A 125945-nucleotide genomic window follows, 5' to 3' on the forward strand; every position below is an offset into this window, starting at 1 on the left:
GCTTCATTAGCGTTAACATTGTAGTTGCCCTAGAAGAAGGTGAAAAGATTTGCTCAAGTGCAAATTTTCTTTTGTGTTTGTGCATAACAACAAAAACAAAATATTGAGCCAGGAAGTTCATTCTCTAGTTCGACGCACGCACACAGAACCAAAACACCCTCAATTGCCCCACTGTATTGAATAAATATCGTTTCAGCTTTTGTTACGATAAATGAAGACACAAAAAGCCAGACATTTCTCCGGAATGACACAACATATTGAGGCAGCTTACCATTCTAAAACAGACCCGGTGGAGTTTTACATTTAGCTGAAAACTCTTACATCCCTGCTGGATGGCGGCCTATTATTGCTCCTACCAGCTTATCCTACACTATTTTGACTGTAAATTAATCCTAACTGACAAGTGCATTGATTTAGATTCTGTAAGCTCAAACGTCATGCTATGTCAGTCTACCAAAACCCAATAAATGTATAAGGACTTTATCCAAAATGCACCTGTAGAGACCTTCGCAAAGAACCCAGAGCAAGCTCACATTATCGGCTTCAATGGCTACCAATTAAGTCTAAAATTAGCTTTAAGTATATTATGATTATTAAAGCTTTTAATAAACTGGTGAAATGTTGGTCCTCATAAAGCCACAGGGTCGCATACGAATGCAGATGAAGGATTTTTGTTTGTCTTACATCTTTTATCTCTGATTCTGAGTTGTTTTGAAGCACTTAGTATTATTATTAGGCCTACCGTTAAAGCACAAAGGTAATGAAGGTTACATGGTATGTCAAGTATATAAAGTGTTTTATTACATTACAATGTTTTGGCAGGTTTTAAAGTAGACATTTTAAAATGTTATTATTGGAACACACAGTCCGCAGAGATGGATAAAAACCTGGTCTTATACTAACAGCTTTTCACTCATAAGCACTTTTCTCAGGGACTGAGTTTAGTAAGCTACAAGCCAACACACAAATCACACTGAGTTTGAAGCTTAATGTTGTATTTTCACATGAGAAAATGACCTGAGGATATTGCTAATGTTGTAGCTCATAGTTTACACACAGAGGCTCACAAATATATTGCCATCAATGCTCATAAATAAGTTTGTATCAATAAGTGTTGCTGTGTGAAAGAAACAGCAACAGAGAGATCCCCAGTGGCTATGCTTGTATCTTAAGAGAAACTGGGTTGTGACAAAAGAGTTACTGGTTGATATCAGAGCTGGGAAAAATCTATAAGACACTCTTTGAACAACTAAATTGCCTTAAATGGCATGTGTTCAAATGTCTTTTCAGACAACTTTGAATCTTGGCACAGAGAGAAGGGAAAGGAGACATCACCTCTGACATCACCTTCGATGAATTTCAGCTTCTTCCTTCTGGATGGAAGTTTATGGTCTCAAGGTGTAGAACAAAGCGTTATAAAAACAGCTTTGTTCCAGCAGCCATCACTCAGATGAACGAGTTGTAGCAACACTGTACAGATGCTATAGAGTCAACGCTTGCTTATTTATTCATTATATTTATTCATTGTATTTTAGTGGTTTTAGTGATCAGTATTTTTTTATCATGTTTGTCTATTGTCTTTGTCTGTAAAATGTGTGTCACGATGGATACCTTATCTTTTTACTGCAAACCAAATGTACCTACGTGTACAAATAAAGTAACCTGACCTGACCTGACCTTTATGATAATTCATCATCAAACTTGCGAGGCTATAAAGGCAGCTTTTGCATTACGATCTGGGGAGAACCTCCATTTATTCCCATTTCTTCCAACTTTTCAGTGACAAGCATTGGTACAATACTGTACAGCATGTCCTGTTCTCAGCCTCTACTGCTGCGTCTATGGATCGGATCTTGACCTCGTCTGACCCTGATGGCTGGCAACTTCTTCGGGGTGCCTTCTGACCACAGAGTCAGGAGCCACCGCATCCTGTGACCCTGAACCTCCCTGACCATGATATATAAGAAAAGCTGAATCCTCTTTCATGACTAGAAATTGTTACTTTAATGTAAAAAATCGCCGACACCCAGACATGGTATGATCTATCAAACACGTTTTTACACATGGACACTTTGAATCCAACAGACATTTGTCTCAAAGTCATAATGTCACCTGTGAGTATCATGCTACAGCCAAAACCAACAAAGTTTCAACAGTCACATGAAGAAGATCCCCACCCACCCATCCCCTCTTCTATGTTTGCAGTTAGCCTATAAAGAGTGTATCATTAACAAGCATCAGATGACATCACAGGACTACCACCTAGCTGTGTTGTAATGTGGGCGTGACTGCTGCTATAATAAAAAAAAAAAAAAACGTGTGACCGAGCTACTGTAATTTTTGCTCTTTCGCAACTCCAACCACATAATTGAGCCTGATTGCGCATGCGCCCTTGGCTGTCACAATCCAAAAAACCTTCACCCAGGTTGAGGCTTTATTGCTACAAAACACTCGCATACACGTCATCTGTTTTAATAATCATCTTCTGGAGCATGTTGCAGTACTCTGCATGACATTCCTCTCAGACTTCCACCACGGTTCTCCCACGGAGGTGTGAGGGATGTTTGGGCATGTTTGGTTTCGGTTGCGTAAAAGTACAGTAGATGTCATCCAGTGTTTCTAAGAATTCTGCGATATCGACACCAAGTCATGCTTATTATGACAAGAATCACACAATTCTTTAGTCTGATCAGTCAGTGATCTTATGTGTTTGTTTTAAAGGGAACATATTATGCTCATTTTCAAGTTCATAATTGTATTTTTATGTTTCTACTAGAACATGTTTACATGCTTTAATGTTTAAAAAACACATTATTTTTCTCATAATGTCCGTCTGAATATGCCTGTATTCACCCTCTGTCTGAAACGCTCCGTTTTAGCACATTTCAATGGAATGACAACGGAATTGCGTTGCTACGGAAAACAGCTTGGGTCCATGTTTACTTCCTGTCAGCTGATGTCATTCACATACACTGCAACCAGGAAATAAACTGGGACACATTTAGAATGTTTATGTTTAAAACTGTGAAATCGAAATATTGTATATTTGTGACATCACAAATGGACAGAAATCCTGATGGCTTGTTTCAAACGCTTCTGAATACGGGGCTGTGTGTATTTCTCCGTGGATTGAGTGTTTTGATACTTTCACATTATTTATATAGCACTTAAACCTGCTTTATAATATAAAATATATTTTCCAATATGGGACCTTTAAAACAGGATTTGTAGCAGAAAACAAACCGAATCTGAACCTCATTAGAAGAGAATAAAAGTAGAAATACGCATGATGCGACCAAATCCTCTCTCTGCGTAAAAGTGAAACTCTTCCTCACTTTGTTATGATGGGAGCTTCTGAATGACACCTGAAGGTCTCCCTGTATTTTTGCAGTGTGGATGCTGCATACGAGAGGAGGAGGCGCGTCAACACTAGATGAGGAAGACGAGGAGAGCGCTGTTGTTCCGTCAAAATCTCAGAGTGTCTAAAAAGCCAGTGAGCCACTCAGCCAGCCAGTCAGTCAGTGTGTGTTGTTGGAAACGGGAGCGTCTTTGTCAGCAAACTTTTTTGGGGGATTGTTTGGTTTTATGAGAGGAGGAAAAGCGAGGGACAAGAAGGTGAAAACAGCGAGGGAATGGAGAAGCACAAAGGTAAGAGGAGGAGGAGGATTTATGTTTTTAAAAACACTTTGTGTCAATAACATGAGCTGCTGCTGCTGCTGACTTCTCTGGTGTCTCTCCATGGCATCGCTGACAATGCATCTTTATGAAAATGACTGCTTTGCAACAGTATTTGGTGAGAAATGTTTCAAAAATATGACATTTATGGATTTTTGGATGCATTAGAGTTGTTTTGTATATGTTGTCAGAACCGGTTAGAAAAAAAGGAGGCAATGAATCTGATGTTTTGGCTTTAAAAAAAAAAAAGTTTGGGATACCACCATGGACATATAAAGGCATCTACATCTTATTTATTTATTTATGTATTTATTGATTATTTATTGATTATTTATTAATTTATTTTTGTATTTTTCTTCTCAAGTAGCCTATGTTCATGGCATCTACATCTTATTTTATTTATATTATATATACATTATATTTATTTATGTATGTATTTATTTATTATTTATTATTTTATATATATATTTGTATTTTTTTCTCAACTAGCCTATGTTTATTGAGTTTAGTTATTTTTTTTGTAAGCGCACAACAATAACAAACAGCCCAGCACAACATTGGTCTCCTCAATCAGCAGGAATAATAGTTAACATTTTTTTAAATAAAAGCCAAGATATAATAATAAATGCTCAGATGACATATGACATCTCATGATAATTTGATTTTTAGTTGTTGTCAGTGCTGTCATGGACATTGTTTCACCCATTGGCTCGGACATTGCCTGCCTGGTCACCTGCCTCTAATACTGATGATTAAAATTCCTCTGGGGTTACGTTATACTGTAGGTAGGCTGCCTACCAAAATAGACAGGCTGACTTGTCAAACTTTTGGGCAATGAGTCCTCAGAGTTGAATGCACCCTGTGTCACCAAGAAACATGAAGATGTGTGGCAGTTATCCCTATAACCGCCTCGCCATCCAAGTGGACTCCATAAAACAGTTTACACTGTGGCCACTGATGAATTCCAATAGCAGCAACATTGTTCTCACGGCATTCTTCAGATTCCTGTGGTTATTTGTCCATGAGGGATGAGCAAGGCCGTTTAATACTTCCTGATTGACATAAACAAAGTAGAATGGATTGGTCAGGCAGTCAGTGAAACCTCGCCTTGCTGTCAGAGTATCTAAAGAAAACAGAGAGGGGAGGTTAGTCATCTTTGGACAACCTACTGTGTGAATCCCCCTTCCTCTCCGTCACTGGTCTGGGTGAGGCAACATGGGCTGATAACAATGACAGACTAGTCTAACTGGAATGGCATCACCACCACAATTTGAAATTCTTGCTTGCAGCATTCCCGTTCTCCAGCTGACCAGACAGCCCAGTCTGTTCACGCCTCCACACTCTGCCAGAGTAAATAGCCAGTGTTTCAAGTTGTTCATTCAGGATCTCTCCATCACATAATAGGTTGATGAATTGATAAGAAGACCGACATTAAATTATTCTGCATGTTTTGAGTCATTTTCAAGCAAATATTCTCTGATTCCGGCATCTCAAATGTGAAGATGTGCAGCTTTTTCTCTGTCTTATATGATAGTAAGTTGAATATCTTTGCATCTGGGAACTGTGATGGACATTCTGACAAAACGCAGGGGAGTGATGCATGTTAATGTCATGATGTTATGTATGAGATTGCACTGATTGTCCACTAGAGGAGCTACAATGTTCACTTGACTGTATTTCTAACACTTTGCTGATTGCTAAACTAAATTGGAATAGACTGCCTATACAGCATGTTAAAGTATACCTAAAGTGTGTTTTAAAGGCGAGCACTGCAGCTTTAATTTGTTGCTGATCCACTGATTAGGCTTTGAAAGCTTAGAGAATAGTTGTACTTTCTAAATCACAGACAGGAGCTCCCATTATAAGCCATTTTGTAGGGCATGTAATATTGAGGATGTAATTCATAAGAGACAGGTAGATCTGAGGGCAGGTGCAGCGATGCAGGGCGATGATCCCACACCTGGTAGTTACAGAGAATGAGCTGGTGTGTGGGGTTGAAATAAGGACTAGTGTACTCTTCTTCTTCTGGCAGCTGTACGCAGCAGCACCAGGACACTGAATTAGATACTAACAGCCACAGGCAGCCGGTGGAGGAGGAGGTGCAGTAAAGGGAAACCTGGGAAAATCCAGGGAGGCCAATGACAAGGCGAGGCATTGTGTAGTATCTTGGATAATGCTCCGTTTTTTTCTCAAACCTGACTCATGCAGGTTTCATTCCAGATGAACAACTTTCGGCGGCTCATGTCGCTTGATTCACACACTTTCTGTCAGAGATGAGGATCAAATTAGTGAAACCACCTGGAGCTGCGAGAGACCTTTGGGCTGTCATGATGGGACATGTTTGAGAATCGTTGTTACAGTAGAGGACGTACTTCAGCACCTCAGCAAAGAGATGATTGGAGCATTCTATCCGATTAGACTGTTATCAGGCCATTGAATAGGCGTTATTGGTGGCTATAAGCAGCATAGATGTGAGTCAAAAGGGGCCTACTGGACCCAATATTAGGTTTTATCATCTATTTACATGGTGGATCACCGAAAGAATGTATAAAAGAACGTGACAGCGACCTCTAGCGACTGTAGTAATTATGACAGGAGCAGAAGTGGAAGTCAGGTGCTGTAGTATACACAGTAGGAAACTCCACATAGTGTGGAGGTTGGGTGGAGATGGATGGGACACAAAACACAGGGTTTTCACCCAAGAGACAGGGGTTCGCATCCCGTGTGAAATCAACGTGTGTGTGTGTGTGTTGAAATGTAGTTATTTTAAGCTGAAGCATGATGTTTTTCCCTAAACCTAACTAAGCGTTTTTGTTGCCTAAACCTAAAGAAGTTGTAGTTAACTTTTACAACGTAGTAGGCGTAGTAGGCCCCTAATGACCCATATCTATGGTGCTTATAGCAACCGATAACGTACATTTAATGGCCTGATAACAGTCGAATGGGGTGCTTCTTTTATGCAATTATTGGCTCCTTTGCCACTTTTACCATTTTCAGAACGAGAGCCTATAAAAGAAACATTACCTAAATAACATATATATAGAAATAATTGAAAGTGAAATTTCCCCAAATATTCCCATAGAGGGAATGGAAATGTTTTTTTTTGTAAGATCCTCTTCACTATTTATTATCTTCCGTTCCTTGTCAATCAGTGCCTTCCACCTCACGCCCTTTGCTTGTTTTGCTTTCCGTGTTATTATGGATCCCACCAGTTTCTGGGTGAAGCACGTCTATGTTGAATTCACTGTGATGTGTGCCGCACCATCTTTGCAACTGCCAGAAAAGCAGTGATGGGGTCTACTGCGAGGATGGCCTCCAGCGTCAGTCGTCCTCTCCAACAATAATCTCATTCTGCGATCGCCGCCAAAGTAAAATGTAAGACAAATGGAGTCAGACAGACTGATGTATTGATGGACATGTTTGAAGTGAATGTACGCTTGACACAGAAGCGACTGCACAAAAATTGACTGCATGACTTTGAGAAATGGTTTCCTGTAATATGTTGTGTAGTGTCCTGTAGTCATTTGTCTGTAGGGCTATTGATTTGCTGTGGCAAGAAGGTTTGGAACAGATTCAGACAGCCTCTCTAGCATGAACAAAATATAGTTTGAATGCAGTTTTCAGCCATCAGCAGCAGCACTTTTATGGTTTTTAACCATAAAATGTTTGTGTGCACTGTACAATGTACATTTGATGTAGTGTCAAAAACCACTTGTTGCTGACAAGTTATTTTCACTTTTATTAACATGTGTATCCCAGTGCTGGCAGTGCTTTCAGAGCTGGTGTTTTAATAGCCTACAGTCTGAACTGCAGGGATCATGTCAGTCAAAATAAATTGTGCAGTTTGAGTGATATCAGTTGGAAAATTTGAGTTTCAGAGGTGCTTTTCAGCGTAGTATGACAATGTGACAGAGTCAGCTGGTTTTAGTGTGTTTAACCTCCCATAAGCTCAGCAGAAACTGGCACAGATGTAGGCCATCAGGGCCGGCATGGGGTCTCCCGGCTCACTTGTGTGTGCATGTGTCACGGGCTGTACTTGCCAACGGGGAGCGAGTGCAGTGCGGGTAATTCAGGAAGCTGGACTGAGCTATAAAAATGATGAAAAGAAGAGATGGTCTTCCTTGGCCCTTTTCGCCCTCTGGGTCTCACTCCTGTTCATTTATAACACATCAAACGTGGCTTCGTTTATTGGATACAGGAGCTCTGGATCAGACCTGTATTGTGTTTTTTTTCTCACCAGGTATACTCTTTTGAAGGGAAACAGTAGCTTACTCTCTCGTAATCACACGCACATGCACACTCACTAGTTGTTGCTCTCCCTGCAGCCCTCCTGGCCACTTATCTGTGGGATAATAACTGAGCAGAGGAGCTTTTATGTGGGTGACTCTGAGGCGGCGTTGCTAGTTAGTTTTTATTTGTCAGCAGCTGCTTCTAGTCTGTCGCCTTCTTTCTTCATCAAGCCAAAGACTGTGGAGCCTTGTAAAGCTTCACTTTTCCTTAAATCTGCATGGGATGTACATGCTTATATACACCACACACACCTCAGAATGGCTAAAAGGATGCTGCCTTTGACTGTTGTTGGGGTCCTGTGGAGCGAGGGAACGTAAGGAGAGAGGAAGGTTGTAGGCGGGGTGGTGCATTTAGAGGAGGAGGTGGAACCACACTGAGCCTCTTTGGCACCATGGCCCAGGGCTGACAGAGTTTTCATCTCTGTGTGTGATTGTGAGGAAAACCAACGGGAGAGAGAAAGACTTATAGAGTCGTGAGTTTTTGGAACCACTAGTCTGGAGTCACAATATCATCGTTTTAACATTTGCTGCCCACAGACTTTTTCTAGTCTTTCTTATTTGCAGTGTTTTAAGCCTTTAAGCCATTCCCTTTTATCGTTTTCCTCATACGACATTGGAGATTCTAATCACATTGATAAAACCTGGTTAAGTGGTGAGTGAGAGTGGTGTGAAAATTGCCGGCAAACGCCACTTCCGTGGCAGTCGTTGTGGTGTGTTCAAATGCAACTTTTTGGCCAAGACAAAGGCGACGTGACGCAACGTAACTGGTGGCCTTCGTCACTGCTAGTGCTTTGATGTCGGCTTGGTGTGTCTCCAGCCTTAGAGCAGAGGGAAACTGCAGAGTCTGGTGATATTTCTCTGTGGGTTCGTCACCACGTTCATTTAACACATTGTTAATATGAATATAATAGAGCAGCTTTAAGTGATGGTATTTTAAACTTTCACGTCCTATTTATGTCACCATTTAACATCATTTAAGAATCGTTATTAGCATTCGTCCCTCAGCTATCATTAGGAAGTTGTTTTTTTCAGCATTATTAACATTCCAGTACATTGAAACTGTAATACAAACTGTCTTGCTTGTTGAATTTGTCTTAATAATAATAACTGCTAATGTTGTTACCATTTGTTATTCAGCTGAGCCAGCAACAGACGTTCCTCATAAGTCTCTAAGAACTTGTTAAATAATGTTAAAGAAATGTAGTTTGTTCAAATTTAAAATATTAATACCAGTATAAATGGCTTCATTCTGCTCTTTTTCTCACTTCCCTCATGACTTTGCTCTATACACACTTACTCTCTCTCTCTCACACACACAAACTTCATGTCATCAACTAAGCCAGGATGTTGAAGCCGTCGTCAGCCGGGACTATACAGTAACATGCGCTGCATCCTAATCAAGATGAAGTTGCTCAGGTACACCAGAGCCCCTTCCTTTAAAAAAAAAAACCCAAAAGATTTACTTGGATTTTTAGAGCCCATTAGCATGTATCAGCTATAAAAACTGCCTGATTTCTCCCAGGGCCGAGCTGTAAGCCTCGATATCACTGAGGCAGCACAGATCTAAAGAAGGACTGGAAGAAAGAAAAGGGTGTTGAAGGAAAGATAAAGCGTGAGATGAATAAAGGCGAGATTCAATAGTTGGGGCAGAGGGAAGATGAAAGAGGAGAAACTTGAAAAAGAAAAGTGGAACTACGCTTTATAAGTGACTCCTTTACCGCTGGAGTATTTGTAACTTTATAAAAGTTAACACTTCAATCTTCATCCTAAGAGGCTGAGCTCAGTGAGCTACTGATTTAACATTTGCTGCCCACGGACTCTTATTAGTCGTTCTTACTTGCAGTGTTTTACGCCTTCCCTATTTCCTTTTATCGTTTTCCTCATACGACATTGGAGATTCTAATCACATTGATAAAACCTGGTTAATATTTAATCCAAAAAAGAAAAAGAAATAACAAACCCCAAAAGAAATTTATATATATAAAAACATGGTGACAGGCTGTACTACAGTAGTTCATGACAAGACCGCCAGTTTCCATTTCCCTAAACACACAGCAACTGATTCCACTGACTTCCTCTTCTCTGGTCGAAGACGTGTTGAATAGTACTACGAGTTGCTGCTGCAGCGTTAAAACCAGTGCAGACACGTTGGACATGACCAAACCACTGGACAAGCTCCTCCTACGTCACATTTTTTCCCACGGTGTAAAAACACTTCCTGTGAGTAGTACATGACCTCCTTTCTGACCTCAGACTGACACAGATTTTAGTTTTGCACCGCTTTAACATTTTAACCATCCTAAAGTTGTTTTCATGCTTTGTATAATGGAGGAAAATGAACCATTATTGATTCATCAATTGCAACTTTTGAGTCTGTTTTGCCTCCCCGTTGTCTATGAATGAATGAGTCCTTGGACTCGGAGTGCTGCTGCAATTTCTCTCAGGTTGTCAGTCAGTCACTCTGCAGAGTCTGTTGTGTTGCTGGATGCGATAAGTGGCTAACTAAACCTAAGAGCAGTGGCGGACTCAGGCGGTCTGAGGGGTAAGGGCAAAGAAAATAAAACGGGCACCAGCTGCTTGTGGTGCGGCACAGGCACAGTTTTCTAGCATTTAGGGGAACCTATATGGCACTGCATCAGGTTTTCTCTGTTTTAAGGGCACCCGTCATCATGTTTTATCAACGATAGGGGCATTCAAGAGGGCACTTCCTTGCGTTTCCTCCACTGTAAGGGCACTCTAGAGGGCACTTTATCATGCTTTATCCATTTTAAGGGCACCCTATAGGGCGCTGCATCACGTTTTCTCTATTTAAAGACACCCATTAGTGCACTACATCTCCTTTTCTCCACTGGAAGGGCACCCTAGAGGGCACTTTATTACGTTTTCTCTACTGGAAGGGCACCCTAGAGGGCACTTTATCACGTTTTCTCCACTTGAAGGGCACCCTAGAGGGCCCCATATTATGTTTTCCCCACTGGAAGGGCACCTTAGAGGCCACATTATCATGTTTTATCCATTTTAAAGGCACCCTAGAGGGCGCTGCATCACGTTTTCTCCATTTAAAGGCACCCATTAGTGCATTGCATCTTCTTTTCTCTCTCTGGAAGGGCACTTTACAATGTTTTATCTACCATAAAACAGCGAAAAAAACACATCAGCAAATTCAACCGACATAGACTTACTACTCCTAAGTTGAGGGACTGACGAGCTGATTTTTATCTCAGTGTTGCGTGTGGCAAGGAATCTGAAACGACACTTTGTTTGCCATGAATGTGTCGTCTTGCAACCAGAATTTGTTGCATGGTAATATTTGACACTTTTCCTGCTTGCTATAATATTCAGTGAGCATGTAATGTATGACTGAAAACACAAGACCAGACAAATCATCTATCATCCATCAATCTATATTATATGCTTTCTCACTTAGATTCAGGGGATATCATTTCTATCTCCCCATGATCCCCAAAATACAATAGCACACTTAAGATTTCTTTACGGAGAGATTGAGATTGCTCGGAAGATCAACATTTTACTGATCCTTGCTTTTTATGGGGGCAAAGTCTTAAAGTTGAACCGTACATGCTACTCTCATTATAGGTGAGGTTTCTTTATATGCACTCACAAACAAATCAGAACCACATTTATGTTAAAACTCTGTTGACTTAATGCTGTGAGAAAGGGATTTTTACCCTTAATGTTTGATTTACCATCTTGCTTCAATATATTCTTTCACTTTTCACTCCTCTTGTGTCACTTCTTTCTTTCCAAAGTTCCTTCAGTGCTGCTATCAGACACAGACGGCCCCTTCTCTGAGGTCATTAAGTTGACACCCGCTTTTTTTTTTTTAAATATTCAGGTTTCTACGGCAATAACACCAAAACACAGCTTGGATTAATTCAGCCATGTCCACCACGTATGTCCCTGCCCCACAGCTGAACCCAGCATGTTGCAGGGAGACAGACCAGTTCCTGCCAATAGCGATCATCAAACACCAATCACATCAGTGTTTTATCCTGGATTCAGCCCTCGCCATCGGCTAATTATCTGCCACACTCAACCAGAGTCAGGCCAGGCTGGAACAAACCAATCATACGTGGCTCCTTCTCCCAGCTGTGTGTTGCAATGAAACTGACCCAAAGGTCAATGTCATTCTGCTGTTTTTCCCCCTGGAAGTTTGGTGTGTAAGAGTCAAATGATAAGAAACAAATCCGCTCGGCTTCTGTCTGTTTCTTTCCAGAAGCAGAAACCTGCTCGAAAACAAACTTTTTACTGTTGTGTCACTAGTTCCAATTCTTCTTTCCACCACTTCCCTAGTCACGCAAGATGACGCTATAGATCGGCTCGGTATCATTTAATGTAACTTTGGTCTACTACATCTACTAGCCATTGCTTTCTTTTAAAATGGAATTATGTAAGTGTCTTTTCTTATTCATAAACAATTGTCTCCTTTATGTATTTTTCAGAGCAGGAATTTAAATGAGGAATTGTTTAATTCAACTTTTAATTAAATCTACTTACAAATAGGCAACAGACAACTACAGTTTACCAACTCAGCACACACAAAATTGATCCAATTTGGGTGAATGTAGCACCAACGCTTCACCCAGTACTCATGAGTAGAAAGTATTAGTAGTATTAGTAGTATCAGTAGTATCAGTAGTAGTATCAGTAGTATCAGTAGTATTATCAGTAGTATCAGTAGTAGTATCAGTAGTATCAGTAGTAGTATCAGTAGTATCAGTAGTATTATCAGTAGTATCAGTAGTAGTGTTAGTAGTATCAGTAGTATTATCAGTAGTAGTATTAGTAGTATCAGTAGTATTATCAGTAGTATTATTAGTAGTATTATCAGTAGTATCAGTAGTATTATAAGTAGTAGTATTAGGAGTATCAGTAGTAGTAGTAGTATTATCAGTAGTATCAGTAGTAGTGTTAGTAGTATCAGTTATATTATCAGTAGTAGTATTAGTAGTTTTATCAGTAGTATCAGTAGTATTATAAGTAGTATCAGTAGTATTATCAGTAGTAGTATTAGTATTATTATCTGTAGTATTATCAGTAGTAGTATTAGTATTATTATCTGTAGTGTTAGTAGTATTAGTAGTATTATCAGTAGTAGTATCAGTAGTATTATCAGTAGTAGTATTAGTATTATTATCTGTAGTGTTAGTAGTATTAGTAGTATTATCAGTAGTAGTATCAGTAGTATTATCAGTAGTAGTAGTAGTATCAGTGGTTTTATCAGTAGTAGTATTAGTAGTAGTATCAGTAGTATTATCAGTAGTATTATCAGTAGTAGTATCAGTAGTAGTATCAGTAGCAGTTTTGAATGTCTTACAGTATGTAAATCGTTTGTTGAAGTTTTATAGTAAAACTTGAGCTTGTTGTGTCTGACACTGGGTCAAAACAACCGTGTTTTAGTTTGGGTGAACAACCCGACCGAAATATATAAATAATATTGCTGAGCATGTTTGCAAATCAACATTACAATCAAAGCACTGCTGTCTCCTCTATAGAGGATACTGGGGCAGCTGCTCAACTGGAGTGCCAACCAGATGAAATCACCTTAATCTCAATCATGAGTAATGGCTGATAGCTGTGTTGTAAACAACTTTTATGAGTTTAGAAAATGCTTGCTCAAGAAAGAAAAAGATGGTTGGTGGTTTGTTAGTTGCCAGTGCAAAGTCAGCATTGTTTTCTGATTAATAATAGGTTTTTTAACTAGTGTGCCCTCATATAACATAACTCAGTCATTCGTTGCATAAGAAAAAAACCTCTAAGAGAGACTTTTTCAACATTGATCAAAGGCATAAACATGCTTGAAAGCAGCACAAATATTGCATCAGTGGATATTTCCTGGAGCATGAATTGATATGCAAGGAGTTGTTTTTGAAAGTAGGACGGATGGAGGAAGATGATGTAAAGATTAGAGGAAACATGAAAATTGAGGCAGTTTGATTTTAGAAAATGAGAAAAAAGTAAAGTTTGTTTTTTGCTATTTAGAGGACTTGGAGAATGACAACTTTTGTGAACATGCTAATGATGTAAAATTCTCACTGTGATGTGAGCACAAGAGAAATTCCTGAGTCCTTTTTTTGATGAAGTGCCATTCAAACCACTCAACATTATTGTTCAATCACTGTCGGTACTTGTTTACTGTTGTGGGACACTTTGAGAAAACGCTAATTAGATTCTTGTGAGATTATATTTGCTCAGCATGTTTTCGAGACCAAGTAAAAGAAGTATATCAGCAACTCAGAAGCAGTCTGATTGAAATGAGTGGCCATGCTTACCTCGTTAATTTAATAAAATCAAATGCCCGCGCTCGTCTCCGCTAAGATGTGGTCGGCCAGTGTTGATGCAGGACCTCAGGCCTCTCAGACCAAGACACGCTGCCAGGATCCTGACAAGACCCTCTTGTTCGGGCAGAAGATTTGTTCAAATTTAACGAGGAGAAGGGCGGTATACAGACCCACGTTGGACTCCTTCTCTTTCTTTGAATGAAAAGCCCTTATTCATTCAGAAATGATTTTGACGTGGACTTTCTCAATGCGGTTCTATTTCTGTCTTATTTCATTCCTTAGCTGACCAATTTCAGGGCTTGATTCGGTTAGTTTTGGTTTTTCAGTTCCTCCTCACAGGACGGACAGGAGGATAGCAGCTGTGCTTGAAGACTGTTAAAAGATCAAAAATGAGCATTTGTAGTCCAGATGCACAGATGAAAAGCATGCATGAAACGATATTTTTAGATTCTGTTGACTGCTTTTGAAGGGTCTAATAAAAAGATTTTCACCAAAATTTGAAAGAATCAGCCTTTTTTGTCTGTTGAACACAACCAGGGTCAAACAAGGTAAACAGATGGAGACGAACGCAGACAAAAGACCTCAGTAGCTTACAACCAATGTTGCAGGAAGTATTGTATAATCTCTGATCTGATCTTTTTGACTATATATTGTTGTAATATCACGGTGGATTCCACTCAAATCTCAGCCACATGTGTCATTGTTTTACATAAAAAAATAAAAGCAAAAGTCCAATAGGAGTAGTCTGGATTTCAGCCTTTTCTGTTTCCTACTTCTGTCTTATCCTAATCAGACATTATACATACTGATCTGCCAACTTATCAGAGCACTTTATCAAGCACAATATGAGTGGATATCGTAAGCGTGAGAGAAATCAAACAAAAGCTTATCTAGTTAATGAAGCAAACCAGGAAGTTCAACCTCAGGCACGAGGAAGAGAAATCTCCCTCATGCGTGACAAATCGACTGATAACTGACACAAACGTTATGCTGTTAAGTGCTCTCTTTGTATTAATCATACCTGCCCTTTTTTAATGTGTTTACATCACATAAATAGATTTCTTTAGTTGAAAACATCGTATAGCTCTCCGGCTGGCCGATGGCCCTCTCAGATTCCTTTTGGCCGTTCTACACAAGTGAATTGTTTGTGCTGCGGAGGCTGCGGTCACTCACTGGATGTGCAGTGGGCGTCCGGCCAACCCGTAGTCCGCAGAGACTGCCTTGCCTGCCTGCTGCAGACCTCCCTGTCCTGTCAGCTGACTCCGTTTCCCAGGGTCCCCCAATCCAAAAGGCCATCAGAGTCAATCTCTGCAAACACACAATGAGGAGAAGCTGGAAAAATGTTTAGATTCGTTACTGAGCAGCTAAACAACCAGTGGAAATGTAATGAAACGTTTTAATCATTATATTTAATTACTTTACATCCCCTATGTGTGTGTCTATATATGTTCAAACCGGTGATGTTTTTTTCCGTGGTGCGGGTCGTCCTACCACGGGGGCCTCTCGGCAGACGTTGACTCAGCTTGAGCAGGAGTCATTAAAAAGCAACCCAGCTTGCTGTAGCTTTGGGAAAAGCCTCTCGTCATCACCGAAAGGCAAAGCTTACCGGGGTCTGACACCTTATTTTGCGGAAATTTCCCCCCTCCCTCCTTTGCAGAGAGGGCCTTTGATGTGTGGGGGTGTAGGAATGAGGCGAGAGGGCATGAACGTACTCCCCCGCAAGGCCCAGTTAGTGATCACTTTGAGCCGGAAGGAGCCACTAAAGCAGACGCGCTGACAGTTTTAAAAGAGTTCAAACTGAGAAGAGCAGTTTACTGTCATTAGAATAGTTGTGAGATGAGTAGAGTCTGATGTGTTTGACTTTTATAAATGGTAGTTTTTCTAAAAAGAATGTTTAATTTCAGTTTTAGTTTTAGTTGTCACGGGTGCAAAGACTTCTGTCCTGGCTCACTATCAATGTCCAACAATGACTGTAGCTACAGAGCTATGTATGGTACTCACAGACAGGATTAAACAAACGTTAGAATGTCCAGCTAACTAGATTCCTGCAGTAGTAACCTAACCCAACGTTACTTCCCACGCAAAGAAACATTTTCTTTTTTGCCCCGTTCACGAAAGCACATCGAATGTATGGAAACTTGTCCTGGATGCGATATTACGAATCCCACTATAGACCATCGTGCCGTTGCCAAGGCCACGACCCCTTTTGTGGGATGTAAAACAAAAGATTCTATAGATGTCAATGCAATTTACCGTGTGTTTGGATTGTAATTCTGACACGTTTGTATACATTTATTTCTTGTTAAACAAACGTCTGTGTGTGTAGATATGTGTGCATGTGTACAGTATATGTGTTTAAGAGTAGATATATGTCATATGTGACCATCTAGCCTCATTCAATGCCAAACACACCCATTATCCACATCACACACACACACACACCCACACACACACACACACTCATGTACTGTCGTTTGGGGTTAAATTTGTGTCTATTTTTAACAAGTGGAAGCAGTGCTAAGAGCTGATTATAAAACATCAAAAGCTAATGGTGTACATTGTGTGTGTGATTTCACACATTCCAGTATCTATAACAGTATGACATCACCTCTGATATTAGCCCCACCTTTTCCCTTTAATAAAGTCTCTTCATCTGTATCCCCCCTTCTGTCTGGTGTGTTGGTGAAGTGCTCGCACACTGAGGCCCCACTGTAGCAAGGGGGTCTATTCATGAAATGGCCGAGAGACAGTGAAGGAGAAGCACAAAGAGCTCCCCACACGGTGGAGAGGGCCGTGAGCTCAGCGCTGACCCCTGAAGGATGTGTGTGGGCTGCACCCAGACACAGAGGCCCCGCCGACTCAGGGGCCCTGGCTCCTCCTCTCCTCTGGACTTGACCTTTCACTAAACCCCGTGCAACTCCCAAAACAACCTCAAAAACAGACAGTAACTGACAACAAGCAACTGGATGAGAGAGTAATGAAATAAAGTCTGAACGGTTATCGACTTGTTGCCAGCTGAAAAACCTCTGAAGAGTCTCTCCCATGTTAAATGTTGGCACGCAGCTTGAGGCGCAAAGTCCCAGCAGTGAGAATGAAATAGCTAACAAACTTGCAGTGTTAAAAGACAAATCATTGAGTTTAACTCTCAGCAATAAATTAAAGTATAATATTCTGTATATTTCTGCCTGGAAACTTCACAGGCTTTATATTTTGCTCGTATTTCTTCTCTTTTCTTGTTGGTGGGAACTGTCACAGTTCTGGTCTAAAGCCAGTGTTTTAATACTTCTTAATATTCTCACAACATTTAGCGTAAAGGAATTTTTTTTATTATTTTGCTATACCTCTGAGACCTTCTTGTCTTTCTGTGCTTCCAGTGCTGGACCAGCTCCTGATGGAGCTCCACCGCTTCCTGCTCATCTTGGACAAGGAGACCCTGAGCGGGAACGCCACCATCCAGAAGGGCCTGCTCTCCGATCTCCTCCAGTCCTACAGATCCTCCAATGGTATGAGGGAAACACTGTAGTGGATAAACAGTATGTACGGTAGAGCATTTCTTTGCATCAAAAACGAGATTAAAGGCTTCTAAACATTTCAGTCAGGAAAGCATCAACCTGAGCTCAGCAGATAGTATGTGCCGGATCAGTCAGTAAACTGTGAGGAGTGCATAAATTACTCAGCATCTTTCAAAACCCTGTGACGTTATTAACAACTTGGCAGTGTAGATAAATAAGGAAATACAACTATCAAACTGCATGACTTGGTTCTCACTTTAAATTAATTGAGGAACTGATTTTGGTGGATATTTCAGGGGGAATTTGATATATTTTCAGACACATGCATCTAAAAACAAAGTAGGAAGTGATAATACCTCATAACACAAGTTGTATTAGGTACATTACAGAGGAAGAGAAAGTTGCTCTGCCTGGTTGACAAATGAGTAGTTAGATGTAGTAAACAATGTAACTGTATTGCAAATACTCTCAAATTAGAAATTACATTTAATTATGTAAACCACCAGAGTGATTTTTCTTTGATGACTGTTCTCTAAAACTAATCTGCGTCAACGGATGTAGACTGTGAGTATAATCCTGCCAATGGTCACGTATTTCATGGTGGTAGTATTTAGCAAGAGCATCGTCACTGCATCTTGGGCTTAGCGCCGCCCAAGATGATTGTGATTGGTTTAAAGTTCAGCTGTCAATCGATTAAAATATTTAATCGCAATTAATCGCGTAATTGTCCATGATTAATCGCAAATTAATTGCAAATTAATCGCACGTTTATCTGTTCAAAGTATACCTTAAAGGGAGATTTGTCAAGTATTTAATACTCTTATCAACGCGGGAGTGGGCAAATATGATTGCTTTATGCAAATGTATGTATATATGTATTATTGGAAATCAATTAACAACACAAAAATATTATCCAGAAGCCCTCACAGGTACTGCATTTAGTATAAAAATAAAATATGCTCAAATCATAACATGGCAAACTCAAGCCCAACAACAACAGCTGTCAGTGTGTCAGTGTGCTGACTTGACTATGACTTGCCCCAAACTGCATGTGATTATCATAAAGTGGGCATGTCTGTAAAGGGGAGACTCGTGGGTACCCATAGAATTCATTTTCATTCACATATCTTGAGGTCAGAGGTCAAGGGACCCCTTTGAAAATGGTCATGCCAGTTTTTCCTCATGGTTGATACCAATGGATTATACTGTAGCTCATTTTAAAGTTAATAGCTTTAAAACTCAGCTCTATACAACCATCGGAAGATTGATTGCGTTAATGTGCTAAAGAAATTAGTGGTGTTAAAACAAATTTGCGTAACGCGTTATTATCCCCCTATACCTGAATGATAATGTGTAGAGCCAGATCTTTTTTCAAGGTAGTGTCTAGAAGGTAACCAAAAACTTGCAAAAACGTGCAAAAACTCATGCGAGACTCGCTGCCCGACGACCTATCCTAACCTTAACCATTCGAGGTTAATGCCAAACCTTAATCATCTCGCGAGAGTTTCCCAAATTGTGGGTTATCTTCTAAACACGACCTCTCCTTAACGCTGACACAGCGCTGTGGAGATAAGTCTGGCTATGCGAGACTACTGTAAGACCATCTTTCATTCCTCAGAGTGACATTTACCTCCCATGAAGGCTGCTGGATGTCTACAGTAAGTGTTACTGTAGACTACCACCTCCAAGAAATATGAGATCCTAATGGCACTTTTTATTAATTAAGGCAGTTACATTGAAGATGAAGGCTATTTCCAACAAGAGCTTAGTCATTTCCTCTGTGTTCCTTATTTATATTCCTTATTTGTGATTACATGACAGTTACATTGGTTGAGGTTAAACCACAAACGTTTAAATATGGGTCATTCAAAAGCTTCTGACTAGCAGTTAGTCTGCTTTTACGCAAAGCACCTTATGTAACGTGTGGTAATGCCCTGCGTTTCCCACAATTCAATGAGCTTACGGCTGTCGGCTATCAAACAACCCACTCTGGTATTATTTTGCCATTATAAACTCTCAGCAACCACCATGTAATCATTATACTCTTTTGCAAGCTTCTATTAACAAATACATTTGGGGTCTTTTATCCCATTTTGGTGGCCGAAAACCACACTGTGGTGTCTGAATTAAATACTTTAGACTGCATTTGTACTTCCCTTGCACAATTATCAGATTAACATTTTTGTGTGAATGTTTTTAAGTTTGCTTACAAGCCAGATAAAATGAAAGAGCCTCTTGCTTCATGATAAAAATGATGCACGGCCCGTTAACGTGTCCTGTCAAACAGCTAAAGACAAGTTTGTTGTTCTTGCTCACCGGCTCTGACACTCAACATGAAAATGTGGCGACTGCTGGTGGGCTGGTGTGATTTACGATGCCTGGAAGTCAGACAGTTAGTTCCGATGTGAACCAGCAGCACTGCACTGAGCCTCGTCCAAGCCTCAGCGACTAGGTGTGTGATTAATTGGGGATAATGAATGACACCTCCTTCAGAAATCTTAGCTTTATGTGATACTTTGAGCTATGAAAACATTAGACAGTGCAAAATCTTAAAGGGCAAGTGTTTAACAATTAGCGGGATCTATTGGCAGAAATGGAATATAACATTAATTAGTATGTTTTCATCAGTGTAGAATCACCTGAAAAGAAGAATCCTTGTATTATCGTTACCGAATGAGTTTAGACTGTTACCTTTTCCTGCTTGGGCCGGAATCAATAACGTTACACGCTCCCGTCGCCGCCGTTCTCTCTCTCTCTCTCTCTTGCTTCACCACTCACTTCCCACAAACACACACACACACACACACTCTAAGGTCTCTACTCTTACAACAATTTGCTCCAGAGATGGCCATTTGCATTCTTGCGTCAGCCACCAAAAACCCGCCCAAAAGTTTTAAAATGATAAATTCACAATCATAATCATTTTATTTAGGAAAAGCGATACTTTTATTCGGCACCTTTCTAAAAAGCTCTGTGGATGTTACCTATTACATCATAGTGTACACCTTTACTAACCATGTTTGTTGCTTTATTAAGATGAACACATACTTTATTATGCATTTATTAGAAATTAACTATGCATAACTATGCTATTTATATTATATCACAAGGTTAAGGTCTGTTATTTCTTTATAACAGACCATTGCTATGGGCGCAGTTCTGATGTCGGACTCTGGCGGACCGTTTTTGTGTCAAATTATTGATTTCTTAATTAGCATAATCAGTGGGATAATGTACAGCTAGTAGGTCATTGTTGTACATTGTTGTACATTACTTACTAAACTAACTCTAATATAAAGCGTTACCCAAAGTTCTTTTACATTCACTGTCATGTTTGGATTGAAAAAGCCAACATGAGTTTTGCTACTCCCTCTCTGTCTCCGTCTCTCACACACACTGACACACACACACTGACACACACACACCAGCAGTCATGCTTTTCCATGTTCAGGTCCTGGACTCGTCTCTCCGTACTTCCTCTCCTGGCTCCGAGCTGTATCATTTTTCCGAAGCTGCATTTATCCTCTGGGGACGCTCACTTCCTTTGAGCAGCAGCTTATAAATAGCATTTCAACTCTGTTCCCTGAAAATCTGTTTTCACTGTACAGGCAAAACATAGTTTTCAATCTGCTGTTGTTTGGTTTCACCTCGTCATATCTATTTCAAAGGAGAAAGCTTCTCCAGAGTATCACCCAAGGTTAGAGCTTTGTTTGATTTCCTCTCGGGGTATAATCTTAGTCAGCGAAAATATTTAATTCAATAGAAACGACTTTCCTCCAAACTTCCCTCGGAACAAATTCCCATAACAGGTTGCAGCAACCAGCTGGAGCCTGCTACACTGAGGCCGCAGGGTTTATTGTTCGAGAGAAGAGACATTCATTCAAACTGTTTATGTGGCAATGTCATGGCGACGTCTTCGCCAGCTTGTAATTACTCCACCATGCTGAGACCGACGTTAAACCAAACACAGGCCGCTTCTCACTGAGCCGACTGCAGCGTTGGTGTATGACATGAGGTTTCATCATCTCCGCTTATTGCCTGAATGATGCCATTGCTCACACTGACCCGTAAATGTTTACGTCTGAGTGCAAAGAGAAGTCGAGTTCAGCCTATAATGACGGCCCTGATCGTTTTCCGGCATGTGGAGCACTTCCTAATCACTGTGCTTTTATTGTTGTCACAGTAAACCACATTATGCCGTAGTATTGTCTTATTTTCACTTTAATCAAATATTACTTTCTCTGGCTGCTAATTCTATGCAGATACTGAGTGTGAAGTCAAATTTGACTGGACTGTTCTTAGCAGATGGACCAAGTTCAGGAGCTCCATCGTATATTTAGTTGTTTCGATCTTCAATACTTCAAAGATCGAAGTGACACAGTGCTCTATCTGTGCAGGCAAGGGCTTTTCTGACTAATTCCCGATGAATGCCAGCCGCCACGGTGAGAGTGGGTGTCAATAATGGGCCCATCTGTCCACACAATAGGCCACTTGTCTGGGTCAAGTTTCCCCTTTTAATCCTGGACGTTTGACAAACATGATGAAAGTTTGTTTGGCACTGAGGTGGAGTCAGATTTTCCCATCGGTGCTACAAGAAATATGCATGCTCTTCTTATGATTGTATATTCTGTAGTGTAGATAACTTTGTGTACAGTATATGGAGAGGGTCTCTCTCAAGGCTATTCACTATGTTAAGGGATAATGTACAGCGAGCCGGGCACTGTTGCGAAATAAACCTTGACAGGTTGATGCACGAATCAATGCGAATCAATAATTTGACATAAAAATGGTCCTCCAGGATCCAAGATCAGAACTGTGTCCATAGCAACAGTCAGTTGTGTAAAGGTCTAATGTACAGTGAGCCGGTCATTAGGGGCGATGCAAGATGCAAGATCCCTCCGCTTTGAGTCGGGGGGCGGTATCGCCCTGTCGGGGTTTATTTCACAAAAATGACCCGCTAGCTGTACATTATCCCGCTTATTACACGGCTACCTATTTCAAAAAATCAATAATTTCACAAAAAAACGGTCCGCCAGAGTCCGACATCAGAACTGCGCCCATAGCAACGGTCTGTTATACATAGCAACGGTCTGCTATAAAGAAATAACAAAATAACAATTTGATATAATTTCACATGCACAAAAGTCACATAAGGCATCAAAAAGCTGTTACAACTAAACTAAACTCACGAACACCGGATTATTCTGGGGGGGGTCGCGACTCAAAAAGGTTAAGAACCACCGGATTAGGGGTCCGAACACACTATTGTAGAGCATACAGAGCATACAGTCGTTCACTATTGCAACGTTGATCATTTTTTTCATTAGTAAAGCTAGTATTGTTAAAGCTAGCACTTTTAGCAGCGCCCCAATCACCCAAAACCATTATGACAAAACAAAAAACAACCGAAATCCAAAAATAGAAACATGATATTAACCTTTTTTTTTTTACTGATTTTGTTTTGATCATGTTTCCCTCAAAGGTTTGTGAAATATATTAGACATTATGACAATTTGATGATGAAAACTAGCTAAAGCTTTTCCTCACCTCATGCTTTGCAGGGTCGACTTCCTGTTGGATGCTTGCCCCACCCACCAATGTGATGTCACACCAATGAGGGCATGCAGTTTTGATCATGTGGCTTCATAGCTAGGGCTCATTCAATCTAGACTGCAATATATTCAATCTTCACCCAGTCACCTTGCATCTTTTATTATTTTTATGAAATGTAGACACTTTAGCAGGCTATTTGTATGAATACTGTCACTGTTTCCTCCAGATGCAAAACATGCATGCATTGTTTACATATTTGTCTGGTGTTTTGTCGAGTGGTATTCAAATGGTTTCCTCTGGTTTCCTCAGTTTAACACTATGCTAGTGTTCCGTTAACTACCTTCTGCTGTCTCCGTGCAGGTGCCGATGAGGAGTACATCTACATGAACAAAGTCATTGATACCAGGAAGGACAAAGGCAGCAAAGGTGTGAGTTTCAAAAGGTTCCTCTCTGAAGTGTGATACTGACACTTGATGATGATTTTTTTTTTCTTCTGAAAAATAGTTGAAATATAATCTATAAAGAAAAGGATTTTATCTTTCCTCTTGAAAATGAGGCATAATGTGACGATATAGCAATTGTTGAAATAATTCAACAAGTGCTGGATGGATTGCCATGAAGTTTATTACAGATATTAAAGGTGCAGACATGTTGAATCCTAATTACTTTCATGATCCCTTAACTTGTGACACCAGCAGGTCAAAATTGCAATTTGTCCAATACTTAGGTGACCAAACACCTGCAAGACGAATAAACATTCCCATCAGCCTCAGCTGTACTTTGTGTTTCGTGCATATTAATTAAATGTTAGCATGCTCACATGCTAAACTAAGATACAGAACATGGTAAACATGCTAAATATCAGCATGCTAGCTTCGTCATTGTGAGCATGCTACTGTAGCACGCTGATGTTGGCATTTAGCTCAAAGTACAGTCTCACAGAGCTACTACCATGGCTGTAGACTCTTAGTCCTATTAGATGACATTTATCCTTTTAGTTAACATTACATTTTCATAAAGTAATTTTTAAGTTTAGGTGTAGGTTAAGGCCATATTTCTTAATCAGTCATGTATCCCCTTACCAAAAAGAAGTTTATTTAAGTGCGCTATCAGTATACTTCTTTTAAACTTAAAATAAGAGAGTACACTTTCAGTACTTTAGTGATGTATTTTTTATTTTGATATACTTAACAAAAGTATACTTTGCTCATAATGAGTAAGTATGATTGGCTCATACTGACAAGTATACAGAAAAATCTAAGTATGCTTGGCTTACAAAGACAAGTATACAGAAAAATCTAAGTATACTTGGCTCTTACTGAAAAGTATATAGAAAAATCTAAGTATACTTGGCTTATACTGACAAGTATACAGAAAAGTCTATACTTGGCTCATACTGACAAGTATACAGAAAAATCTAAGTATACTTGGCTCTTACTGAAAAGTATACAGAAAAATCTAAGTATACTTGGCTTATACTGACAAGTATACAGAAAAGTCTATACTTGGCTTATACTGACAAGTATACAGAAAAGTCTATACTTGGCTCATACTGACAAGTATACAGAAAACTCTATGTATACTTGGCTTATACTGACAACTATACAGACAAATCTACGTATACTTGGCTTATACTGACAAGTATACAGAACTTGGCTTATAGACCTACTTGTACTTAATCTTTTGATAGAGATATACTTAAGAAAAGTATAAATAAGTATGCTTGCCTTGTAGGCCTACAGAAAGGTATACTTGGCTTGTAGTCGTGCTTACTTTTTGATAGAGTAGCCTATTAAAGACTTTGGTATTTTTGAGGTTGTCCAAGTCAGTCACCAGTGCATACTTGTTATGTCATTGCATCTTATACTCCTTATGATTTCCTAGCAGATATGAGAATAAACTGCCACAAGCAGCGCCCCCCCAGCCCCCCTCAGCTCCCCTCCTCCTCTCACCCACCACTTCCTGTCTGTTTCTTCAGGGCTCCTCAGCATCTGAGTCTGACCTGTTTTGTTTGGACAGTGTTGAAGAATGTGGTTTCAGTGAGCACTAGACTTAACACACATATTTTCAGCAGCGACGCTAGCAAAGCCGCAAGTTTTCTTTCACAGAGACTGAAGGAAAGTGGGGGATGAGATATGTGAGAATTGAGGTTTCTTAATCATTGACCTTGTGGTAAATTTTAACTTTCTCTTTCAGTCGAAGTGCGAGAGGAAGACAATTTAGACTAATGTGTTACAGTAAAACATTGTTGATCTTAAAAGACATGTTGCTTAATGTCTTGAGCAACAAATTCACAAACTCAACTGATCCAAGACTTTTTTTTCTTCTTTCTTTTCTAATGCTTAAGGATGTTCTGTGGTTAAGTTCATGTTTGAGACAGAGAAAGATACACTAAGAACATGTAAAAGATGTTTAAAGTGAGTGTCGAAGCTTGTATTTATATGTTGATCCACATAAAAACATTCAAGTAGAAACTAGGTGAAAGGTCTGAGGAGAGAGGAAGTAGTACACAATGACATAGACAATAGTATTGGCAGAGATATACTCATCATCCCAATTGCATTTAGCATGAAAATATGCTCAAATCATAACAAGGCAAACTCAAGCCCAACAACAACAGCTGTCAGTGTGTCAGTGTGCTGACTTGACTATGACTTGCCCAAAACTGCATGTGATTATCATGAAAGTGGGCATGTTTGTAAAGGGGAGACTTGTGGGTACCCATAGAACCCATTTTCATTCACATATCTTGAGGTCAGAGGTCAAGGGACCCCTTTGAAAATGTCCCTGCCAGTTTTTCCTCACCAAAATGTAAGCCTGTACTGTGACATGGTTGGTACCAATGGATTTTCTAGTTTCATATGATGCCAGTATCATCACTCTAGCTTTAAAACTGAGCCCGCTACAACCTCCGAAAGATCGATTGCATTAATGCGTTAAAGATATTAGTGGCGTTAAAACGAAATTTGCGTTGATGCATTATTATTGTGTTAACTTTGACAGCCCTAGTATCTTTCTCTGTCTCAAACATGAATTTACAGAACATCTTTTTAAGCATTAGATAGTGAGAAGAAAAGAGGCTTGGACCTGTTGTAACTTCATTGCCTCATTAAGCAAGATTTCCAGTCATGTATCGAACTGTCTTGTTTGATTAACAATGTTTTTACGCTAAACTAACTGTCGATAGCTTCATATTTAATAGCTAGACATGAGAGTTGCATCGATCTGCTCATCTAACTGCAGGCAAGAAATAATTATTTTCATTATTATTTACCCCTTTAAGGAGGTCCCAAGCCAGAAAGGTTGGAAAGTGCTGGCCATTGTTAATGAAAGGGCAAATCCACTGAGAACCATAATTCTTCTTCTCATCTCTTATGCAAAGTCTTCTTCAATTTTCTCGATCTTGTACTGCGGTGTGTGTTTTGCATAATAGGGTTGTTGCTACCATACAAATGTTCCCCCTTGATTTGCGGTCACTGTAATTTAACAATGAAGGGTCTGTGCTCACCACGAGGGTTAGACATACCAGGAGGCACTGATACATGTAGCCTATAGGAGACATCTGGATGTCTGGAAATAGTGTTTCATCAAACAGAATTTTGACTTTGACTTTTTTTCCTGTACATTCATTTCACAACACATCCAATATAAATCATCTGTTATTCGCTGACCTCCCTCTCTGTGCTTTTCATGACCTAGACGGCAGATCAGACGCCCTGGTCAACGGAAAAGCAGCGAAATATGTCCCCGTCCCACAGAAGAGCCTGCCCGACCTGCCGCCCCCCAGAGTAGTAAGTGCTCGACTGCATCAGAGTGGATTAACATGTGAAATGATTTGACTTTTTTGAGCCTCTGCCACTGCGGTGGTGGGAATGGTAATAGCATAATTGACCCCAGTAGGACTGCTGAACTCGACAAAGTACATGGGAAAGTTCAGTGGAAATCATGATTTTTCAACGGTATGCAAAAGGAGCCCAAAAGATTGACAGTAGTTTGGTGTATTGTTACAGTAAGAACATTACTATCGCTAAGCACCGTAAGCATTTAAAACAAAGTGGATTGATATCACATGTTGCCAGGGAATTTTAATGCACTAAAAGAAATACAGTCTGTGGTCAAACAAGCCAGAAACATTTCCCACAACCCTCAGAGTCACAAGCTTGAGGCTACGTGAAATGGATTCTCCCACAGAAACAGGTATTTAATCAGTCACGGGGCAGCGAACCTGTGAGGAAGTGAGTGTCCGAGAGTGTGTGAGAGAGCTGTGGTGTGTTTTATGTCGACCGGGAGGCCGGTGGCTCCTGAATTGGCCCAGTGTGACTTCAGGAAAAACATAGAGAATGAGAGGTTTAGGACATCCCGTCAGTCTCTTTGAACTTTACACACACACACACATGCACAGTGGCCTCCCCTAATATAAACTACAGTAGCAGCTGTTGCTAATCAGAACAAATGCATAGTGTCAGCATGTGTGTGAGCGCATGTGAAAGTGAAATGCATTGAAACGAAGAACATTTGCGTCACTATGCGATCAGAATCGTTTAGTATCAGTGTTTTTTTTTTTTATATATCTTTAGACTCTAGCTTAGAAACCCTAAAAAACAAAACATTGTTTTGCAGCGGTAATTTCACAGTTGCGGTTCCACAAATCCCTCAGATGTGTCTGGCAAAGACATTTCTTCTTCTTCCCCTTCTGCATCCAGCTGTGGTATGACTGGTCCCGTCTTGGGAAGCCTGAGTAAACACGTCCACAGCGAGCCGCTCTTTGGAAACCCCTTCATCTGCCTGCGCGGCTTCCACCCACCTCCAGCGATGGCGTATTCGAGAGTCAGCATGTGCTTCACCGTGAACACCGAGTCCCCCCTTATCATCGCGGAGAAAAGCGCCCCCTTGCTGTTAACGTAGAGTCCCGGCAGGGCCGTCCACTGGCCTGTCGTGATGTTGTAGCAGTCCATTAAACAGCGCAGGAAGTCGGCGTGAGGCCCGTTGCGCATCACGTATAAATTGTCTCTGTGGGCTACCATGCAGTGGCCGTAGCTCTGAGGTTTGATCATGGTGGTCGCGAGTTTCCACTCGTCTTTCGCTGGTATGTATTCGTAGATATCTGTCGTGTCTGGTGGTTTCCAGAAGCAAACAAATATCCGCCGCCTCGCAACAGCGCAAGCCGCGGACGCCACAGGTCTCGGTGCGTGTCGTATAAACGTCCACTCTCCTTTCTCGACGTCGTAACTCTCTGCCGTGGAAATCGTGCGTTTTTGGAATTCGCCACCGATGGCGTAGAGTCGTCCCTCGTGGCCCAGCAGGGTGAAGTCGTATCTTAGTTGCTGGGGACCTGGAAGAGTGGTCCAAACGCCTGAGTCGGGGTTGTAGCAGAAGCTGCTGTCCACTGTGTCCTTCCCGTAACCGTAAGATCCCCCTACGATGTACAACTGGTTGTCAAGCACCGCCACTCCGGCCATGGAGGTGCTGCAGAGAGTCGGCAGGTTTGTCAGATGCTTCCAGTCTCCCTCTTTTTCATCGAGGTAGCAAACAACCCTGAAGGAGTCGTGTAGCAGCTCCATCGAAGGCGAGTGTGTGCCTATCGCAATATAAGCAGCAGGACACAACGATTGAGAATATCGAAGAAGGTCTTCAGGAATCAGACTCTCTGCCGCTTCCTTCAAATCATCGAAAGCATCGCAAAGGAAAAGAGCGGCGTTGTGAAAGAGCGAATCCACCCCGAAGATGGAGGCCGCGTGATAAAGCAAGAGGCAGTTGTCCGAGTCAATAATGTCACAGAGATGCTGCACCAGACATGCAACCTGCAGGAACGCAGCACACTCTACGGCTTCTACGAGCTCATCCGGGTCACTCATAGCGGGGGTTTCTCCCCTGCAGACGGCGAGGGCGATGAGGAAACCCCTCGCACGCACACATCCCTTCAGGTAGAGCTCATTCTGGTGGCTTTCTGTCATCCCAGAGTGAAAGAGGGCGCAGAAGTAGTTGCTGCACCTCGCCAGCAAGGCCCGATCCACGGTGAAACAGCTCTCCTCCACCCTCACTCTCACCACCAAGCCCGCCTGGCACTCTCCGTCCTCCGGATCAGGAGGGGTCGCATTCTCTGCCAGACCTCCCGGGCCTCCAGCAACTTCCATGATCTCTTAAACCCCGGGTCTGTTTTCGTCCTAAAACAGGCTCTCAAGTGACAATGCAGCCAGCCGGGGTGACTCGAGTGTAGCTTAGCCATTTTTTCCCCACAACTGGACGGTAAATAAAGGTTTGTGAGGCTTCCATTGCGTCCTGTCTGCATGGTCTGAAAATAGAGCTGCACTATAGATAGCAGCTGTGTGCCGCTCACAAGCGTCAGGCAGGGAGAAGGGAAACTGTTGACATGCACACTGAGCGGTAATGTGGCTGCCGGCAACTGGTGATTATCATAGCCGCGATATAATTGGCTAGCATATACGTATTTGTTGAATTATTCATGATTATCTACCGGCCCTTTAAATCCAGTTTATTTCAATTTTTTTATACATCTTTATTTATAGTATACAGTAAACATGTACGCATAAAAATAGAGGGGAAACCAAAATAGAGGTGGTTAGAGGAGAGTTCCCAAGAAGACAAAATAATGTGCAAAATATGTGATTTTTTTTTTTGCCTCCCCAGCTGGCTTTTTTTTGTCATTTTTATTCATGCTCCAAATATGACTAGAATAATTTTACGTAAGTGTTTCTAACCGAAAAAGATGTTTCAAGTGGTGGAAAGACAGCAAAGGCCCAGAGAGTTCTCCTGAATCTGCCTTTTCCAAAGCTGATTATTTTTATCACTACCTTCTCCTCTGCCTCTGAGCTCCCAGCAGGCTCTCGGATACACTGCGTGAGTGTGTGTGTGTGTGTGTGTGTGTGTGTGTGTGTGTGTGTGTGTGTGTGTGTGTTTTCGCTGTGCCGGATTCTTGGCATGGGAACCAGGGATTTTCCATGTTCCTCTGACTGTTCGTTTTTGGGCTCTTTTTCCCACTCTTTACTCAAAGCCCCTCCACACCACACCCCGATTCCTCCTCCTCCTCCTCCGCTGCCCCCTCTCCTTGCTTTGTTATTTATGCTCTGACTCCTCGATCCATTCCTTCTACCCGATGTTTCTGTGGTGAGGATGTGTGTGTGTGAGAAGTGAAAGGACTAAAGTGACTATTAGAAAGCTGGAGTGATTGCAGAGTCTTCCGGGAGAGACTTACGGTCGCACACCTGGCATGTTCCTTTCCCCTTTCTCGGTTTAATATCTGTCCAGCTGGTCTGAGGAATGGCTCGCCGTATACTCCTCTTTAGCCTTGGCCTAAACAAGAGTTAGTTTTTTTAGAGATGAGTGAAGTGGAGAGAGAAAAAGATAGAGATAAGGGGGTGGGTGGGCGTTCGGGGGGGCTGCTGCTGCTGCTGCTGCTGCTGCTCAGGAATGCCTGGCTCTTTGTTTTAATTAATAACAGATGCCTGGACTGCTGTTTTTTCACTGTGGAGCAGCTTACACTGTTAGTGCTGTTGTGTGTGTGTGTGTGTGTGTGTGTGTGTGTGTGTGCACTAATGCTTTACAGTCTTTTTCTCTGAGGAATCACTTTTTCTTGTGAAGTTCCTGTTAGCTCTTGAGCTTTTGAGGCTGTTTCTCTTACTTTTGGGGTCAAAAATCACTCATTCAAATAGATTAAGTCTAGCTTTTAGTCATATCAAAACCACAAAATGACACAACATATCCTATTCCTTATATTTAGTGTAATTTAGTTTCAATAGTTTGTTATTTAAATGAACTAATTTATCATCAAAAAAGTGTTCTATAAATAAAAAATGAATCTGCAAGTGTCAGTGACACATATTTTATTGGATCCCTTGATCTGAAGGCTTGTTTATTTATTGTTCATTGTGAAACTGGCTTAATTCCACTCTGTTCATCTGTGATTCATGGCATCGTCCATCTTGTTCTATATAGACCAGGCCTCCGTCTGGAAAAGCCAATTAAGCGTACTGTTGTCCCTTTAACGTATTTACAGTGTTTATGGGGCTGGGTTGTGTAGGCTTCTTTGTTTGGTGGTGCTAAGAGGGTTCATCTATACATCCCAACGTCTAATGGTTGCTTGGATGTAAATGCAGTAGTTAGAGCCAAATACGTGAAAGTATAGACTTTTCTCATGGCAGACATTCAGGTGGGACTGATATCATTAACGATGGCTCTGTTCCACTTCCAACTGTTGGTGTACCAGTGAGCCAGTATGCACTTCGTCCGAAATCACATACTATGCACCACATACTCAATATGTGTACTATACTTTTGTGTGAATAAACAGTAGTATGTATCTTTTTCGGACGCACTGAGCAGTAATTTACGTCTTCACTTCCTGGGAGCATCCTGGAGACGTGTAACCATGGTAACCCGTGCCAACCTCATGTGACCAAAACGACGGTTTGTGAGAATCAAAATCTGAAATAATTTAAAATATATATCACGCCTAGCATAGTGAAATCTTATTACACTTAAATTGAAGCGTTATTAACGTTACAGAGCTGTCCGTTAACATCTGCTATGAACGTTGACGTCGGGATATTTATGCCCCTGTAGTGTCCAGCTTTGCATACTGTAATATTTCCCCTGAAATAGCATGCAATTCACGTACACATACTAAGGTTTTGGACATACTAAAACAATCTCACATACTGTTTTAGCGTACTAAATAGCATGTTAGTATGGAATTTCAGATGCAACCTAAAGTTTTGGTACCGGCACACCTAAAACTAATGCAGTCATTATTATTCTTATTAGTTACACGTGTTTGATAAGTCTGTTCTAACCCAGAGAAATAAGTTCTCAGTTTACACTTTAGCCCCATTACGGTTTTTTTTTATAAATATTTGCTTATCATTGCATCATTTTGAAGAGAGAAAACTGTAACTCATATTACGTTCTGACATTTGTATTTGCTGATACGTGCATTTATGAAAAATCTCCAGCAGCTCCATAATGTATAACTGATGTTACCCTCCTTAAACCGCAGTGATAGCATCTCCGTCCCACTCAGTTCTTGGTGGATCCTTTCCTACGCTCTCTGGCATGCGGGCTAATCACACAAGCAAGTCTTCGTCACTATGACTGTATGCGCTCCGTGACATGACGCCAGTTATTATGACAGCTTACTGCATCTGTTATGTATTACTGGAAATGCGTTAGGCATGGTGGGAAAAGAGCTCACGAGCAGGGGATTCCCTGTTTACTGTCTCTGACAGCCCACATCAGATATGATGATTTCTATACAAACAGATTTGTTTTTTTAGTATTTTATCAGTCTGTAAATCTGAGCTGAACCAGTAACTCTAATACTACCACAGAGAGTAACACAAAAAACACTATCAAGTTGATTTCAGAGTTCTATTGCAGGAAGGGAGTAGCTGCTGTAACACTGAAGAGAAGAAGTTTTGACCAACTGATCTCCACCCTTAATTAAACAAACTCTGATCTTACGAGATACTTTAAGATGTTCAACTCATGCTTTTTCCACCGAGCCGGCCTCCCTCAGGCACATGATATATGCAGCTCCTCTGCTTATATTTCACATTTTCTGTGATCTTGCAGAGAATGTGACAGCCTTGGGGGAAATAAAAATGAATACGAAGGAATACAGACAGCATGTTCAGATCAGCGGTGGGTGGAAACATTAGACGTAGTTAAGAAATCGCTTGTTGTCATTCAACTCGAAGGGTTTCACAGAGGTCGCATGAGAAAAAACTTTTAAAAAAGTAAATCCAGTAACATCAGACTTCTATGAACTGCGTCCTCTGGTGACTTATCCTACATGTTATTAACAGAATAGTTAAAAATCATTTACATAATAATCTGTAAGAGGGGAATACGCACCGAAACAAGTTCATTTTCATTTTTCTTTGGCCTCAGAAGAACCCTTTCAGTAAGGACATCATCCATCTCTTTTCTGCATGATGTCTCTCTATTTATACTGGAAAGAACACAGATTTCTAGTCTATAGTTCTGGTATGTACCAAGGCAAATCTGGTCGCAGGTTGAGGAGATAAAGAAGAACTGGTGGGAAGTTAATGTTTCAACATACTGTTGAAGTATTAGTCAGAAAGTGAGCTTTCAGTGCCTTAAATATAAACACCTGATGATGTAATTGCAGTCTGACATTTAATAAACTTCAAACCAGGAACATAAGTAAGCTAAACCACAAACAGGGGGGTGAAAAGAATACAAATGTGTTGTTTTATAATTGGCACAATCTCACAATTTCCAAATAACTGTGACTGTATCCCTGAGATCTGATGTGGTTTTCTCCAGAATTTTTGCAGCATATAGCCAGATGTGTGGATTTATGCAACCCAACAAGATGAAGATCAGCAAACCTTAAAGGGAAATTGTAGTTTAAAAGTCTAGAGCAGTGTTTCCCAAACTATTTTTTGGGGACCCACCTTTTTAAAAATGACAAACCATGGCGACCCAATTCACAATAGGCCTCATCTATAAATCGTGAGAAGAGATCATTTGTGTGTTACTGAACATTTTCCCCACCATTTCCACATCACCTTATGTTATCTTGAATAGGTAAACCCACCATTTGTAAGAGATATACATTTGATAAATCACAACTTTGCTTTATGCACGTGTTATGAAGACATATACGCATGTTAAATACTTTTCAGATTAGATTCAATGTTATAAGTAACCTACATTAACTATATTCCGTACATTAACGATGACCTTTTTCGCCGATCGCTGAATAAATACTTCCAGGTCGTGCATAAAATGTATGTGTGTCATCTTCGGTTCCCCGTCTTTCATCCCCGACAAAGCAAGAGACCTCCACGCCATTTGTTCCTGTGAGATTTAAGTAAGTTTGCGAGGTGCGCCCACAGCGCCCCGGTGGAGGAAGCTCAAGCAGCTTGAGCGGGGAGATGACTAGAGCAGCGAAAACGTACATTTTGACTTAATGCTGCTGAGCCTATATGCTGAGAAAACGTATTTTTACATTTTTAACATTCACGTTCGACAAAACTGGATTCAAACACACAACTTGTTCAACAGTTTAAAGGGTGTATTCAATCCTTAAGAAAAAGCTCAATAAGAAAAAGTGATGACAGATGTTGGATCATGTAGCAGCGTATATTAACTGACTTCAGCTGAGTGTAAAACTAATGGAGATATTCTAAATGAATTGAGACTCAGTGGAGTAGCCAAGCAGCAGAGAGTCTGGCGGTTTCCATCAGCATGGGAAGGGGCAGACAGACCGTCTTTACCACACAGGAGATGAGAAGAAAGACAGAAGTGAAGCCAGACTGCTGATTGATTTCAGGAAAGCCGCAGGGCCCACACACACACACACATTAAAATACATGCTCTCCCTTTTCTTTTCCATGCTCACACACACATTATACACTCTTCCCCCTGAAGGCGAGCATGTAACTCTCTAGTGCACAGGGTCAGACGAGGATTGGTTACATGAGGAATTCCCTACTTACTCCTGAAGTGACAGCTGGATTAGCCACACGTTTTCGGCCCTGGGGGGAGAACGCATGTTGATAATGTGCGTGTGAATGTGTATTGTTGTTAACCTGGACATTGAAATCTTCAGGGCATCCATTGAACATACTTATATAGAGGCTAACACTGAAATAAAAACGTTACATGTTATATTCCCTCATCCTCCTCTCTCATCCGTCTCTCATCTGTCAGGGTGTGGTGGGTCGGGAGCCGTTCCCCTTACCGGGAGTCCCTGCTCCAGCCTGTATAGACTCTTCAGAGAGTTACTACGAGGAGGCTCAGCCCTATGAGGAAGCTTTCAACGGTAAGAGCTCTGCTTCAATGTTATATTTTTTTGCCCACAATAAATAAGAAGATCCTTTATCTGTGAGTGCCGGTGCTTTGTTTCTTATATTTCTTCTTGGAGCGGATAACTTCTTGGAGAGGAATCATGCAAATCAAGATACGAGCATGAACTTTGGTTGTTGTTGTCTCCAGATGTCTCTGATCAAATCTGCCCGATTGGCCATTTGAAAATTTGAAAAGATGGCAGCAGATTTTTTTAAGATGGCCGCAAAATTGGCCTCCCGAAGTTGATTTTTGTTCATAGAAATGTGTGTAAAATAAGCAAAATCCGTTCCAGCAGGCTTGAAAATATATAGGAATTGACACCGAGATCCAGGGTTGGAAATTACTTAGCACCAGCCACCAGCCAAATGCTGGTAAAATATGCAAGTGGCTGCTAGATTTGCTTCACTCACTAGCCCAAAAAAACCCCAATGGTAATCTATTGAGTGACAAGTAGATGAGAACATTCAAATCGACCATCTACACACATTTCTATGAAGAAAAAAAAACTTTGGGGGTCCAAACTTGAAAAAAGAGCCACCATCTTCGATTTTTTTGGACCTATTGGGCAGATTTGAACAATGTTTCTGCTATCCGCTCCTCTATACCTGTTTCTATATCTTAGAATATTTTAATATTGGACCATGAAAGATTGTTTGGACATCATTTGAGGCTGCTTCATTATGGAAATACTGGTAGCTCACCATTGTGAAGTCATTACCGGTAAACCTTGATAAACAAGATGCTGTTCATATATGTTGTGACTGTATTTCCAACCCCAAACCACACATGGGTTGCGTGTGTTATAAACTCAAGCCAGCCCTGTCTTGTTCTTTAGAAAAACCTTAACCCCTGTTAGCTGTTAACCATAATGGAAACAGCCTGACGCAAAGGCGACACTTGCTTACGTACATATTCAATTCAACAGAAAAAGAAAATGTCGGGTTTTTCTGAGGAAGCGGTCTCATGCACTGCAAGACAAAAGCTGTTATGATGCACCAAGACACACCATGACAGACCACACTCTATAAAACGCTGCAGTAGTATGTTGGGCTGTGGTAGATTAGTTACTTTAAATGCTCATATGTGACACAGCGAGACGCGTGGTGACTTTCTGTGCAATGCTGAGAGCTAAAATACTTCAGGTATTTCTGCAGAATTGCTGCATTAAATATCATTATACCACAGCCGTAGAGTCATGGATTGGCTAGAAGGAGGCGTGTTATTGTTTACACAACAACCTCATCTCACCATCACAGATGTGAGCAATGAACAAAACTTTTAATTATTGTCAAGTTTTGATATATTATGACTTTCTTTTATATTTATTTTCTCTATAAATACGTTTAAAGGCAGATTTCCTTTGGATTTTTTTTCCCAATCTTGCTGCTTTCTTCTTCTTCTTCTTCCTGTTTTCTTCGATGCTGTGTAGATCTGGACTGTTTTGGTCTCCTCTCAGGGCCCTGGATGCGAGTGCACAGCTCTGATAGTGTGGTCTATGCCGTTATCAACAGGGGTAGCTACCTTTCTGTCACTGGATGTGCATGTTGCACGGGCCAATGCAGCATGCCCTCAGTCCTCATTGTCCAGCATGACCGGCGTCTTTGCATGTAGAGAATCAACTTTGTGTCGAGACTTGTGTGACAGCAGTCATTAATCAGTCCCATTTTATCAATTTCCTCCATTTGTTGTTTTCTCTTTCATCTTATCTTTTTTCCTGTCACCAGCGTTCATCAATACTTTAACAGCTTATTTGCAGCCTGGCTGTTGCAAGGAAATCCTCTTCCATTGAAGGAGGTCATCAAGATCATTGCCACTCATGCCTTTTCATTAACCCCAGTGTGACTTTGCTTATTGTTTTAGCTTCTTATCTCTGATTTTGTTTTTGTTTCTTAGATGATGGGGAAGCAGTTAGCAGTTCGTACGAGTCCTACGACGAAGAGGAAGTGACCAGAGGAAAGTCGCCGTCAGCGCAGCACCAGTGGCCGTCAGCGGATTCGTCTATCGAGCTCATGAAGGACGCTCGGATCTGTGCCTTCCTGTGGAGGAAGAAGTGGCTGGGCCAGTGGGCCAAACAGCTCTGTGTCATCAAAGACCATCGCCTGCTGGTGGGTAAAAAAATCTGAATTAAAGCCCCGGTGAGGTTTGGTGTGAAACAATTAAGGTCATGAGCACAGAGGATTTTTATGGAGGCTAGTGTTTGTTTATTACAACAGTACAATGTAACTCAACACGGAAAAAAAAGATCAAATATATATTTAAAACTCACTGAGACTTAGCTGGAATTGTAACAACACACCTCTAAATACACAAAGCGGTATTATTTTTTTCTTGGAAATAAAGCGCATCAGCGTATTTTCCCATAATGTTGAATTTTCTTTCAATGTTATTAACCACACCTGTGGTTTTGTTTTTACATGTCAAATGTCTGGTGTGAAAAAAGGATTAGACTGGATTGACCTCAGTGGTTTAAAAAGTATAAAACCAGGAAAAGTGTGACTTATTTAAAACTTATTTGCTTGCTTTGTTTCCCCATCATCAAAAAAACCTTTGAGTAATCGATTACACAGTAGCTGATTTCACACTGGTTTAGTGTGTAACCAGCTAAGTGTGGTCCTTGAAACCATTCAGCTCTGACTCATGCAATGCACGGATGTGTACATTTTTACAGACCCTGAATGCATCACAATAGAAAACCACATGGTTGGACTCATTTGACCTTGTTCAAGTTCACTGTCTTTCTATTGTGCCAAATCATTAAGGGATTATGAGCTTTCTTTTTAAAAACAACACAGATAGTATCTTGCCTGTAGCTACATATGTTAAGCTGTTCACCTTGTGGCTGCAGTCAGCCTCTCTTTGTACAATCAGAAAGTTAAGTTCAAGTGTTATCTCTGCCTCTCTCTCAGTGCTATAAGAGCTCCAAGGAGCAGACGCCTCTGCTGGACGTGAGTCTGCTGGGCTGCAGTGTGGTCTACAAGGAGAAGCAGCTGAAGAGGAAAGAGCACAAACTGAAGGTCATCCCGGTGGGAGGGGAGGCCATCGTGCTGGGCTTACAGAGCAAGGAGCAGACGGAGCAGTGGCTCAGGGTAAGATTTGAAAAACTGTGTGGGGCAGTATTATTTTACAATCTGTTTTTAAGTTAATTCTGCAATTTTGATGATGAATTTAAAGGTCCCATATTATAAAAAAGGGAGATTTTCATGTTTTTTTATTATAAAACAGGCTTAAGTCCTATATAAATACTGTGAAAGTATCGAAACACTCAATCCACAGAAAAACACACACAGGCCGTATTCAGAAATTCTGCATTTGAAACAAGCTGTCGCGATTTCTGCCCTGTCACGAATATACAATATTTAGACCCTTGACACAATTTTAAACGTAAACATTCTAAACGTGTCCCAGTTTATTCCTGGTTGCAATTTATGTGAATGACATCAGCTGACAGGAAGTACACATGGACCCAAGCTGTTGCCTAGCAACGCAATTCTGTTGCAATTCAGTTGCAATTCCGTCCAAATGTGCTAAAACGGAGCGTTTAAGACAGAGGGTAAATACAGGCATATTCAAGCCGACAGTATGAGGGAAAAAAAAGTTTTTTGGAACATTACAGCATGTAAACATGTTCTAGTAGAAACACAAAATACAAGTATGAACCTGAAAATGAGCATGATATGGGACCTTTAATAAAAGATCTGAATATGTTGACACTTATCAACCTCTTGTTCATTAGGTGATTCAGGAGATCAGTCCCAAGCCGGCTGAAAACTGTGACGCCCAACACTCTGCGTCCGACTCCCCAAGGCTCATTTGTACAAAGGTACACTTACTTTGTGCTTTAGATTACCTGTCGTTCTATGATCAGATAACCTCTGGAAGAGGTCTGAGGAGCTTTTGATTGGCTCTACTTAAACCACAGGGCTCAGTAACAGTTTTAGTTTTTGTCATATTATTGTATTTCTGATGAACATGCCAACTAAATAACCACATTGTTGACCTGTGACCTCTCAGGGAGAACTGAGTGAGAGGTACTCAGTGGCTTCAGAGAGCGGCAGCAGCACCGACAGCCATGCTGAGACTCCCGAAATCAAAGATGGTAAGACTTTTTTTTATTTTTCAGTTTCTATGCAGACTTGAGTCAGTCCAAAATATGTTTTTAAAGAAATCGTGTCTCTTCCCCCTCCACAGTGAAGAAAAAATACGGTGCAGGTTTGAAGTTCAGCAACCTCATGAACATCGGCAAGAAAAAACCCTCCTCGTTGGAGAGCCCAGAGAAATGTGTGAACACCTCAGGTGAGCGGAGATCTACTGTACATGTCGTGCCAGATTATAAAATCCCAAAGCATGTACTGATTGTCACTCAGGTGCAGTTTCCTATCATTTGACACAATTACTTTCTGTCCTGCAGCCCTATCTGGGTGGTATTCAGTCTGGTGAAGGTCTGTACGTGTAGTTATTTTATAACAGACTGTCAATATTTTCCCATATGTAGACTTCTGATTTACAAAATAGCCATAATTAGACACTCTTATAACAAAACGCTGGGGTCCGCAGCACTTTACATTCTATCTGAAGAATTGGCCTCTACAGCTTAGAATGAAATAGTTCAACACAGAGAACATTTCAGCGACGTACATGAAACTTGCCTTGGCGGAGGTCTGCGCTCTCCGAGTGCACTTCTAGTTGTAAATGTTACTGTACTATTGTACATTTTATGTCACTGCACTGATATAATGATAATATAATGGCACATAAATGCAAGAACACCCTTTCAAAGAGCAATGAACTTGTGATTCTTAACAATACTCAGACATTGGAATGTGAAAAAAATATAAAAAATATTCTAAATAAATAAAATATAAATAAAATAAAACCACACAACCAAAATAAAATAAAGTAAATAAAATGGACTGTGTGATACCCAATGGTAGTTAAAACCCTGCTGTTTATTTTTAGCATATTGGTTAAAATGTCGGTGACATTCTTACACAAAAAAACACGCATATAAACACAATATATCAAGGGTCAGCAAAAGTGGTCGAGGTCATGTCTATATATTGTACGATAAGCCGATAACGTAATTATCGTGACAGGCCTATTTATGATATTAAACAAAGGCAGATAACCATTGGTGAGGTCTTATGGACATGGACCATTTGAGGCAACTTAAATCAATACATTACAAGTTAACCTCCTCTTTCCTCTGTCAGGCTACCTCAACGTGTTGGTGAACAGCCAGTGGCGAACCTGCTGGTGTCTCATAAAGAACGGACAGCTATGGTTTTACCAGGACAAGGGCAAAAACAAAGTGAGCCAGCCAGCCGTGACCCTGGGGGGCTGCAGCGTGCTCCCTGACCCCAGCCCCGAGCACCTGTACTCCTTTAGGATCGACATTGACGGCACACAGCTGGCAACCCTGGAGGTAGACAACAAAACACTGTCTTTTCTTTCTGCTTTGCAACATCCCCGCAAAGGTTTCGGATCTGAATAAAATGGCTTGACACCCTGACTTCTTGGTTTGGGGTGTCTGACTGGGTGTCAGACATATCTGGTGGGTTAAAAGCTACACAGACGGTTTACTGCGCGTTTCCTGTCCTCAGATGAGAGGACGGGTCGCTGCTGATCTGAAAAATAACCACAAGTCTAACATATCTGGTGAAAAAAAACAAACCTCATCATGTCTCAAAAAGAGAAACGGTGTACAGCTACGTGTAGGAAACATGTCCTCATTTGGAAATCTCTTTCTGCTGACATCAAACTTTGTAATATACTTTAAGTGTGCACACAAGGGTGGTCTGCATATGTGTTTGTGTGTGTGTGTAAAGGGTGTGGATGTACTGGGATTTTGGGGACTAATGCTACGCCTCCCTTTTCCATTAGGTTTCCAGTACCACCCTGCTACAGTGCATATTTGGTCATAAGCCATGGAATCTAATGTTTAGTCTTGAGGGCTCTCTGACACATTTATGGTTCCCCCCGGTCTCGTATTTACCAAAACAAACACATCACCTGTTTTAATTCATAAGAAAAATATGTGCCAAACCATCATGCATCATGCAGTCCTATTAGATGTTTGAATCTCCCGAAAATAATAACAGGCTGTGAACATGTTGCGTCGTTATGGGTGTAATTTAGAGCTGCTTTATAGTTTTTATATTCTCCGATGGCAAAACATATTGTCACAAAACTGCAAATTGCTATCGCTTTGTAGATGAGTAGAACTGCTGCTCAGCTGAGGATATTAGACAAGCTTTGCATATTGAAATACTACTGGGAACCTATGCTATTTTATTAATACAAAGTGACAGATGGTATGCGACATAAACTCCCAATGTTGCAAGCACATGGTATGTACTGAATGCACTTTGATCTAATCTTTTCCACTCGTCTCTCAGGCTAAGACGTCCGCAGACATGGGCCACTGGCTGGGTCTTCTGCTGTCGCAGACGGGGAGCAAGACGGACCCCGAGGAGCTGGCGTACGACTACGTCAACTCCGAGAGGATCTCCAGCATCGTCAACGCTGCCAAGACTTCCTTATAGTAAGATCTTCCTCACTTCTGTTCCACTTTAAAAAGGGACACTGGTCCCATCGCTTTATGCATACTTTGGCACGATATTCAAGCGGGACCTCTCTATGTGTTTGTGTGTCTCTCCAGCTTGATGCAGAGGAGGTATTCAGAGCCAAACACCTACATAGACACCCCGCCCTCCATCTCTCACAACTCTGATGAGCTGTATGATGATGTGGCGTCCTTAGCTGATCCAGAGGTATGTTATCTACAACCCAAAACAAACGGAGACACTTGATGTTCTTTCAATATCTGTACCGTTATTCCTGTACATCTGTTTAGTTTTGGAAAAAATCAGTTGTTAACTGTTCTCTTTGCGATATCCAGAGCATTAATATAGCAGCAATATAGCCAGCCGTGCGTGCCCTTTAGTACATGTTTGTGCATGTAAGCGTGCCCCACTGGCTAGCTCAAGGCCGCCGCTCTCCACTGCTCTCATATGGAGGTTACAGCTGATAACAGCGTCGGTCAGGGCGGCGTTATCAGCTGCTATCATAAATGCACCCAATCTTGCATTTAGCACCTTTAAATTTCGTAGTATATGTTCATCCATAAATCATAAAATATTCTGTGAATTTTTGCAGAAAAAATTACCTCAAAACTGATTATCAAAATAGTTGCAAATAAGTTTGACTAATAGTTGAATCAATTGTTTCAGCTTCTAATATCCACAAATACGCATAATGAAATACATTAGTGTCAGAAAATATTCTGTTTTCTTTATTATGACTACCTTTTACAAGGAAATAAAGATATCAGATTTAATAAATTAATGATTGAAAAAGCAGAACATGTTTGATGGGATACCTGATTTTTCAGGCATCATGTGCACACTGGTCAAAAAATATGCATTTCCTTATTTCAACATCCATGTTGATTGGTGAGGTACTCATTCAAATAGAAAGTGAATCATCAATAAAATCATTTGGTGCAGTGTTTGTTTTTTTGGAATAAAAACCTGCAGCCCTCTCTGCTCTGTTGTGTTTTCTAATCAATTTTCAATTTCGGTTTCATTTTTACATCTGGCCGCTTTCCATGTCTTCACCATTAACTAACTTCCTTATCCCGGTGTGACACAGGATGCTGAAGAGAGCGGCCTGCCAGACAGCGAGGACAACAATCCTCAGGAACATAATGAAACATGCGCGCCAGAGGACACCATTGACTCAGCGGGAACAGAACAGGACCCTGACAACAGGATTTACCTGGACCTGGTCCCCGTACGCTCCTTCCTCCATACGTCCTGTGGGGGTAAAACCCCCCCTGCCAAAGAAAGTTCTGGACATTCCCCAGTCCCAGCGGAGGACCAGAAGGACGCCTCATCTCAAATGAAAGAGGTCGGTTACTGACTACTTGCATGACATTTTTACATTATATTCTGTGCTTTAATTCTATATTTTATGCATTCATTTCCAGGTCATTTCAACTAACCGTACTGAGCCAGAGTCAACACCTGTGTTAAACGGAACAAGTTCGACCCCCAGCAAACCAGAACAAGAACGCCCCCCGACTCCCACTCCACCGCGCCCACAAACTCAACCAGTCAAGACCTCATCCCAAAGCCAGGAGACCCCCAAGAGGACCAGTCTGGGGATCCCACAGGCCTTCAACTCCCCCGGGGTTCAGATCCATAAAGGCCCCGCTGTTTCTGCTGGGCTCCCTCAAAGTCCTCGACCCATGCGGCCCAAAGCACATACCATAGGTGAGGACAAAAAAACTTGGGTTTTCACACACTTTTAAGATATCTGGGAAGCACATTTTCAACATTAAAGGTCCCATATCATGCTCATTTTCAGGTTCTTACATGTATTTTGGGTTTCTACTAGAACATGTTTATATACTTTAATGTTTAAAAAAAACTTTATTTTCTTCATGCTGTCTGCTTGAATATACCTGTATTTACCCTCTGTCTGAAACACTCCGTTTTAGTGCATTTCAATGGAATTGCAACAGAATTGTGTTGCTAGGCAACTGCTCGGGTCCATGTTTACGTCCTGTCAGCTGATGTCAGTCACATCCACTGCAAAAGGAAATAAATTTAGAATGTTTACATTTAAAACCTTGTAATGGTCTAAATATTGTAGATTTGTGACATCACAAATAGACAGAAATCCTGACAGCTTGTTTCAAATGCACAGTCTCTGAATACGGGCTGTGTGTGTTTCTCTGTGGATTGAGCGTTTCGATACTTTCACAGTATTTATATAGAACTTAAACCTGCTTTATAATATAAAAGCCATGAAAATGTCACTTTTTACAATATGGGACCTTTAAGCGGAAAATGGTCTTAAAATAATTAAATTTTAGTGAGTAAATGTAGCCATTATTGTTTTCCTTGCTTCCCTTTCTCTGTAATCTTACATTACTACAGCTCCCTCTAGTGAAAATCTGCATCCTCTACAGTCAAAGGCACATCTTCACATTGGCTAATGAATGCATCTTTTTTTTTTTTTTTCTCTTTGCATTCTTGTACAAATTTCAAGATAAATACTGGATGTTTTTACTTGTATATGAGCTAAAAACATTTCAATCTTTAAATTCCTAGGGTGTCCCGGTGCAGTCGAAGGGAAACTGGGCAAGAACCGCACAGAGGCAGACGTGCGGCGCTACATCGATGAGCGCGACTGTCTGGAGAGAGACCGGGAGGAGATGAGGAGCAGTCTGGCAAACCTGAAGAAGGAGAGGAGGGAAACCAAAGAGGAGCTCAGCGCCTGCCAAGGTACATCTGCAACTTCCTGTTACTGCTACTGAAGGTTTTACAGTGATGTGTGTGACTTGACAGCCGTGTGTGTTATCCTCAGACCCCAAGCAGCAGGCCTCCTTAGAAGCCCGTTTGAAGCAGAAGGAGGAGGCGTGTAAGGATGCGGAGCGCCGCAGGGTGGAGGTAGAGCTGCGGTTGATGGAGGTGAAGGAAAGTCTGAAGAAGGTGGAGTCGGGGCCTTTCACACTGGGAACCACACTGGACAGCAGCCTCCAGGACACGCCCACGGTTAGTGTACTTTAAATTGATTTCTATGAATTATTTGACATCAAAGACTTCCGCTCTCTTCACTCCCTAACTACCCTCTCTACCGTTTTACCCTCAGCCTAAAGCAGCAACCTTGCCTGCTCCCCAGACGTCCTCATCATCATCATCATCATCATCAACGTCATCATCCCAACCATACAACAGCAGCGTCAGCGCAGACCCAGCCTCCCCCGTCAACTCTGCCTCTGCGCTAAAGAACAGACCCGCCTCCATCATGGCCACCAAGGGCAAAGTCCTGCAGAAAGCGAAGGTGACACTATAGATTTCTACATATTCAAAGCACACATGATTGAAGAATGCATATTTCAGGAAGTACCATTATGATTCTATCTACTTTATACTGTTAAAATACATCAATTTCATCCTTTTTTGTATCAACAGGAGTGGGAGAAGAAATCTACCACCTAGAGGGGAAACGTGGATGCCCTTTGACCTCTCAAATCCACAAGTTTCTCTTGGTCTGGTCTGCTGTCCATAACAGGAACTAGACAGTTAAATCAACATCCTCCCTTCTCTCTCTCTCTGGATCCCTTCATCCTCACCACCTCCTTGCCAAGACTATAAAGAGCCAATCAGAGAGATGCACAAGCCGTCTTCTCAAAACACCACTGGATAATCTTAGTTTCAATGACTTTTTCAAGTTGTTTTTCTCCGTTCGCTAAAGGGAGGACATTGATGTAGTAGCATTTTTTGGCCAGTCTAACAATCGTTATTGATGCACAAATGGGATGTTTTGACATTGAAAACAGCCAAACATTTGAGAACCACTGAGACAGAAAGACACCCCCCCCTCTACTAAATTGTCCATTTTGTACACTCTAGATTGTAGCTTGGTTCATTATATGCTGTTAGCCAAGATGTAAATATATTTACACCATTATTCAGCCTCATTTGGCTTGTATTGCTAGCTAAAAATGCACTTTTTATTCAAATAAAAATGTACTGACAACAATACCGGCTTGAAATTTGTTTATGAAAATGTCTCCTTTTGAATTTAACGTTACATCAGTCAGTCCAGCTCGTCTGTTGTAGGAGCAATGCTTTGAAATTTGCAAAGGGACACTGGAAGCGTGCAGCATTAAAGTTTAAGAGAGTAATTAGAGTCGACTCAGTCACTTCTCACTAATGAAGTAATAAAGTATTCATGAAGGGGAGTCATTTGATAATAGGATGATCACCTGGCATCGTTTCTGAAGGTTCAAAGTGTTTAAATTTTACTTTTGGATAATAATTTAAACGACTAGACTTTTCTTGTACAAGTGGATTAATTCTAATATTTAAATATAGATACTTTTTTTACTAAAACTGGATTGACAAATCATGTATTATGGAAGTTTGTTTCCCTTTTCCCTACTAGTAAAGTGAAGGGTAAGTTACAAAAAACAGCCTTATTTTCTAAGTGTTGTATAGCACTAATATAGCTAATAATAAAATACATATATACATATATTTATACAATAATTTTGCTCATTAGTGAGAGCAAACAATCATCTTTTCAACATCTAAAAAGCCTCAATCAGTTGAGTGAATTTAGGAGGGGCCTATTGTAAAAAACGAATGCCAAAATATTATATTGAAACATAAAAATAGAGCACCTGGTATAAAGCTTTTTTTTTGGCACAAATTGGATGTTTTTGTCTTGTTTGAAAGAAGGTTGTGGTGATTATACAATAGAAATAATAATAAAATCATGACACAGATATAATATAATATAATATAAAAGTTTACATCTTTGAATAGACAACAGAACGATATTGAGACAATTGCAAAAAACAGTGAGCACAGTGACGACCCTGCAGTAGGAATACACACAGTTTGAAGGCACTTGTTGAAGTTTGAGTGAAAGTTTAAATATTGAAAGAGTAACATTAGTATTCCCTTCACTCCATTGTGTTCCCGCAAACACCCTTGGTTCTTAAGTGTCCGTAGGTAACTTCTGTGTATAGTACGTGTGTTTACTTGTGTATCAGGCAGCATGCCTCCTGCGGTGCAGTTTGTAGTGATGCAGGAGCTCCTGGTGACTCTTCTTCTGCCTGCTCTTCTTCCTGAGACCAGCAGGCCTCGGCTGATCTCCTCTGGACGAAGGCCTGCTGCTTCCTACGGACAAATAACAGAAAAAGGTCATATGCACATGCAAATAATGCTGTTGCTGCAAGGACTTTTTGGTAGCTGTGACAGTAGCAATCACAACTTTAAAACAGAGTCAAGTTGTGCAAGGAACAACAGTGGTCAGACAACCAGACCCAACCAAATGTATTAACCCCCTGAGACGTGCGATTCCGACCGACTTTACTGTCTTTCAGAGGCTGTAGAGGTAGATTTCTAGTAGAGGTACAATTTTAGAGCTAGAGTGAAGTTACAGATATCATATAAAACTAGAAAATCCTAAGGAATCCATTGGTACCAACCATGGTCCCTTGACCCCTGACCTCAAGATATGTGAATGAAATGAGTTCTCTGGGTACCCACGAGTCTCCCCTTTACAGACTTGCCAACTTTATGATAATCACATGCAATTTTGGGCAAAGCCATGCAGGTTTTTGAATGCAGTATAAATATGTTATTTTCGCCTATTCTAAAAATGATGTGTTTGAATATTTCTGCATACTGGGGTCCCTAAACAGTCTTGGAATTGCATAAATTGGGTATCACTGTAAAGCGGAGACTCTTGTGGATCCAATGAGCCCCATTGTATTCATTTATGATGACGTTAGTCCCTATAGTAGCCACTTCATTGTAGTGAAACCATTTATTTTAAAATTGACCTCACTGTATAAAATGTCCTGTTGTGACCTCTAGGATAATCACAGCCTCATGAAAATCTACATCCCCGAACTAGAGACCTCGGGCATTCAGAGGATGTATGGCAGCATCTCAAATTAATCTTCAGGTTCCCAGCTTTCAGATAATATACACCACTTCTATGTGACATCTACTGCTGACCTGCTATCTTCCCTTAAAGATCCCCTGTATCCCCCTAAAAAAAGACAAGAACAGGAGGGAGGGAGGAAGGTGGAAGTATTAATGCCACTGACTTGTTTCACAGTGTGGTCCTTCATAGCCTTGGCACTGACAGCGGAAGCTCCCTCCAGACAGTATGCAGGTCCCATCATTCATACATGGGTTGGGCTTGCACAGGTTTACCGGCTTCTTAACCTCTAATAGAAGGAAATTAATACAAATAAATCAGCCGGTTGCCATAACAATGTTCACATATATTTTGTACAGCTCCCCGAGTGTTTTCTGTCCTGAAAAAGGTTTGGTACTTTTCTGCAGTCTCACCTGAACACAGCATCTGCACCAGCACGTCCTCAGAATACTTGAGATCCTCATAAGACGACACCGCGATCATGTGTTCCTCCGATCCAGCAATCTTCAGCAGCCTCTCTTTCTGTATATCTCCGATACCGATCACAAACAGCAAAACTTTATTATCTCTCATCTTCTGAGCTGGAACGACGGCGTCGTCCCCGCCCGAACCGTCCGTCACCACCACCACGGCCTTGTTGACTCCGGGCCGTGCGCCCTTGGCCACCGTCAGGACGTCGGAGTGGATGTGAAGCAAAGCGGTGCCCGTCGAAGCCACTCCGCCCATGTAGTTGGCGCCGTCTACGGCCTTGAGGATGGCGGAGCCGGTTTCGTGGGTATCCAGGTTGAAGACGGTGGTGGCACTCCGGCTGTATGCCACGAGCGCCACTTGAGCAACGTCGCGGTTGATGTCGAACTGGACCGTGAGGCTGCGCACAAAGTCGCGCAGGGTGGCGAAGTTATCGGGGCTGACACCGCCTGAGGCGTCCAGGGCAAACACCAGGTCGACTGCTTGGCCCAGACAACCTGGAAAACAAAAAAAAAGACAAACAATTATGTTGTTAAAATATACAGAAAATTAGTACTAGTTGAAAGAAACAAAACAGGATTTAGAAGTGGTATTTCAAGACCCTAGAAATGTCTTTTTTAAGCAAAATCCAGAGGGTTTATTGATCTACATGTCAGCCAGAAAAGGGAGATTTTAAAGATTTAATATTATCTTTTACGTCTTAAAAAGATTTCTTACGAAAGTGCTCTTTTTTGCTACATGATATTTGTTGCATTTCTTGGATGAGCATGCATTTCTTCCTCTCATTATTAGGTAATAAGTAGTCAGCGAGTACCTTGTGTGTCCACACTGCAGATCTTAGCCTTGAGCTCAGGGATCTTGGCACTGAACTCCGGTGGTCTGTAGGTGATTGTCCTCTGGGGATTCCCTGTGATATTATTCAGTTGTCCCCTTAAGTGGTCTGGTCCCACCCCTACCAGGAAGATCTCTCTGTCTCGTGCGTATTTAGAGGGCTCCACCACCTCGTCGACAGCACGAGTGGCCGTGAGCAGCACCACCACGCGGGGCAGGTCGTCCGTGACGTCCGCAAAGACCGGCGCGCTCACAAAGCCGTGACGTGTGACGTAATGGAGCGCCTGGCCTGTCAGGGTCTCTCCACCGATTGGCTGAAGTGCCTCCACGGCCTTGAGCAGACCCCTCAGGTCCCTTCTGAACTTGTCCACCGGGATCTCGACTCTGGTCTCTCCTCCGAACACCGCCAGGCCGACTTTACTGGGGCTGTCGGACCCGATCACGGTGCGCAGGAAGCGCTTTAAGAAGGACTTGAGGCGGAGGAAGCCTTCCAAGGTGATCGTGGCGGAGCCTTCCACCAGGAACAGCAAGTCTACGGCGCAGTCCAGAGATAACGCAGGAGCTGAGGAGGGATGGATGGGGCAAGTTAGTTCATTGGAGAGAGAGTATCTCAGTATGTTTAAAGACAGTGTACAGACCACAGTGTGGGTCTCCTCCATAGCCAGGTGGACACACGCAGTGGTAACCCTCTGGACCTTCTGATACACATGTTCCACCGTTCAGACAGGGCTGAGAGTCGCAGGGGTCTACAAGTATAGTGGAGAAAGAATGGCAGAGTGTTACACTAATACACATCATCTCAAAGAGATCGAAAGAACAGTGTTGTTACCTGGACAGATGGTGCGATGGCAGACCGTCTGGTATCTCTTGTACATCTTGTTGTACCTGCAACACAAAACACACTTGTTTTGTCAGGTTGAAAATGAATCAAAAATATGTATTTTGCGAGGAATTATTTATTTTTCCATTTTCAAATTGGCTGTTTTGGCAGCTCTCTGATGTAAATACAAACATTGGGCCTTGCCTATCGGTTAATACAAGGCATTATAAATTGACCTTTATTCATTTGATACTGTACTTCTTCCTAAATGGATGCAATGCGAGCGACAGAACGTTTAACGTTTAACTTTTTCCCAATGAAGATGTCCTCTTAACCTGCTCCGTGCGTCAGCGAACAGGCAACGTGACGTGTCGCTTGTTTGGAAAAACGCTCGCCCTGGCTCTATTTATGCAAAGTTTCCCGTACCGCCAACCTATTTTCACGGTTCAAAGTCGACGCTGACAGTAACTGACAGTTAATACATATCATGCTCTCTATGTAATAGACAGTGACATCGCTCGTATTATAACGGGACTATTTTTCCCCGCTTCATTTGCCAGAGTTTGCTCTGTCGCTGTATGTTAGGAAGAAGGTGAGAGGTGTTACAGTATGTTTAGGTATGTTTGTTAAGGGAATAACATTGTTTTTTTCATGCACTGGTATGAGAATTTTTGGGCTATTTTTGCTTCTTTCAGACTAGTGGAGAGAAAACACACATTTAGGTGTTTATTTTACTACACTTTGTCAATTTGCATCTCCAGATTTCTCCTAAATTCACCATAAGTTACTATTAGATAATGCCTTTTTTTTGCATATTTAAACATAACATGTCAGAAAACTTATATTACAAAGAATAATTGTTTTAATGTAAGTTATCAACTGGGGAAGTTGTTTTCCCCTATTTACCTTGGGTGTCTCCCCTTAACTGTGAGTCTTTGTTTACATCACTATATACAGTATAGACCCATTTTACAGTATTGTACAAGCAGCAGTCCTCCACTTTGTGCTGCATCTAAAAATGCTTACATTTAGCTTTTTGGAAAACAAAATGCTGGGGAGTTTAGTGTATTCATGAGAACAAAAAAAAGATTTGGAAGAAGTTGCAATGTGCTGTGAAATTAACTTAGTCAAAGGCCATTTTAATTTGCCCCGAGGAGGTTCTGACAGAATTATACTTGTTGTTATTAACACCCCTCACACTGACACAGCAACATTAACAGATGGGAGTTGCCCTGCTGAACAACCACAGTCTTGTGGTTCATTGAGGAATGAAATGTTTGGATTGTTTTTCCTCAGTCTGACCCAGAATGACACCAGCACTGTTCTTCATCATCATAAACCAGTTTCTGTGGCCTCTTCAACAGCATCCAGACACTTCTACTGATCCATCATTCCTACCCAAATATCTCATGGTGATTTACAGGAAAGTTTGAATTATACAATTACACAGAAATTTTGATTTTGACATAACATTGTAGCTATTAAAATGCTGTAAGTGAAAAGGGGGGTTTTCCTCTAGTAAAAGTGAAGGAATTCATCTTCTCATAAAGATAAGAACATTTCCATTATTCATGCATGTGTGTCTACACTTGCCTGTAGAATGGACAGAGAGACGAGTATGTGGAATATCCCTTGGAGCCTTTCCAACACATGTAATTCCCCTGCAGCTCTTTCACCGTCTCCAGTGTTTTCCTCTCACAGGGAAACAACTCCACCTGGCAGCCTTTGGGAACAGGACAGGACGACAGGGTAGGGACAGGTGGGGATATGAGGTGGGGACAAGAATTGGCAGGATTCAGGGAGAGGAACACAAATTAAGCCGAGGAATTAAGCGAGGGAGAGGGCAGTTATAATTTTCCTCCAGTGAATCCCACCTGCAGGTGTGGCGTTGCAGAGAGATAAGGCGGTCAGTGTGGTGTACAGGCCATTGACAGCATCGTGGAAATGCTCTGCAAAGAAAACGTGGCTCTCCATCGGCTCACTGGCCAAAGCATGCAGCTCTTCCCACCTGGAAAACACGTTTTTAGAGACTGCACTGCAAACAAAAATTAGTGGTTTAATGTATTATTATTATTGGCAATGATCATTAACATACCTGGGGTAGCGGATGCCCACGGCGAACAAGACCACGCCCGTCTCTTTGAGCTGTGCAGCCGCCTGCGCCACGTTGCCCTGAGACCTCCCATCTGATAAGAGGATGGCGATCCGAGCTGCAGCGGAGGAGTTACGGCCGCCTGGGAAACCCTTCCTCAGCACGTACTTTAGAACCAGGCCTGTCTGGGTGCTGCCTCCCCTGGGAGTTCAGAGTTTGGAGTAGTGTTATTGTTAGAACAAAACTGAAACAGAACAATTAGAGAATGTGTTCTGGGACTACAGAAGCCAGTAGAGTTAATAATCTACCGCATATCACCGCCAAAGTAAACCACATTCCTCTTTTGGTTCTTGGACTAAAAATGTACAAGGAATAGTCTGAGTGTGTTGTCTAAAGTTTCATCACCCCAGGGCTCAGGGAACCCATTTAAAATCCGTTAGATTTTTTTCTCCAAAAAGACATAAATGTCAGTCAGAGCCGGAGCCTCTTTCAATCTCACCACTAGACACAAAGAAACAGATTCACAGTGTCTCATGATTGATTGCTTGGAGTGCTGAAGCTACAAAACAATATAGTGAAACGTTCAAAGGCCTTCAGGCACGATTAAATGATCTTGGCTCCCTTGAACAGATTTATGTCAACAACAGAAGGTTTCTTAGCATAGGCCTACACGTGCAGATTAAAATGCAGCTCTTTTACGCTCCGCAATACATGTTACAAAACACCAAACTGTACACATGTAGTTGTATCTTAGACACTCAAAACTACTTGTTTGAACTGTAGTAATCTTACACAACAATGCTGGATACAGAAGTAGAAGAAGTGGGTAATAGGTTTTTTTATTTGATGCTTAGCTTTTGCAGCGATTGTTTATAGTTTTTAATCACATTTCAAACTTTACAATACATCTTTTTCCTCAAGGCTTATGGATTATATTCTTTAAAAAGCAACTTTAGCACAGACAAATTTTTAAAGGCTCTTGTATTGGCCATGTTTTTCTTTTTTTCTGCATTCCTTTATAATCATGATTATTATTATTTTAATGAATTTCAATTTATTTCACTCACTATTTACTTCTTCTTATTATTATTATTATTATTATTATTAATATTATTTCTTTGGCTGTTTCTTTTTGCTTTTATTTCATTTTTTATTAAATTAAATTAAATTAATTTTTTCTCCTCACATAAAAATATTGTTTTTGCTTTTATGATGATTATATCACGGCATGTTCTTTGTCTTATTCATTGACATTGAAGGATGCAATAATTTTGTAGTCTCTTGCACACGTTTTATGTTAAACGGCTTACTGCAATACTGTCATTGTCATATTTAAACATGCACGTTATTTGTATTTTTGGTCATATTGTTGATCAGGAGTAGAGTAAAATATTGCAAAGTAGGAGTCTCATAGTATAGAATAGTATTGCATACAGCTACATTATACTGCTACATGGTGCTAGTTTGATTTGAGGCAATGTGACAGCTAATGAGTTCAAAACGCGGCTGGCCATTTCAAACCAGATGGTAGGTCAAAATGTTACTTCCAAACTGTGAACACCACACACACACACACACTTGGCCAAGTTACCATCCTCTTTCTCGGCTTATGCACTTATCCAATATCCAGTGACCACCTGTGGTGTAGCCCTCTAATCTGAAATTAATTTGTTTTCCTTTCCAGGGAGCATTGGGATTACTTCTGAATGTGTGTATATATGTGTGTGTGTGTTGCTTTCCACACAAGTTTGAACTAAATCCAGTCCAGATCATGTAACTTGTCAAACATATAAATAAACCTTTGTAAACCCAATTCCCTCTCATCTCTGATAAAGGCTCGTATGAAATTGAACACTTGTCCCAATGACTTTGTCGCTCTTTGAGAACATACGTTTTTTTAATAAACACCATAACACAATATTTCATTTCACGGTTATGTCCTCAAATTTACATTTCTGCTCATCTCTCCATGCGTTGACCAAAGATGAGCAGATACACAGATAGGTAAAGTCGGGACTTCTTTCAGTTGAGAAAAATGTCCAAAATTAAATTAAAATTTCACCCTGAATGTCAAAGATGATAATGAAAGTTCGTCCTTGACTTTGGGAACACAAATCTGTGATACAATAACCCCTCAAGGTTCACTTACTAGCTTTTTTTAAGGCTTTCAATCATATTTCACGGCCTTGTTGAGTGAATGGAGCTTGATCAGGTGTCATCAACATAAAACAATGAAAAAACTCTTTCAGCTTGTTTCATTTGTTAAATAACTGTAAGAGCTTAATTTTGACTTTATGAATTACATATCTGCTTGTATATCATCTACATTCTTTCAGTCATATCGCCTCAGCAGTTTAAAAATGCCATCCTGCCACCCACTCCAAATCACACTATAATAAAGTATTTTTGCATCCCAAAAATTGATTTGTCTGAGGGTGAAATGTGAGGAGAAACACACCTGTAAGAAATCTTCTTCATGTGCTTCTGCAGCTCTGGTTTGGTGGTGTACGAGTCCAAGGCGAACTCCAGCCGGGGAGTGGAACCAAACTGGATCAAGCCGACTCGCACCTGGATGAGGGTGGGAGAGAACATGAATAATGATTGGACATGAGAGAAAGAGGAAGAGAGAGAGAGAGACACAAAAGAACAGAAAGATAACAAACCTTGTCTGGTCCGATGTCTAGTGCTTGACAGAGCTTGATTGCGTAGTGTTTGGATCTCTCAAAGCTGCCCTTCCCGACACTGTAAGAACCATCCAGGAGGAAGAGGATATCCATGGCTGCTGAGCACTGCATCACTTCCCATAGACACACACACACATATACAGTTAAACACACTAGGTATCTAGACGTAGATCCAAATTCATTCATTGGTTATTCACTCATCCTGGTTAGAGGTCAAATGGGCTGTAGCGGATGAAAGTAATACTTTGACATAATAAGAGAAAAACAGCTGAGCATGCCAGAGCTCATTTAAATTCTCCCAGGAGCACACTCACAAAACCATCGGCGAGCAAAAAAGCATGTTTGTACTCGCTGCTGGTGTCATAAATAATCAGCAGTGTTGCTGCTGTAATGTGAGAATTAACAGCTGATCATGAAGCCGTTAGAGAGAGTGAGCTGTCACCTCCAAAACACTTTCATGTGTGACACAGACACCAGACTTAATAAGACCACCCACCACCTCAAAAGTATTACTCCAAAGTCTTGTCACTCTACTAGCTATTTATTAGCTACTTAACTACAACTTAACTGCATCATACGTCATGTTTTGTGTGACTGTCAACAGATTAATCTTCACTCTACTCACTTTCTCCAGCTGAGTTGATCTTAACGATGTTCTCATGGCTGGTCTGGATCTCCTGCACTGAGGTGCCCTGCTGGACTAGGAGGGACAAACAACACAGAGGTCAATCAAATATCCACGCATATTTACACAGTATTATGCACACGCACGGTGTCAACATTTGACATTTAGATACAGTAGTTAGGCCACCATAATATCAAGAATCAAGAATAACATTAAAGGAACATAATTCGTTACACACAAAATTGGTTTGTAAGTGTGCATAGGCTACCTGTACCTGAACATGAGGTTTGGGTCTCGCACAAGATAAATGTGAGGGGTTGAAAGATGATTAACTGGAGAGGAAGTTAGAAAAATAACAAACAGATCTTTGCAACACAAATTTATACTTATTTTTTCAACCTTTTCTCTCATTTTTCCTTTTTTTTTTTGTCAATTACAACTATGAAAAATAGGCAAGAAAGTAATTATCACACTGATCTGTAAACTTCAACTCTTTTCCGTGTTAACCGTGTCTATTTGTTGCCTTTAAAAACCTTCTCTACAGTCTTCATAAGTAAAATTAAATAATAAATTTGATGCTCTCCCTGAAGCCAATACAGTTCGCTGACTCCCACTTGACCCTCTGCGACGGATAATTGAGTATTCAAAGCTAATGGGAGTGGACAAGTGAAGAAAACCATTCTTTTGCTCCATTCACTGAAAGGACGTCGCTCTATTCACGCACACGTACGGCCCAGAGAGGAGCGAGGGGCATGTGATTTCCTGTTCAGAAAAACCCATGTGAACACGCCTTGTTGTCCCTGGTAACCCTCAACGGGTCACAGAGGCATTTGTCCGGCGCGGAGACGGAGGCGCTTGAGTGGTTTTACAGGCATCTCCAGTATTAAACAGATTCCACTCTGTGAATAGCGCAGACCTTCTCTCTAATCACAATACGGAGAGAAATTGTCAGTTTGTTCCGTCAACTAAAGCTTCAGGCTGTCCGCCTTATGTTGATTTAGCGCCTGCTAATCAGCTGGTGAAGGTGAAGAAGGACAGAAGCATCAAGGAAAGGTTCCATGTACAAAAGTTCAATAGAAACAAGGGCATGTCTGGGAATTTGTGTCCTCCTCTACTCATCTCTCCGTCACTGAAGCAGAGAAATATGGCACAGGTTGACATGGCATGTTTCTTTTTCGGAAAAAGGTGACCCATTTTATCAGTAACAAAAATGACAGTATTTACATTGAAAGATTAATTCTGAAAAACATCAGCTGCAATTTAAGGGAGACTACTTTTATAGTAATCTTTAGGAGACTAGTGGTTTGTGTCATAAGGAATAGGCCTTTTTTATTGTACAAATATCAACAAAAAGATTATTTCACTAAAAGTTCAATTAGCTAGGATTATGTATGATTAAAAAAACATCACCTGAAAGAAGGCTGCAGCTGACAATTATTTTCATTATTGATAATCTTTAAAAAAGAAATGTGTTTTCACAGAAGACATTTTGACTTGTCACAGTAGGAACAACACAGATGTAAATAATGAAATTAAAGACGGCTGAATCCATTCAGCTGATTTCAAGGTCCAGGTATCTACATGCCGGCTCACTGTTGCTCTCACCGCAACTCTTGAATATAACAGAGCCATCGTTATTGTTATTAGTAACACCTGTGCTTTTCCAACTTTGACGAGTCAAAATGTCTGCTGTGAGAAATGCCTATTAATCTGCCACAAGCTTTTTAAACAGCCAGCCTGAGGGCCACATATTCCAAGCTTCCAGACAGGCTTCTTGTCTCGTCTTCATTGACAATATTAGTATAAAGCAATTCACTGTTTTATTGTTAAACCTTCTGAACACCCACACAGGTGTTTTTCAGTTAATGTGGCTGATTAGACCTCTGCTCAGGACTGTGTAAGTGTGGATAGACTAATTGAGTGACATCTTCCTGAGTCTCCTCTTAGCTTTATTGCACCTGTTGGGCTTGACAAATGGCACCTTTATCACTCTTACTGGTAGATAAAAATATGATTTGAGTGAATTTCCATCAAAGCTCTGGCCCATCTTCAACCAGAGCAGAGGTCAAATCAGCCAGAATAACTGAAAACACCTTTATGTTGATGTAATTTGTACCAAAAGGTCTTTTTATTTCAGAGAATATAGTGCTCTTCTTTCCATAAAGTCCTCCATCATCAATTCATTAGAGGAAAGGAGCAAACTGTATGAAGTCAGGGAATGTTACAGAAAAGTACCACCTGCAACCCAGAGGACTTCGCTCCCACCTTTTCTCTATCCTGACCCTTTCATCTGCCCCTAATTCCAACGTCAGTCCAGCCCTGACAGTGAAAGCTCCGGGTCTTGGCGAGCTGCTTTCTCATTGTCAGCGGAGGCCCCACTGCTCTGAACAAAAAGTCTGTCTGTTCAGCCAAACGCCTCTAGCAAAATGATTGCATATCTTTAATGTGTGTGAATGAAAACATAACGGAGAAATCAGGAGCTAGTTAATGAGCAAGAATCCTCAGGCGGAGGAGTCAATTTCCAATTTGGCATTACTCCCATCATAGTCTGGGAGATATAAGGGAATATTCCCTTGAAATTGGAGTTAAAAACTAGGATTAGCTCCTACCTATCTGGGAAATTGAACTTGACAGGCTGGATTACATGGATATCTAGCTGGTGAAGCACTGCAACATGTTATCTGTGCTGTCAGCACAGCAGGAAAAAGGGGGGGGGCGTCTTCACAAGGTGAAACAGCCTGGTTTGCTCAAGTTCAAAGTCTTAAAATGACCAGTAATAAATACTTCAGATGGTGCTAAAGCTGTCATTTTTGAAAACAACTCAAGATTATATTGCCCCACGACTCCCGCCTCTCCCCTCAGGCAAATACCGACACTCCGGTCCGAGAGAACTACTGACGATACGCTATAAAAAGCGATGCAAAAATTTGACTTGTCTGGAAACAAGCAGCATTTTAAGCACAGGAAGATAATGGGAATTCTTCAGCAACTGGGGGACTTGACAGGTTTAAGTAGTAAAATATCTTGTAAAGAATCTCAGGTTGACCAGAAGAGCATCAGAAAAGTATCGTACATTTTCCACCACCTGTTGCTCACAAATGCCAACACACTGAAAGACACTAACGATTATTCATGGTATTCCCAAACAACAACAAAAGCAGATAACTGAAAGGTTGTGTATTGTCCCATTTTGTATATTTACTGTATGCTTCAAATGGTTTTTAAGTGACCAAACATTCTATTCTATTCCAAAACTGTACTTATTACTTACTTAACAGTCCTTGATCTAAAGACTCTGAATACCAGAGAGGTGCAGAAGGCAACTCCTTAACTGAAACTGAATGCAAAACTTTAATAAAACCAAATCAACCAACCTTGAAGAAGCAGCAGCAGCGCTAAGAGGAGGGAGAGATGGATATCAGGGTGCATTTTCGAGAGACCTGGAATGATAAACAAGCACACACTTAGCAAAAAAAGAAAAGAAACCAAATACACCAAAGAGCAGAGGAGAGATCGTTTGAGAGATTGTGAGACAGGAGTGTGCACAGCAGTGGTTCCCAACCTTATGTCACCTCAAAATGAAGCAATATATGTTTTCAGTTTGGATGCTTGTTTTTGTATTTTCAAAGAAATGTCTGGAAGTCTTGTACAGCGAGGAAAGCTATAATGACAGGAGAGAAGAGGTCAGTGTAGTAGTAACCTGCCTCAAGGACTTTGAGTACACCCTCAACATGTTTTCACAGCTCAGTGTGGGTCAAGCCCTGACTGACAGCTACCATAGAGGAACACCAGGAGGTTAAGTGCTATATCTATTAAGAGTTCTACACAACTGAATGATTTGGTTATTAGTCCCCACAGGCCAATCAAATTGTGGGGAGAAATATGTTTGTTCAACAGCAAGTTTCACACATTTTACCACAATTGCACAAGTCAGTGTTTGTTACACAGCGTGCAAAAAGGACCCCCCCCCCCCTCCATCAACTAAGCCCACTAGTGTGTACCAAAACACACTCCACTGTACAAAGGTGTCCACACACACAGACGCACAACATGTGGACCATTCTGTATTTTGTCTGGGTCGGAAAGATAAGCAATATCTTCTTTTGACGTGTGTGTGTGGTGAGGAAGCTGATAAGAATGCTTTTAACAGTCAGTCAGTCAGTCAGTGTGTTCAACTGGAAAGTGGGTTTCCAGTGTGTGGGATTCATTCTGCAATCACACAAGCAGAATACCACATTATTAAAGAAATGGACATAATATATGCCTTATTTTCCCATAAATATAAATGTTAAGGATCAGTAACTCACAGCATCTGAGTTTTTCTATAAAGAAAATCATTCAAATGATTAATTCATACACCGAGTTAGCAGTTCATTACAACACACCTCTACAATTCAATCCTATCTGTGAAAACTATGATGACATAACATTTTTGTTGACACTGTCAGAAAGCTTTGGATTCAACTTCATGGTCATCTTTTGGTGTACTGGATTCCATAAAAGAAGGCTATATTGACATGTGTTTTAAATATGTTGTATGCGAGCATGGGTGGAAGGAAAACGGTTTGATATGTACACAAAAGTATGGCCTCAAAAATGTTCTCACAGTGGCAACAAAAGCTATCAAAACTAAAACAACTATTTATCTGGCGTCACAAAGATAGGACTTAATGCAAAGCTGTTATATTAAATGGCATTCAATCCCATAGGTGTATCTGATTAACTGTTAATTGAGTGAACATCTAAATCAAGGATTAACAAATCCCACCTGCCGCTTTCTGTATATGTTCATTGCTGGGTACACATCAGAAGTTGAGGAGCTGCAGCAGATAAGGTTTGATTAACTCTGGCTGCTGATAAGCTCGGCCATAGTATCCTGTGTGTGTGTGTGTGTGTGTGTGTGTGTGTTGGGGTGGGTTTAAGAGGACAGACGTGCCAGAGAACCCCCCCCCCCCCCCCCCGCCTTACAGGTACAGCTGTGTGTATTTCTGAGACAGAGATAGAATTGTGTGCAGGCCGAAGCCTCTCTTTAAGAGGAGTCTGTGTGTCTGCGATACGGATCTGCAGGGCTGACATGCAGCGGCTGTCTGAGGAGCCGCGGGGCTGATAAACATCACCGCAGGGCTATTGATGCTCTATCTGTGCACTCGCCGGTACGTCACGAGGACAAGAGAGTTCATTACTGCCAAGGGACACACACACACACACACACACACAAACACTTGTAGGAGGAAGCAGTCATGCATGCCTACATTTAAAACACACACACACACGTGCACTGCACACACCTGTCTCAAAATTGGCTCCCTCTTCACAAGCATTCTTCTGGATCCCTCCACCCCTCATCTTGCTGCCTGTCATTGAACACCTCTCTGCTCTGTCTGGCTGGCTGGAAGTTTGGTCGTAGCTAAACTTAAAAAGTCCTGTCTCGCTTTCGGGACTCAAAATGCATCACTTGAAAATTTAAAATAAATGCCACAGCAGGGAGGTTGTGAGGTAAAAGTTGAGTGATTTCTGACATGAGATGGTTAATACTTTAGGACGCTATCTGTCCTTATCTACAGGAGACATTCCTAAAAATTTAACCACCTTAAAAAAAAGAGGAAGGCCTAAGCACACGGATGTGCCGTCTGCTTTGGATTGTCTGGCAGGTTGGAAAGTGCCTCCGCTCTCTGTAGGTCTATAATTAGAAAGGAGTGCTAGTTTTTGGACCAACTTCATACAAAAATCCCCAGATCTCCTAACCTGTACTTGGAGATGTAAAACATCCTAACAGTTTCGAGGTGAGTCACTTTTAAAAACAACTGAAGAACAAACGTGGAAACTTTTCCACAATGTGACATCCGTGTGATTAAAAGCCACAACGAACTATAATTCAAAATGTCTTGGTATGCATTTAGGCATGGGAATGTGTTGCACGAGTAAGCTGGCAACCACACACAGAGGTCTTCAGTGGGTATTTACATCTCTCAAACTACAAGGAAACTGAATTAAAAACACAATCTAATGTTATAAAACTTCACAGTAACTTTAGGTGGTGGCCCATTCTCACTTGATCAATAATCATGTCTGCAATATACATTACAACACCCCAAATTAAAAGATTTGTGCGCAGATATTGAAAACAAAGTCATGCACACTCCGTGTCTTGCTTTTACGAACCTGAGCTACCGTTTCAAGATGAAATATCTACAAAAAACCTACATGTTTGTTTTCGTTGCAGCTTAAATTATAGCCTGTTATCTTCCAAACATCTGGACACTCTTAAATGTGTCAAGGGTCGCGGCCGGTTTAAGATGGGGCCAGAGGTTATGACCCCGACATGCAACAGTAGAAGTTGTTTACTCAAGAAGCCAAAGTGACGCCTGTCAGCCGACTTAAGTTGCTACTAAGTAGGAAGATGGGAGTTTAAGAAAAGCTCGTCTACCTGTGTCTGTGTCTCCACCTATCTGTAACTTGTCTGTTTATTTGTTAATTCTGCTTTCCTTTACTTCTTTTTCTCTCTTTAGGGGAAGTTAAATCTGTTTTCACAGACAAAAGCAACGCTGAAATAAAGGCATTCTTTCGTCAGAAGTTGTCCAATTCGGCCAAGATCATGAAAAGAAAAGAATTTTAATACTCCTCCGATTTACAACTCACAAAGACATTTTGATTTGTTGTTCTTTGCCACACACACATTTGTTCACAAATTTGTTAAGACCATTGTTTTTTTTTATTATTGGCCTACATATTTTCATATCTTAAGTTGTCTTTGTTTTCTGTATACATTACATGTTTTTAATGTAAAATATGTTCAATCTGTTTGTAAAAGAGATACTGTATTTTGTATTTGCCTCTGTCCATTATTTTATTTGATATACCATTGTGCACTATAAAATAGTAGGTATGTTACAAATACCATGGCACAAGTACTATGGTATTTTTGACAGTGCCATGGTGCATCATGGTATATTCAACATACCATGGTACTTTTGACAGTACCACAGTATTTTTTTTTAATAGTACCATGGTACATATACCATGATATATCTGACAGTACCAAGGTACTTGTACCATGGTGCATACCATAGTGTGTACCATGGTCAAACTTCTTATGGGTTTGTTGCTTTCAGACCTGCTATTGTTGGTCTAGTTAGCTCCAGCTTTCTTACAGACTTATATTTTAGACTAGACTACACTCATATACTACTAATTTTATAGCCTGTAGTCATTTTTAAAACTTGACAACCTTTGTATTTCCTGTTACAGTAGTTATTAATGTAGTATCTGATAGGAAGTAAACTTGGACTAAAGCAGTTGCCCCAGCAACAAAATGGCAATCAATATGTCCAAATATGACTTCCATCACATTTCTTCCAATTAAAAATGCATTAAATTGTACGACAATCCGTCGATGCATGGCTACTTTGCAAAACTGTGCAGTAATATTTTCACTTCTCTTAATAGAAGCCTGTTTAAAATCATTAGTAGACCCCAAAATAAAAGTCTAGTAGTCCATCCAAGGCTGACACGCTGCGCTCCAGCAGGTTGAGCTCTGTAGTAAACATACAAGCTCTGCAGCTTTATCTCAATGAGCGACTAAATATGTTCACTTACCATGCGGTGCTCGATGTTAACAATCCTTATTTATCTCTATCAGGCAGCAGCAGTCCTCACCGGATCCTCCACACCTCTTGGTTTCCGCACTGGTCTGATCCTCTGGAGCTCCAGACAGGAGGAGAGCAGCGACCCCACCTCCTCGCCATGCCCACCTCTGATGTACCTGCACCGGTAGAGCCTCGTTAAAGTCCTCCTCTCATCTCATCCAGCAGAGGAGCAGCATGGAGACGCACTGGAAACACACATCCCAATGCTACTACTGTTAGAACTCTCTTCTTCATCTCCCTAGAGAATATATCTCCTACCATTTATATGTTCTACAATATGTGTATTTTTATGTTACTGAGCATATTGCCTCAAGTTTATTTTATGAAGTATACTTAAATTCAAGTATACATTCCCCAAGTATATTTTATGTAGTAAGTATACTAATTTCAATGTACTAGTTATTTACTTGTAAGTAATACTTCTTTGGACTAAATTCTAAACTAAACTTTTTAGTTGATAAAAGTATACTTTTAAGTATAACAATAGTAAACTTTGAGTACACTAGTTTTAACCTAAGTTTTATTTTGTACTGCAACTATAAGTATACTGATAGTTTGCTAGTTTTTGTATACTTGTAGCCCACTGTATAGTTTATGAAAGTACACTTTAAAGTATAATCTCAATAAACTACTAGTTTAATAGTTTTTATACTGTAAGTATACTTAAATACATATACTTGTAGTCCACTTTTTAGTTTATGAAAGTACACTTTATAGTACATTCTCAGTAACCTACTAGTTAAACGTTTTTATACCGTAACTATACTTGTAGCCCACTTTATAATTTATGAAAGTACACTTTAAAGTATACTCTCAATAAACTACTAGTTTAATAGTTTTTATACTGTAAGTATACTTAAATACGTATACTTGTAGTCCACTTTTTAGTTTATGAAAGTACACTTTAAAGTATACTCTCAATAAACTACTAGTTTAATAGTTGTTACCCTGCAAGTATACTTATATATACTTGTAGTCCACTTTTTAGTTTATGAAAGTACACTTTAAAGTATACTCTCAATACACTACTAGTTTAATAGTTTTTATACTGTAACTATACTTGTAGCCCACTTTATAATTTATGAAAATACACTTTAAAGTATACTCGGTAAACTACTAGTTTAATAGTTGTTACCCTGCAAGTATACTTATAGTCCACTTTTTAGTTTATGAAAGTACACTTTATAGTACATTCTCAGTAACCTACTAGTTAAACGTTTTTATACTGTAAGTATACTTGTAGCCCACTTTAAAGTTTATGAAAGTACACTTTAAAGTGTAATCTCAGTAAACTACTAGTTTAATAGTTGTTATCCTGCAAGTACACTTATATATACTTGTAGCCCACTTTATAGTTTATGAAAGTACACTTTAAGGGTATAATCTCAGTACACTACTAGTTTAATAGTTGATATACTTTAAGTATACTTGTAGTCTACATTTTAGTTTATGAAAGTACACTTTATAGTACATTCTCAGTAAACTACTAGTTTAATAGTTGTTATCCTGCAAGTATACTTGTTGCCCACTTTTTAGCAGACTCTTTCTTATCTTTACTGGAGGAATGTATTATATACGAAGTAATGTTTCATTAGTTAGAAATTCTGCCCTCAAAAACATGACAAAATAAAAATGTCTTCACAGTCACAGAACCTTTATGTAAAGACTGAAACACATGTCAAACATAAATCAGTCAGGCTGGACATCCCATCTGAACAGGTGATTAGTTCTGAACAAAGGAACAGATGGCATCGCAGCATGCTACACTAAAGCACACTTACAGGAGACAACAACACACACGTGGATAATTGAGGTTGAACATCTTTTGTTGCAGAGTTTTCTGCCAACTTTAACAAACCTAATAAGTGCATTTTTATGAAAACCTCCAAAATATTAAAACGAAAAAAAAGTACTGTAATTTAACCACAGGCTAAAAACATAAAAGCCCTGAACAGAGAGGATGATCAGTGATGAGGACAATAAATTAAAAGCTTAATTAGAATAAGGTGACTAAATTAAAATGGGTGGTTGCTTCTGGAGAACATTCAGAGTTAACTTGTTTTAAAGAAATCTTATTTTTTCTGTCCCACTAACTGTGTGATGAGAGAAAGCTGCAGCTGCACCAACTGTTCCAGGTGGTCAATCTGTGAAAGGTAACAAAAAAATCATGTTATCCATTTGCACTTTAAATGTCAAGTTTTTGCCAGATTCTGCTCATGTATGACCATTAACTCCTGGCTTTACAAACTACAACCAATGATCTATAAAATTAAATAACACAAGCTCAAAAGACGCTTTCCAAAACCAGTGAAAGCAGCTCTGACCTTTGTCGTCAGGTTCAGACAGCAGCAGCCAGAGGTCGGAGAATCTGTGATTCAAATACAAAGACAAGTGAATGCTACACCATATTAAATCAGCCACAAACTCATTGTAAAACAAAAGTTAAAAGTTTTAAGTTAGGCAATCACAGATCATGGTTTTAAAGCATACATACCATTAGTTTTTGCAATCTTGCATGGAGGCTCCATTTGCTCAATAATCTTCTGAACTGGATCTTCTGAAAAGTAAGACATCATTACAACAGCTGCTTGATTTCAGCAATCACTATACCTCATAATCCATCTTCTTTCCAGCAAAGCAATCAAATGCATACCATAAATTGTGACAATACAAAAATATACTAAGTTTGCTAGGATATTTTGATTTGACCAACCATTGACTGTCACAGCAGAAGTGTTTTTCTTCTGCTGGGGAGTCTGGGGTGTCGGCTCTGGGGTTATGGGCAAGCTGGTGGTAGCTGCTGTATTTTCCAGCCCAGTTGGGGTGTCAGGTTTGGATGTTGGCAGGGCGCAGTCAGGTACAACTATAGTGCTGGCCGTAGATATGCTGTTGTCAGTTTGGTCAGCCTTCTGGGTGATGGATGGGCATGGATTACTCTTGGCCTGGGCCTGTAGTGCATCCAGGATCATGGTGGTGAGGTGCCCCCCGCCCTTCTCAGTGGGCAGCGTGAGTGAGAGCACGTTAACAGAGCCGTTGAAGGACTGGACGGTGGCGAGGACGCCATTCACCAGCACGTTTTGAAACATCTGCTGCACTTCCTCTGGCAACTCTGCAGGGAAGTGTTCCCTACCTAGAAAAAAAGAGGGGAGGGGGGGCAATATGAGGGAGTCAAAGAGCAATTACAAATAATACTTTTGGTCAAGTTCGAAATAATTAATGATGGCCCTTTTGCCTCACCAGTGAGGGTGCAGCGAGTGATCTGAAAGGGGAGCTGCAGCAGGTGCATGGGGATGGGCAAGATACGGGAGAACGGCACCTTCTCGGTGTTGCCGTAATCTGCGTAGATGACGCTCATCTCATTCTCACCGACCTCCAGGACCACCGCACGGTACCAGTTATTGTCAGCTGAAAATAAAAGTTCAGTGTTTAATGCCATTTATTGGCAGTTTTGGGAGCACCAACAGATGCTAATTAAGATATTTTTGACACCTTTATGTCACAACCTCCAGAGAGTGTTTATTTCACTACCTTGATGCTTGTGTCTTCATGTATCTACACAATGTGCAATATCAGAATAAGTAAGAATTTGAAAAGGCCAACAACGTGTAAACATTTTCTCAAGTTGTCAATCTTCCACATTTTGTTAATCATTCCAAAAAAGCCTTTAAGAGATTAAAGATGACCCTACCTACACAGCTGCCCTTAAAAACTGATGCTTCTTTACCAGCTACAAACCTACAGCCAGCACTGAATACTCCATTAAAACGGACCCTGTTGTTAGCCGAGCAGAGGAATGTATGCCAGGCTGTAGTCACTTACTTGCATACTGTGTTTAAAGAAGAACCGCTTCTACGCTCTGCTGCACACACGCTGTGTAATTATATCCACTAGCAGACACCAAATTACCATCTTAGGTGTGCAGGGGCAACGACTGCAGGTGGGGTCTCAAAAACAGCCAGAGAGCAAACAATAAAAACTGGATGGGAGAATGAGAGGAGGGAATTCATGATGGCAGATTGTGTGCATGTGTGTAATAGCTCAATGACGGATCAGCTGTTCTGTCCTCATAAGATGTCTTGCCTGTCATCATTGAATGATTTGTGGGAATGATGTTGCCTGAGTGATGGGGTTTTCCCCCTGCTGAGACTATCTATTAAACTCTGGATGCCATTTCCTCATAAACCATGATGTTGAAAACTAATCCACCTTACAAAACTCAACCGTAATTTTTTGTCACATACATTTTCTCAAAAAAGATGACATTGTTTTGGCATAAAAGCAAAAAATAAGCGTTTACTAAAAGTCTAGTCTAGAAATATGATGTTTCGACATTAAAGCTATTACGAGGAACTTACATTTTGGCAGTCTCTGTGGACAAAAGTGGTAGTGTTTCCAACAACCAGAGTCCCTTTAGAAAACCTCTCATTTCAGTCTCCCCTGCTTAGTTCTGGTTCTCCCGTGTCTCCTTTCCCTACAATGGGCCCAGCAATACGACCTGGGCCTCCAGCAGCGTAGTGTCGGTTTTGGCTCCCAGCGGGGACTGGCGGAGCAGCGAGGTGAGGCTCTGCTCCTGGACTGCTGCGGCCGGGCATGGAGCTCTGCACCTCCTGCCGGAGCTCTGACTGCAGGTCGCAGGCGGCAGCGAAGCTGGATCTGGGTTTGACCGCTGCCAGAGGCCCTGCTGGAGTCTGAGCTGAAGGAGTTTCTGGTGAACCTGCTATTATGTCTGATTGTGCCAGAATCAGACCCGGTGGCACCGATGGCAAGCATCAAGAATAGCCATATAGAAATAGCTGATCTTTTTGCTGATGGTCTTGTTTACTTATGTAGTGTTAAATTGAGACCACTTTTCATAACCACTTAAAAGTTCCTCACAATAACTTTATTATTGTTGGCTATTATGCATGACAAGATTTTAAGTTGCATTTACTATTTTTTTCTGATGAGTTAGAAATGTTGCTTAATATCATGTTAGCATGTGAAACACCATGAATTCAGAAGCTGTCTCACAGTCATTCACTTTTATAATTTACCTGTCTGACACCTAGTGGTTTTAAGGGGTCATGACAATGCTTCCAAACACTGAACTAGCCCTGCACACTCACTCAATTTATGCCTACAGCTGTGATGATTTCACAGATGACAGTTATGTCTAGATATGCCAGATAACTCATCAAGAAGCGTGATCAAAGTTTGGGGGGGAAATGAGCAGTGGAGGAGATGGTGGCCAGGACTAACGATGCACTTTGTTGCCTCGGGACGAGAGTGTGTTACAGTTTGGGCAGACACCTTATGTCAATCTGGCAAGTTTATCTCTGGACTTATCCTTTTATGATGTACAGAATGTATTCATGGAGTAATAAGTGTTCCTCACCAGAGAACTGGGCACAGCAGGCAGCCCCAGGAGCTGGTCTGCTCAGGACAGTGGAGGATAAAGAGGCCTGGATGTTGCTGCAGTAGACAGCCAGCTCCATCATCACCTCCTGAAGCTTCTGCTGATCCACTGCACAACAACACACAGCAATTACAACATGAAGGAGCATCACATGTTCACCATTTACGCATCTTTTTAATGACAGACGTGGACAAAAGTGAGTGTTCTGACCCCGGCTGGGACCGAGCAGGTAGAAGAGGGAAGGACCGGTGACGGCTGCGATGCAAGGCTGAAAGGTGTCGTTGAGAGGCAGCTCCACTGTCTTCCAGTCCACTGGGAAAGATGGGGCTGAAAAAAGATTACAACACACAATTTCAACCGGGCTCTTCAAAACATCAACCATTGCATTGCATCTTTAGGACATATGCACATTAGCTGACCTTCTGATGGCGTTGCAGTCAGCCCCTCAGCTTGGATCTCTGTGGAAGTGGCTCCTGTCTGGTTGGAGGCTTGTGTTTGGCTCTGCTCATTTTCCTGTATTTTTTCATCTTGGTGTTTGTGTCCTGAGCCTGTGGTTGCATGCGTCTCTGTGGGATTCGCTCCAGGAACTTTGGCTAGTTGCTCAGAAATGAGGGCGGTCGCCACATTCTGCCCTCTGCTCTCCAGCTCCACACCGTAGCCTTGTTCAGTGACAGAGAGGACGCGTGCAGAGAGCTGCTCGCCATCCACCCGAGTCTGGAACCACAGCAGGGCTTCACTGCTCCACTCTGATCCCAGGGGCTCCACACCTGAGTCCAAACACACACACACTTTGTAAGAAACTTAATGTTAAAAACTTGTTTCATGCCCCTTTTATCCAACTATCCAAGAAAAATTCAAACAACCAAGTCTTTTATTACTTAAATTTGTACAAAATTTCAGTCTGGTGTTTGGGCAGTCAAAGTGAAGAACAGAACAGTCAGAGTGATAACACTCATCTCTAGGTCGAAATCACAAATCTGTGGTATTAAAGGCCATGTGAGATCCAAATGGGATGTTTTTTTTTGGCATATTCAGCCACATATTTAATAAAGTGCCATATTTGGAGGTGACAGCAAATCCCCAATAAAGAAAAAAATTATCAGATACTCTCTTGGCTGCTAAATAAGAATGCATTTCATTTGAGAAGATACTTAAATGTCATATTTACTAACACTTTCACTCTCCACACACACACTACCTGAGAGCCAGCAGCGAATTGCCAGGAAGGGTAGAGTCAGGAGTCGGGGTGTAATTGGTCGAAGGTGGCTCTTTTCCACTTTCATGCTATAACCATAGTCCACAAAGTTTACAGACACGTTATCAGACAGCTCGTTTACCATAGCCCGGTACCACTCTCCATCACCTGGGGAGCAAAAGGCACATTATGTACAACTAAATCCCCAAAAAACAAAGAAGAAAAAAGATAATTCTGAATGTCATCTGATCAAAAAACAGTTCTATGTGTCAACAAATGATGTGTTCAACTTACAGATGAGATTCACAATTGCAATATTTCATAAAAATGAACTCACTCCAGATAGAATTAATAATCACACCAATGAATAACTTATTCTGACTCATTTGCTAATGTATTAAGCCTTTCATGTTTCAACAGTCTGTCTGAAGAGCCGACAGTAACTACACTACATTTACATGCACACAAATATTCCGCTGTTATGCCAAATTTGACACGGGTCATGTAAACAGCATATTCCGTTTTGGATATTCTGAATTAGGCCTTATTCCAGATGGAGCATCCAATTACGTGGGATGTGACGATATTATTATGGTTTTAGGAGCATTCTTTGGACATGTATACAGCGCATTTGGAATATGTGTCTCGTTTGGGGTTTTTACTGCAGTTTTGCAACACACGGCCTCTTGGCTGTTTACGTCCAGCTCTGTGCGTTGTACACAAACCAACTAGCCGAAAGTTTGCAGAGATGCATGCCCAAAAGAAAAGCCCACATTGCTGGTCAGAAGGGGAAACACACCTAATTTTAAACATTATGAAAGACTTGGATATCAACAGGTTTTTGATATGCGCAAATATTGCAACACCGACCTTTTCAAGAAGGTGGTTGAAAGAATGAAAGAGAGAGACTGTGTTTGCACCGTTGAACAAGTCAGCCACCGTTTAAGTTAATAAAGAGTATGGACGGCTGCAGTAAACACGAATATTAGTGGAATATTCATTTTCATTAGGCATGTAAATAGCTTAGTAGGAGTATTGTCTTTTTTGGAATAAGGGCAAAAAAACAGATTATTTCGTGCATGTAAATGTAGTCTGTTTATCACATCCAGTGGTTCTGTAAATAATCTCACCAGTAAACATGGCACAACAGGGCTCCCCCACTTTGGGCTCAAAAGGTGACGCCTTTGCCTCACAGTGCTGTTTCAACTCAGCTCCCAGCTCTATCAGCCGCTGATGGTCTGACAAACACATGAAATGAGAAAAGGTCACATTCAAACAAAGAATCAAAATAGAAAAATCATGAAGTCTTATGTGGACATCTGAAATGATCATAACCGTGGTATAATATAAACACTGCAGTGTTTCCCATAGCATTTCAAGTTACTTGCATCATTCTGGGAGTGCAAAGAAGAATTAAATATTTGAAATACTCTACAGCCCTCTAGGCTGAAGAGACAATACCTGCAGGATTGTTGATGCGGCAGTAAAACTCCCCAGGGTTCTCCACGACACTGGCTAGCAGTGCCACTGTCTGGCCGTCACGGGGAAGCTCAGTACAAGACCACACCAGAGGCTCACAGGCTGGGGGAGGCACTGAAGAGCACGATCAAACATAAAAATGCACAACATATAGGGTTTACCGTCTGCTCTCTTGCAGTATGTATTTTATAGCCCAAAATATAAAGTTAGTCTTAAAATTCTCTAATTAAAACTATGGTACATTTGATAGACTTTAGACAGACTCCAGTGACATTTCAGTTAAACTAACAATACCCTAATATTCAATATCATGAAAAAAGTAGAACAATATTCTTCATTGAATGGGAGACACCCCAGGCAAAAACGTTTTTCAGCACTTGTCAATACAAATCTTTAAAGGCCGTTTTCTCAAAATTCGTTTTTTTTTTTTTTTAATACTCCGAGCCATAAATCTCCACTTCAGCAGCACTTATGTGCATCAAACTTTCCAGTTTCATTCCTATCTATATGCTGAAGGTTTTTACAGAGGGGTTTTGTTCATACATCATTCATAGCCTGATTTATAGAACAATTTATTCCTAATAAGATGGCAAAAATAGATTTTTTTATGGCTGTTGACAGTATTTTCTGATTTATGGAGAGATAAAAAGAGATATCCAAAAATCCCTCTGTAAAAACCTTTGACACCAATATGTCAAAAAGAAAAAAAAATAATTTTAAACCTGGCTTCATCCAATGTTCAGATTTCTGTTCTGGAAATGTATGCAAATTAGCACATATTTATCCTTTGCATATTTAAACATTCAATTTCAGAAAACTTGTAATACAAAAAATAATGTCTTAATGTGTGGAAGTTTCATGGCAATATTTATTAATTACATTATTTACAGTATTCACCTGAAGTGTCTCCCCTTAAACACTAAAAAAAGGAACAATCATTGCTTCAATTTGAAGATTGTTTCCCCATGTTTCAGAACTTGATATAATTTTCATATCAACGTAATAGATTAATTTCAGACACTTCCCACCTTGTGGTTCAGCAGCAGCAGAGGTGGCTGTCTGGTCAAGCTGCTGGTCACTACTGGTGGGAATAGGAGCAGGTGCAGCGAAACCAGCAGAGGTCAACAGCTCGGCTACATTGGCCTGAGGATCACTGGCTTCATCAATCATGGCCACCAAAGCCTTGCCCTCATGTGCTCCCTGGATCTCAATGCGCAGTATTCGGTTCGATACCCTCCGCCGCAGAGCCAGCAGGCAGTCCTCTGACCAGCTCTCCCCAACAGGCTGCACCCCTGGAAAGGAGCCCAATGACAGATGCTTGAGAGGGTGTGAGAGACAACTTGTTTCAGGAAGACATAAATGTGTGTAAAATTAGAGTAAAATTCATCAAAGAAAACTCTTTGTGGTTGGCAAAACCAATAAAATGATATAATTAGGGCTGTCAATCGATTAAAATGCTTGCTTTATGCAACTATGCTTGCTTTATGCAAGAAGAGAGAAAAAAAAACAAGTTTCAGGGGCATTAAGGATAGATTTGCTCTAATAAAAAGAATGTGTAAGTACAGGTCATTTTCAGCTATCTGATATTACAATGACATTTTTCAGGTACTTAAACAGAAGGAGAAATCCTGGTGACATTACCAGGCACATATACTACCTGCTAGACCACAAGGCATGGCCTGCATTGGCAGGGCCAGTAGTGAAGTGCTGATAGGCTGCAGGTGGCCTAAATCCACCTCCTCAGAGTTGCCAAAATCAAGGTAGCCAACACAGACGCGTTCCTCTGATGAATAAGCCAGAACTTTAGCCCTGTACCACTGCTTGTCCTCTGGAAGAAACACACAGATGTCAGAGCGTAAGTTCACAAAGCAGGTCTACTAAGAGAAACTACTAATTTGATATTATACTGTATGACTTCCGAGAACTGAAGAAATGTAGACACAAAAACACATTCATATTTAATCTGTGAACTGGTCAGTTGAAGCACCTTCCAGGTCTGAGGTATTTTCAAATAATTAAAACACATTTATAAACGACTGCACTAATCTTTGGCAAATATAACTGTTTGTTCAACTGAAACTTGGCTGAAATGTCAACAGTTTGAAATTCTGTGTCTTAATCGGAAAATGCTCCATTCGGAATAATAGTGGAATATTGGTGTGTATGTAAATGTGTGTTGTACCTGAGAACTGGGCACAGCAAACAGTGCCGGGGGCTGGCCTGAAGTTCTGGGGCGCTGGGACCTGACAGCAGTGTTCCCTCAGCTTCAGCTGCAGCTCCTGAATCACTCCTGTAAACCAAAAGCTCTCAAAGTCAAAGTCCAGAGCCTGAAGTTGTGTGTACCAAATCAAATGCTACTTACCAGCGTTTTCCACCTTCTGTACGATAATTTCCGTGGGTGACTGGAGGTGGGTGATCACAATGGAGAAGGAGTCACCCACTGACTGTGTCAGTGGCACTGGTGGCTGAGCCCAGACATTGTCATCTTTCCCATCAGAGAGGCGCTTGAAGTTTTCCAAGGATGCACTCACCATGGCGTCTGAGGAAAATCAAACTTATATTTACAATTTTATATATAGATATGTATCTTGCATTGCTCTAAATTGGTAACAAAAACAAATCAAATCCATTCACACATCAGCAATTTTTTGACCACTTAGCTTGAGAGCGTGTGTTAGGGTTAGTTAAACCAGATAACAAGAAGATACACTGGGTACGTTGAACTCGCTTCATAGTACAGGCCTCTGGTCTGCAGTCTGATTTCATTAAGTACATATGGCTTACTTATTTCTTGCGGAGTTGGTGCTACGTTGACGGTTTCCTCTGCTGCGTAACCGTGCTCAACGAGGAATGTGCTCAACTGCTTTCCTAAAAAGACAGGGAGAGAGAGTTGTCTTTATGCAAATCCTTTACCTTCCTTTACCTTTCACAAATCACTCTTCAACCATCATAAACACATCATGTTTTTCGGAATTCCTATGTAACCTACCATTGGAAAGCAGGATATCCGCAGCATGGATGCGACCATTTTGTAGTGTTTCCAACAGCCTCACAGTCACAGTCTTGCCGGCCAACATCTGTTTCACTGACATGCAGCACTCGTCCGACCAGTTGCCAGTCACTGGCACCACTCCGACGATACGGCACTCCATTGCCTGAAAGTGATAGATGCAAGTGCTAGTGTCATCATGTTAGCTGTAAGACACTGCAAACTGTCAGCGTGAATGTAATGTATTAATTAACATGCTTAAAAAAATAATTTAAGTCGTGTGAATATGCACTCACGCATGGACAAAATGGCCGGATATTAGCAGCCAGGGGCTTGATCCTGTCCACAGGAACATCCTCTTCATTGCCAAAGTCAATGTAAAGGATCTTAGCAGTCTTCTGGTCAGCAGCCAAAGTCTGGACCAGGCCTCGGTACCAGTTCTACACACAACAAATAGAGGCACAGTAAAGAACTGAGCAAATATTAAATCATTATTGCATATTAAAACTTATGTGTCTTATCAAATTCCTTGAGAAGGCCTCTGCTCACCATATCACAGGAGAACTTAACCGCGCAAACCTCTCCAACATGTGGTACATATGTCGTCACTGATGAGCAGCTGTAAGTTTTCTGAAGCTCTGTGCTGATGTTTTGCAGAGCTTCCAGCAGCTCAGGACTTTGGGCAAGAAGGAAAAACCTGGCAGGGCTATAGAACTCTATAACAGATGCCTAAAAAATCACAACAAAAAGAGATTGTGTTTTTGTTATTTAAGAACATTGGATAGATCGGTCTTTACAGTTGAGGCAAACTGGGTGTGTTGTACCTGGATGTCTTCCCCTTTAATGATTTTAGTCATATGCAAGTCCTCCAAATAGACCCTCTGGAGGCTGGATGCATCACCGGGCTTCGATAAACAGAGGTTAAACAGATAACAAAACATACACTACAAATCCTTTACATAGGGTTATTTCCAATCATTAAAATGTAAAGCGTGACTTTTTTACTTGCATTAGAAGATCTCCAAATCACTGCACTTACCTTCGACTCAAGCAGGCCGGCTCTGTCTCCTGTCACTGGCGAAACTGTGGTTTCCTTAGGTTTCTCTCTGGGATTAAAAGAAACAAGTGAGTGAGTGAGCATTATCTATTTGACGTTATATTATGATTTAACCCTTGACTTGTGAATCATAAACTGATTGTTTTTTGTTGGCATTAAAAAAAAATCAATGGTACTCAGGGTTGACCCAGCTTACTTTGCAGGATCTGGATCAATAGACTTGCACATGTGTCTGTGTGCTTTCCAGTCTTCTGTCTGACACGCCACAGAGCAGTAAGGCGTCTTCTTGCAGCGCTTGCAGCGAAAATTTCCTGTCAAGAGAATACTAGTTTAATAAACTGAATTTAAATACAAAGATGCGCTGACAAGAACGCTGACGTTCACAAAAAACAACCATGAGGAAATGTGTTGCATACCATGCACCACAGTGTCAGGATATATATATATATTTTACACTGTCACTTTTTTAAATGTTGAGAAGAAATGATCTAAAAGAGTCATAAATATTGTAATTAATTTACCTCCATCACTGACAAGCCTCTGATGTGTTATCAATTATGCCTTTCACCAGAAACTTTACATAGGTATTACCTTGCTGACCACAGTAGTTGCAGAAGCATACAGTCAGTGCTGGTGGTACAGATCCTAACACCTGTAAAGACAAAATGGAAAAATGGGAATACTCTGCAAAACACATTGATTTAACCTGCAAGTTTGTTACATACTGCAGATTGATCCATGCTGACTGGTGAGTTAGGAGGGTCTGCAAAAAAAGAAAAAAGGAATGAACATGGCAGGTGCGTCAGGTATTGGACGCAAGTCGGGATAATTGATGGCATTCATTTACCGTCTCCTGTGGCGCCTGGCGCGGGGCGCACAGGTGATGCGTCGGGCATGGAGAGAAGAGGTGTTGGAGGCCTCGGGCTGGAGAGAGCCACAGGGCTCGATGAGGGCTTCCTCAAGGGCAGGTTAGGTCGGACCAGGTTGGGAGAGAATGAGCGGTACATGGCGACAGCTGACAAACGACATACATATTAATGTAAAGTCAGAAGAGTTCATTGAAATAAAAAGTGGGCATGAAGAGTGCACAAAAACGTCGTTTTAACTTTAAAAAGCAGTGCATTTCAGCAAACTAATTATCGGTGACGCAGCAAACGTTACTTTGCTAATTAGCTGGTAACCTTAGCAATGCAAACTGCACCAATTAAAAACAAATTATGACAACAAAATTAACACGTTAAATAATGGTATATACTACGAGACGCAACTGAATCAATAAACCCAAACAAATAAATACATATATAGCGTTATCTGTGGTTTTATATTGCAGTTAATATTTTACCTGAGTGCACGTGTCCGGAGAAGAGGTAGAAGTGTTGTTGCGCATGCGCAGTGGCTCAATTCCAGAGAGGTCAAGAGGTCAGGATGAAATGAATTACTCCAAAATAAAGACTATTTTAACTAACTATATTTATATTGTGCTGCGATATTGACCTGTGATATTTGTGCCCATATATTTTATTTTTTAAATGTATTTGCTTTTATAATTATTCTTCATAACTATAGGAGTGTCTGACAATCTTTTTTGTCCTTCACACGTCTTAAAGGGGCTATATCCTGCCCTTTTTCAGGTTCATACTTGTATTTGGGGTTCCTACTAGAACGTGTTTACATGCTTTAATGTTTAAAAAAAAACTTTATTTTCCTCATACTGTCTGCTTGAATATACCTGTATTCACCCGCTGTCTGAAACGCTCCGTTTTAGTACATTTCAATGGAATTGCAACAGAATTACGTTGCCAGGCAACAGCTTGGGTCCATGTTTACTTCCTGTCAGCTGATGTCATTCACATACACTGCAACCAGGAAATAAACTGGGACACATTTAGAATGTTTGCGTTTAAAACTGTGAAATGGTCTAAATATTGTAGATTTGTGACATCACAAATGGACAGAAATCCTGACGGCTTGTTTCAAAAGCTCAGTTTCTGAATATGGGCTATGTGTATTTCTCTGTGGATCAAGCGTTTCGATACTTTCGCAGTATTTATATAGAACTTAAACCTACTTTATAATATAAAAGTGATGAAAATGTCACTTTTTACAATATGGGACCTTTTTAAGACCATAGAACACCAAAAGCAATGCACTGGAGTGACAGCAGAGAAGGAAATAAGGACATATTTGCCTTCAAGAGCTGTGGGGACCTTAGTGTCTTGAAATTATTGTAAGCCCTCGGATCTGTAACCTGCACACTGACTTCATTAATTGCATTTTAGTTAAATATGACATTGTGTGGCAGTCACACACAGTAATAATGTGCATTTTTCCTTTTATTTATTTATTTATTTATTTCAACAAAACACAAATGATAATATTAGCTACATGAATAACGGCCAATTTATTCAAACTAAAATAGTTAGCTATAATAAAGAGCACAGAACAAACATTAAAATTAAAAAGTCTGATAATTAAGTATCAGCTTAATTAGGGCCTAATATGGTTTTCAAAGGGCAGAATGACTGTCAACAATCATAATGGCAGAAATAACAATTTATTAAAACACAGAAGGTTTATATTCAACGATGTAAGGTTTGGAGAAAAGTTTAGTTTTGGTATTGGTATCAATTTCAAACATATCCATCTTACCAGTGTTAGGGTATCAGTCCGTGTTTATTTATGGGCAGCAAGTAATTTGAATATGTCATATAAATGGTATTAGACATATTTGTGGTATTTGATGTGGTTTACTGGTGTTTATTCTTGTTTGTTATAAATTAAATTTGTCTGTAAAAAAAATTACAATATATTTATATTTTTTATAATGCTTTCTTTATTGAAATCATGCTCGTTTACAAAGGTACAAACAGATACACAGAAACAAAAGAAGACAAAACAAAAATAATTACATATATCCATTTCATAATGCCAGAGTTTAGTTTATATACATCACAATATACATATATATGCATATATATGTATACTGTATGTATATTTATAGCTTATTTGTAAATTGTACATTGTAAATTGTACATTTTTATTATTTTATTCTAATGTTTTTATCTATTCTTTTGTTATTATACTGTTTGTCTTGCACCAACAAAGCCAAAGAAAATTCCTAGTGTATACCTCTTACACCTGGCAATAAACACCATTCTGATTCTGATATATACGTATATATACATATATGTATATATATGTATATATATATATACATATATATACGTATACTGTATATATATACAGTATATGTATATATATGTATATATATATATACATATATATATGTATACTGTATATATATATATATACAGTATATGTATATATATGTATATATATATATATATATACATATATATATACATATATTTTATTTGTTGTATAATTATAATTATTTTCATACTGTAAAATATATATGAAAAATCTAAATGTGTTTTATGTAACAACTATTTTGAACTTTTGAAATAAGATATGAAAAAAAACCCTGCAAAACATTACATACTCCTTTGGTTTTACAGGCATTTTAAATTCATCAAGAAATTCTTCATAACATAATAAATAATAATTTGATTAAGTAATTGGCCAACTGTCAGTATCCCATAATTAAAACCAAAATGTGACAGATGAATATTAATAAGGTGGAGGTGAACCTGTCGTGTATAGACGTCACTCTGACGTCACCTCTCTCTGCGCTGTGACTGGTTGATATCGCCTCATCTCTTCTCTCCAGCAGCAGCAGCCATATTTGTTGATGTGTCATATCAGAGTGACTTGTTGGGAGCTCTCAGCTGGAGAGGAAGACCGACAGCACTAAAGTTAACTCCGCATTGACCTACTACACCATGGGGGTTTCGCATCCGGTGGGTGAAACTATAATAACCACATTTATTAAGCTTTATGTGTTGCTTAGATACAAACCGTCAGCTAGGCTAGCTGCAGTGTAGCTAAGCTAAGCTAACGCCTCTCTTATCTTAGCTTAGTGCCTCCTATACAATATGTCAGTCTGCAGTTAAGCATAAATCTATTTTAATCAGCCAGGTTGCTGTGTGTTGAGTTAGGTAATGTGTTTTCCTAATTGTCTTGTCGATTAAGTCAGCATAGGTAGGACTAACGTTCAATGAACCGACGTGTTAGTAAAACAGCAGTCAATACAAATCGGCCTGCTTCCTTGCTAGCTGCACGACCAGATGCATAGACACCTCACAGGTGCATTTTAATAAGGCTGACATTAACTACTTCTGTGCAATATATCCTTGATGCAATATACACCTCAAGTGCAACTACCTTTGTTTACATTTTATTTATTACATCTACCCTACCTGTTTTATTTACAAGTGCAATTACCTCTGTTTACATTACATCTATTTGTATATTTTATACATCTAGTGTAGCACTTCTGTTTATATTTATTTATTTATTACACCTACTTTACCTGTTTTATTTGCTTTATATTGCTTTATTATTGATGCATGGACACCTAACAGGTGCATTTTAATAAGGCTGACATTAACTACTTTTGTGCAATATATCCTTGATGCAATATACACCTCAAGTACAACTACCTTTGTTTACATTTTATTTATTACATCTACCCTACCCTACTTTACAAGTGCAATTACCTCAGTTTACATTAAATCTATTTTATATTTGATATTTCTAGTGTAACACTTCTGTTTATATTTATTTATTTATTACACCTACTTTACCTGTTTTATTTGCTTTATATTGCTTTATTATTGATGCATGGACATCTAAAAGGTGTATTTTAATAAGGCTGGATATACTGACATTAACTACCTTTCACAGTGACACCTGTCTCAAGAGCATCAAAAGGGAATTATAGCTATGCACTTGCATTGATTCTGTCCTGACTAGTTGAGAAAAAGACTGAAAATACCTGGCTGAAATGAAGATGATAAAGATCCTCAGTACTAAAGATTTTGCTTTTTACATTTTAGGCTGCTGCAGTACTTTTTATTTTGCTGAACTAAGATCGAGTTTGTTTCTTAACTCACAATGAAAACTTTCAACAACAAACCCATTGCAAGGGCAGGTTTCTCTAGTGTTTTTGGACTACAGTAGAAAATTACAGTTCTGTATTGATTTTAATGTAGCTGTTAGCCCAGGATCCCTAACATGTCTTTAGAGTCATCTGATTAAAAAATGAAAAAAAGGGAATTATAGCTATGCACTTGCATTAATTCTGTCCTGACTAGTTGAGAAAAAAGATTGGAAATACCTGGCTGAAATGAATATGATAAAGATCCTCTGTACTAAAGATTTGCACACACACACATTTTTTGGGATGATGTGTTGTGGTGTCACTATCAGACAAACTGCAGTATTTCCTTCTACAGTGTCTGTAGTATCACTATCTATAAACTGAGTTTTTTTGTCTATGCATCAATATCACTGCCATTGAGTAACATGTACCACCTTACATAAAGAAATGCTGTATTCATCTTTAGATTCAAATTATTGCTGAAGCTGAAATAGCTCAAAGAAAGGTTTCTCACAACCAGCCAAACATTTTTGCCACACATAGTATCCCATGTATCCTTGAAGATGTTTGCACAGAACTAGCAGCTGAACGGTCAAGGTCTTTGCACCCCAAACTCTTGTTATTGCAGATTTAATCACTTGTTAAGCGAATAGTGCAGGAAAGCACATTTCTCATCCAATAGTTTCCACAGTCCCACACCTGTCTCAAGAGCATCAACGCCATTATCTGTTGTTGCTTTCACTGCTTAACATGAGATGGTTGTGTTGCTGTATGTGATCCATTTATCACAATAGGATGATGATTAGCACAAAGCTTCCAGGTTTTATTGTAAGTAAAAAAAATACCCAATTGTGTAGAAGTAGATCAAATGTAGTGAGTAAGGATAAGATGGTATTGAAAGAGGTATGACGAATGGTGCTGGGGGGGATTTTGGGTCAGGAAACATGGTGTAACATATCATCTTTCAAAGACAACAAGCCAGGGAGTTGTATTAAATATTCCATTCCAGCTATTATCAGTCGTCTTTCCGTGATTAATAACACAGTAGATGCTGACAAAGCTGTTTTCCGTCCAAGGGAATAACTGCTGATCATTTGATTTAAGACTGAGACAGGGATACTTTGTTTATTAACCTTTTCCATGGCTTGAATGAGCACAAGTTTAGTGGCTAGTTAATTTTCTTTATATCTCTAAGATAAAGTGAACAAGAAAAGTGTCAGGTTGTGTTCTCAAAGTAAATATGAGAGCAGAACAATGTGTTCGTCATGTACTCAGCCCTTCGGAGATGGTTTCTCATAATGAGATATATATTCATACGAGACACAGGTAAAAACATTGTATACTGAAGTCAAACATTGTAAAGTCCTTTGCATAACTGTCAGATCCTCCCAAGTGTATTTTACCATGACTTCCGAATGGATTGATGATAATTTTTTTAAGATAGTGAGGCTGTGTTATAATCTTAAATACCTATTGGTTGTATGACATTCTATGCCATGCGCCCACACGTTTAACTATTTCACAGGTAGTGACTGGACCACACCTCTTAGTGTGTGTCAGTAGGGAATGTCTTTGAATTATGTGGTTCTTTTTGCTAACAGATAAACATGCAAATCACCAGAACATAGAATATGAAGCTTATTCTCAGGATTGGCAGGGTTTTCCCTGGCTCAAGACAAGGACGAGATTGTACCTAATGACCAGAAAGCCACACGATGCAAATAGGACAGGGCTGCTGTGTTAATGTTAGGCTTTTCACAGAAATATTGTTGTCACACGATGTATGAAAACCCAAACTGTTTTTTGTCTTTGCTCCAACTCAAGTCTCCCTCTCTACTCTGTGTCTGCTTCTCCATCTGTCTTTGCCAGATTTGAACCAGAGAGGGACCATGGAACAGCCTGGTCCTGCCTCAGATACACACATGATGGAAGGTTCGGAGGTTGAATCTGTGTCGCACCCGGTGAATCAGCCTCACAGCAGCACATCAGACGTAGAAGAGGAGGAGCAAATCTCTCACAACGGTGCAGAGGAGGCAGAAAAGTGCAGTCAGGCAGAAGATGAAGCAGAGCTTGACAGTGAATTAATCAAGACTATGACAGATGTTCAGACAGACGTAAAGACAAAGTCGGACACATGCAGTCAGGAACACGTGGAGGGGAGTGAGCTGGATGCGGATGGTGGCTGTGATATCAGTACAGTTCCTATGGAAGGCGGGATACCTTCACTTTCAGATGAAGCAGGTGGAGCTTTAGTAGCACTAGTCAACACTTTAAATGATGTAGTAGAAAGCTCTCCTTCTGTTCTTGAAGGAACAATAGAAACTTTATTGACTTTTGATGAACCGAAGGATTCTCATGCCACCACTCTAAACAGCAATGAGCAGCCATCAGTCTTGCTTACAAATTGTCCCACTGAGCCATCGCCTGCTGATGATAGTGGTTCAGCTGAGAGTCCGTCATCCTCTTCCGTCCAAAGCGCTTCCAAAAACTCCCCCACCGACTCGACAACCACCTCCGGGTTCTGTAATGGCCCCTCTACCCCCGGCTCCGACAGCGTCAGCTCCGACACTGTCAGCTCCTCCCTTGCTTCCAGCCCACAAACCAGTGCCAACACCTCAGCCCCCTTGCATTCCCTGTCGAGTCCGTATGACACTGATTGCAGCCGAAAGCTCATCTCCCAGATCCAGCGCTCGCTGTCTCAGGAGTCGCTGCTGGATGAGATCGAGTCAGAGCTGTTGGGTTGCCAGCTGCCTGAGGGAGGAAGTGGAGGTGAGAGGAAAGGAAGCCCACCTGTCAACGGACTCCCTGCAGACCAGGAGGACTGCATGATGGTCTTTGAGAAGTGTGTGCAATATAAGTACGCACAGCAGGAGAAATCTATTCAGAGGTAAACTGCTATTGAAATGGGTGCACTATGGACTTAATTAATCTGTGTCTGGTTTATCTGCTGCCAAGAGTAGCTGATGATGCACTAGGCCGCCTTCATCAAGTCATTTTAAACTGCTATTTGTACAGCACTTAGCTTCCAGTGTAATGGGCCAGTTTAGCAAGAGATTAACCTACTTTCTAATTGCTATTGCTTTTCTTTCACCATAGTTGTGTTAAATCTGTCTTGATTAAGCGGACGCACAAGAATAATTGTTTTAAAGCCCAAGCAGGTTTTTTTGCGGTAGTGAAACTGGACTTTATGGTTAAATGACACAGAATGACCCACATATTTTCCTATCCTGCTCTGTCTTCTTCTCAGTCTAAATTCTTCAGTACTTTGTGTGGACTTGACCTGAATTGGTATTGTATGCTTGTGTGTTTGTGTGTGGTGCCTCTGTGTGTGTATATAGGCTGCTTGAGGAGAACAAGAGGCATCAGGAGCTGATCCTGGGAATCTGTTCAGAGAAGGACAACATGAGGGAAGAGCTGAAAAAGAGGGCAGAGACAGAGAAGCACCACATGGCCAGCATTAGAAAGGTTGGTTTCATTCTCTGCAGTCTGTTCACACAAGTGATGTGGTCTGTATCTGTCCCTTGGTCCAAAACAAGCAAATTCTAAAATAATGGGCTACATCTGCATGTCTCTCCAAGCTATTTTTAATCCGTTTTTTGAAAACAATGGAAGCCTATTCACATTATGTTTTCATCAACAAAGGAAGTGCTCCTCTGCGATGTTTTGTCTGACTTCCTGGACATTGACTCCTGCTAATTGTCATCACACAGCATCTGCATTTTTACCAGCTGCGACAGCGACGCTGTTTTCTTTTTTTTCACCTTTTGAGTCTGTGTATAAGTCATCGTGGCAAAATGTGGTCCTAGAGACCTATCACAGATTTGAGTACTTTGCCAGGTGCAAGATGCAGTCATGAAACTTTGCAGGTGTGTAGTTGAGATGACGGTTGAAGATGACTGTGGTCCGAGCAATGGTGCAGGAAGTAATGTAGGGAGGGTTACACCCTTGGCCCAATTATTTTCATTTTTGTTTTATATTGTTTTGTGTTAGGGACTGTGACACAGCTTAAAGAAAGGAAAAACGTTGTTCCATAGTAGCCTTAAACACTGATGGCTTATCAGAGCATTGTTCTCAACTGTCTACCTAGCACACCACACAACACAAGCACTTTTCTATTCACTGGATCTGGTTGAGCATCGCTGTTGCCATAGAAGGAACAATAATTCATGCCTTCTTGGTAACAGCGTTTGTTTAAGCATTGTGTAAGCAGAAGGAGTGCAGAAGGGATTTTTATGACATGCACTCAATGTATGCTTTTGATCCCTTTCTTCCCAACCATCATATGTAATTATTTTAGGCTCATCTTGTCAGAGATATTTCAGTCATCTTTAACAGTAAAAGATTCAGATTTTGAGAACTGGAACAACACCAAACTGTCTTGCTCTTCCTGTCCTTTTGTCTAAATGTATTTGGCCTCCAACATTTTGTGTCAGGTGTCATCCTGTGAAGCAGGTTAGCCCAGGTGTGGCCCCGGGGCTGAGATGTTGCCCAACGAGTTGCTTAACCCTGTATACTCACTGTTTCCGTAGTTGGAGGGCAGGGTGGAGGAGCTGCTGAGAGAACTGAAGGAGTCGCGGGATAGACTGATTCACCAGGACCAGGCTGCCAAGGCTGCCCTCCAGCATATGCAGAAAGAGATGTCCTACAGGCTTGAACAGGTAGAACTGGGACACAAATACTGTGAGGGTTTTTGATAAGCTGGTTACACAACTTAGTTTTGCCCCAATCTGCCCCTTATTTGCATGTCTGGCTTTTTACATTTCAGGCTGCTCCAGTACTTTTTATTTTGCTGAACTAAGATTGAGTTTGTCTCTTAACTCACAATGAAAACTTTCAACAACAAACCCATGTCAAGGGCAGGTTTTTCTAGTTTTTTGGACTATAGTAGAAAATTACAGTTCTGTATTGATTTTACTGTAGCTGTTCGCCCAGGACCCCTAACATGTCTTTAAAAAACGAAAAAAAGGGAATTATAGCTATGTACTTGCATTAATTCTGTCCTGACTAGTTGAGAAAAAAGACTGGAAATACCTGGCTGAAATGAAGATGATAAAGATCCTCTGTACTAAAGATTTGCAGTCACATGCACATTTTTTGGATGATGTGTTGCGGTGTCACTATCAGACAAACTGCAGTATTTCCTTCTACAGTGTCTCACTATCTATAAACTTGACTTTTTTTCCCTATGCATCAATATCACTGAGTAACATGTACCACCTTACATAAAGAAATGCTGTATTCATCTTTAGATTTAAATTATCGCTGAAGCTGAAATAGCTTTTAAAGAAAGGTTTCTCACAACCAGCCAAAAATACAGTGCGCTGTTTTTTTGCCACACACAGTATCCCATGTATCCTTGAAGATGTTTGCACAGAACTAGCAGCTGAACGGTCAAGGTCTTTGCACCCCAAACTCCTGTTATTGCAGATTTAATCACTTGTTAAGCGAATAGTGCAGGAGGAGCACATTTCTCATCCAATAGTTTCCACACCTGGATGAAACCATGTAGGGCACTTTTCTCTTGGCAGTTTTGTCACACTTCACAATTTTTAATTTCACTGTTCAGTGAACAATAAGAGGTACATTTTGCTCTGAGTCGTCTCTTGTAGCCCATCCCTTATATCAGTCCTCTCTTGTATTAAGATGGTGACCCAGTCCAACTGTTGCCCCTGAGGTTTGAAACATTTCTTTTGTTATTTTATAGAAACTCTGTGCCACGTAACTGATAATTTAATTATTTTTTATTTAAAGTGCACATTGTGATGCCTGATACACATAAAGTGCTATATCTTTTTTCTTTTCAGTTGTATTGCTAAATCCACAAACGCACACACAACAACTCTTATAGAGTTTCTTCCTCCTTCTCTTGCTCTCCTGGAAGTCCAGCTTGTTCGAGCATGCGGTGAAGATTTCACATAAAACATAAAACTTTTAACTTACAAACTAAGAAATGGTACATGTCATGAGCATCTCATTGGTATGAGGAATGAACACACAGGTGTGAGACCAGTAGTGTGTACCACAATGTGCCCTGGTCTTAAAAGTGCTAGGATAATGGAAGGAGGATCGATGATGGAAATAATCTTCATATCTTAATGAGCAGTACAAGCAGCTCAGACTGAAGTGTGAGAAATTATATAAACCTATTATTCATGTAATAAACAACCATCTCAGGTGAGCAAGAAGTGCGACGAGGCACGCCAAGAGAAGGAGGGCATGGTGATGAAATACGTGCGGGGGGAGAAAGAGGCCCTGGATCTGAGGCGGGACAAGGAGAGTTTGGAGAAGAGGCTGAGGGAAGCCACCAAGGAGGTCGACCGCCAGGCCCTCCGAGGAAACCAGCTGGCTCAAGAGAAAGGTCGGCTGCAGCAGCTGTACGACGCTAAGGTAAATAAATACCGTGTCATTTGTAAGTGCCTCGTTAAAGTGTTGTTATTTTCTAAAAACATCTGCTGTCCTGTCCTCCGATATTGTCCCTGCTTCACCCTTCTCTCTCTCTCTCTCTCTCTCTCCGTGTTCTCAGGAAGGCGAGGTTAGCAGGTTGACTCGAGAGGTGGAAAAGTTGAAGGAGGAGATTAACTCGCATCTTATCAAGGTCAAATGGGCCCAGAACAAACTGAAGAGCGAGGCGGATGCACACAAGGTAATGTAACCTGTGACGTGTTGAGCAATCCTGTTGAGATTAAATATCATTTTTCAACAGAAATGCAGTCAAACAACACGTAACGACTCACAACCCACATGTTCTCTACATAATAGAGGAAATATTTTATAGATAAACACTATATTCTAATCACTTGTTCATAATATCCTTGTGCTTTGGATGCTATTGCAGATGTGGGTATGAACCTGAACATGCGGCAGTTAAATTTGAATCAAATGATACACTGAAAACAAATAGCTAAATTTGCATGTATAATCAGGTTGACTACATAAAGGCGTTGCAGCTCCAGTATACAGTTAACACATTGCCCATCAGTTTGAAAGAGCATACTTCAATTTTCTGTTGATTTTCTTCATTAAGTCTAGAAACCACGCTTGTTGTTTGTCAAAGATGTGCGCCTGCTATTTCCAGGATACAAATCACATCCCCTTCAGTCATTACATCTGTATCCGCTCCATAAAAAAAAACATGATTAGACTTGTCTTTTGATTTCGGGGGCGAAATGAAATGGGGGGTGAAAATGGTACAGTAATGATCCTGCAAGGAAATCATCATTAACTTTGTTGCTATTTTTGAAGATGTCTATTACGAAATAATGCATTTGTTTTTACCTGCCTCCGAGCAAATACGCAACAATAAACGGGGGGAAAAAGCAAAAGCTCAGTAGTTGCTCAAGGCCACAGGAGCTGAGTCACTAATGTCCTTCTCTGTGGTGGTTTGTGTGGTTGACGTGTGTGTGTAAATCACTCTGACTGCGCAAATTATCGATGTATTTGCCAGGCAGAGAAGTGACAAAACAGGAACTTTCTGCAAATCATTGCATGGCTTTACAGATTACAGTACAGGCTTTGAAGTGAAATGCCCTTTTTTTAGTGTCATAATTACAAAAGCATGTTTGTCTGTGTGCAGGAATCTAAAGACAAGCTGAGAGACACCACTTCCAAATTGGCCCAGGCCAAAGAAGAGACTGAACAGATCCGCAAGAACACCCAGGACATGATCCGGACCTACCAGGTCTGTGATATTTATCACATAGAAGCATTAGTTTGCTCATGACCAAGAATGTGAGCAAATGTAAAATATCTGTGTACGTGTGAGAAATATGGTATATGTCTGGATTTGTTGGATGTAGTTTGAGATTGCGTCTTTTTTTTGGCAGTGTCACAATTTATGTGCTTATTAGGGTCAGTTAGCCTACTCCCTGAATGAACCAACCGATTAAATGAATCAAATCTGATTGGTCAGTGACACATGAGGTGAGAAAGCATTCAGCTGTATCACGTACTATGCTTCCACATGCATGGACTGAATGACATTTTTTTATACAAAAAGATGCTATTCAGCAAAATTGAACTTGATTGATTCTGCCTCAGTAGAATGGCAGTTTTCATTTATACCTTGTGATGGTAGTAGAGAGCTGCCTACAATTTCTCTCTGTGCTGGAAAGATTAGTTAGAGCTATTGTATTCAGCAGTAGTGTGTTATTATCAGAGCATACACAGACAACCGTGACAGTGTATGTATTTATATTATTAGTACATTTAAAAAGGTAACTTACACCATATAGTTAATAAGATCAGAAAAGTCCTAGATATCTTTGTAGCAAACATGGAAATTATGTTTTAGTGTCTCATTGTCATTATCAGTTGCCTTATATCTATCAATCAATCAATCAACCTTTATTTGTACAGCACCTTTCATACATGTGAATGCAGTTCAAAGTGCTTCATAGATGACTGACATGCCGAATGTAAGACGGAACAAGTGTGAACCGTGAAAACGACAAAAAAGACAAACAATAATTTTATACCAATGCATGTGAGAAAAAAAGCAATAATAACAGTAATAGTAGTAAAACAGTGTGAAGTAAAATTTAGATTAATAAAAATAACAATAAAATATAATATAATACAATTATACAAATTCAATACAATAAAGTAAGTGATTAATGAAATAACAGTAAAATATAATATAATAATACAAATTAAATACAGTTAAATAGGCGATTAATAAAATAACTGTAAAATATAATAACATTATGCAAATTAAATACAATAAAATAAGTGATTGACAAAATAACCGTAAAATATAATACAATTTTACAACTTAAAGACAGTAAAATAAGTGAATAAGTGAATAAGCTAATAGAATAATAACCATTCTTAATCAAAGGCTTGGCTGAATAGGTAGGTTTGAAGTTTAAGTATATTTCACACATCTCTCTTTCTTCCAGGCTAGCCTTCTCTGTATGTCAGCCCCTCTTTTACTGCACATCCTCTCTTTCACCCTGATTATTATTGTCTTGTTTTGAAATCTTTTACCTCTCTCTCCTCCAGGAATCGGAGGAACTCAAGTCCAACGCGCTGGACGCTAAACTGAAAGAGACCAAAGGAGAGCTGGAGAAACACAAGCAGGAACAAACAGACCAATTAGAGGTGACAACCACTGTGTACACACACAAACACTTCCTCACACACTCATGTGTACACAAGAGCTCATTATGTGTGTGTATACATGAGCTTAATGTGGCCAGTGAGTGGGAGCTTCAAATCCTGGACAAAATGAGAAGCTAAGCAGCTTTATCATTAAAATGAGTAGTTTATGTGCTTGCTGGGTAACACTTAATATGACGCCCATGTCTATAATGCTTTATAAACATACTTAGAATGCATTGTAATCTGCTTATAGCACTTTATAGTTATAGTTACAATCACTTATAACTATTATAACACACGATAAAGCATTTTATAAGGTCAAGTATCATAATACTTCATAATTGTCACTCACTGTCATATTTTTGCAGTGATCATTGTGTATTATAATTCCCATAGTTGTAATGCATTATAATGTTTTTATAGTGCGTTATAATCACTCTTATAATGCATTATAATGTGATTATAAGTTACTCTTAAGTAAAGTAAAAATGTATTTTACTTGCATAGATTTAATGATATTTTTTTAAAGCAAACAATGGCCAGTTAGAGTAACTTATAATCAGATTATAATGCATTATAACAGTAATTATAATGCATTATGAAAAGATTATAATGCATTACAACATTGGGAATCATAATACACTATGATCCTTGCAAAAAAAAAAAAAAACATGTCAGTGACTGACCAGTAGTTATGAATAATTATGATACTTGACCTGATAAGTCATTATAAAATGCTTTATACTATGTTATGATTTGTGTTATAAAGCATTATGATATTTATGAGGGTTTATAACTATAATTATGCAGTGCCTTTAGAAGATTATAATGCATTATAAACATGGGCATCATAGAAAATGTTACTGCTTGCTGCATACATACTACTTATGTTTCTATTTGCATCTATGTGATGATCCTCCAGAAATACAAAATAAACATTAATACAGGTTTGCTATTAATTGAAAAATACAAAATCTTCCGCCAGACCATTATTCAGCCTTTTTATTGTTGGTGTTGATGCCAGCTCTTCTAGTAAAACTGTTTATTTTCAGCTGTTTTCATCAGTCTGAGAGGTGTAATTGCCTTAAGTAGGAATGAGTAACAAACTGGCACATAGGCTCTACAGGCAGACACACATGCACACAGGCAGCACAGAAATGGACTCCATCCAAACACAATGGCCTGTTTTTCTCTCTGCCTCATTCATGAGGGGAATCGCACTTTAAAAATAAATGGCCTAGAAATAATCAATACGAAGCCGCGGCTTTCAACAACAACCCAGAAGACATCGCCCATTTCTGGCGTCATTCCACAAGCCTGGTTTGTTTATCCAGGGTGTTTGCCTTTAAGTCACAAACATCAGGCCTTAGAAGTCATTAAATTGTCTTAAATTTAAATTTTGATGTATTAATTTTAGCTTTATTTCGTTTTTATTTATTCAAATATTATTTATTTATTTCGTTTTTTGTTTTATTTAAATTTTTGTTTTATTTAATCCTACTTATTTTTATTTTTTGTCAGATAATTGGGCATAAAGAAGATTAATACAATGAACTTTTAACACTGTAATGATGTACAGTATGTTGTGGGCCTACCACTGTGTGCTGCAGATTGTTTTTAGGACAGTTTCTTTCAATGTCGGACCTCAGCAGATAGCACTGCCCTGCTGATGAATAAATTGGTCCAAATCTGTTTATTTGAGTATATGTGTTATGACGCAGCTCAGTCATAAATAATGCAAAACAGTTGGGTTTCCATTACTGTGTGGGTGTCAACATTAAAATTGGATGGGATGGGATGAATGGAGAACATAGACATTACTGGCACGTTGTCTTGGATACCACAGGCCACTAATGGCTTCTTGGAAAAATTGACTAGCGGTCGTAGCATTAATGGCTTTATTCAAAAAGATGAGACGAAAACGTTATTAAGCTTTGCTTTCGCATGTGTAATGACTGCATAAGCAAAATCATGTTAATGAGCTTGAGCACTTGGATTTCCAGGAAATGCATCTGTAATGAAATGATGCTACTGTATGATTTTTCAGAAAGAAATGAGCTCCATTAAGTGTGAGTGAGGGTTAAGTTGATGGGTAAAACCATTTGAACTGAATGTGTATTAGATCTTAGTGATCACAATCGGAATTGACAGAAGAAACCTTTTTTTAGAATTAGGCATCCTTTTACAGTTAGGATTCAGAGGTTTAGAAACATAAATAGCTTTTATGAGCAAAGTAAAAACAGTGGATATCTAATGTAGATGTAAATGAATTCGTCTGGCAGGTGCACCGAGTGAAGGCCAAAGAGCTGGATGACCTGAAAAGGAGCTACAAAGAGGGCATGGATGAGCTCATCACTCTACGAACCAAGGTTGGTCATACAGACGGGTGCTTGAACATCTGCATGTGCACATTGTATCAGCGGGTTAATTAAAGATGCGTTGCTCTGCAGTTAAAGTGTCTAGAGGACGAGCGTCCACGCTGGGAGGACGAGCTGAGCAAGTACAGGGAGATGATCAACCGGCAGAAAGCTGAGATCGGACGCCAGAGAGAAAAACTGGAAGAGATCACGGCGCTCCAGGAGCAGCATCAACGGTACAAACACACACACACTCTCACACTGATCATGCAGGAACAGTACGTTTTTTTTTTTTTTCAAGTACCGTATTGCAGGATTTAAAGCTAGGCCAAGGACCGATATAGCACGCAGGGCAGGAAGGGACTCGAGTCCCTCTGTGGGCGAGTGGCTCTGCTCGGCCATGTGCAGATGACTTGATAGAGAAACTTTTCCACTTATTGAAATGATGCCTTCTGTGAGTGCCATAAGTAGGTGGCGCCAACCCAAATAGATTCAAAAGCTTCTCTACTTTTTTCCTGGCTGTCATTTGGAGCAGCAGGAAGTTTTTTTTTTCACCACTCGCACCAACATTTTTAGTAGTTGGCAAGGAAAAATGAATGTGATGCCACCAGTACTCTGGTCCGGAGACAACTTCACTACCAGTGAAGATTGTGACTTTCATCCTGACACATTATGTATAGCTCATTTTTTGTTTTTTTGTAAATCAAAATCAAACAGTTATTGGTCATTTCAGCTAGCCAATAGCTTCAGTGGTCCATATGAATGCTGATGCAAAAGCTGTCTTATTTGAAATAAAATAAATTGAAATGAGTTGAGACATTTTCTCATGTTTCAATCATTTCTGTCCTTCAAGTCAATAGTTTGTATCTAAATTTTATGAATTTTTTATTTTTTATTTTTCTGTATTTATTTTTTTAACAATGTTATTGAGAAAAGAAAAAGAAAAAAATCATTATGCATGCATACTTAAAAATATCCAGTATTATAGTGATATAAACATATACATTATATATACATACATATTAATGAACAAACAATATTAAAATGATTAAAAATACATACATTAACTCCTATTATGAAAATGGTGAAATAATAATCAATAATCAGTTTTACTTCATTTTGTGTATCTTAAGTATAATATCCTGTTCGTTGTGAAATATATAATTGTATCCCTTACAGTATGTATTTCACACACACACACACACACACACACAGTTCATAGTGAACACCCATTCAATGTGAGCTGCTGTCTTTATTAACGCCTTGCCAATAAATCTTTTGTCACACAGTGATAAACAGGAGGTCACGTCTCTCCGTGAGGAAGTGGAGGGCCTGTCCAACCAGATGGCAGACCTCCAGCGGGATGTACAAGGCAGCAGGGAGCGCGAGGCCGAGTTGCTGGGCTTCACTGAGAAGCTGAGCAGCAAGAACGCCCAGCTCCAGTCAGAGAGCAACTCGCTGCAGTCTCAGCTGGATCAGCTCAACGACAGCTTCACAGAGCTCCAAGCAAAGCTGGAGGAGACCAACAGGCTGCTGGATGACAAGGTCGGGCGAGTTCGATCACACAGAGAATAATATGTGCTATATTTTTTTATCCATTCAATCACAAGCAGTCATTGCCAATTTATCTTGACTGCATCATTATGCTAATCCCCCCTCCCTTCCCCATCTCCATTAATCCTGCAGTCACGGCTGCTGAAACAGGAAGAGGTGCTGAGGCAGCAGGAGGTGCAGGGCCTGCAGGAGGAGCGGGCAGCGTTGCAGACAGAGGTGACTCAACTGAAAACCAGAGTAGAAGAGCTGAGGGATGAGCTGGTGACTCAAAAAAGGAAACAAGCTGCTAACATCAAAGACCTGACGAAACATCTGACACAAGGTTAGAAAACCAGCTAACAGTATATCGCTGTAGCTCCTTCACGGTACAGTACACAGCTTAATGTAACTATTTCATTAGCAGATAAGCAGGATTACACCTTAGGGCCATTTAGCTCCGTGTTTTTTTCTCACCAGCATTCAAAAACCAGACAAGTAGAAATTCATAACAAAATCCTTCATGTGACAATAAAACACTGTGAGGCATTTTTTCAGGTGTAAATTAGATTGTATTTAAATTGCAAGGAATCAAAAGCGTAGTATCATTTCCAGCTCCGCCCAAGTGGCCACTGTGTTCATGTATCTAAAACCATATCAGACTGTCATAATTGAAAATGATAGATTTCCTGTTTCCCCATCATCTAATTTCACTTCACTGTGATATTTAATATATGATGTCTGGACTGAGAGACCATCCTTACTCAGGATTTAATGTGAGGTCACACATGCATATTAAGAGGAGAATACGCAGGGTGATTAGAAACGAGGGAGATGGGAGTGTACAGATAGGTGCGGTGTATAGAGAGCTAATGTTCCTCTCATGCTAGGATTATACTTAATAGAGAAAGCCAGCTTCCCCTATTTGGTTCTCTGGGGGGCACACACACACTCACACACACTCACACATACACACACACACACACACACACACACACACACACACACACACACACAGACAGTGACCTTAAGGCACAAAGTTCAGCGCTATTATCTTAAACACAAGCTCTTCACTTTCAGTTGGCACACGAGACAGAGGCACATTGTTATCAGTGGAGCCTGTGATCATTCATCAGTGTTGCAGTTACAGTTTCCGACTGCAGCACAGTAATTTTAAGCCTTTGATTATGCATGGAAGGTTTGCTGAGCGTGCACTCCTCTTCAAAAGCAGCCTGAGTCACCTTTTTATTTAGGTAGACACCTTCACAGAGGAACGCTCAATGAGTTCAGTCACACAACCACGCTTGGCTTCAACTTTCATCTTGCCTTTTTGTGGGCTTCTGCCTCCATTAATTTGTTTGTAATATTTCATTAATCTTCTGATTCTGACAGTTTTCATAATCAATTAAGTTGTTTCTTAAGTGAAAATGCCAGTGTTTCCTCATTATAGCCTATTAAATACAAATATTTGCTCATTTGTTTTTATTGATATGATTTAAACTGAATACTTTTTGTTTTTCTGACCGTTCAAACAAGCAATTAGACATTTTTTGACCCCACTTTCAGATGTCTTAAATGTGAAACTAGTCTCTCAAGATGCTTTTTCAAGCACACAGTGCAAAATTTAAGTTAATAAGTCAATGTAATATTCAGCAGTTAGCAATACCAGCAATATTTTTGTCAAAGCATTTTTAGATTATGTCTATCCCACAGACTTATTGGTGTTAATCTCTCTGTTTGAGCTGACAGTTCTGTACTCTCTCTTCTTCTACAGCTCGTAAGAGACTGGATCAGGTTGAGAATGGAGGCTGCGACCGGGATGCCGGCAGCATGGGCAGTCGCTCAAGCTCCTCAGGTACTGCTGCTGGATTTGGTTAGTATTTAACAAAAACAGAGGTCATATCATAAAAAGACTTTTCCGATATTTGTCCTGTGAAGTATTTTTTTTTCCTCTGGTGACATAAATGTCCCTCCAAGAAAGGTAGTGTTTAAAAAAATACACTATAAAGAGTATTTGTTCTTTTTGTTCATGGAAAATAATGATAGCTCACAGCTGGTTGACACATGACCAAAGTCACAACAACAAACAGTCTTCTGAGTTCATCTCCCTCCCCTCCTTCCCCCAGGCTCGTTGAATACACGCCACGGTGGGAGCAGTGGCGTTGAAGAGCGGTCACCAGAGAGCCTGTCGGGTCCTTCAGTGGTGGTCGTGGACAGCTTCCCGGAGGTCGACAAGACCGTGATGGTGGAGCGCATCGTCCGTCTGCAAAAGGCTCTGGCTCGCAAGCAGGAGAAAATAGAGTTCATGGAGGATCACATCAAGCAGCTGGTGGAGGAGATCCGGAAAAAGACCAAGTGAGTGGCGCGGGCCAAAGTACAGGGAGCAGAGAAAGAGAGATGGCGGGAAGAACATTTTGATTAAATATTTTTTTCCTGCTACATACAATGATGGATTAATTTTCTGGGAGCAGACCCTCTAATGCAAGGTGTTCAGATTTTACTGGTGCAGTGGATGGTGGTATAATGTGCTCAAAGTTAGACCCTACAGCAGTTTTAATGCAACAGTAGTGCCATAATAATACAGTTTCGCTAAAGGTTATGAACCATCTCAGTACTTTGACTTGTTTAATAGATACAGAAGAACAAGCAGCCATTAAATTGTACAAGAGGAGTCAGCAAAATACGAAAAGTTGTACACTAAAGAGACAGGGAAGCTCAGAGGAAGATTCAAGATACTCCATCACCGCTCAGTGATCACTCTTACAAAAGTTCAAGTACCAAATACTCAGTATACTGGTACCCTCAAACATCCTGTGGAAACTTGCACAGCCACAATTTGTGTGACCTGCCATAAAGAAAAGCAGCAACACCTCATGTGAAAACATCAAAAGTCTATACAGGAGTGAGAGCAGAGAGAGTGTTAAAAGGGGAAAGGAGCATATGCAGTGTATATTTTCTTAGTTACACATGTTAATCAAAGCTCTTAGCATTTGGTTTTGCAGACTGACCAATAAGACTACAGAATTTATTATATTTTATTGATATATTTTTTGTTCGACACCCTACCTCACCACCTGGTGTACCGCTGCGTCAGCTCACCTTGATAAAACAGCATATTATGCATAAACACACACACAGTTTACGGCCGCCTACCTCCTTCTGTGTCTCTCATCTTTAGATTCTAATTCATGCATCGCACTTCTGATTCGTGACAAACTTCACTTGGAGCTATTTACAGTCAAGAGGGGGAGAATCATGCATCAGTATGGATCCTTAATGAGGTGCAATCCATATTCACGGCCATCCCCTGAACTAAAGCGACGGTGTGTGTGAAGGACGTTAGAGCTATCTCAATCACATCACTGCTTTATGTATAGGTTAGGCCTTGAAGTGGATTGTGGACCGGTGTCGGGAGTGTGATTGATGATTTTCCAACAACACAGAATCTCATCGGTAGAACCAAATGGGACTTAAGACATGGAAACATTTTTCTCTACTGAGTGAAATCTTATTCAAAGATTAATATGGACCCCTACTTCCCTACTGTATTCTACTTGGATCACGTGTTTCTCAGCTACACACTCGTATTGAATCCATTAGCCTCAACCTATATTCAAGAGTTAAAATTGAGGACGAATCCCACGGTTGCTGCTGGGCTAAATTTAGCTCTGCAAAAAACTCGGCTAAATGAGGCGGGGGGAGGGGGGGGAGGTATTGCACTACGAAGAATGTGGGTGTGAGTTTGTCCTTTTTGCCTTTCTGTACCTATCCCTCCAGGACAGCCTGGTGAACACTGATGGGCTAAATGTAAGCCTGAAGCAGGTGATGAATAAAGCCGAAGCTTAGTGGGTCCCTGATAAAGAACGTTTCCACATCCATACCGCTCTGTCGTATGATCGTAGCAGTGCTTTTGCATCTCTTAAGCTCATTTACTATTAATGATTATAACCATTTACTACTCACGTGTACCCATTATTTTCCAAAGAATGTAGAGTTGTGAAGTGGGAGGAGCTATTTCGGGTACCCCTGGCTCAGGAAGTAAAAGTTCCTTGGTGCATTTTGTTAAGAAATGTCCAATCACAGAGCTTAAAACTCTGTTACAAGCAGATTAAAGGAGCAGTGTGTAGCATTTAGGCGGATCTATTGGCAGAAATGGAATATAATATTAACGCATATATTTTCTTTAGTGTATTATGTACCTGAGAATAAGAATCGTTGTGTTTTCGTTACCTTAGAATGAGCCGTTTACATCTACATAGGTAGCGGGTCCTCTTCATAGAGCCAACCGCCATGTTTCTACAGTAGCCCAGAATGGACAAACCAAACGCCGACTCTAGACTCGCGTTTTTGCATTAGCCACTGTAGTTCTCCTACATGCTTGGCACACGGGAGAAGTTGCAATCTATAACCTCACCACTAGATGCGACCAAATCATACGCACTGCACCTTTAATTCAATTCATGTTTGGATTTTGGGTCAATTTTGAATTAATTCGCCAACTATGGCGCTGTGTTTGGTTGCTAACTGCAGTGTCGAAGCGTTTTGAATTTACTGCACCTCTGACTGGCCTCTTCTCCGTAGCTACGGCCACTGAGGCTCATGGGTATTGCAGTATTTAGAGCAGCCCAACTGATGTAAAAAAAAAAACACACACGAGAAACCTTTAGGATCGTTACATTAATCGGGAGACTCTCGTAGGAGTGTGGAAAATACTCACACTTTATTACTACATGATTATTTTTAGATGTTTTTTCACCTATCATGCAGCCATTCATTATGTTTTTCCAAGTGGCATATTCCTGTGCTGCTAGGAAGTCAAACACAGGTCACTCTCTATAATGTTCATACAGTATACTGTGTGTGATTTGCAGTAAATGAGCTAAAATATGCAGAAACGGCAGCATCATCCTTCAAGGGCAACGATGTCTGTCCTTCCCACACCTGGTTATTATGACCATTAAGTCTAAATGGGCCAGTCATGTGTCTTGAATTAAAATGCTGCTGCTGATATAAACCAGATGAGAACAGGAGGAGGCCGTCTGTTCAGGAGATGGATATTTATCTAGAGAGCACCGCTTTTTGCTCTGTCTTGTTGTAATCAATGCTAACTGCAAATCAGGGCAATATAAGCTGCTCTGTTTTAGGCTATTATGGATCCACACCTGCTGAATGTATTTAAGTATACGTAATGGATCCTTCAAGGTTATCTGGGATTTCTATCCCATTACCAGTCAGGCGTAGAGTTTCTTAAAGCCAGTGCCCTGTGATTTTGTTTTGTAAATAATACAGAGGATACATTTAGATTTATTAATATTTGATCATGGGCATCTACATTTATTGCGCATGTACGTGTTGCAACAAAAAAACTTTAACGTGAAGGTGATAACTGCCTTTTAAATTCATGGATTTAGCCTGCGTATTTCTGAATATGATAAAGATATAACATACAAACAACCAAAGGCATATCTTTCTTTCTCTGCATCTTCTTCTTTTTGTCTCGCCACTTTTTGGGCTCAACGTTTAGTCAGCTTTGAGCGTTTTTACCGCAGTGCGGTCCGACACAACATATCCAAGAGCTGTTACTGTACCCCGAACTGCCACCTTTGCTTCATGCATGCTTGACTTGCCGCCCTCATTGCTTACATACGCTCTCTCAGCCGGGGCAGAAAAGGACGTATTACTCACAAATTCAAAAACAAGTCTTGCTCACATCCCTCCCCCCCATCGCCGACCCGTGCATGCCCTTCAGCGCACCATGTGGCCACATCTTTAATTTCTGTCACTTTTTTTGTTTTTGCTAAACACTGTCGTGATGGAACTGGGGTCCAAATATGGACCCTCGCAAGTCTAGTCAGAGGTAAGTCTCATTTTATGTCTGTGCAAGCCCAGATGGTGTATGTATGTATGTATATGTGTGTGTGTGTGTGTGTGTGTGTGTGGATGGGAACGATTTATGACGGTGGCTGTTTTTTGTAGTGCTTACTGTACATAGCTACTTTATCATTTACATTTTTTTTTGCACCATAGACATATTTGTTTTGTTACTTTGTAATGCATACACTGTGACATACAGTTTTAGGTTTTATGTAGTGCATAGATATTGGGTTGACTTCTGTGAAAGACTTACAATACCAAGACAGAAAACATATTTATTAATTAATTAGTTATATAATAAAAGATGGGACTGATTCTTTTCCCCACAGAGAGTGAAAGTAAGAGTCTTATCTTCCTTCCATCAGATTAGACTTATGACTTATTATATAACACAATTGTGCGCAACACAATTCAGCTGTTTTATCTTGGTATTGGACACCGCTATTAATGCATGCTATATTCTGAAATGTCTTAAACAGAAGTCACTGGCATGTTTTCATCCTTTTTCAAGATCTCTTTCACGACATGTTCACTTGAATAAAATCCCTTCCCTAAACAGGAATAGTCAAACAGCCAGGCTCTTGTTTTAGTCACTTGGTGAATGAATGAATATCCCATATAAAATGTTGCCGCTTAACACCTAAAGAGACCACTTGAAGTCAGTGTAATTGACTGGATTTGATCCATTGACTTGATATAGACCTTTTAATATAGGCTGCGTCCGAAATTGCATACTATGCACTACATACCAAAATATGTGTACTGTCGTTCAACATACTTTTGTGTGAACAAACAGTAGTATGTATCTTTTCGGACGCACTGAGCAGTAATTTATGTCGTCACTTCCTAAGAGCCTCCTTGCCGGTTGCGGATGCGTAACCATGGTAAACCATGCCAACCTCATGTGACCGAAATGATGATTTGTGAGAATCAAAGTATGAACTAATTTACAAAATATATTACGCCTAGTAAAGTCAAATCTTATACTTACACTTAAATTGAAGCATTATTGACGTTACAGAGCTGTCCGCCAGTGTTTGCATACTTTAATATTTAACCGGAAATGGTAAACAAGTCGCATACTATTGGTTTCATACTAAGGTTTCGGACATACTTAATAATCTCACATACTGTTTTAGTGTACTAAATAGCACGTTAGTGTGGAATTTCGGATTTAACCTTAGTGTAACGCCACACATGAAGAATCAAGGCCATCACAGCATAGAAAGGGGACGTAGTACACAAACTGTTTTCCATTCATTTTCATTTGTGGTATTAGGATTTGTAATTCCTGAGAGCTAGATGATGATTCGTAGTAGTAGTAGTGGCAGTAGTAATGGTTGTCGTTGTAGTAGAATTTGTAACGTTTAGGTATTCACCTCCAATGAATCTGCACTCCAGTTATATTCTTGAGAATCTTTCATCTTTCTCTGTCGAGAAATGATGGAGAGTGCAGATTTTGTGTGGAGTGGAAATCTCATTTACGGTCGGGAACATCCCTTTGCTCACCTTCAAACAGTCCCTCTCAAACACACCCCTGTATTTGAACTAAACAACGCCAGCATGGGGCTGAATACTGTTGGCGTTTCGGGTGTACAGCCGGTTTAAAATATCGATTACTGGCCCATCTCAAGAGATTTCCAGGAGGATGTTGACCTTTTCTGTAGGACATTACCCGACCCTCTTCACTGGCCCACACTGCGAGTCTTAAAGAGAAAATTAAGAATACAGTTGCAATTGTAATCCCAGCCTTGTACGTGCTTTATTTATCTTTGGAGTCCAGCCCGAGCATCCTCATTCTCACGGCAGTAGAAGAAATGTTATGAATGAGCTTCACACTCTAATTTCCTTAACCATCTCCTTTATCTTGATTATTGCTTTGTATGTTATCTTCCCCTTCTCTTTTGGTCGCATATTAAGAAAAAGATAATAATGTGGGACGCAGTAATGAATTTCTCTCCGGCTCTGTTTTTCCTTTTAATAGAAACAGGCTTTGCTTGTCAGTCCCTCTGCTGACAAAATTGGACAACAGGAAGTTTGGAGCTGTTAAGCTAATGAATTCTCCCCTCTCTCTGACACAAACATAGCTTAACCTCGACCCTATATTGTTATTGAGATGAAAGTGTATTATGAACGTGAAGATTTATCTCACTTTCACAGACGTGTAGTTGATTAATTGAATCCTGGAAGCCCATTCTAATGCGGCCCCTTTTCATTACCTTCTCCTCTGACCGCCACAAGAATAATCTCTCTAACTATGACTGAATGTATCCCGTGCGCACGCGAGTTCAACAAGCCATCCCACTGGAATTACTATTCCAGAAGCGTCCGCTGCTTTTGCTGCTGGAAAACGGTTTTATTGCTCTGTAGGAGCTCTCCATGCTCTAACCTATAAATCCCACTTTCTCAATTTTCTCTGCGGCCGATGCCACTTGGTTTTTGAAGCACACAGTTTGACTCCTCTTCTCCCCTTTCTCCCCTCCCCCCCCCCCTGCAGAATTATCCAGAGCTATGTGCTAAGAGAGGAGACGGGGGCCCTCTCATCAGAGGCGTCGGACCTTAACAAGGCAAACCTGGGCCGGCGGGGAGGCATCATGGCGTCGCTTTACACCTCCCACCCGGCGGACAGCGGGCTGACCCTGGACCTGTCGCTGGAGATCAACAGGAAGCTGCAGGCCGTGTTGGAGGACACGCTGCTGAAGAACATTACTCTGAAGGTAAGTCATCATACTCCACACGTATTGAGCTATAAACGCAGAAAAAACATACAGGCGTTATTGATGATTTGTGCAGTTTCCCCTTGAAAGTGGCTTAATTTGCAGTGAGTGATTAATTGTTTGAGCTCAGAGTGGATGATTAATTAGCTGTGTCAGTTTCATGCTCCACCTTGACTATCAAAGCGTGCAGGTGCTGCCATCATCAGTCAAATCAAAATACAGAAAGCGTTAGTGTGAGCTCATGTCAGGTTGTTGATTCACAGGTTGGTATGTTACAATACACATAGATTAGATAAAACACTATGTACTATCATTATCCATTCATATGGCTCTCATTATAGTGTTGTAAGCTGTCCACCATTGTCAGTTATGAACGTTGTCATCACTACCACATTGTGGGATATTTATGCCGGCGTATTGTCCAGCGGTAATATTTCACTGATAATAGTGTGCAATTTACGTACTAGTGGTATCATACTAACCCTATCATTCCTTTGTGTTAGCAGTTCAGTTTATTTGCTCTTATTGCACACATAGTGTTCATGTTTGTGAAGGTGTATTCTGCTATTTTTTTATTAATTTCTACGTCTATATTTTATTCAATAACTTCTATCAGTCTTTTTTGCCCATCAGTGCATTTTATAGAAATGTATTACACGACTTTGTTGAATGCTCGATTGTGATTGGTCAATCACGGCGTTCTACGGTCTGTTATTTCTTTATAGCAGACTGTTGCTAAGTATAACAGACCGTTGCTATGGGCGCAGTTCTGATGTCGGACTCTGACGGACCGTTTTTGTTTCAAATTATTGATTTTTCAACCATTTTCAACCACTTGCTTTCACTGATTTAAACAAATCCTTTCACAGCTTTGTGCATTAACTTCAACAAATCGTGATGCAAACAACCGTTGGGTTTCGTTGTTTTTCGTTGTTGTTGGGTTTTCTGAATTTTTCTAAAGATTGACACCATCGAATGTTTGAATGTTTGCCAGAGAAACTAATTTGAATGAATGTCAAATACTTAATCTTTATCAATGGTGTATATTTTTCATTGATTTAAGTCATAAAGGGCTTAAAAAATAAAATATTAAATCATCAAATTTGCGAAAAGGGACTTGTTTTGATTCCATAATTTAGGCCCAGTCTGTCTAAGTTATTAAATTACTATTGATTTTGTCTTTACTTAATCAACAACAACAGTACAGGGATGTTAATAAAATACTATACTAACAATATTACAGTGTCGGGGTAGCTGAAAGGGAATGTAAAGCCAGCTGCTACTTTCTGACATTTGGGTCGTATCTCCCGAACCTTTAAAGTCGGCCGTATAGCATGCATCACATTGTCTGTAAGTGACTTTTGGTTATATTTGACAGACTGTCAGGAACGTATGCTCGTTGTCTATCAACTTTATCAAGTTTTTAGAGAGATAGCATGTTCACAGAAATCGTGGTCTAATTCAGAAGCTGCATTATTGATGCTTTTGCTAAGAAAGGAAACCGTGCCCCACTGTACCGGAGACGTGTTTCTCCTCCTCACTAGTTCACGATCTGAACTAGTTGATTTAAGCCTATAATATTCACAGCATTCATCCTCATTCAGCCCTCGTGTGTGTGTGTTAGTGTGCGAGCTTTGTCCAGCTTTCTGCACCCGAGGGTCTTTTTGATAATTTAATTGAATTAGGATTTCAACTGAACCAATTTTCTGACGTGTTAGTGTTGAATTAATGAATCCGTTCCACCTCTCGGCTCTCCGTTTATCACCGTCTGAAGAGGTGATGCAGTCAGATGATTTACCCGTAAGAAAACGTAGCGCCAGGATGGTGGCACCCTGTTGTGACTACTTTATTTTTATTCCCTGAAATATGCACACTTCCCAGATTTACCTTGTTAAAAGTTTTTCATTAACCGCCCAGCGTGAGAATGTATGCATTTGATGAGAGTTGTGAGACGTAGCTTGGTCGAAATTTGTATCAGTTGATGTGTTTAATTCAGGAAGAATATGCAATACAACCCATTTATTTTTCACCATTTCTACATACTGGAAAATGTCAAACGAATCTTGAATCCACGCTTAATACAGTGGGCGAGAAACTGCTTCCCAACATGGTGAAGCCACATAAAGATAATGGAAAACAAAAAGAAATTAAAATACGCGCCCACATAAACGAGGCAAACTCTCAAAGCGTGTCATTGTCTTGTCTTCTTGTATTGTTACAGCTTCTTTGACGTTTGTCTTTTTGCACTTATGTTTATGTCTGCACATTAGATGCTTTCATAAATATATTCGTATTTTGCAAACAAGCAGCTTCGTATTGTCTTTATATTGTGTCGAACCTATCTTAAAGACACCCCACTAAAAAACCTAAATTAGACATTAAATTATAATGTGGGAGTATTTTCTGTCAGCAATTTTCTCTTTATGTGGATGGAAGATGATTGGCAGGAGGGAATGATATAAAAACAATCAAGATGGGGACAATAAATGTGACAAAACAAATCACTCTGACAAAGCCAAATTAAGGCTTTACATGTAATGTGATGGATGATTTAGCTTTGGCAATTTTCAAGCCTGTGATGATGTTTTTTCATTCTGTGTAAGAATTGATGGCAGTAAGTGGTTTCTTCAATGTGCCCTGCTTTTTTCAATCATTTTCATATATTCAAAACACTTAAATTTTAAGTTTTTATTAGGGCTGTCAATTGATTCAAATATTTAATTGAGATTAATCGCATGACGATATATAGTTAATCACGATTAATCACACATTTTTAATCTGTTCAAAATGTACCTTAAAGGGACATTTGTCAAATATCAAGTAAAACAAATTTGCGTCAATATGTTATTATCACGTTAACTTTGACAGCCCTAGTTTTTATGATTTATTTTTTCACAAGTAGTATTCATTTAATCACGTTTCTATGCACTTTTTGGACTCTTTACTATTAAAACGGCAAATGTCATTCAGACTTTTAGATGCCATTTTTGTTCTAATGCTTCTAATGCTTTCTTCCCAGAATATCTCCACATGGAAATAACTGGCAAAAATGCATTAGCATATTTTACTTTTTTTTTTCCCTCCTCTATTTATTGCTGATATACATCCACAGCCCACCGTTCCATCTCATGTATATGTGAGTCTAAAAGTCTACTGTCTCTTTAACAGGAGAATCTGCAGACTCTGGGGGCCGAGATCGAGAGGCTCATAAAACAGCGGAGAGACCTCGAGGACGGAGTCAGGGGGAAGTGACACAGGAAAGAGGAAATAAAAGGACCAATAAGGAACCTCCAACCCACCATTTTTTTTGAAGGGACAGCAACTCACAGTCATTCTCCCAACATATGAAGGAGCTAATTGAATGTTGTAAGTGCCAGTAGCACCTCAGGCTGCTTTTTTTGGAGGACCTCTTGTCCATTTGGTGTCTGAACCTACTTATACTGTTATTCCATCCACATCGTACCCGCCTCCTCCGACACAACAGATCTTCCTCTGGCTAACATCCGCCTCCCGTGTGCCAAGATAAAACACCTCGGGCCAGTTGCTTCAAGCTTGAAAGTCTGACTGTCTTGTAAACTAATTAATGCCATAATTAATGAATGTATAGCAAATTCTACCTGGGAAGTAGTCAAATATGAGAAACACAGATTTGCCAACGAATCATCCTATAAAGAAAAAAGACTCCTCACAGCTCTTTCCGGTAAGCAAACTGAAATGAGATGATCATCACCCAGCATGCTCTCTCTCTCTCACTCTCTGCTCGTCTCCGTCTGCCAATAAGCCAAATGTATTTTTGAAAAGCTGCTTCTTCAGCTTGACTTACGCAGCACTCCGAGAAGCAAAAGTGGGGGAAAAAAGAGAAACAGATCAGCCCTGTCTTGTTGGGGACCTCGTATGCCACCTCCTGTGCATTTTTTCATCAACTTTTGCTCCGCACAGCACTTACGGCCGAGCTTGTGAAGCGAGACGCCTCGCATCAGCAGACCCACCCATCTGTGTGACACCGGTGCTAGACCTGAAGGAAAGCAGGCTTGCAGTGTTTTCATGCAGCCGACAAAAACAGCACGATGCCATCGGCGTTGAAGTATCCTTATGTTAAGCAGAAAAATCTATGACAAGTATGATATCATGTAACGGTTGAAATGTAGAGCTGGTCTTGAGTTTGGCCATTTTTGAATGTGATTTATTTTTTAATTTATTTTCGTTTTTCGTTGGCTTAAAAATTTAATTTTTATTTGTCTGGTTGTCCATTTTTATTTTTATTATCTTGTATATTCACTTAAAGCTTTTCTTAGATATATTTTGGTCTTTGCTTTTAATTTAAAATAATGAATACCTTGAATATTTTTGCCTTTTCCTTTAGAGCTACGAAGATTAATCGATTAGTTGTCAACTATCAAATCAATCGAATCAATCAAATAATCAATTTTTTAAGAGGAAAAAAAGTAAAAATTCTCTGATTCCAGCTTCTTAAATGTGAATTGTTTTGGTTTTCTTTACTCCTCTAAACTGAATATCTTTGAGTTGTGGACAAAACAAGACATTTGCGGACGTCATCTTGGGATTTGGGAAACACTAATTCACATTTTCTGATATTTTTTATACACCAAACAACTAATCGATTAATCGAGAAAAATGATCCACAGATTAATCAACAATGAAAATAATCATTAGTTGCAGCCCTACTTTCCATCACAAGTCTGTTTAGTACCAACTGGCAGCAACTTGTCTTAATCAGACATCTAAAGCTGTTTATGTTCCCTGAAAGTGATTTACTAGCATCATTAGCATTCCTCATATCAAAGATCGGACACACAGATGCTAAACTTTCTTTGCACCATGTGCACAATATGATGTGGTGAGGGGGGGAAAAAAAGATAAAAATGTTAAGGTTTTCCTATCATACTCCTCTTTTTCTTTGTCCGTTGAAGTAAATCAGACGAATCAGAAGGAGATCTGTAGCTGTAGCTCAGGAAAAGCCAATTGAACCTACAGAAATATATCCAGGGACAAAAGTGCAATGCTGTTCCTTTCATTGATTTCTTTTTGTTTTTGTTGTTCTGAATGTGTTTGTGCGCCAGTATACTGTTTTATATGTCTGTTTTTATGCTTGTGTACGTGCAACATGCGACTGTGCAGGTGTTTGAATAAGTATCCAGCTCGTGTGTGTGTCTCCATGCACGGCTGCACGTGTGCCTTTTTTTTAACCTCTCAAGCTTCAGTGTTTACACTCCTTCGTGTACATGCTTCAGCTGTAAGAGCTTATTGGCTATGAAGTTTGTTTCATCCAGAGGGGTAAACTTGATTTGCATTTAGACCAGAGTCTGTCAGCAACACAAACACACATACACGCACGCACCTGCAGCTTCTGTCTCTCATTCACAGACGTTTAATCTATCCTACACACACACACACACACAATCTGAAGGGGAAAGAGCAGGCAACTAGCTCGATTCAACAAGTTTCCTCGGGTCTTTATTTGATCTGATTGCAGAGGCTTTCACAAAAACATAAGCCTCCATCTCTATATTTTCCCCAATCAGAAACAGGCGTTTATGGGTCATGAATTGGCTACAGGTTGATCCCCTTTCCCGTACACCCCGAGGCGGTGTTGAAATGGCCCCTCTACGTGAAAGGAGATGAAAGTTTCCAGGATTGAGGTCATGGAGTCATTAAAGCCTACCGTGTTGCTGCAGAGGGATGCTCGCCGTTTGATGTACCGCTGCTTTTTGTTTCATCCAAAACTGATTTCTTTGTGGGATCAGCGCGTTAACGTACAGACGGCCGCACCTGATTACATCTTGATTCTCCTTGATGTAGAAACTTAATAACCTTTTAAACTCCAAGAAAAGGTTCGGAAATGTTGCCGTTTTATCACTTTGGCATTTCGGTTTCTGCTCCTATCAGGTGATTTATCTCAAAATGAAATTGTTCTGGGTGCTTTCAAGCTGCTTGCTGCCGAACAGATGAAAAATCATAGTTGTTGTTTTGGCAGTCTGTTTCTGAGATAGATGTAAAATACAACCTATGCACAACACCTGCATGGGATTTCCTAAATAATTCCCTCCTAATTCTCTGAGGCATGCTAATACGCTTCGTCTGTTTCGGTCACAGCGTGTCACCTGTAATGCTGATCCAAGATTTCACACATTCACAGCCTTGAAATGAAGCCATGCTGCAGCAAAAGTGTGAATGAATGACTCATGTTCTACTATACGGATATGAAGAAATGGTGTTCAGTGTGTGTGTGTGTCAAAATGTGACATGAAATTAGAAGTCATTTTTTCTGTTCTTCCTGCTGTGCAATGATTCCCTCCCTGCTCTTGTTTTTGTGGAATATTCAAACTGTGATTATAATATACATTTGTAAATATGTCATTCTGTAAAATTATGATGAGAAGTTTTTAAAAAAAAATGCTGATTCTGGATTATGTTTGTGTATATATATGGTGTTTCCAGGGAATAAAAGGAGATGAGTCTTAACCTTCTCTTGAATGTCCCGCAGTGTCTCATATCATGTTTGGGGGTTGTTTTTGCCATAAAGATATGGTTGACAAAGACGCTAACATCTGTTGTTCCGGTGTCTGTTTTTCAGTCGCAGTGGCAAAAGATATAATTAAGGTCATGGGGGGACATTTTGCACGGAGATAACCTCTCACACGCTGACTCTTTTGTGGCATGCAGCTTTACGTCCCACTTCAAAAAGCAGCCGTGTCAGCAGCGCTGGAGGTCACGCACATCGCTGCGCCACTGTCAGTCAAAACCAGGCGGCGTCTCCGATGATTTAAATCCCGATGCTATGGGAATACTCCCACAATCCAAAACAAGTCAAGGGTGAACTGTCCTCCATAGCCTGTCATTTTAGTGTCAATGAAAGCATCATTCTTGTGTGGGTGACCTAGTTTATTGAAAGCAATTGAGTTAACATGAATTAAAACATACATTCAGGTTCACATTAGGGCTGCAGCTAACGGTTATTCTCATTGTCGAATAATCTGTTAATTGTTTGTTTGCTATAAAATGATAGAAAATAGTGAAAAATGCCATCGCAGTTTCCTACAGCCTAAGATAAGGTGTTAAAATAGCTTGTATTGTTCGACCAACAGTCTCAAACCTAACGATATTATATTTTAATACCACATTAGGCAAAGAAAAGCTGCAGATCTTCACATTTGTGAAGCTGGAACTAGTTAAACGGGACACATCAGAGTTTGTTTACCGGTTTTTGTGGAAAAAAAGTTGTATGAAGCGTTTTGTGGCTCCAGAGGGAGCTACGCAAAATATGAGAAATTGCCTCGAGTGATGTCATTTGAGGCAGCGTTGGTTGGGGCTGAAGACTACATGTTTGAAAATGAAAAAAATCTGTTGCTGTGGCGTTAGAAAGAAGAGAGTTTATTAGACCTCTCTAGCACACTCTTCATCTCAGTTTAAGGCTGCATTAGCCGCTAATCTCGCGTTGCATTGTGGGTAATGTAGGCACCAATTTTTGGGGTTGTGTAGAAGGTAAACCATGAGTTGGGAAACTTTCGTGAGATGGTTAAGGTTAGTACATTGCACTGTTGCATGCAGTATGCAAACAATTGGGACATACTACTTCCTCATAACATTGCAGCTTGAACTTTGACCTTTTTACTCTGCTTTGCAGAGGATCACGGGTCAGAATAGGCAGAAAAGCATGCGACCGGGTGGGTGTAGTAGGACATCCTGGTATTTTTGGCATACTGCATTTGACATACTATGTATTGGGACATAATAAATCTTTTTCTAGCATACTAAATGCTATGGTAGTATGGGTATTGGAACGCACAGATCCTTCCATCATGAGTCTGTAAAGGAAATAGGAGTGGTGGAGTACTCTTTTAAATGTTTTTCATCTTTGAGTTCCAGCTCTAGTTCACATGAAGAATCTTGTGCATCTCACCATATCTTTTCTTTTGGATCACAAATCATATTTTAGTTTGAACAATATCCTTAGTCACCCCGTCAATCTGCACACATCAAAATGTAACATCATGCATGAGCTTACCCTTTCCCCACGCATGCACAAGTGCAGACATTGAAGAACACCTACAGACCAACTGATACCACCTGTCATAAAATAATACATAATTTAGCAGGAAAATAAGACATTTGATTCCTTGGACATTCTCGTCACGTATGAGTGAAATATCCCATTTTCTCCGCAGGCGCGGCGGCACACGGCAGGTTCAAATATCCAATTCAGGCCAATAGTTACTGCGGGGCTATTTTTAGCTCGCTGATAAAGGATTCTCCTATCAGCTTAGATGACCACCTTTGAATTCATAAAGCACTGCTGCCTGCGTCCTTTAGACACAGCAGTAGCTCTCAAGGTGCAGAGATAACAAGCCTGTTCTGTCCAACAGAGGCAGCTGCAGCATTAAGATAAAAAACATTTGAATATGAATGGCTCTCCATAATGAGCATTATTAAAGTCCACTTATTGTCTTTTAACTTAAGTGTTGTGTACAAAAATAGACCTTTTTAACTGGGAATATTCATGTATCCATCTGGTCCCATTAGAAGAATCAGCCCTCTTACGTGTGGAGCATCTCAGTAATGCTTTGATTATATGCCACTCTCCTGCTCTGCCTCTTCAGACGTTTATCTTTAACCTCTAAAATGGAAATTGAGAGGGGTCATTTTCTCCAGCCGTGCTGTGATACATTAACAAGCTGTCATGTTCATTCATATTTGTGATTCATTTTAAAAATGTGCAGAGCTGAAGGTTTCAGCAAAGTACATTTTGTGAATGGATTTATGAATGAAATGTAAACTCAGAAATTGTCTTCCCGAAGCACACAAGAGTGAAAGCCTTGGATCAGCGCTTTGTGCAAAGAGTCAGCAAGAAAGGTACAATAAAGTGGCACCTCGGCCTTGAGAGTGATGAACGCCTTTAAACAGGCTTGTGTTCAGTTTCACTGCTCTGCAGTGGTGGGAAGTAACTAAGTACATTCATTCAAGTACTGTGCAAATTTACTTGTTATCCCCTGTGAATGGGGGGGTTGGGTCAGGAAGGGCATCCGGTGTAAAATCTAAACCAAATCAATATGCAGATCAATGATCCGCTGTGGCAACCCGTAACGGGAGCAGCCGAAAGACCAACAACAACAACAACAATGGTACTTTATACTTCTATTCCTCTACATTTCAAAGGGAAATATTGCTCTTTTCACTCCAGTACATTTATTTACCAGCTGTAGCTCCCAGTTAGTATTCAAGATATATCAGAAAATTACTTTTTGCTTGTGACCCCTTACAGAAAAGCTGCTTTTATTTCCCATTATATAAAAAAATCAAGGATTACAGTCTCTAAAATGAATAAAAAATTGTTCAACAGAACTTTCTTACTTCCTCTCCCATTAATTGTCTCGACCCCTCAGATTTATCATGTGACCTTTAAACCAGTAAAACTACTTCACTGTATATAAAATCAGTTAGAAATAGCTCCACTTTGACCAGCTACAACAGTAAAATACTACTTATGCATTGATGCATCAGTAAAAATCTAATAATGTCATATATAATAATATATCAGTCACAGTTAGGGGCCATTTTTCTGCAGAATGAGCGTTTTTGTTTTTGATGATTTAAGTACATTTTGTATACTTTTGCTCTGTCTTATTGACAAGCCGGTCTAAAGGTGAGATAGGGGGTCTAATGCACCGCTGTGTTGTTTTCCTGGTGTGATACAGTGGCCTTTACTGTGAGGGGTAAAAAAACCTCAATGTCAGTCGGCGGGCTTTGCAAAAGGGCACTTCTCCCCTTTTGGACTCAGCTTGGCCTCTCATAGGGCTTTGAACACTCGTCATGTGTGTGCAAGTCCACCTCTTGAACCTTTCAGTGTTATTGTAAAAGACTGTTTATCCAGCCAGGGCTCTTAGCAGCAAAAAAAAAAAAGAGGCTTTCAAAAGGATTAGGGGCTGCGAAGAGACTAAACTACAAACACCTGTATCTCAAAATGCTTGCATGTGTGATGATGATGATGATGATGGCGGTCAGATCTCTGCAGGCAAAAGAAGATAACTTAGAGACCCACGGGTTAGAAGTGGAGCCCATAATAATGCAGTCAAAAGAATAGATTGACATTTTGTAAAATACGCGTTTTTGCTTACTCGCTGAGAGGTAGATGAGAAGATCAATATCACGTAGCTTCATATTTGACAGACAGATATGGGAGTGGTATCTGGTAAAATGTCAAATTACTGCTTTAATGACCATCTCTGCTGGCACAGTCATCCTGTACACAAAGTCTCAAGGCGTCAAGAACCTGGACCATCCGACTCTCTGAATCATCAGCTTATTGAAAGGTCAAGACTCATGAGGTTGGCACCCTGAGGTACAATTTGGAAAGAAAGTCAAGGTAGGTTTTTGAAGCTACAGTGCGTCAATGTTCCAGCTGAGCCAAATGTGTCTAATTTAGTGAAAAACAAAGTGAGCCAATGAGAAAATACTACCCTGCTTTATCCTGATTGTGAATGTTTCTAAAGTGAGTCATGGTTCATAGTTCATATTAAGTTCAACATCAATTTACATTATAAAAGATGAACGCAAATACTGCACGTGACCGACCACATTCGCCCCACTCTTTTTTTGCTGTGAGCCAAAGCACGGCAAAAGCGCGGCAGATGGAGACCGCCGAGCGCCAAGTTCAACATGGGAACCGAAACAGATGGACACATGAAGCGCAGCACCTGCTTTTGGCACCGCACCTCGACACTCGCGGCGTGATTTAGAGTGGAATAAATCACAGGGGAATTTAATCTTACAGGGTTGCAAGGCATTTATTAGCCAATGGAAAGTGAGTTTTCTATCAGCGTTTGGCATCGGAGGCGTTCGCCAGCTGCAGGGTCTCCGCAAGTTCGTGCTTGTCATTTGGCTATGTTGTACATTCATAAATAAGATTTCTTGAATCGTGGTTCCTTATTAAGTAAATTTCTCTCAAAACGTCAACTAAGTTTGAATTGATATTAACTACACTTCAAGTCTTTTGTTTGTCGACATCAAACGTACTTGGAGTGTGCATAAGGTGCGCTTTCATGCCCCCCCGTTGCATGGGTTTAGCACATCCGTTGGGATCTGATAAGGTTGTAATCATTAGCAATCAGCAGTCATTATATCCAGGTGCTGACATTTCTTGTTTTCAGAAATTACTGTTTTGTTGTTCCTACTTTGAACCTCGCAACAACCTCCCCTCCAGCCTCCGCCGGAAGAAAATGACAGAGCATTTTACAATATCATGTTTCATAATCAGGTTTCTGTTGGATCGCTGCTGCAATCAGCTGAATTACTCGTCTCTGTTGTCTTTTGTTTGGTCTCCTTTAAGTCCTCGGTCACCACAGGAGCTTAATGAGCGTCAAGTGCTATGTAAGTCCTCGACTTTGATTTACACTGTTTAGTATAAATCATTATTTAAAGGCATCAATATCAGTAGCATTGGAGAGAGGAGAAGATTACTGATTCACAAAGAAGTCTCATAGTCGGAATGTTTTTGATCCCCATTGATGATTATGATGTTTGTGTTGGTCAGATGGCGGTAGGCGGCGGTTGGCAGAGACAATCTTCATGATCTGGACGAGCGGAGGATCGGTCCATGTAATAACTGAATGAATCCTCACACCTGTTGCCTGAGAGGATCTGAAAGAGCTCCAGACACTCCTTTAAAAAAGTCTCAGTGCAGTCAGTGTGGATGTGGTGATTTTGGGAAGTCATGGAAAATTGTCTGACTTCATTCTGCTGTGAAACCGCGTTTGAATTAGATTATGGGCGCATTGCCGTCTGGGAATGTGGAAATTTCATGGGAAATGGTTCCACCTTGAGTTGCACCTGGTCTTGTAAAATGTGCCTATATTCCATGAACAATAAATATATTTGACAAAGTTTGAACGGGAGCAAATACAATACAATTAAAGACGACACATTATGCTTTTTCCCTTTCCTTTAGTGTGTTATATCATTTTTTGTGCATGTAAAAGGTCTGTAAAGTTACAAAGCCCAAAGTCCAGGCCAAAGGGAGATACTCTCCCCAACAGAAACACGGCTCCTGAACAGCCTGAAAAGCTTTGATTGAAGTCCCGCCTTTTCTTCTGTAACGTGGTGATGTCAGCAAGTAACACATTTGCATAATACCTGCCTAGCAGCTAGTTTGGCATGCCTTCAAACAAAGCTAGTTAGAGCGTAGCTGGAGCGCAGTCCAAAGAGTTTGGTTCAGTTGACCAATCACAACAGAGTGGGCCAGCTGACCAATCAGAGCAGACTGGGCTTTTCGGGAGGGGGCGGAGATCAAACAGAGCGTTTCAGTCAGAGGGTGAAAAGAAGGGCTGCAGCACAGCCGGTAGAAAAACAAAGTGTTTTTTTTTAACATTAAATCATGTAAACATGTTCTAGCAGACACCCAAAATACAAACATGCGAACATGCAAACATGAAAATAAGCATAATAGGTCCCCTTTAAAGGAACAGTTCCGTAATTGGGGAAATGCACATATTGGCAAAACTCTCTGCAAAAAAGCAAATAAACGTACTTCGCAAAAAGTTGAATTTGTCCTGTAATATTTGAGACTATAGGGCTTTCATGGGGGAAATGATTGCCTTGGGCTGCATCCAAAAATGTCCTCATTTTCCTTAGACAACATAAAATATTTTGTCATTTAACATATTTCTTGGCCTGTAACAGTTAAAGGAATGTTTAGTAAACTTGATTGTCCAACCCACCAGAGGAAAATCACTGACAATCAATAACCTCTGTTACCGCAGAGGTCACACTGATATCAGTTAATCTACTTTGATTTGGAGTAGCCAAAATGTCCACTGATACACATGCAATTTGGAACAATTATTCTTAAAGCTGCTGATTAGCTCCTCCATCTGTGAGCCCACTGCTAATCTGCCCAAAACGCAAACTTCCTGCCAAGCAAACAATGCTTAATAATGAAGTGGGTCTCTGCCAGGAGGCCATCAATGATACTGGCTGCACCGCCGTTGTTATTGTTTTTTTCAATTCATTCACGTCCAGCCATTCACATCTAAACAATGCTCATTAGCCCAACACAGCTGAGCTCAGTTCCATTCAGTTTTTCTGGTCTAATTGAAATGTACGACTCGGCCCTTCTGGGAGAGCACCATTAGCACAACACATCATGCTAATGGGTTTTAAAGACCACCAGCTCTAAGGGCTAATTAATACTCCCCAGAAACTACTGGAAATCTCTCTTGAGTCACTTCATAACCGCTGTCATGTTTAGTAAAGCATCTTCTATTATAAACAATCAAACATCTGCTCAACAGGCTCCGGCATGCAGAGGAGAGTTAAATAAATAAACATTTGGGACTATTTTGCAAATATTTATGACGATAAAAAATATGTTAATATGTTTTAAATGTGATACATGTTCCAGTGAAACTGTTCTGTTTAATTTGCGAAAACAGATAAATGATGTTTTGTTATGGAGGGAACTTTCCATAGTTACAGAAAGAAGACAAAACAACCCTGATGACATCACTATGACACATCAGGGTTATTTTTTCATTGTCCTGGGCTTGTGACTTTTTAACAGAAAGCCTGTGTTACAAACTGGAGATGTGGGGTTCAAGAAGGAAAGGAGGGTCTAATGAAACAGGCTATCAAGATGCATTATGGGAAATGTAGGATCCAGTGTTTTTTGAGCACACCCATACGGGGGACTAAAAGTCAGGCTATTTTGGCCTCTGCTACACAAATTTTGACCATTCTTTTAAAAAATCTGTCTCTTATGAGTCCCCCAAGTTTATGGAAGTGCAATACTGAATCGCTGGAGTACACCTTTAAAGTTTTAAAATAGTACATTGGCTGGGAATGTTGAAAATCACACAATTATTTGCACTTCCTGACCATGTCAAAACACATTAAACTGCACTTAACAGTACTAAAGTGCAACAAATTAGTTCCTGTAATAGTCAAATTTCATTTTAATGTGAAATGGCAACGATGCTTTAACATTTTAATCAATAGAAACAATGAAACTATGAGGAAGCTGATTCATAAAATATTTCTATCCAACCCATAATACAGTGCTTGATTTGCATCTGTGTGCAGATGTGCTGCATGAATCAACCTGAGAATAAAGTAGGTTAAACATGTAAACACTTAATACAAACCCATATTAATCCACTGTGCATGAATCTATTGTTTATAAAAATCTGATTTTCATGGCTCATCTCTCCACAGAGAGGCCAATCAGGCTCCATGTTGCTCTCCACCATTAACAGAATGAAATCCCAAATAAAGCTCAAACAGTAATTATCAATGAAACGTCCTTTTATTTCACAGGAGTCAACACACCACCTCACAATAGCATGTAAAGCTTAAATGAGAAGGAGAAAGAGAGATTCCTCGCTTCAGTTCTGAACACCACATACTAGAATATGTACAGAGGGCGTGGGAATCAGCTGCTTAGTTGTAAAAGACAGAATAAATACATATTTTACATAAGTGTTTAATATAAACAAATACCTGTCGTACAAATTGCACTTGCCGATAGCTGTGAGGTAAAAAAAAACACATTGTGAGCACGACATGACTACAGTACAGTCCCACAAACGCCTTGCTCAAGTCCAGTGCTTTTAAATAACAACCAGTTTGTTACAGTCAGTGCGCCTGAGAGGTCATTTTAAGAATGAATTCATCATGGAACCATTGGGTTATCTTTAAGGTACACACTCCACCCTTATTAATAGATTATCATCCTCAATATGATACTGAACTGCTGATCCAATAAAATAAAAAAGAAACATCAGGAGTAAACCTCCTGTATACGTGCGCTCTTTGGGTTGTCAATTCACTGAAATCCTGTTTTGTGGTAAAAAAGCGCAGCACCCATTATGATTCATCAGATCCACTAAGATATTATTTAGCAACAATTCTCTTAGACTGTCCTGGAGAGATTTACGCATCTTGGAAAGAACATTGGTCCAGATGCCTCTTTTAAAAATATGGCTTTCAAAATACATGTCTGGTGATTTCTGGCACACCCCCCCCCCCAAAAAAACCCAAAGGAGTCACCGTCATTTTCACAGGTTTGTTGTAAATCCACCTCAACAAAACAATGTTTTCCTTTACAGCTTTAAGGGCTAATTAATGCTCCCCAGAGCACAAACCCAGGACAACAGTTTTTTCATTGTCCTGGGCTTGTATCTTTTTTTTAACAGAAAGCCTGTGTTACAAACTGGAGATGTGGGGTTCAGAAAGCAAGGAGGGTCTAATGAAACAGGCTATCAAGATGCATTATGGGAAATGTAGGATCCAGTGTTTTTAGAGCACAACCCATACCGGGGGACTAAAAGTCAGGCTATTTTAGCCTTTGCTGCAGAAATTTTGACCATCTTTTAAAAGAAAATCTGTCTCTTATGAGTCCCCCAAGTTTATGGAAGAGCAATACTAGATCGCTGCAGTACATCTTTAAAGTTTTAAAATATTACATTGGCTGGGAATGTTGAAAATCACACAAAAATATGGCTTTCAAATACATTTCTGGTGATTTCTGGCACACCTTTCCCCCCCCCCAAAAAAAACCCAAAGGAGTCACCATCCTTTCCCCAGGTTTGTTGTAAATCCACCTCAACAAAAAAGCCTTCCACTGTGTAATTGTATTTGTATATCTCGGGTCGTATCGTTCCTATGCAGAGGGTAGTGTAGTTTATTTATTGTCTACACTGAGGGCGTTTTACATTTTAATTATTTATTTATTTATTGTGTTGAGTTGTGCTTCTTATTTTGTACTGTAATTACCTTTTCTACCTTTTTTCTTTCCTTAAAGCTGACTCAGAATCCCAATAGGTGCAGATGGCAAATAAAACTCTTGAATCTTGAATGTCTCTTTTTAAAAATATGGCTTTCAAAATACATTTTCTGGTGATTTCTGGCACATCTCCCCCCCCCCAAAGAAGTCACCATCCTTTCCCCCAGGTTTGTTGTAAATCCACCTCAAAAGCAAAAAAAAAAGTTGTTGTTTTTCCTTCACAGTTGTGATTCAGAGTGAGACATCTTCGCAGTCTCCACTAAACTGCTGTCACTGTCCAACCGAGCGCAATCCGACCATATCCCCAGCTCTCCTGGCTCCATCGCAGAGACACCAAACCCTCCGGAGTACCTGGACAGATCGCACGAGCTGATGTGCAGCCTGCGATCCGCCTGCCTCGAACAGCAACACAGCAGCCTCTTAAAAGCCTTCCTAAAGTCCGGACTCCTGCAGTAAATAACGGGGTTAAACGCAGAGTTTGCATAACCCAACCAGTTCAGGAAAACAAACACATCCTTATCCACCATCTCTGCGCAAAACACGCGCACCACGTTGACTATAAAGAAAGGCAACCAGCATAAAGTGAAAGTCCCCATGATGATGCCCAAAGTCTTGAGCGCTTTTTGCTCTCTGAGCGCCAAAATCTTAGACGGCCTCTTCTTATACTTGGATGTGAGTCCTGTCAAAGTGTTAAGATGAAATCTTCCTTCACACTTGTCGATCTTCATCAGCTGCTTTTTGGCTTCCCTATAGACGCGCGCGTAAACGAAGATCATCACAAGGAGAGGGATGTAAAAGGAGATGATGGAGGAGGAGATGGCGTATGCTCTGTTGGTGACAAAGTCGCAGCACTCTGGGTCCTCATAGCAGGATGTGTCCTCGTTGTCTCTGGACCAATGCATGAGGATGGGGAGAAAAGACACCAGCGCGGAGATAGCCCACACTACACACACTACAGTTTTAGCCCTTGCTTTGGTTAAAAGGCTCTGGTAGCGGAATGGCGACGTGATGGCCACGTACCTGTCTATGGCGATTACGCACAGGGTCTCGATGCTGGCGGTGACGCACAGCACGTCCACGGAGATCCAGATCTCGCAGAAGAAGGAGCCGTAGAGCCAAGAGCCGCGCACCTCCAGAGCAGCACCGAAAGGTACAACCAGGAGACCCATGATGAGGTCCGCGCTGGCCAGAGACACGATGAACACGTTGGTGAGCGTCTGCAGCCGCTGCGTCTTGGCGATGGCCAAGATCACCAGGATGTTGCCGAACACGATGAAGAAGACGATGGCGCCCATCAGGAGGCTCATGCCGGCCATCCACTGCTCGGTGGACGCGGTGGTGGTGGTGGAGCCAGCGGCGTCCGACGCGTTCAGCAGGAGGTTCACCGGTGCGTCGCCGTCGCCGTCGCCGTCCTCCATGACGGGCTGCTGCACTGAGTGTTGGAGCAGGTGGAGCTCATTAAGGCATCAGCGCGAGGCAGACGCTGCGGTGTGTGCGGTGTGTCGCTCGAGCCACAGCTCTACTACTACTCCCGACGCGCGCCAACTCCATCTGGAGTCTCTCCTCTCTCAGCTTTTTGCGCGCAAGCTGCTGCTGCTGCTGCACGGACACATCAGAGCAGGCTGGTGACATCACTGCTCCTCGGGAACCAATCAGCAGCAGCTCAGCAGGACTAATTGTCCCAACAGTGAAGTTGAGGAATCAAAACAACACATGAACCTCCCCAAAAAAAATATGTCGTCATATGCTAATGCACATGAATGAATGAATGAATGAATGAATAAACACCTTTTCACATTTTAATCAATAGAAACAATGAAACTATAAGGAAGCTGATTCATAAACATTTCTATCCAACCCATAATACAGTGCTTGATTTGCAGGTGTGCTGCATGAATGAACCTTGATCAGGGCACATCAGCATGAGAATAAAGTAGGTTAAACATAAAAATCTGTCTCTTATGAGTCCCCCAAGTTTATGGAAGTGCAATACTGGATCGCTGCAGTAAACCTTTAAAGTTTTAAATAGTGCATTGGCTGGGAATGTTGAAAATCACACAATTATTTGCACTTCATGACCATGTCAAAACACATTAAACTGCACTTAACAGTACTACAAGTGCAACAAATTAATTCCTGTAATAGTCCAATTTCATTTTAATGTGAAATGGCAACGATGCTTTAACATTTTAATCAATAGAAACAATGAAACTATAAGGAAGCTGATTCATAAATATTTCCATATCCAACCATAATACAGTGCTTGATTTGCATCTGTGTGCAGATGTGTGCTGCATGAATGAGCCTTGATCAGGGCACATCAGCATGAGAATAAAGTAGGTTAAACATGTAAACACTTCATACAAACCATATTAATCCACTGTGCATGAATCCATTGTTTAAAAATCGGACTTTCATGGCTTGTCTCTCCACCACAGAGAAGCCAATCAGGCTCCAGTTGCTCTCCACCATTAACAGAATGAAATCCCAAATAAAGCTCAAACAGTAATTCATAATAAAACGTCCTTTTATTTCACAGGAGTCAACACACCACCTCACAATAGCATGTAAAGCTTAAATGAGAAGGACAAAGAGAGATATGTACAGAGGCTGTGGGAATCAGCCCCACCGTTCACTTGTACTCATCTTCTTTCACTCTTAGAGAATAGGTCTTTTTCTCCATCACAAATATTTCCTGTACTATGTCTAACCATTGACTAAGTCTGGGGCTGTCCGCTATACAAGCCATTTTCTTGTAATGGCCTTTCTGCCAGCTGTGAGTAGGATTTTACTGATCTTCCTTCAGCACCACTGTATTTATATTAGGTATTAAATGGAACATTTCTTGATGATTATATATCCTAAAACCTCCTTTAATACTGAATTCACTCTATCCGAAAATGGTTCTATTTTTGGGCAACTCCAGAAGATATGTGCATGATTTGCATCTGTATGGCCACATTGTGTCCAGCATGTTTGTTGCCTTCCTAACCACATCCTACCAGAAACATGTTTGTGTGTGTTATCGTGCCAAAAAATCTACCAGTTCTTGGGAACATGAGAAGCAAAACATGTGTCCAAAATCCAACCATGAACTACAGGGATTTATTTTTTTCTCTTTTCATCACTTGCCATCCCAAACAAGATTTGTTTTTCCACTTGTCCACTTTATATTTTTATCTCAAAGAATACATTCCACAGTTATGAGGTCAGGCCCCAACCACAGATCTGCTCTTGAAACTTCTTAATCAGAAGTCATAAGTTAAAACAACTATAAAACAGGGTTTTGATCAACAGCCAAAACTATCCAAAACATCAGCTCCGGGTCATTAAAATCCATTTCAAAACATAAATTAAGATGGTTTATTATCTTAATAAGATAAGAGAATAGTGGCTACTTTGTTCAGTTTGTTGACAAAGAGAGACATCCCTTTGAGGCTGAGGGACATCAGGCGTGGTCCAGATGACAGACATGGCCTTTTACACAGCAAACAAAGACAAGGTAACACAAGAAAAGAAGTAAAGCAAAACTGTAAAAGAAGATCTTGAGAGGTAATAGATGCCACAGTGCCGATTCCGCCAAATTGACCTCCTCAGGAAACACACAATTTAGATTATTATATTTACTTTAGTGTTGATGCAGTAAGGAAGATTATCCTGAAATGACAGCAGCCTGTATGTGAGAGCCTGTCCTTCTCTCAAGTCTTTCAAAAATGAACACAAGGACAGACATGTTGATGATCAGTTCAAGGGGAAGCATTCGTGAAACATTAACAGAGAGTGGTGTTTTTTTTCGTTTGCTGATTTTCATGCCTGTCCATGAACCTGAAGACCCAGAGGCTGTGACACGACCTGACCCAACAAAACAACCACCTCAGACTGTCAACATGTGGGATCTATACCTCAGGCACTCACTGCAGCAGCAGGCTGTTCTTACTGAGATACGAGGAGGCTGAAATAATAAGTCCTCCACAACAAGCAGAGGTCTACAGAGCTATCTGACAAATGCAGCTCTTCAAATACTTGAAGATCAAGATTGCTTTTCATATACTGGGGAGCAACCTAACAGTCTGCCAATATCAGGCTCCATTAGTGGATTAAGTGCATTTCTCAGTGGCACCTGAGTGGTCATGTTTTTCTACCTGGATTTAAAAACAAACACACATTTCTTCACTTTATCAATTCCCTTATGAAAAGTAGAAATCTTTAATTATGGCCTACTAATACAAATATGTCTCTCTCCAGCTCACTTACCTTAATTACAACCAATGCTATTGTCTTTACTGTTTCACTCTTACTTAACATTATGCTTTACTTCATTTTTTCCCCCTTTTTTTCAAAGCTAAATCTATTATTTAATTTAATATTTTTTTCTCTCTTTTATCATTATTATTTTTTTTTAAATGTATTTACTTTTTTAATTTATTTATTTATTTATTTTTCCTTTGTGTGACCAAGACCAACATGGGTCCTCTTTATATGTTTTTATTTCATGTCATGGACACTCAGTTATGCTCTGCATTTGAGAAGACTACCTTTGCCATGTCTGCTAAAAAAACTAAAAAAAACAATAAAAAAGATTTAGAAAAAGTAGAAATCTGTGTTGTAGAGTTGGGTACCACTTTCTAATATAATTAACACTTTATTCAAGTGTACAAATAAAAAACGGTCGACAGCAGAAATAAAAGAAAAATGCAGCAACAATCCTCATGCTCAGCAAACCAAAAGCAGTAATAGAGTGTTTTTATATAGCAACAAGAATATTCAATATCTTAAATGTACACAAATCATTTAGTAAGGCTTTATCGATCAGATATAAGTCATTAATAAGATCAACTTTTGGGTTGCCAGGTTGTGAAAACTCCCTTTGATTGATTGGACTGTAAGGCCACTTGCCCCATTAAAAAAAGGCTGCAGAGAGCTTTTCACTAGGTCCTATTCCACAACATTAGCAGTGTTTAATTATTAATTTCAGTCAAGAATTTTGTTTATTTGATAAATTATCAGTTAAGGGGTATAAATGACACAAGCTTGTTTAGTTAGTTTGTTTTTTGGGCTCATAGGTTGTTGTTCTGTCTGAGATGTTGGGGTGGATCAGCAGCTCAATCAAGAAAAGTGCAAACAGGTTTGCCTCATTATGTCCTCTTAGCAGGGAGCGGCCGGGCCTGTTAACATGAAGGAATAGAGATAGCAGTTCTGCAGTAAATTACATTGTATGTGGTCTGGTATGTTCATTATTCTCTGTGAATGTGGATGCTGGTTTGGTTTAGCTCACCCTATACTTAAATTTATAATTGGGGAGGTGGTAGGTTCTGGTTAGGTGAGGCTGAGATGGGAAAATCACAGTCCGTGGAGTAAGGGGGAAGAGGGGAAAAGGAGTTGGCAGCTTGCAGTTTGATGTTGTTTTGCTCTAGTTTCAATATAGTTTTATTGAATTTCACGGGTTTCATTTTTTGCCCTATGTTTCAATACACTTTTTGTTAATAAATGACACTTTTTTGCTCTACTCCTGCTTATCAGCCAGGTTCTTCAACATCCTTTTTTAAAGTATTTTGGTGTCAAACCACCTACATGCACCAAAATCCATTCTGATGTATTACCAAATAGAAAGGATAAACATCAGCAAGAGGAAGAAACACTTCATAAAGGGTGATTTATTAGAAAGTTGGTTCACCTAAATGACCAAAAAAAATGTGTCCAGGGTCGTAGCTAAAAAACTGAAGTCATGTCTTCTGTATTTTTCTGGAAGTTTGGTTTGTTTTAGCAACCAGGCAGGAGGTACACTGCACAATTTAAAAGCTAACACATGGTGCGTATAATGGGCTGACTATTTGGAGGCTTAATTTATATTTAAATTCGACTACTTTCAGGCCAACAAAAAACTTAATTCCCCTACACACCTGTCAACCAGGTGTGCCTGTAGACCACACTATAGCTTTAGGCCAACAAAATAATAGAAAAACAAGATTCAGTATTTTCCCACCACAATTTATTCCTGGTAGTGTGGAAAATAGAATTTACAGACTTTATTTTTGGGTTTGCCTTGGGAGGATTTCAGTATTCCTACTGCTTTTACTTAAATCTAGTGGTTTCTACCCATGATGATGCTTTCACAGGGATGTTTTGGGTAGAAAGTCGTTCCGATGAAAACTGTCCAGAGTATTGTGGACAGATGTATTGCTGTTGAATATCCATTCACCTTCATTATACTGCATTGGTGGCAGAAATCTAGAAACTAAAGCTTTCTGCATTCACAGAACTGACTGGATTTCAAGCAGAACTGGTTTTATAAAAGCTGTTTACTCCGAAACATTGCCCTCAAACCCTTGAAGCAGTTTCTCAACTTTGCTGATGTCTCTCAGAGGCTACATTTATAGCATCTGTATCTCCATACTTCTATAATTTCCCCTCACTTTCACAAAAATAAGCCGAGCAAAGTGCCCTCGACACACTGAGCAAAAGCAGCAGCAGCTACCTCCCACATATCTTCATGCAAGTTTTGCCTGCCAGAATAAAGTGAAGTAGAGCAGGTTAAACTTGAGCCAAAGGTCAAAGGTGATTTCATCATCTGAAGTGATGCCTTCTTGTTTATGGGTTGAGCTTTTAGGTGAGAAGCAGAGGCGGACAAACTGGTATCGTGTGTTTAAGTTGAACATTTTCAGCAGCTCTATTCATCCTGAAACCTCTTCTTCCTGCTTTTTGCATTCCTCCTGCATACACTGTCACACAAGCTGGAAATAATGTTTTATCTCTTACACAGATACGATCTTAATGGAGCCCACTCAGCCAGAATGAACAGCGAATCCATTTTTCTGCAATTAAACATGTGTAAAAACTGTGATTTTCTCCCTTCACTAAACCTCTATATGGTTTATTTTTCAAACAAACACCCTGTCAACATAACTTCAGTCACGATTAAATCCGTCACCTAAGTCACTTTTTATGAGCAATTAAATGCATAGAGGTCAGTAAAACAGCTTCATGCATCATATGAGTGTCTTAAGAGTAACAGGCGCTTTTAAAAGCCATTTCTGTGCAGCTGAAAGGAGCCGTGTGCTCATCTGATCACTCAGATACTGAATCCTCATGGCTTATTTGAAGGATTTACTTCCTTTTAAATTAATGTTAATCTCTTATATCACCATTATAGGCTGTCACTGGCAGCAAACAGAGGAAGTGCATGGCACCCCTGTCCTGGCAAAGCCTTCAGTATTTCATCCTTGTAGCTCCCTGGTGATGTTTCCAGTGTGGCATGTGTTCATTGAGATATGTGTGTTCATGTGTGTGCGAGGGGCCTCTGGCAGCGAAGACAGCGGCCGGAATCACACAGGGTTAATGATGCTGTCAGAGCGACGGCGAGGGAAGCAGCTGGCTGCGGGATAAGACAGCGGGCAGAGATGCAAAGGGAGCGAGAGCTGATAGCTTTTCTCTCTTTATTATGAAGTAGTTATCTTATCCGTTGCCACATTCATCCTCTCATTGCTTTTCATATGTTTAAAGACAGATTAGTAATTGTTCCATATGATTTGTCCAAGAAGCATTAACTACTCTGGATTCACACACTGGACTCTTTACAACCTTAATGATGAGTTTGACATACGTTGTGTTAAAATGTATGCCTGGACTGATAAGAAATGTAAGTGTTTCATGTTTGACATTAACTCGGTTGACCATGACTGACCCTGTTGTTTGACCTCTATGTTGTTTCAGGTCATTCTGCTGAGTCATCATGCAACCTTATCGTTGTATGTGTGTGGACAATGACAAATTTATGTGTTGTTTTTCTGAAGTTCTACGGTATCTCGTGGTTATGTAGATGTAAAAAAACGTTATGAAACTTATAAGACAAGCACATGTTCAAGGATATTTTTATATTGTCAAGAAATCCCACAAAACAATGAATTGATCCAAGAAGTCTGTGGAGCCAAAACCTGACATACTGGCACTACCTCCTACGTACAGCAGTCCTGCTGCCCACTAGCATGGAGTTCACAGCTTAAAATAAGCTCCAACAAGTGCACTATTTTCTCCTGTTTGAGTAACATTTGTTAAACACTACAGCACCCAGTTGTATTTCAAATAAAATGAAATGAATGAAACTTGATTTGTGATCTGTTTTTAAAGCTTTACGTCTTCAGTAGAAAGGAACGAGCTTGGGGCTGAGTACCACAAAGTATTGAGAGGGTTTGGACTTTTCACAGGGTTTGTTGACAATAAGAAACACATAGAACAGCATCTTTGAAGTGTATTGTCAGCTATCACCTCAGGTGTGTTGATTGATAACTGAAAAATCCTCCTAATGCGGGACACTATTGTTCAGTGTGTATTTTACCAAAACCTTTGCAAAGGTGACATTTATATAATTGTTTAACTTGTGGTAGTGTGTGTGTGTTTCTCTGGAAAAGTTTAAAGCCTCTCAACACCCACACAGGTGTTTTTTGCTTTCCTGCGTTGCCCCGGCCCGGCTACGTCAACAAAGCACGGAGAAGCTCAGACTTCATTCTCTGCTCAGGTAGACATTACTCCTCTATATCTTTACATTGCAAATAGTTGTTTTTGCTGCTACATTAATGCTCTGGATATCGTAAAGAGCCGCTTTAATAGAGATCTGCAAATATTGTGCTGCTTCTGGAAGAAGGAATGAGACATGTGACGGGT

At 40.3% G+C, this 125945-nt stretch overlaps 6 protein-coding genes across 12 annotated transcripts; 2 read left to right on the plus strand and 4 right to left on the minus strand.

Moving 5' to 3' along the window:
- The first annotated feature begins 3246 nt into the window (after positions 1 to 3246).
- afap1l2 (actin filament associated protein 1-like 2) lies at positions 3247 to 45862 on the plus strand. Of its 2 annotated transcripts, XM_037755070.1 has the most exons (20): positions 3247 to 3648; positions 17641 to 17769; positions 23692 to 23757; positions 27031 to 27122; positions 35029 to 35140; positions 36596 to 36679; positions 37060 to 37271; positions 38073 to 38252; positions 38900 to 38986; positions 39178 to 39262; positions 39355 to 39459; positions 40377 to 40588; positions 41562 to 41707; positions 41825 to 41936; positions 42817 to 43074; positions 43154 to 43439; positions 44283 to 44456; positions 44539 to 44726; positions 44824 to 45015; positions 45147 to 45862. In XM_037755070.1, exons 1-20 carry the CDS (start codon positions 3633 to 3635, stop codon positions 45171 to 45173), a joined length of 2763 nt encoding a protein of 920 aa, XP_037610998.1. In that variant the 5' UTR covers positions 3247 to 3632; the 3' UTR covers positions 45174 to 45862. The 2 variants fall into 2 exon arrangements, with proteins under 2 accessions (XP_037610998.1, XP_037610999.1); XM_037755071.1 differs by lacking the exon at positions 36596 to 36679 and having other exon boundaries at positions 3252 to 3648.
- Positions 27397 to 30529, minus strand: LOC119479464 (kelch repeat and BTB domain-containing protein 13). The gene has a single exon (XM_037755072.1). The coding sequence runs from the start codon at positions 29463 to 29465 to the stop codon at positions 27960 to 27962; it is 1506 nt and encodes a 501-aa protein (XP_037611000.1). The 5' UTR covers positions 29466 to 30529; the 3' UTR covers positions 27397 to 27959.
- A 599-nt stretch (positions 45863 to 46461) lies between the features above and the next one.
- Positions 46462 to 62989, minus strand: vwa2 (von Willebrand factor A domain containing 2). 3 transcript variants are annotated; one of them, XM_037754105.1, is made up of 15 exons: positions 62751 to 62989; positions 58727 to 58815; positions 58529 to 58594; positions 55155 to 55229; positions 54509 to 54642; positions 54304 to 54413; positions 51849 to 52046; positions 51628 to 51761; positions 51347 to 51476; positions 49763 to 49818; positions 49572 to 49679; positions 48917 to 49495; positions 48048 to 48599; positions 47801 to 47923; positions 46462 to 46862 (listed from the first exon to the last, which is right to left on the minus strand). In XM_037754105.1, exons 3-15 carry the CDS (start codon positions 58581 to 58583, stop codon positions 46732 to 46734), a joined length of 2385 nt encoding a protein of 794 aa, XP_037610033.1. In that variant the 5' UTR covers positions 58584 to 58594; positions 58727 to 58815; positions 62751 to 62989; the 3' UTR covers positions 46462 to 46731. The 3 variants fall into 3 exon arrangements, with proteins under 3 accessions (XP_037610033.1, XP_037610031.1, XP_037610032.1); XM_037754103.1 differs by having other exon boundaries at positions 58717 to 58815; XM_037754104.1 differs by lacking the exon at positions 58727 to 58815.
- A 1444-nt stretch (positions 62990 to 64433) lies between these two features.
- tdrd1 (tudor domain containing 1) lies at positions 64434 to 76371 on the minus strand. 3 transcript variants are annotated; one of them, XM_037756096.1, is made up of 26 exons: positions 76258 to 76371; positions 75763 to 75930; positions 75641 to 75678; positions 75507 to 75567; positions 75112 to 75226; positions 74898 to 74964; positions 74683 to 74763; positions 74408 to 74587; positions 74155 to 74298; positions 73859 to 74024; positions 73654 to 73737; positions 73232 to 73408; positions 73052 to 73159; positions 72527 to 72697; positions 71898 to 72161; positions 70852 to 70983; positions 70521 to 70628; positions 69394 to 69558; positions 68615 to 68962; positions 68406 to 68522; positions 68175 to 68303; positions 66038 to 66205; positions 65514 to 65930; positions 65295 to 65354; positions 65125 to 65168; positions 64434 to 64944 (listed from the first exon to the last, which is right to left on the minus strand). In XM_037756096.1, exons 2-26 carry the CDS (start codon positions 75920 to 75922, stop codon positions 64873 to 64875), a joined length of 3576 nt encoding a protein of 1191 aa, XP_037612024.1. In that variant the 5' UTR covers positions 75923 to 75930; positions 76258 to 76371; the 3' UTR covers positions 64434 to 64872. The 3 variants fall into 3 exon arrangements, with proteins under 3 accessions (XP_037612024.1, XP_037612023.1, XP_037612025.1); XM_037756095.1 differs by having other exon boundaries at positions 65295 to 65357; XM_037756097.1 differs by lacking the exon at positions 75507 to 75567 and having other exon boundaries at positions 65295 to 65357; positions 75622 to 75678.
- Positions 76372 to 78602: 2231 nt separating this feature from the next.
- ccdc186 (coiled-coil domain-containing protein 186) lies at positions 78603 to 105790 on the plus strand. Of its 2 annotated transcripts, none has more exons than XM_037754672.1 (16): positions 78603 to 78775; positions 81787 to 82804; positions 83256 to 83382; positions 84447 to 84575; positions 86092 to 86304; positions 86441 to 86560; positions 87491 to 87595; positions 88918 to 89016; positions 91299 to 91385; positions 91467 to 91609; positions 92663 to 92918; positions 93060 to 93249; positions 94678 to 94776; positions 95030 to 95258; positions 101275 to 101494; positions 104663 to 105790. In XM_037754672.1, the coding sequence occupies exons 2-16, from the start codon at positions 81807 to 81809 to the stop codon at positions 104744 to 104746; spliced, it is 3099 nt and encodes a 1032-aa protein (XP_037610600.1). In that variant the 5' UTR covers positions 78603 to 78775; positions 81787 to 81806; the 3' UTR covers positions 104747 to 105790. The 2 variants fall into 2 exon arrangements, with proteins under 2 accessions (XP_037610600.1, XP_037610601.1); XM_037754673.1 differs by having other exon boundaries at positions 94678 to 94758.
- Positions 105791 to 117217: 11427 nt separating this feature from the next.
- On the minus strand, positions 117218 to 118976 carry adrb1 (adrenoceptor beta 1). Its single transcript, XM_037753893.1, has one exon. It carries the CDS (start codon positions 118703 to 118705, stop codon positions 117506 to 117508), a length of 1200 nt encoding a protein of 399 aa, XP_037609821.1. The 5' UTR covers positions 118706 to 118976; the 3' UTR covers positions 117218 to 117505.
- Between the last annotated feature and the right edge of the window lie 6969 nt (positions 118977 to 125945).

Source organism: Sebastes umbrosus, chromosome 20 (assembly GCF_015220745.1).
Source record: "Sebastes umbrosus isolate fSebUmb1 chromosome 20, fSebUmb1.pri, whole genome shotgun sequence".
Lineage (NCBI taxonomy): Eukaryota > Metazoa > Chordata > Actinopteri > Perciformes > Sebastidae > Sebastes > Sebastes umbrosus.

What these genes read in the sequence shown, in the direction of transcription:
- afap1l2 (XM_037755070.1), top strand. An exon ending in CTATGAGGAAGCTTTCAACG is followed by an intron (nt 35,141 to 36,595) that starts GTAAGAGCTCTG and finishes GATGCTGTGTAG; the next exon opens with ATCTGGACTGTTTTGGTCTC. An exon ending in GACTCCCGAAATCAAAGATG is followed by an intron (nt 39,263 to 39,354) that starts GTAAGACTTTTT and finishes CCCCCTCCACAG; the next exon opens with TGAAGAAAAAATACGGTGCA.
- LOC119479464 (XM_037755072.1), bottom strand. Translation starts at nt 29,465, where the DNA reads ATGGAAGTTGCTGGAGGCCCGGGAGGTCTGGCAGAGAATGCGACCCCT.
- vwa2 (XM_037754104.1), bottom strand. Translation starts at nt 58,583, where the DNA reads ATGCACCCTGATATCCATCTCTCCCTCCTCTTAGCGCTGCTGCTGCTT. An exon ending in TCTCTCTGTCCATTCTACAG is followed by an intron (nt 49,819 to 51,346) that starts GCAAGTGTAGAC and finishes TTTGTGTTGCAG; the next exon opens with GTACAACAAGATGTACAAGA. An exon ending in CTGCAGTGTGGACACACAAG is followed by an intron (nt 48,600 to 48,916) that starts GTACTCGCTGAC and finishes TTTGTTTTCCAG; the next exon opens with GTTGTCTGGGCCAAGCAGTC.
- tdrd1 (XM_037756095.1), bottom strand. Translation starts at nt 75,922, where the DNA reads ATGTACCGCTCATTCTCTCCCAACCTGGTCCGACCTAACCTGCCCTTG. An exon ending in TTGCTGTGCCCAGTTCTCAG is followed by an intron (nt 72,698 to 73,051) that starts GTACAACACACA and finishes TGTTTCTTCCAG; the next exon opens with AGGACAAGCAGTGGTACAGG. An exon ending in CCTGCTCGGTCCCAGCCGGG is followed by an intron (nt 68,304 to 68,405) that starts GTCAGAACACTC and finishes GTTGTTGTGCAG; the next exon opens with TGGATCAGCAGAAGCTTCAG.
- ccdc186 (XM_037754672.1), top strand. Translation starts at nt 81,807, where the DNA reads ATGGAACAGCCTGGTCCTGCCTCAGATACACACATGATGGAAGGTTCG. An exon ending in ACATGGCCAGCATTAGAAAG is followed by an intron (nt 83,383 to 84,446) that starts GTTGGTTTCATT and finishes CTGTTTCCGTAG; the next exon opens with TTGGAGGGCAGGGTGGAGGA. An exon ending in CTCCAGGAGCAGCATCAACG is followed by an intron (nt 91,610 to 92,662) that starts GTACAAACACAC and finishes TTTGTCACACAG; the next exon opens with TGATAAACAGGAGGTCACGT.
- adrb1 (XM_037753893.1), bottom strand. Translation starts at nt 118,705, where the DNA reads ATGGAGGACGGCGACGGCGACGGCGACGCACCGGTGAACCTCCTGCTG.